Source organism: Microcaecilia unicolor, chromosome 5 (genome assembly GCF_901765095.1).
Source record: "Microcaecilia unicolor chromosome 5, aMicUni1.1, whole genome shotgun sequence".
Classification (NCBI taxonomy): domain Eukaryota; kingdom Metazoa; phylum Chordata; class Amphibia; order Gymnophiona; family Siphonopidae; genus Microcaecilia; species Microcaecilia unicolor.
The window spans coordinates 182,239,517-182,347,314 of NC_044035.1; the positions used below are offsets into that span (position 1 = coordinate 182,239,517).

The window sequence follows — 107,798 nt, forward strand, 5'->3', positions numbered from 1 at the left end:
GTCGGCATTGCCGCGCAACTTTGCGAAAGGGGAGGGGGCAGTGGCTACAGGGGCCTAAACCTGCCAAATTTTCTCTGGGCCCTGGTTTTGCTGGTTGGGGTCCCCAACCCCCACCAGCTGAAGCCTTTTCCAGTGCCAGTCTCCAGCACCGCTGTGTTGCCTGCCCTGCTCTTTCTTCCCCTCATGTCCTGCATGCTGCTTTTAGTGAAATTGGGGACCCCCGCCAGCCAAGGTATTTGCTGAGGTAGTGGTTGGGGAGCGGCAGGGTGGCGAAGTGGCAAGGGGGGTAGTGGTGGGGAGGCAGACCAAAATGTGCCCCGCTCCTCAAGCTCTGGCCCCCTCCCACTGCGGGGTCTGGCTACGCCTCTGGAGGGGGGTAAGAGCTTTTTACATGTAGGTAATTGTACTTACATATGTTAGTGGCAGATTTCCCTACCTACATTTGTAAGTGTTGCCACTTATGCTTTGGTGGCAGATATTCTAAAATTGCAAATACAAAACAGCCAGTTAAGGAGCCACATTCCAAAACTCACAATTTTTGTATTTTTTTTTAAATGTTATAAGAATTTAAAATTACAAATTCCATGAAATAAACTCTTGTTACAGAAAATGCAAAGTAAATATAACCAAACATACATAAGGAAATCTAAGAATATAAAGGAAAAATGTATGATTGTTCTATCATACCAAGTTAGAGGAAACAAGGTACAAATCAAGGAAAATCTTTAAACTCTTAAGAAAAAAGAAAGGAAGCTCTAACCAAGCGCATTTACTGCAAATTACAGAGTAGATTTAGAAGGTATTAGCAATAGAGATATTGGAGATCCCACAGACTAAGAATTAGAAAATGTATTTAAATGCTCAGGCTCAATAAAGATATACTTAAAAGAATTCAATTTTATAACACATTTACTCCAGGCACAATAGTTTAACCCAATCCTTCTTAACAAATGTAAGTAAATAGTAGATCTACGATACCAGGGAGTATGATTGTTCTGGGACCTTATGAATCTTTGACAAATAACATTTAAAGGTATACAAAAATGCTACAGAGAGAAGAGTTTTCCACCACAATATATTGTCCAAATCTTCAGTCTTATTATGAAGCAACATATTATCCTTAACCAACATAGATTGTTTTTCAAAAATTGTCTTAATGTCCCCTTCTATTGATTCTAAACATTTATCTAAAGAGGAAGACTTCTAGTTTAATAAATGTACTCATTCTGATGATTCATGAATTTGAGTAGGCAAAGTTTTAAATTTCTGGGTAAAAATCCCCCTCCAAACCCACTATTGCGTCCTGAAAATTATCCAATGTAATCCTAGCTGGTTTTGAAGGAAATGTAGACTTAATTCTGTTTGAAACTGAGAAGAAATTGTCTGTAGAGATAACGTACCATCAGCAGCCATCCTGACTGATCACTGCCATCAATCTGTACTACACTCAGTTGAGTATCGGAGTCCGGCAACTCCTTGAGACACTGGGGCTCTCAGTAACCTCGTCAGGTAGAGAGAGATCCTCTTGCAATTGGTCCCTTGATGCCACCATTGACGGCAAGCTCTTTTATTCTGAGCTCAAAATGACACTAACGTGCCCATAGAAATGTATGGGCGTGTTAACGTTTAACACGCCTTAAATTTACAGGTGCATTAAAAACGCTAACACACCTTAGTAAACATACCCCTAAATGTTATATGTTGGAATTTCTTAAAGTACCAGTACAATCTTTGCCACTAGTTTCTAGGGTCTTTTATTTGCCTTCCTAAAAAGAGAAATCTGGAGATAAGGGAATGGATAATCTTTCTCCACTTTCACAAGACAGTTTGGACTTGACTCTTGCTTTTGGAATCCTCCAAAGAAGAGTCTGCTATTCCTTCCAGTCTCTTAGTAACTATGACTTTGGATAATGATAGAGACTGGTTTTTAAGGTTTTATTTTAGACATGGAAATTTTGCTTTTTGTACTTTGAAGGTTAATGTTTACCTGATGTAGCAAAGGTTACACAAAAGTGTCATAAGCAATTCTTGTTAATGCATTCTAGGGACTTAGCTTTGGGTGCTTTATTTTTTTTTCCTTGTAAATGTGTGTTTAAATATCAAAATCAGTTTTTTGAACCTTCACAATTAACAATTTTTCTGAGTAACAAGATAATAACTGCCAGTCAGAGTAGCCCTGTCCAGGTTGAAGAGGCCCCGCCTAGTTAAATGCACTGTCTCACCTCGTATTAAGAATTAATATTAGCCTACACTAAGAATTATTTCCTTTGAAGTTACTCCTTTTCACTTTAATATTGTTTGTTTTCTTGTCCCTCTCATTATTATAGACTTGAGTAAATTGTTATATAGAAGATTCTTTCTTTGTCTTTATATTATTCCTGTAATATACTGTTTATGACAATTTGATTTCTAATTTCAAGGATTGTCTTGGAAATGAAATGAAAATTTGTTTAATAAATAAAAAGTTTTTTTAAGTCTTTTGATAATCCAGTGGGATAATAACAGCAGAGGCAGTACATTTTGGCAGAGCATCTCCCTTGTATCCTTCTTATCTATGTGAGAATATGTGTAGCAGATAGTATAGATTAGTATCACAGATGATAGTCACCAGCAATCATTGTTTTTGAGATGCCGATAGAGACACAAAGATTCTGAGGTTCCTGGGCAGTGCTTTAGGTTGCTCGATCCTGGTTTGAAGTGTGATGGTCCCCAGGAGGTGCTATGATTCAGCCTCTAGGGCTGTTCCAGGAACTAATATATATGACAGGTGGGCTTGGTCATCCTGCTGAATTGAGGCAAAGTTTCTCCTTTACTCATTTGATCCTAGAGTGGGTGCAGCAGGTTCCCTATTCCCACTGTCCCAGTCACGGCACAGAGCTTAAGCTGTTACTGTCACTTTAAATGCTACTAGACCTCTCTTTATAGATTGTTGTGCCTAGGCTAGACAGGTATCTTTATCTCCTGTACTTGCTTGGGCTTAGATGGCTAGGGTCTTGGGACTGGATGGATCTCCCCTTACATGCAGGCCATTCAGTAGGGGAGGCAAGGAGCCAAAGACAGAAATCTGAATTGAGTACAGTGTTTTATACCCCTGGGAAGTTCCCTCAAAAAGAAGTCTCCTCCCTTCATTATAATACTGAATATTGTGGACGATCCTACTCTCTAGCGATGTTATAGCTAAGCCTCTTCTGCCTGGTTAAATTGCTTTGAATATAAATCCTATAGTACAGTATTCTTCAATGCAAGGCACAGGGGCCAATGGCAGTCCCTGAAGACCTCTGGAGCGGCCCCCATTGAACAAATAAAAAGGATAAACAATACACTCGGGGGCTCATTTTCAAAGCACTAGACTTACAAAGTTCCATAGATTACTATGTAACTTTGTAAGTCTAAATGCTTTAAAAATACACCTCCACATCTACAGTTTGCACAAGTTGTTCATCATTTTCTCATACATATACATTCTGTTTCCAACTCCCCCCTCCCCCCCATAGTTCAAATCTATTTTATGAACAAATTAGCAGTAAAGGAAAAAAAACTTGAAAGATAAAACATGGAAAAGCATACAAAACAAGCCACAGAACCAGCTGACTATGATAATCTCCCATAATTAAATCTTGCACCCCCTCTCCAACCTGACACTTCTGGCATGTAAAGGAGGACACAACACCCACATGATAGGCTTACACTGGCAACAAATTCTCTCAGTACTTGATAGTGACACTCTCGCAAAGCGGCACTACAGGTTATGAGAGGAACCCTTCTTAACAATGATAAAAACTTCTGAACAGAGGGCTGGATCATTAATTCCTCTGCCCATTTCCGTGCTACTGCAGAATAATTGACTACCAGAAGGAACTCCTGAAGAGCCCTAGAAAGCTCAGCTAGTGTCATCTGATCAGAGTAATGAACCCTCAAAACATTCCTTCATCTTAGCCGTCCCAACCCCCTTGAATCCCATTCTGCATAAAGAGGAAACATGGAGGGGCATAATCGAACGCGGATGCCCATCTCCATGGGCGACTATCTCCGAGGACGGATACGCGAAGGGGCGGGACAGACCGTATTTTCTAAAAAGATGGGCGTCCATCTTTTGTTTTGATAATACGGTTGGTGCCAGGGAAATGCATCGGATTTGGGCAGATTTGAGCTGGGTGCTATCGGTTTTCAGCGATAATGGAAACTGAAGCCACCCAGCTCAAAAATGAACAACTCCAAAGCATTTGGTCGTGGGAGGGACCAGGATTCATAGTGCACTGGTCCCCCTCACATGCCAGGATACCAACCAGGCACCCTAGGGGGCACTTGTAAAAAAAAAAAAAAAAAAAAATTAAAATACCTCCCAAGTCCATAGCTCCCTTACCTTGTGTGCTGAGCCCCCCAAATCCCCCCCAAAACCCACTGCCCACAACTCTACACCATTACCATAGCTATAAGGGATGAAGGGGGGCACCTAGATGTGGGTACAGTGGGTTTTGGGGGCGGTTTGGAGGGCTCCCATTTACCAGCACAAGTGTAACAGGTAGGGGGGGATGGGCCTGTGTCCACCTGCCTGAAGTCCACTGCACCCACTAACAACTGCTCCAGGGACCTGCATAGTCTGTCAGGAAGCTGGGTATGACATTTGAGGCTGGCATTCAGGCTGGAAAGAAAAGCTTTTAAAGTTCTTTTTTTTGGTGGGAGGGGGTTAGTGACCACTGAGAGAGTCAGGGGAGGTCATCCCCGATTCCCTCCGGTGGTCATCTGGGCAGTTGCGGCACTTTTTGGGGACTTGTTTGTGAAAAAAGGGTCCAAAAAAAGTGGCCCAACTTCTCGCTACTGCCGCCCTTCTTTTTTCCATTATCGGCCGAGGGCGCCTAGCTCACCTCGGCCGATAAACACACCTCAGTCCCGCGCCTTCACCACGCCTCCGACATGCCCCCATCAACCTTGTTTGTTCCCGCAACAGACTGCAGTTGGAGGTGCCCAATATCGGCTTTCGATTATACCGATTTGGGCGCCCATGAGAGAAAGGCGCCCATCTCCCAATTTGGATCGAAATATGGGCATCTTTCCCTTTCGAAAATAAGACTGTAAGGTCCCTAGCATCCAACACCCCCTCCCCCCCCCAATAATTCTCCATAGATTTCAACATCCTATCCTCTTGCAATACCTGATTAAAGAGTCTGTTGCCCTGTGTTGACCAAGAAAAACCCCTCCCTCCATACCAGGAGAAAAAGCCAGATTTCCCGTAATAGGTAATAAATCTGTAGTGTTTAGTACTCCCCTTAAGGGCTTATCTGCAGAACCCTCATACAACACAAAATTAAGATGTAGTGGGGCCACCAAAGATTGTTCAACAGAGACAGGTATAAATATCTCAAGGTACAAAAGCCAAACCCTTATATGGCAAAGGAGGCAGGCCTGGTTATAGATAAAAATATTCTGGAGGCCCAGACCCCCTCTCCTCTAGGGCCTATATAAAGAGCGCAATCCAATCTTAGGTTTCCTATTCACCCATAGAAATTTAGAAAGAGCCCTATCCAACAACCACCTGCCTCTATACCTAAGCAATAATGGTAGAGTTTGTAGCACATGTGGAGAGGCATTTTCGAAAGGGACGTCCAAGTTGTGATTTGGACGTCTTTGCAAAATGGCGAAATCCAGGGGGCTGGGAAACCCTTATTTTCGAAACAAGATGGACGTCCCTAGACATGGACATTTCTGACTTTCGGTGATTTTCGAAACCAAAGATGTCCATGTCAAAAACGTCCTAATGCAAGCCATTTGGGCATGGGAGGAGCCAGGATTTGTAGTGACCTCCCAGGACACCAACCGGTCACCCTAGGGGGCACTGCAGTGGACTTCATAAAATGCTCCCAGGAACATAGCTCCCTTACCTTGTGTGTGGAACCCCCCAAAACCCACTATCCCCAACTGTACACCACTACCATAACCCCTACGGGTGAAGGGAGCACCTATATGTGGGTACAGTGGGTTTGTGGTGGGTTTTTGAGGGCTCACTGTTTCTTCCACAAATGTAACAGGTAGGGGGGGTATGGGCCTGGGTCTGCCTGTTTGAAGTGCACTGCAGTACCCGCTAAAACTGCTCCAGGGACCTGCATGCACTGTCATGGACCTGAGTATAACATTGATAATAAGCTGAACTAAACTAAGTTAATCATAAACACGCTAACTTAATTAATATAGAGTGTGGTATCCATTCTTTTTTCAATTTAAAGTGGAGAAAAATAGACCTCAGTAGTCACTGCATGGCGATACTGTGCTCAGTGCACTCAAACGCCAGCATTACTTGGACTCCATTTTTATCACTGGTCACAAAAACTCCACTTGTATGCAATGAAGATATATATGGGGTAAACTATATCCTTAAACCCACTTCTGAATCGTGATACTCAATCATTATAAACAAAAAATCAAAAGATCAAAAATACTGATGTTACTTAGATTGAAAGCTAAGTAACATCAGTATTTTTGATCTTTTGATTTTTTGTTTATAATGATTGAGTATCACGATTCAGAAGTGGGTTTAAGGATATAGTTTACCCCATATATATCTTCATTGCATACAAGTGGAGTTTTTGTGACCAGTGATAAAAATGGAGTCCAAGTAATGCTGGCGTTTGAGTGCACTGAGCACAGTATCGCCATGCAGTGACTACTGAGGTCTATTTTTCTCCACTTTAAATTGAAAAAAGAATGGATACCACACTCTATATTAATTGAGTTAGCGTGTTTATGATTAAGTTAGTTTATTTCAGCTTATTACTAAAGTTATAGTTCAGTCTTTTTTGCTGAAATTTCGTCCAGCACTATCTATATGGACCTGAGTATGACATCTGAGGCTGGCACGAAATATTTTTAAAGATGTTTTTTGAGGGTGGAAGGGGGTTAGTGACCACTGGGGGAGTAATGGGAGGTCATCCCTGATTCTCTCCGGTGGTCATCTGGTCATTTCGGGCACCTTTTTGTGCCTTAGTCATAATAAAAACACGTCTGGGTGAAAACGTCCAAGTGTTTGTCAGGGTCGTCCTTGTTTTTTTCGATTATGGGTCAAGGACGTCCAAGTGTTAGACACGCCCAGTGGTGTGCTGGAGCTGGCTCGCACCGGCTCACAAGAGACGGTTGTTAAATTTTTAAAGATCTTGCGAGATGGTTATTCTGCATGGCGAGCCGGCTCCGGTAAACAAGGTAAGCAAGGCAGGAGGGCGCCACAAACCATGCTTACCCCGCTTACCTCATCTTCCACAGCCCTTGTTTGCCTGCGTCCGCCCCACACCACCCTGGGGGGTTTAAATCTTTTTTTTATTACTTCCGTCGAAGTGGCCGCGTCATTGAAAGCCCTGCCCGTCTCTAGCCTTCCCTTCATGAGTTCGTTCCCTTAGAGTCCCGCCCTCGTGGAAAGAGGGAATGACATCAGAGGTAATAAGATTTAAACGACACAGGGTGGCACTGTGGCAGGAAGAAAAAGGGGGATGTTGGGGGGGAGAAGAGGGCGGGCAGGTGGATATGAATGGGAGGAGAGGACGGGGGTGAAGGAGATTCGCTGGTCATGGATGGGAGCGGGAGGGGAAGGGAGGGCAGGGGAGAGAGGAAAATCACTGGGTATGGATAGATGGAGGGGGCAGGGGGAAAGGAGAATCGCTGGATATGGATAGAGGGTGGGCAGGGGAGAGAAGAGAATTGTTGGATATGGATGGATGGAGGGGGCAGGGGAGAGAAGAGAATTGCTGGGTATGGATGAATAGAGGGAGGCAGGGAAGAAGAGAATTGCTGGGTATGGATGGATAGAGGGGGGCAGGGGAGAGAAGAAATTGCTGGATATGGATGGATGGAGGGAGGGCAGGGGAGAGGAGAGTTGCTGGACATGGGTGGATGGAAGGGAGGGCAGGGGAGAGAGGAGGGTTGCTGGAGGGGAGAGAGAATAAATGCTGGACATGGATGGAGGGGAGGGAAGAGAGAGGGAGGAGATGAGATGAAGGAAAAGGAAGAGGGGAGAAAAACTGCACATGAATAGAGAAAATAGGCAGAAGCTGGATCCACTGGACAGTCAAGTCTGCGGAGGACCCAGCTTTTACTTACGGATGTAGGGCAAGACATGAAGAAGAAAGGCGGAAAGTAAAAAAATAAATGGAAAGGAAGCCCTGGAAACGGAGTTAAGAGGACAGATAGTAGCAGAATCAGATACTGGGCCAGAATGATCAGAAAAACAAAGTCACCAGACAACAAAGGTAGAAAAAATCATTTTATTTTCATTTTAGTGTTTGGAATATGCCCACTTTGAGAATCAGGTGCTCAACGTTAAAAGTTTATATTTATTTACTTATTTATGGCATTTTATCCCACGTTAAACAGGAATTAGATTGGAACCTGGGATCATTTAAATTTTTTTTCCTGGAGAGAGTAATGCATTGCCCCCCCCCCCCCCAAGGCTCTTTCCCCAGCTATAGCCAGCTTTCCAATTTGGGGGGGGGCGCAGAGGTGGACAGGGGGTGCATAGGTGGATGAAGGGGGGCGCAGAAGTGGACCGGGGAGAGAGCCTGTTGTTAAACATTTACCAGCACACCACTGGGCACGCCCAAGTCCCACCTTCACTACGCCTCCCACATGCCCTCTTGAACTTTGGCCATCCTTGCGATGGAGTGCAGTTGGAGACGTCCTAAATTGGGTTTCGATTATACCGATTTGGACGTCCCTGGGGGAAGGACATCCATCTTCTGATTTACGTCGAAAGATGGACGTCCTTCTCTTTCGAAAATGAGCTCCATAGCCATTTAGGAAATAGTGTAATTTTAAACAGGTTAATGTGGCCCACCACTGAAAGCAGTAATGAGTGCCATGCTTCTAAGCATTGTGTAATGTATTGTCGGAAAGGATAGTCCAGACTAATAAATAAGAACAACCAGATAGGAGATGCAACGCAGACTCAGAGTGCCACACAATTAACAGTTTCTAGAGACAAGATGAGAGCAAATCTCTCAGACAACATATTCAATCTACATGGCAGTTGATGATAGAGGCAATGGGATGAAACACCCTGTGTAGTACTAGTGATTGAGTTGTAAGCTCTTCTGGGTAGGAACTCTGAGATATATATATATATCACCGGTCTGGGATAGAAATATACATTCTCATATAGGAGATCTTAGCTTGCTTCATATTACTAAGGAAACAGAGGATGTTCAGAACAATAGAAACTGGATGCTGCAAGTTGAGCACAAGAAAAGTCAGGAAATGGGATAGCTGAAGATACATTGGTCTATGTGACAGAAAGGAGCATAGGGAGAGGAGGTGGGCAAGAAAGAGATCAACATACTTATAAAAGAGGGCCCCCGGACCTAGGCTGGCGGGGGTGAACGAGTGTTTAGGAAGCTAAGCCTTCTCTTAGCTCCCAATTTTAATTTTCTCTTTTCTTTGTTGTAATACCTGAACTCTGCTTGCTTCTGCTTTTAGATTGCTGAATGCTGACAATTAAGTGAGAGAAAAATAAAGAACCTTGATATTTGAAGCTGACAACCAGCTGTGTGAGAGATTTTCTAGTGTGGTAAACCCTCAGCCTGGGAGAGGTGGAAGAAAGGAGTTATCCCCTCAGTGAGTGTCCAGAAAGAACAGGCCTTCTGAGACAACCTGGCAAGCCAAGTAGCCAGGAGAGCTATCCTGCCTCCTAGTGCTGAACCTCACAATCTAGAATCTTCTGATTCAGCTGAAACTGCGGTTGACCGGATCAAGAATCTTCTACATCGTGCACTATGGGAAGTAAGTGACCCTGTCAGAGGTGTAGACACTCTGGCCCAGATGCATAAAACCTAACAAGCCAGCAACGTGGTTGTTACACTGGTTCTAGCCGGTTCAGTGAGCAAGGAGTATAGCAAGGTCTGGAGCTGTCGGTCCTGACCTATGTACTGGGGGGGGGGGGGGGGGGAGGGGGGAAGGGAAAGAAAAAAGCTTTCAAATGCGATCTAGATTTTTAGGCTCACTGTCCATTGAGTCAATCAATTATAATCAATGTAGTGATATTAAGCATAAAAGCTTATTCCCTGCAAAGGAAAAATATTCCAAAAGAGACCACAAGATAACTCTGCAGACCTTAATAGCTTGGAATCCCCGGTTTGACTAGGCATGTGCACAAGAGCTGTGCTTAGTGCAGAAGTCTTGCAAGGTCACTGGTTAAACTCTTAGCAGCCATTTTGAAGTGGCGCCGGAAGCAAGACAGGTCTGCAGCCACACTGGGCAGGAAAGAGGGGGTTCTTTTCTGCCCCAAAGAGGCCACTAGACTACCAGGGCATTACAATAAGGGAGGGGAGGGGATGTGAATGGAGTCATGTGGGTGGAGGGAGGCTGGAAAAAAGATTAGGGAGGGGATATACACGGAGGGAGAGAGAGGGAAACTGGCTTTCTTGGGAGGTCAAGGTGACAGGGGGCGGGGCAGGGGTGTGACAGGGCAGGACGGGGTGATATTTTGTGTCCTCTTTTTTCTCAAGGCAAATATGGTAACCCTACATAACTGTAGGGCTGGTAGATCGAGGGGGGAGGAGACAGGAAGATATGTCCAGACTCACAGGGGAAAGGGGAAGGAGAGAAAAATATGCCAGGCCCTCTGGGCAAGGAGGCAAATGGAGAGATGCCGGAGGACTTGCAGGGAGAGGGAAAGGAACAGATGCCTCGACGTAGGGGAAAGAGATAGAAAGCGCAAGGCTGGACTTTGGGGGGGGCAGGAGGGAGGAGATACCTGATCTAACCTTGAATTGTGAGGGGGGGGGTTCTGGGACTTGCTGGGGAAGAACGAATAGGGAGAGATGCTGAACCTGTGGGAAGGGGAAGTAGAAGGCAAGGAACAGGAGGGAGGAAAAAGAGACATCTGCTGGAACTTCACAGAGGGGGGCATGAGGGAAGGGATATGCTGTCCCTGGGAGGATGGAAGGACAAGAAGGAAGGAAGAGAGATGCTGGCACTGGAGGAGGGAGGACAAGAAGGAAGGAGGGAACATGCTAGCCTTGTGGGAAGGAGAACAAGAGGGATGGAGGAATAAGGGGAAAAGCTGAATATGAGAAGGGATAGGGACACAGAGATGTGATGCTGGACAGAGGGGGAACAGGGATAGGGCCACAGAGGGAAGATATGAAACTGGCAGGATGACAGGGGCAAGGAAACAAAGGGGAGCTGAATGAGAGACAGAGAAGAAATGCCAAATAGACAAGGAGACTTTGGTGATAGAATTAAGACAGAGGAAAGTGAAAACCAGAGACTGAGACCAACATGATTAGAAAAATAAAATGACCAGACAACAACGGTAGAAAAAGGAATTTTATTTTCTATTTATTGATTAGACTGTGTCAGGTTTTGTAATGTACATATGCCAGAACTGGTGTTAGACATCCTGTGAGAAAAACCTCTCATTGGCCTTCAATCTCCAGCTTTGAGAAGGGCCAACCTTGGCGTCTCTGTGGTAAATTTTCAAATGATCTAGCTACAGAACCTTGAGTTAGGCGATATGAGGTTGGATGTCAAAGTTCCACTCAAAAGAGTGTCTCAATAATGGTTTATTTACAGCTAAAGGAGAAAACATCAGGAACTGACTTATACACTGCAGGGATGTTGGGGTGGGGGTGGGGGTGGGGGGCTTTGGCTGTAGCTTACAGAAGGAATCCACCAGAAACCTACCTAAAAAGACACAATATTTTTTCACAATATGAATACACCTATAAATGTCTGTTTTTCTGACCTTGAGAAAGCATCCAATTGCCTCAAAAATAAATAGCTAAAATTCCAAATAAACACTTATGATCAGAAGCCTTAAAAATGACTCAGGTTTCTATTACAAACACTCATAGGATGTGGTTAGGCTTTATTTAATCCACAATTCTAACCCAGGCGCTAAGTACACAGTAATCTTTGTATTTCTTCAGACATGGCATACAGTTAGACAGTACTTCAGTACACAATGTAAGGCAGACTTCAATGTTTCCACATTGTTTAACATCCATACAAGATTTAAGAGCTCACAATTCTTCATCAGATCTGCTCCGCTGTGACCTCAGAGCTGTTGAATAAGTGGGAATACTGGGTAGCTCCCAGAATTCATTATTAAAGCCTTGAGGACCATTCAGGCTCCTTTAGGTCCACAATGTTAGAGTAACGCCACACTTGTAGAAGCTGCCTTTTCCTTTCTGGACCCTGGAGAGCTACTTCTTGTCTGCTTTCCCCTTTTTTCCTAAATCACTGATTCCTCTAGTGACTCATTAAGTCTTTTATATAATTTGGGGTTAATGTGTCCTCCCCTTAAGGATGGGCTATGGACATTATTCACAACCTTATACTCTCCCCTGGAGACTCCCACATGCTGGAAATCATCACACTTCAGTATGTAATAAGGTAAATACATAAAGCACAGTTGAAGACATACATATATTTAGCACTATGTTCAAAAGAAAGTGCTATTTTATAAATGTAAATGCATAGAAATAGAGTGCTTAGAGCTCTGATCACTGTGGCACTGTTTGGTTAGTGCCAGGGGCAGAGTCAGGACAGAGCCCAGTGATTTTCAGTCTGCTAACCTCGTATATGAGGAAAGGCTAGAGAGGTTAGGGCTCTTCAGCTTGGAAAAGAAACAGATGAGGGGAGATATGATCAGTGGCGTAGCAAGGGCGGGGCGGTGGGGGCGGTCCGCCCCGGGTATCAGCAGGTGGGGGGGGGGGGGGGGCTGGCATTGCAGTCTCCTCTCCCATCGACAGCCCTCCTCCTGCCACCACCCTGCCTTTAAAAAACAATCAGTGAAGCGGCACCATAGGCAGCACCTCACATCTGCCCTGCTTGTAAAAGAAGCAAATCTCCTCCTCGTCGTCGGCCTTCCCTCACTGTGTTCCGCCCTCCTCTGAGGTAACTTCCTATTTCTGCGAGGGCGGGACACAGTGAGGGAAGGCCGATGACGAAGAGGAGATTTGCTTCTTTTACAAGCAGGGCAGACGCGAGGCGCTGCCTGCGGTGCCGCTTCAATGATTGTTTTTTAAAGACAGGGTGGTGGCAGGAGAAGAGGGCTGTCGTCTGTCGACGGAGCTGGTAGGCGGGTTGGGTCGGGTTGGGGGGGGCTCAGATGGGAGAAGGGGGCTGGAACCGGAGTCTGAGAAGGGGCCATGAGGGAAAATGGGGGCCATGCCTGGGGCTGGTGGGAGAATGGGTCTGGGGCTGAAAAGGGGGGCCTTAATGCAAGTCATGTGGATGAAGGGGGCTGGAACTGGGGCTGAAAAGCAGGGTAGGTGGGATAAGGGGGCTAGTACTGGGACTGGGGGCTGAAAAGGGGCAGGGGCTGAAACTGTGGGGCCTGAGGGCTGAAAAGGAGACAGGGAGAAGTGGCTGGGGCTGAAGCTTGGGACTGGTGAGAGAAAAGGGCTGGGGTTGAAACTGGGGGCTGAAAAGGGGATAGGTAGAAGTGGCTGGGGGCTGAAGCTCGGGACTGGTGGGAGAAAAGGGCTGGGGTTGAAACTGGGGGCTGAAAAGGGGACAGGTAGAAGTGGCTGGGGCTGAAGCTCGGGACTGGTGGGAGAAAAGGGCTGGGGCTGAAACTGGGGACTGGTGGGATAGTGGGGCTGAAACTGGGGGCTGAAAAGGGGGGGAAGGTGGGAGATTTGGGCTGGGGCTAGAACTAGGGGCAGGTGGGATAAGGGAGCTGGAACTGGGGGCTGAAAAAAGGGGCAGAGAGAGGGGACAGATCCTGGATAGAAGGGGGAGCGAGAGGGAGGGCAAATGGTGGATTGAAAGGGCAGACAGTGAATGGAAGGGGGAGGGAGAGAGGGCAAATAGGGGCAGATGGTGGATAGCAGGGGTAGAGATAGAGGGCAGATGTGGATGGAAGGAGCAGGGAGAGAGGGCAGATCCTGAATGGATGGGAGAGGGAGGGCAAATGGTGGATTGAAAGGGCAGACAGTGAATGGAAGGGGGAGGGAGAGAGGGCAAATAGGGGCAGATGGTGGATAGAAGGGGTAGAGATAGAGGGCAGATGTGGATGGAAGGAGCAGGGAGAGAGGGCAGACATTGGATGGACGGGATAGCAGAGGGAAGACACTGGAAGGCAGAAAGAGAAAGAAGATAGATGCTGGATGGAAGGAAGACAGTGAAAAGAAGATGAGGAAAGCAGAAACCAGAGACAACAAACTGTAAATAAAATATATTTTTTTATTTTTTTGCTTTAGGATAAAGTAGTATTGTAGCTATGTTAATAAATGTTTATAATAGAACATATAAATAAGGTAATCTTTTTATTGGACTAATTTTAATACATTCTGACTAACTTTCGGAGAACAAAACCCCCTTCCTCAGGTCAGGATAGGATACTGTAACAGCACTATACTGTACTGACCTGAGGAAGGAGGTTTTGGCCTCTGAAAGCTAAATGTATTAGTCCAATAAAATGGTATTATTTTATTTTCTATATTTGTTTTATTTCTATTTGTTAATTTGTAAAGTGGTGATTGGTATTTGTTAGTTTTTTCAAATTTACATCTGCTGTCTTTATATTTTGCACAGTACTAGGGGACATTTTCTGTTTCTGTGGTGTTGCATTGTATGCAGAGTCTGGCATCTTGGGGGTTTAGTTTAATTTTTGTCTAAATAGAAAGTTTATGATTACTTATTCTATAGTGGATTAGGGTGTATCTGTGTTTGTGAAAAAGACATGGCTTTCAGTTGGCATTGACTGTGCAGGATCGACGATCTGTACTATTCTGTCTGGTTTCATTTTACAATAGGTGAATTGATGTTCTAGTGCTTACTGTAGTGCTTAAGATGCTTTCCTTTTCCTTGTGTGACTCGTAGAAATGACTGCTTATGGTGTGGTAGAGTTGCTTTATAGGTCCTGAGTGTTTTGTATTCTCGGCATGCCTAGTACTGGATTTTGGAGGGGGGTGTTAAAAAATGACCAGCCCCGGGTGTCAACTACCCTAGCTACGCCACTGGATATGATTGAGGTCTACAAAATCCTGAGTGGTGTAGAACGAGTAGAAGGGAATCAATTTTTTTACTTGTTCCAAAAGTACAAAAACTAGGGGGACACTCAATGAAGTTACTGTACATGGAAATACTTTTAAAACAAATAGGAGGAAATATTTTTTTCACTCAATGAATAGTTAAGCTCTGGAACCTTTGCCGGATGATGTAGTAATAGCTTTTAGCGTATCTGGGTTTAAAAAAAGGTTTGGATAAGTTCCTAGAGAAAAAGTCCATAGTCTGCTATTGAGACAGACATGGGGAAGCCCCTGCTTGCCCTGGGATTGGTAGCATGGAATGTTGCCACTATTTGGGTTTTTGTCAGGTACTTGTGACCTGGATTGGCCAGTGTTGGAAACAGGATACTGGGCTAGATGGACATTGGTCTGACCCAGTATGGTTATTCTTAAGTTCATAAGCATCCAACAATTATTTATGACCAGAATATTAATGCTAGTGCCAAGAAAAAGCCCAGCATTAAATATCCAGGTCAGATTCAGCTGTGGAGGTCAGCACCTTTAAATTCACTGATGGCCTTGGACTCTTTATCAAGGGGAAAGATATCAAGACAGCAGGAGCTGTTGATTGCTTTTGACTGACCTAAGGGGACTAATATCTGTGTCTTCGCAAAAGGAAGAGGCAGATCTAGCCATGATAGAAGCCATCCAAAGGACGATATAAAAAAAGGTGCTCATTTTCAAAAGAGAAAAACATTTCAAAAGTGGCACAGAGTGGCAGATGGATGTTTTTCTCACAAAAAAACATCTAAGTAATGATTTTCAAAACTCAGAATTAGGACATTTTACTCTGCAGTTTGTCAGAATTGAAAGGGGGAATATTGGAGGCATGTTTTGGGCAGTCTTAAAATCTGGACCTTTTTCAACAATAATAGAACAGAAAAAAAAGGTCCAGGGCAAAAAAGAAGTGCGTCTTTATCTAGATGTATTGTGTTCGATTCTGGCTGTCAGAAAGATGTGTCCTAAATGACCAACTGACCACTAGAGGGATTGAGGCATGACCCCCTCTTAATCCCTCAGTGGTTACTGACCACTTCCACCCCCCCCCCCCCCCCCCAAAGATGTGACAGCATTTTATTTATTTGTTACATTTGCACCCCACATTTTCCCACCTTTTTGCAGGCTCAATGTGGCTTACGTATATCCGTTAACGGCGTTAGCCGATTCCGGTCTGAACAAATACAAGGTATAATGAATTCAAGGTGATGTTTTGGTAGAATGAGGTACATGTATAGTGGATATAATTGGGAGGAACTTAGAAAGGGAGAGAAAGAGTCAGGTAATGTCCATTACGGTCTATGGTTACGTTGATATCAAGCTCTATGACAGCTCCCAAAATTATGGCCATTCCTAGGAAAGCAGCAAGCAAATGGATGGAGTAGCCTAGTGGTCAGTGAACAATGGGACCAAAGTTCAATTCCCACTTTAACGCTTTAATTTCAGTACAACCACGTGAGCCCTTCTGGAATGTAGAAATACAAATGTACCTAAATATATAAATGACCTGCAAGCCTGAGGGATATTGTAGTGATGGATCATTAGGTACAGTCCCCCAGATATTCAGTGCCACCCATTTCCAATGACTGGTATTGAATATCTGGGTTTTATTTATTTTATTCTTTTTGGCCAGCTCTAAGTTAGGGCCTCTTTTATCAAACCACAATAACGGTCCTTGGTACAGTAATGCTGACAAAGCCTGTTCACTTTGAATGGGCTTCGTTGGCATTACCACGCTGGAACCGCTAGTGTTGCTTGATTAAAAGAGGCCCTTAATCGGCAATGTGAATATTCAACACTGGCCAGTTAAGTTAACAGCAGGCAAAGATAGGACTGCTATTTATGTGGTCCGATTTGCTCACTAAACTTAGCCAGCTATATTGCGCGATATAGCCGGCTAGCCGCTATGCGCTAAGTGTTAATATTCAGCAGAGATTACCATCTTTCTCATACTGAATATGAGTGCTTAACTGGCTAAGTGATATTTAACCAGACAGAAGCCATTCCTGGCTGGTTAAATAGCGCTGATTATCAGGCCCAGTAGGTTTTCTCTGTTCCTAGAGGGCTCACTTGAAGGGGTTTAGGTGGGATTTGTACCTGGGTCCCTTTATGTAAAATCCTCTGCACTGACCACTAGGCTACCCCTCTGCACTACTGGGATGTCCATGTGGCCAGTTTACTAGGAATGCTGCTAGACAGACATCTCTATTGCTTGTTTTTCTTCATTTTTCCGTGGGATTTTTTTTTTCTCGAACAGATGGACATGTTGAGCATGAAAATGTCTAGCTCAAAGCCATAATTGAACCAGAAATTTAGAGGTTTTCTTGTTCGATTATGGCTGTGAGCTAGACGATGTTTTGAGACATTTTCGGCAAAACATCTCAATTTGGACAGATGTTATATCAAAAATGCCCCTCCATGACGATATGCTTTGGTGGACCTAAATCTACCAGATGTAAATTGGAATATGCCAGATGTTAGATTGAGGTAGAAGTAGACAAATATTTGAATCCTTGCAAGAAATCTCTCTAAGGAACCCGCTCATAGTGAGATGACATTAGACCCGGTACTAACAGAGGATGACAGTATCACTGGAGTTGAAGTAGGGGAAAGTCTGGGCTCAAGAGATTGTCATACCACAATATACACACTGGATCAGAACCAAACTATATAACAAGGGTCCTAGATTCAAGATTTTAAAAAGGCTGTGTATGACATTTGAGGCTGGCATAGAGGCTGGCAAAAAAATGTTTTTTATTTTTTTTTTTTGGTGGGAGGGGGTTGGTGACCACTGGGGGAGTAAGGGGAGGTGATCCCCAATTCCCTCCGGTGGTCATCTGGTCAGTTCAGGCACCTTTTCAAGGCTTTGTCGTGAACAAAAAGGGACCAAGTAAAGTCGGCCAAATGCTCGTCAGGGCCGGCCTTCTTTTTTCCATTATCGTCCGAGGCCGGCCATCTCTTAACCACGCCCCCTTCCCGCCTTCAGTACACTGCCGACACGCCCCCTTGAACTTTGGTTGGCCCTGCGACGGAAAGCAGTTGAAGCCGGCCAAAATCAGCTTTCGATTATACCAATTTGGCCGGCCATCTCTCGATTTGTGTCGGAAGATGGCCGCCCTTCTCCTTCGAAAATAAGCAGGATAGTCCCCTTAAGAAGCTAATCAAATAGTGAAACAAAGAGCCCTGTTGGGCACAAGAATAATCTAAGTGCTTAATTTCATATGAACAACAAAAGCAATATTTTATGAAGATTTGAATCACATTTAAATTTAAGTGCACGTACGGCGTCAGAAACAGCTGCATTGAATGAAGGCGCTACTCCGGCACCGAAGAACTAGATTCTCTTTGGCGGGGCCAGCAAACAAGGTATTTGAAGCGGCGGGGCGGGCGGCAATGGCGGGGGAGGGTTGGTGGTGGGAGGGGGGTTCAAGGGGATCGTCGAGGGGGGTTCAATGTGGCGTCGGCATCGGCTGGGGGGGGGCGGCAGCTGGAGGGGGGGCTAAACAGTGCCCCCCCCCACCTAGGGCTGTGGCCCCCGCTCCCAGCGAGGTCTGGCTACGCCCCTGGTTTGGAGGTTTTTTAGACCGATGATAAGAATGGAGTCCTATATGTGCTGGCATTAAAGAAAATTTGCTTGCTGCCATGCAGGGACATTTGAGGTCTTTTTCCTCCATTTATGAACATAGATATAAACAAATCTAAGGAAAAAACATCCATCCCCTACCCTCCTCTCTCACTGCTCCTGCATCCTTGGATGGGAGCCTCCTCCTCTACTCCTGTGTCTGGAGGTGCTTAAAAGGAACAGCATTTCCTGATGCACTTCTTTGCTGGTTTCAGTGAGAAAACACTTCCCTGCTTATTCCCTTCTCCTTATCTCTGTGCTATTTTAATTCTTATCCTTTTCTGAGAACTCTTTGGCTTATCTGACTTGGGTTTCCTATTTCCATTTCTGTGAAGACTATGACTGGTGCTTCCTTCATACTTGGAGCAGGAAAAGTGCCTCAGTTAGATTAGTATTGTACAATTCCCTTGTGTGTATTCTAAAGAGAATGGATCCTTCACTTGCCACAGTGAAATATGAACAGCGTAATGATACCAGGACTGATTCCCTCTGGGTTGAACGGACACTTGCCCCTTGCCTCTTTTTTGGAGCTTGTTTCCTTGTTGGCATCCCAGGGAACTGTTTGGTCATCTGGACAATACTCACCAAGATCCCACATCATTCATTTACTGTGATGCTTCTCCTCAACTTGGCCATAGCAGACATCATCACTCTGGGCACGTTACCTTTCAGTATTCATAATCTCGTTGGTGGCTGGATCTATGGTCTCCACTTCTGTAAATTCCTAACCTACCTCATCTGCTCCACAATGTACGCCAGCGTGTATTTCATCACCCTGCTGAGTGTCCATCGTTTCATTGCAGTCCTCTTCCCATTCCAGTTACAAAGACTGCAAAGGAAGAACATGGTTCCTAGATTGGTTGTGGCTGTCTGGATCCTTGCTTTGGGCTTAGCTTTGCCCGCCTTTCTGTTTCGTTCCACTGTGAACAGGAATGGAACTGTCCAGTGCACCGAATGGGAGTACACCTCTGATCAACAGCAAGTCACAGTTCTACTGGTGGAAACTCTGGTGGGCTTTGCAATGCCTTTCACTATCCTCATCATATGCTACATCTGCGTCATAAAAGGGATTAAACGCCTGAAATCGCCAAGGAAAAATAAATCTGGGAAACTTATTGTGAGCGTGGTCTTTGCTTTCTTTGTGTGCTGGTCTCCTCACTACACCTTCAAACTGCTGATTGTATCCTCTGTGTCACTAAAATCTGCCTATCCAGAGACCTCCAGAGCTCTGGCAAGAACCATTGAAAGAGGAAGGATCATCCTCATTGCCTTGCTTTTCCTTAGCAGCTGCCTGAACCCCCTACTATATGCCTTTGCAGCACGTATCTTCCACAGAGGGTTGAGCACAATGCACTTTGTTAAACTCTTTGGTCAGCTGCATGAAGATATAGAACAGAGGAGGTCCCTCAAACCCCCTTCTGTTTTAGGTGGTTGTATATCTCCACAGAATGTCTAGTACCCCTCTTGACTTTGATATGACTGTGTTTTGTAGGATGACTTGTCTTAGTACATAACCAATTTATTTTAACCAGTTCTACAGCTTCTAGAATGCTTTCTCTGAACAGTGAAGTATATATCTTACTGTAATGCTATTCTTGGCAGCCATGTATGACTTAAGATATAGAAAGCTTGGGTGGGGGAGCAGTTTTCATGTAGCTATGGATCTTTTGACTTAAGCATCCTGTGGTTAATTTCAAAGGTAAACAACATGAGTAGTAGTTACTCTTTTAAAATTACCTAAAAGGTCCATAGATCAAAAATACACCATTCATAGACTGTATATAGATTATATATATTTTTTAATCTTGATTGTTTTCCAGTCGCCCAAAATATACTCTACAGGAATGCCTTCCTTCCACTCACTAAAAACACTCATATTGTGAAGGTGGCATATACGTTTAGCCAGGAAGAAGGCAATTTTCGAACATGGAAGATAAATGTCTTTGAAAATTGCCTTCCACAGTCAGCACTATAGCAAGGACTGTGCAAGCGGTGAGACCATATAGCATGCAGATATGGAGGGGTGCAAAATTGCTCCCAGCCCACCATCTACTCTCACTGGCAATGCAAAGTATGGGGGGGGAGGGATGAGGGAGTCACACAGCTCAGTATGGTCTTGTCCACAATGGTAGCCAACTTGACCATAGGCGTTACTAGCATGCACAGAACACAGTGGCCATGTTGGCAGAATAGGGAGTCAGTGGACTGCTGGCCATAGTGGGACTATGTTTGCCTGTGTTGTGTATGTTTGTGCCTTCTTAATCATTTTCAAGCCACATTTACCAAGCTCAATGATTAGAAAGTACACTTAGATCATGGTTTGTGATGCTTCTCCCTTGATATCATAAGTAGGGAAAATATGGCCAGAACACTGCAAGTTATATTTACTGTGCAGTAACTGTGGGGTCAATGATCAAAGTGATTTAACTGGCCAGAAATGGCTCCTGGCCACTGAAAATAACCAGCTAGTGCCAAACTGAAAACTGGCTATTTTGGGGGCATTCTGGGGCTGGAGTCGCCATTTGGTCGGTTAAGTGCCAGTATTCAGCACTTAACTAGCCAGGGTAACCACATAAATGTCAGTCCTATCTTTATGCGATAACTCATACCTGGTTAAGTGCTGAATATGAATATCACACTTAACTAGCTATGTGTTAGCCGGCTCCAGAAACTCAGACATTCCATGCCAGTGCCCAGCTGTGGCCCAGCACTGAATTTCCAGGTGTAACGCCAGCAGCGGTCAGCAAAACGCTGATCGCTTCTGTCTGATTATCAGGCCCTATGTGTATAAAAATTAATTTTGACTTGTAAACCAAGCAAATATTACTAGGAAACCTCAGGTCTTTATTTTTGCAAACTAATTTTCACCAGTAAAATAGATTTTATTTTTTCTTTACGATAATTATTGAACTTAAGATATACTATAATCAGGTACAGTCTATGGTTAGTTATTACCTAATTGGTCAATATTTAATTAATGGTGATCAGCGGTTTTTTAAACGCTGACTGCCGCAGGTAGAATTCTGGGCAATGCCCTGGCATTGGCACCAAATATTAGCAACTGACTGAAGAGTGTCCGGCTACTGGACCTTATGTGGGTTCTGGCTGAATATCAGCCAAGACTTGCATAAGTCATGTGCCCATGTTCTGAGCCCCTCTCCGACATAGCAAGACCCCCCTCCCAACCCATAATAAAAAAGACCCCCCCCCCTCCTACCCCCACAAGAGAACTCCACCTCCAACATGACAAGAACCTCCTCTCACCCACCCCCAGCAAGATAAGACCCCCTTCCCACCTCCCCCACAGTCAGAATGAAAACTGAACTCTCTGGTAATCCAGCTGGGCGATGGGGATAGGAGCAAACTGCACTCACTCCTGTCCCCAGTGGCTCCATGCCAAAATGGCTACCAGGATCTTTAGCTCCATTTTGAAGGTGCAACTGTGACGGGCAGGAGTGAGTAGGCATTGCTTCTGCCCATTCCTCCACTAGACCACCAGGAATCAAGCAGGTAGGCCCGGGGGTCTCGGGGTGAGGGGGATTAGTGATGTTCTGGGAGGGAGAGGGTCTCGGAAGGGGAGCGGGGTTGGTGATGTTCTAGGAGGGAAGAAGAAAGGCCTGCAGATGTTTCAGGGGGTGAGAGGAAGGGAGAGGTTATTGGAAACCTTCAGGCTGGTACCTGGACTGAAGAGTGGGTACAGGATGATATTCAGTGCTGGCACCCTCATAGCTAGGCAGGTACAGTATATTCAGGACTGCTTTTTATGTGATCCTATATGCCCACTTAGCTATGCAGACACTGACACTGAATGCTGTTGAGATCTGCATAACTGCCAGCTTCTCCTCAACTCTGCCCCCTGTAACACCCCCGACCTGCCCATTTCAAACATGGCCAGTCAGAGCCGATATTTAGGGGACTGCCCAGTTAAGAGCCACTGAATATAGTGCCAGCATCAGTGACTGAAGCACATCACTGATTTCCTCGCTGCTCAGGCGTCATATACAGGGGTTCAGGCAGCAAACCTTTTCAGCTGGTGGGGCTTGGGCATCCCTCCCAGCAAAGGTATGATGGTGAGGGGGGAAAGAAGAGCTAATAGGAAATCCACCTCAGTTCACCCCTGAGCCCCCCAAAATGGACTTCTGGCTATGCCTCTGCTACATGAGGAAAAAGGATTGGAACCCAGAAGCCTGTGTCATAGTAAATCTGGGTATCTCCTACTTGTCTAGTCCTATATAATAAAACGCACCTCCAACATTCTGAAGCTGACTGCATGGCTGAGGCATTCCTGCTCTCTGTATCCATCTCCTGAATTGACATCACGTACTTTCGGGTTCGTCACAAGCAGAAGTGACCAACCACACGAGGTTTCTCGGCTTCAGAATGTTGGATGTGCATTCTATTAAATAGGATTGGTCAGTTCCTTGAAGCACAGCCAGAGCTCAGCGTCCTGCACATTAACACTCAGACACCAGAGAGAGAGAGGGAGGGCCTGACACCAGAGAGGGGGGGGGGGAGGTATCTCTGTCACACACACACTCTCTCTCACAGTCAATGTCTTTCTCTCACACACTCTATGTCTCACACTGTATCACATTCACTCTCTATGTGTCACACAGTCACTCACACACTCTCTTGGTCTCGTACACTCAGTCTCACACACACTCTCTCACACACCAGTGGCGTAGCTTCTTGGGGCCTGTGGGGGCCGGGGCCCCCGCAGATTCACCCCAGGACCCCCCTCCCGGCGAACCCGCCCCCGCCGCCGCCTACCTTTACTTTTGCTGGCGGGGGATCCCACTCCCCGCCAGCCGACGTCTTCTCAGTCCTTCCTGCTCTTCAATTTGTTTGCTGACGTCCTGCACGTACAACGTGCAGGACGTCAGCAAACAAATTGAAGAGCAGGAAGCGACTGAGAAGAAGACGTCGGCTGGCGGGGAGTGGGATCCCCCGCCAGCAAAAGTAAAGGTAGGCTGCAGCGGCGGCGGGTTCGCGGCGGGAGGGGGGGCGGCGCCGGGGGAGGGCTAAAATGTGCCCCCTCCCCCTGGGCTCTGGACCCCTCCCCCACGGAAGGCTGGCTACGCCCCTGTCACACACACTGTACCTGTGTGAAACACACTCTCTCTCACACTGTGTCTCACATACACACTTGCACACACTCTCTCTCTCTCACAAACACACTCGCACCCAGACTCACTCACTCTCTCTCTCACACACTCGCACATTCACTCTCTCTCTCACACACAGTCACTCTCACATACACTCTCTCAAACATACACACTCCGAGGAAAACCTTGCTAGCGCCCATTTCATTTGTGTCAGAAACGGGCCTTTTTTACTAGTCTAGATACAATAAGCATGAGAAGCATGTGATAAGTAAGGAGAACTGAGTTGTAAAAAGTAAATAACATAATTTTCTGTAAGAACTGGGAGCAGAATCTGAAGAGAAGAGGGTATTCCCTATACCCTCACATGTGTATTGCATTGCTATTATTTGGGAAAGAAGAGATTGGGGCTACTAGAGAACCCTAAAGTGAAAAGACGCTTACCAAGTTACAGAGAGGGTTCAAACCTCATCCACTAGTGAAAGGAATGCCGGAGAGCAGAGGAGACAGCACACCATTGAGGAGATCAAAGACTGTAAATACTGTGAGCACTTTGATATTTTTTGCCTCATTTTACTATGTTTTTATGGACTATGAGAGTAATTAAGAACATAAGTAAAGCCATACTGAGTCAGACCTATGGTCCATCTAGCCCAATATCCTGCTTCAGGCCACAAGTACCTGGCAGAAACCCAATTAGTAGCACCATTCAATACTACTAATCACGCAGCAAGCAGTGGCTTCCCCAATGTCCACCTGAATAACAGAATATGGACTTTTGCAGAAATTGCTGAAGTTGTTCCTGTGCAGCAGTACTAGAACCTTCAGCACTCTACCAGAAAGAGAAATAATTTTGACCTTTCTATAACCCTACAATTTCCAGAATAGGGGCTGTATCTTTCTTCCTGACTGACAGGATATGAGGATCCATCCCGTGGAGGAAAAACAGGGCTCCTATTAAATATCCATCCCAGGGGAGGGTCTTTAGCTTTGACTTTGGCTTACAGCCCTGAGCCACTGCACCAGAACCATGCTAAGGGCTAACCATCATTATTAACCTCAAAGCTGCAGCAGCTTCTTAAATGGGGAAAAACCAGTCTAGGACTAACACAGTCACTGACCTGGAGATGTCAGGAGTAGGGAGCAGGCCTTAGAGCCCAAGAAGTTGCACTGCTTCTACAGACCACAGGTACAGGGACTCTGTCCTCCAGCTGGAGAAGAACTGAGCCAAAAAGGTCAAGACATCTATAGTCTTCAGACTTTCCTCTGGCACGACCCATCAATACTTTGAGACTATAAATGTACAAGTAAGAAGATCACTCAGAAATTGTTAAGTGTAACCTCTCACTGAACTTCAACTGGAATATGCAAAGAATTATAAATAGGTATTGCAGATATCACCACACCATGGGTGACTATACAAGTTGCAGTAAACCCTCCACAGTTTGAAGTAAACCCTTATGGTGTGGAAGACAGAAAGTGGAGTGAGTGTGGTTGCTAAGGGGGCTTTTTTCTTTGTTTCCCCTGTTAGTGCTTGGTCACATATCAGGGGAAACAATATATTTTCATTGAGCCCTTGCAACTTGAGAAATTTCTACAGGATAATTCTTGAAAGAGGCTGATGTTTGGTTTAGGAATAATTATTTAGTTAAACCCCTTCCCGTGCACTCCGCTCCATGGATAAATCCTTCTTATCTGTTCCCTTCTCCACTACTGCCAACTCCAGACTTCGCGCCTTCTGTCTCGCTGCACCCTACGCCTGGAATAAACTTCCTGAGCCCCTACGTCTTGCCCCATCCTTGGCCACCTTTAAATCTAGACTGAAAGCCCACCTCTTTAACATTGCTTTTGACTCGTAACCACTTGTAACCACTCGCCTCCACCTACCCTCCTCTCTTCCCTCCCGTTCACATTAATTGATTTGATTTGCTTACTTTATTTTTTTTTTTTTTTGTCTATTAGATTGTAAGCTCTTTGAGCAGGGACTGTCTTTCGTCTTTGTTTGTGCAGCGCTGTGTATGCCTTGTAGCGCTATAGAAATGCTAAATAGTAGTAGTAGTAGTTATAAGGTTTATCCGTGTCTGTTTTCTTCTGTTCTTTATTTCTTCTATTTTATGTCACTCTCTTCCTAGATGTGGGCTATATATAGGTATATAGACATTTTGTCTTTTTCTTGCTTTGTTAGCTAATTGAGATATTTCTAAATTTTTCTTCAAATATTCATGGGAAATTGGAATTTTTCAGAAAAGCATAATAATAATAAAGTGGAGTGAAAGTCAGTTACTCCAATCTACCCTAACAGGGTTAAACTATAAAGGGACGCATATCTTTAGGCACCAAGAACGCACCTATTTGGAGCCTATTCTGTAAGGAAAAGTAGATTCATGCTTTTCTTTATAGAATACTAATGAAATAAGTCAAAAAGGTGCCTATATTTTAGGCAGGATCACTTAACACCAGCCATAGAGTTGGAGTAATTGCTCGCATCTAGATTGTTAAAGAATGTGGATGATTTCCTAAAGGAAAAGTTCATAGACCATTATTAAAATGGACTTGGGAAAAATCCAGGATAAGCAGTATAAAATGTTTTGTACTTTTTTGGGATCTTACCAGGTACTTGTAACCTGGATTGGCCACTGTTGGAAACAGGATGCTGGACTTGATAGACCTTCGGTCTGTCCCACTATGGCAATACTTATGTACTTATTATAGTAGTTTTTATAATGTATGCATAGAAATGAGCACCCTGCCCACGCTCCATCCAAACCTTGCCCACGTGAATGCCCACCAGTAAAGTATGTGCTATGAAACATTGTTGTATACTTGTAGACTAGGACATTGCTGGAAAATGGTCATTTTAGCACATATGTGTCAACATAGCTATGTACATAGTTTACATGCCAGTATTTACATGTGTTCTTGCCATCTAAATCTAGGCAGCTCCTTATAGAATTATCCCTATATGCCTTATTGCTCTTCTAACTTTGCTTTGTACATTTTTGTGCACTTGGGGAAGGCCTAATAACAGGGCATTTTTATTCTAATCCTCAACAGTTTCCTTCTCTTATTTTTTCAATGTGGATTTTTTCTACCTGTTCACAGACTACATACCGATTATACAGCCAGCCACCAGGGATCCTTTATACCTGTTCTATGGACTTAGGGAGAGGATTTTGGATGAGATTTTAATTGACCATTGTTGGTTATTTTATGTTTTTTTATCATATATTTTCTATTTGATTAATTTTTAATTTTTTAAAATAATTTCTTTTCATATGTTATTGTCTCTTCCAAATTTTGTACTGATCTTTTATTTTATAAACTGCATTGCACCCCTTTGGGATAAGATAGTTAATAAGCTCTGTATTATTTTGTATTGTTCTATTGTAACATTTATGAGGCCCCTTTCAATTAAGTAGGATGTAAATTTTAAGATTTAATAGATACATCTTTGGAGCCACAATGGGCAAGATTCAGTAAATGGTGCTAAAAAAAATAGGTGCTGGGAAAAATCAGCAAATCCAGTGTTATTCTATAAAGGGCACACCTGACCGACCCATGCCCCATTTTGAATCTGGGCACAGATCTTTAAGAATTGTATGCAGCCAGGTCCATGTGCAAATTCAAATTAGTGCCAATTAACATCAGTAATTGCTTGTTAACAGCCAATTATGGATTGTTAACAGCTTATTAACTAATTTATTTGCACGCAGATCTCAGGATTGCACTTTTCAAATGGAACATGATTGTATGTTTTCTTTTTGAAAATTGCTGCAGAGAAAAGTACATCTGGCCATCTGCACCTGTTTTTGTTATGGCAGATTTTTGCGGGAAAAGTCCGCGTGCTGATTAAAAAATGTTAGCTCTATGTGATCTTTTCTTCCTTTGTCCTACACAGTCTCTCAGAAACATCTCTCTTAGGGGGTCTTTTACTAAGGTGCGCTAGCATTTATATCTCACGCTAAAAATCAGCTGGCACTAAACGCTGAGAAACCCGTTATATTCCTATGGGTGTCTCAGTGTTTAGCGTCAGCTTTTCACGTGAGCTAAAAATGCTGGCACACCTTAGTAAAAGACCTCCTTAATGCATCACAAAGATTCTTAAGGGTGGGTACAGGGAAAGTTTCAGACAGCTGATGAACAAGGGTAAAATACATGTACCTGAAATATTACTTTAACCTTTGCCGTCAGAATTGGACAGAAGGAAACAGAATGGATAGATATATTTACCGCAAGACTTTGTTTTTCATGGATTTAACTTTCTTTATCAGCTCAAGGACTGTAAGCAGGTGGCATAGAGTAGATACGTCTATCAAATGGACATATTTAGAAAGACCTCAAGGTCATCAAGCTTATTAGGCTGCAGGTGAGCACTATAAAACATGAACAATTGTTGACAGAAACTGTGTATAGTGCCTCATAGGGTACAGACATGGCTCTCCTCTGGACTTTCTGCTTCTTGGCCTTTATTGGCAGCGCTTATGGTAAGTGAAGACCCATCTCCTATCATCCAGAAACTCTCCTTTACTTCACAGGCTGCCTCTTTCCTTAATATTCCATCTCTTTAACTAATAGAGCTGGCTTCTGTAGGTAACTGGTGGCTTTCTTAAACTAATAAAGCACCTACTTTAAATTGGCAGACTATTCCTGTTCACTTATAGATCATTTTAATCTAGATATTTATTTATTTGTAATTATTTAAATGTATCAAATCCAGACATTTCTAAATGGTTTAGGCATAATAAAACAACAACAACAAACAAATAAAACATGTAACGTGGTAACATAGTAGATGACGGCAGATTAAGAATTGTAAAGTCCATCCAGTCAGCCCAACAAGATAAACTCATTACATATAGTATGTGATACTTCATATGTATATACCTGGTCTTGATTTGTCCTTGCCATTTTCAGGGCATAAGTACATACGTATTGCCACACTGGGGCAGACCAAAGGTCTCTAGAAGTCTGCCCAGCACTGCCCTCGTTCTAAAATTTCTGAATTTAATGTTGAAGCCCCTGAAAAGCTCCACTCCTGCCCATCCAAATCTATTCAGCCATGATAAGGGCACAGACCATAGAAGTCTGCCCAGCACTGGTCTTTTTCTCCAACTTCTGAAGCTGAATCTGTCCAGTCATGATCAGAGAACAGACTGTAAAAGTTTGCCCGGTACTGGCTTTGCTTCCCAATTGCCAGTGCTGCTTTCAAATCTCTGCTAAGCTTCTTTGGATCTATTCCTTCTATACAGGATTTCTTTATGTTTATCCTACGCATGTCATATTCAAATAACATAATAAACCAAACATAAGCCATATTCAACAAACAAAACAATAAGAAGAAAATAAACATTTTAAATCTAACCTTAACAACAAAGTGTGCCGGGGGGGGGGGGGGGGGGGCGGGAAACCTGCATATAGTTACAGGTGCAACTCTGGTGATCTTTCTGAGCAGACTGGATGAACCATGCTGGTCCTTATCTGCCTTCATTTACTATCTGGTCAATATTCAAAATAACCTGTTAAATCGCTTACTCGGGACTATCCACTAATTTTCAGTGGCACTTAACCGGTTATCACCACTGAAAATTAGCAGTTAGTGCCTACATGAAAAACGGCTATTTTGGGGGTGTTCTGGGGTGGAGTCAGCACTTGGCTGGTTAAGTGCCAATATTCAGCACTTAACTGGCCAGGGTAACCACATAAATGGGACTGCAAAAAACATAGTCCTATCTTTAGGGGTATTTTACTAAGTCATGATATTGCTTTTAACTCGCTGTAGGAAATCAGCTGGCAGTAAATTCCGAGATGCCCATAGGAATATAATGAACATCTCAGCATTTGCCACCAGCTGATTTCTACCGCGAGCTAAAAATGCTACCCCAGCTTAGTCAAAGACCCCCTTTATGCAGTAACCCATGGCCAATTGAGTGCTGAATATTGACTTAACCTGGCTATGTATTAGCCAGTTCCATAAAAGACAGATATTCAATGGCAAAGCATGGATGTGGTCCGGCATTGAATATCTGGGATTAACACTCACCGCCACTGGGTGAATATTGAACCCTATATTAATATATAACTAAAACACATGATGGAAAGCCACCCATAATTATCCCCCCCCCCCCCCCACACCAACAAACTAATTACCTTAATATTCTTGATCACAAACATGAGCCTTGACTCTCTTCATAAATCATCTTCCAGGCACAATTTTTGCAGGGTGAGTTGTCCACATAATAGGAGGATAATCAGTGAAAACCTTAAATAAATCATTCTCAAAAATTGCTTCCTCTGATCCTGTGTACACTGTTATAGGTCTGATTTGTTTATAGGTTTTAAAATATAGATATTCCCTGATCCCTGTCAGAGTACACAGAATCACAGGAAGCAATTCTTGAGTATGAGGCAAGAGGTTTTGATCCTTGGGGTCAATTCCAAATGCAGTCTCCTTGTGAATGTAATATTTTCCGCTACCAGATATCTGGTTTTGGATCCTGATCAACTGAAACATTTTTGGATACCAAAATGTTTGAGCTACCATTCAATTCTCAGGAAAATGATTGATTGTTTGGGTTTCTGGGTCATGATTATTAGTTTTGCTTCTCCTTTAATTGACTGTTCCTTATGATTTATTTCCTTTTGTGATACTCAGCTTCAGGATTTTCCTTGGTTCCCCCTCCTCCTCTCCTTTCTTGTAAGCTATTCTTTTGTATCTTTTAACATTTTTTTACCTTATTGTATATTCTACAGTGTTTTCCTTGATCAAGCTATTTTAGTGTATCAGCATTCTATAGGTAGAAAAAGGAGAACACACAAGAAATGAATTTCTGCTTTTTCACATCTTCACTGAAGGAAACTGCAGCGACATGTGACTCATTAAGCATAAAGACTGAGGGGCCCTTTTACTAAGCTGCGTAGGCACCTATGTGCACATCAATTTTGAGTTACCACCCGGCTACCGAGTGGCCCTTGTGGTAATTTCATTTTTGATGCGCGTCTGCTACATGCGCCGGAAAATATTTATATTTTCTGGTGCGTGGTGGTAATCAGGCAGTAATCGTCATTCTACACGCGTAGACCATTACCATCCAGTTACCACATGAGACCTTACCGCTAAGTCAATGGCTGGCGGTAAGGTCTCAGACCCAAAATGGACGTGTGGCAATTTTCATTTTGCCGCACATCTATTTTCAGCAAAAATTTTAAAAAGGCATTTTTTTACAGGTGCGCTGAAAAATGATTCTGCGCACACCTAAAACATGCATCTACACTACCGCAGGCCATGTTTCAGCGCACCTTTGTAAAAGGGCCCCTGAGTAGGACAATAGAAATGTAAAGCCGCTTGAAAGTGTTCGTGTGATGGACCATCTAACTCATTATACACCCACCATTCAATAGGTAACCAATGAAGTTTCATAAGATATAGAGTAATCATGTTCAAACTTCTGTACTACAAACATCAACTGGGCTACTGCGTTTTGTACAATCTGTTAAATTCTCATACAATGCTTAGAAAGGCCAAGATAAGTAGAGTTCTTTATGTTGAATTTTAAAGTGTTACACATTTAAAATCCTTAATATTCTTTCCAATGCAATGGAAGTTGAAACGAATTATGCAAAAGGTGTCAAGAGTGTCTATCTGCAAGGGGACAAAATAACTCTCCAAAGATTAAATGGAATGGAATGAAACTTGGCACTTTGGAAAAACCAACAAAAAGACACTTTGAGTTCAGAAATGTGCAAAATGGCACCGAGGTTCCAGAGACCCCCACCACCCCACAAAATGGCCTAATGCATTTCAATGGGATCAGGAGTTCCAGCTGCTATAGCTTAGAAAATTTAACCAAATGGGATGAGAAAAACCAGTGAAAACACATATCAAGATCTAAAATAGGCCAAATTGTACTGGAAGTTCCTGAGAAATAAGTCCCCTCCCTCGAAAAATAAAGGCCCAATGCACTTCTATGAGAACAAGAGTTCCTGTAGTATAGAACATTTAACTGAATGGTATGAAACTTGGCATATGATTAAAACTGGTAAAAAGACATTTTGGGACTAATATTCAGACCGCGAGGGGGAGCCCAGCTAACTCCCGTGGCCGGCAGTCAGCCCGGATATTCAATGCCTGGGCCATTTCTGGTGACCGGCTTTCAATATCTGGTTTATTTTTGGCCAGTTTAAACATACTGGCTAAGTTGATATTCAGAGATAACCAGTTAAGTTTAAACCAGCCAACAGTATTTAAGCGGCCTGATGTGGCCAATTACAGTAGCCAGCTATGCGGTGAATATTCGTGGATAGCTGGTTATATCGTGCGATGTAGCCAGTTATCTCCTAGCCACTAACTGGGAATATTCAGCGGGGGATAGCCAGCTATCCCCCGCTGAATATCGCTAGATAGCCAGTTAAGTGCCATTTAACTGGCCAGGTACCATTCCTGTCGGTTAAATGGGTTTGAATATTGGGGGGCTGGGGAATTGAGTTTTTGGAATGGGCCAAATTAGGCCAGGGGTTCCAGAGAAATGAGCACCCCTCAAAAAAAAGGTTAATTTCTATGAGAAAAAGGAGTTCCAGCTGCAGCAGCATTCAAATTTACATGCAGCAAAACATAGCAGTTAAAGAATTCCTCCTTTCCACTCCCTCTCCCTGTTCTCTACTAACCACATCCCCAAAACTATCCCATCACCTCAAAAAAGTACCAGTCAATAAAACTACTCTCTGCAGCTATCCACCATGCCACAAACTGCCCCATCCCCAGAACTTTCTCCCTGCAAATTGCCCATCCCACAAAATTATTCCCTACAAACTGCCCCATCACCAAAACTACTCCCCCCTGCAATTGCTTCCCACCCTACAAACTGCCCTCACACCCAAAACCTAATTTCCTCACCCCCTCAAAATTACCCCTACATGTACACCAGCCAAGAAACTCCCCTCACAACTGCCCAACCCACTCATAAACAAACCACAGTGGCTGCTTGCTCCTGCATGAATAAAATTGAGCAATGGGCTGCTGAGAATTTGATGAAATTGAATCAATCTAAAACAAAGATCCTGTGGTTTGCAAACTTGCATGAGAATATCCCTTCAACAATTATGTTGAGGGATAGGAACACCTTAAAGTTGGAAAAAGAATCCAGAGTTCTGAATGTTATTTTGGACTCTTCTTTAACCTTTGAATCCCAAATTAATCATATGTGGAAAAGAACTTTTCATTGCATGCGACAATTGAGATTGATTAGATCCTATTTTCACAATTCTCACTTTGCCCTTTTGGTCCAGATGTTAGTGCTGTCCCATCTGGATTACTACAATTCTTTATATGTTGGTTTGAATGATAAATTACTACATAAGTTACAATTAATGCAGAATACGACAGTTCAATTGATTTTCCATTTAAGGAATTATGAAAGTGTTTCTGAATATATTAAAAAGTTTTATTGGCTTCACATGCAAGCAGACATTATTTTTAAGGTTACTTGTCTAGTTTTTCAGGTGTTATACAGTAACATAGTAACATAGTGGATGATGGCAGAAAAAGACCTGCATGGTCCACTCAGTCTGCCCATCAAGATAAACTCATATGTGCCATTTTTTGTGTATACCTTACCTTGATTTGTACCTGTCTTTTTCAGGGCACAGACCGTATAAGTCTGCCCAGCACTTTCCCAGCCTCCCAACCACCAGCCCCACCTCCCACCACCGGCTCTGGCACAGACCGTATATGTCTGCCCAGCACTATCCCCACCTCCCAACCACCAACCCTGCCTCCCACCACCGGCTAAGCTTCTGGGGATCCCTTCCTTCTGAGCAGGATTCCTTTATGTTTATTCCACGCATGTTTGAATTCTGTTACCATTTCCTCTCCACCACCTCCCGCGAGAGGGCATTCCAAGCATCCACCACTCTCTCCGTGAAAAAATACTTCCTGACATTTTTCTTGAGTCTGCCCCCCTTCAATCTCATTTCACGTCCTCTAGTTCTACCGCCTTTCCCTCTCCGGAAAAGGTTCATTTGCAGATTAATACGTTTCAAATATTTGAACGTCTGTATCATATCACCCCTGTTTCTCCTTTCCTCCAGGGTATACATGTTCAGGTTAACAAGTCTCTCCTCATATGTCTTGTAACACCTCAGAATTTTTTATTCAAATTTTTCTTTTTCTTTTTATATTTCTGCTCAAGTTTGAGATAAGTGTTTACTAAAATTTCTAATTCTTATGTTTTAAGTGTCAGCTTAACGCTTTGTTTTCCTTCCAAAAGGTTGCTATCTGGAATAAACTTCCTGATCAAATTTGTTTTGGAATCAGATTATATGGAACTGCATAGGAAGTTGAAAACATTATTTGATGAGTTTTAAATTTTGAATTGTTTTAAAGAGATTCAGTCATGTTTGATATTATTTTTTATTCAACTGTTCTGTTTCATTGAGTGATTTTTATTCCTCATGCTATTCATGAGTTCTTCTGTTGTTAACCGCTGTTTACAAGTAATGGATTGGATTGAATCACCCCCCCCCCCAAAAGAAATACCCCATACAACATCCTGATCACCCCACAAACTGCTCTCACAATGACACCCTAACAGCACCAGCACCAGCACTCATACATTGCCTCATCCCCTAAAAATACACATGTACACACATACCCACACACCTAACAATCCACAGACAATGCAGACACACGACACCCACATAATATAGTGGGGATGAAAAGAATTACATGAGTCATGCTCTGCCTGTGGGGTTGGCCCAACCATTAGGCAAGACTAGGTGGTTGCCTAGGGCATCAAGTTTAATTTTTATTAAAAGTATGCTGTCAAATTCTATAGGATTGTTGTGAAATGAAAATGATTGTTGAGTTTAATTATCAAACTCTTAGGGAAGGGAAAATTGGGCTAGAGACCAGAAATTTAATTTAAGATGGCACAAGGCTGGAGGTTCGTCTAGGGTGTTTAATACAATTGCGCAATGGTCAGACTGGCCCTGTGTCTGAAAATTTATCAGAATGGGATGAAATTTGGCATGCTAGAAAAATGAGAAAAAAGACATATTGAGTTTTAAAATGGGCCAAATTGGAATAGGGGTTCAAGAGAAGTAAAACTACCCCCCAAAAATGGCCCAAATGTATTTCTACGGGAAGAGTTCCAGCTTCTGTAGCATAGAAACTTTCATGTAGTGAAACACAGCAGTTAGGGAATTCTTCCTTTCAAACTGCTTCTCCCCAGTTCTCTCTTCTCCCAACACTTAAGCTGCCCCCCCTACAACTGCCCCCCCTACCAAAATGCCAGAATTTCAAAAACTACCTATCACAACTGCTCCATCTCATGAACTGTCCCACCTCCAAATCTTACCCATTTACAACTTTAAAACTACCCAAACTCCAAAAAAACCACTCTCACACAACTGTTCTACCATTATACAAACTGCCTTATACCCAAAACCTACCCTTCCCACAAACTGCCCCTTCCACCATTACAACTGCTCCACCATCCCACAAACTGCCCCTTCCATAAACTACTCCATGTCATTGCATCACTGTCCTGCAAACAGCTGCATCCCCCCCAAAATACCTCTCAACAGCTTCACCACATTGCAAACTACCCCACCCCTAAAACCACTCCCCGCAACTGCCCTATGACCCTGTAAACTTCATCATGCCCAAGAACTATCCTCACAACCACACCATCCCCAAAAACTACCACTTAAAACTGCCCTACCACCCTACAAATTGCCTCAATCCCATATACTACTGCCACAACTGTCCCACAACCCAGCTAACTGCCCCAGCTCCAAAAACTATCCCTATCAACTTCCCTACCATCCTGCAAACTGCCTCACCATCAAAAACTATCCCCTGCTGCAACTGTCCCACCAACTCAATAGTTGCCCCATCCTCAAAAACTCTCCCTTGCTACTTTCCCAACACTCTACAAACTGCTTCTACCCCTAAAAACAATTCCCTGCAAATTCCATCCCACCCACTACCCTCACCTCCAAAAACTACCTTACCGCCTCTCTAATTGCCTGACTACAACAAACTAAACCCTGTAACTGCCTTAACATACACATAAAGGTGTATATGCAGAGGGTTGGTTAGAATACCATGAGTCATGTTCTGCATGTTTTCTCTGTTATATTTAATTCAACATAACAACATAAGAGTAGCCTTTCTGGGTCAGACCAATGGTCCATCTAGCCTAGTATCCTGTTTCCAATGTGGCCAATCCAGATCAAAAGTACCTGGCAGAAACCCAATTAGTAGAAAACATTCCATGCTATCAATCCTGGGGCAAGCAGTGGCTTCCCCCATGTCCATCTCAGTAACAGACTATGGACTTTTCCTCCAAGAATTTGTCCAAACCTTTTTAAAACCCAGATACACTAACTGCTGTTACCAGATCCTCCAGCAGCAAATTCCAGAACTTAATTCTTTGCGTGAAAAAATATTTCCTCCTATTTGTTTAAAAAGTATTTCCATGTAACTTCATCACATGTTTCTCTGGCCTTTGTACTTTTTGAAAGAGTAAAAAATTGATTTACTTTTATACTACTTGGGGTTTTATAGAGTGCAATCATATCCCTGCCCCATCTTTTTTCCAAGCTGAAAGAGCAATGGTACTTGATATACTGCCTTTCTGTGGTTTGCATGGTATATACAGATACTTGTTTGTACCTGGGGCAATGAAAAGTTAAGTGACTTGCCCAGGGTCACAAAGAGCTAGAGTGGGAATTGAACCTAGCTTCCCAGGATCAAGGTCTACTTAACTAACCACTAGGCTACTCCTCCACTCCACAAAGCCCTAACCTCTTTAAACTTTCATCATACGGGAGGAGTTCCATCCCCTTTATCATTTTGGTCACTCTTCTTTGAACCTTTTCTAATTCTGCTATATTTTTTTGAGATACACCGACCAGAATTAAACACAATTCTCAAGGTGAGGTTGCTTCATGGAGAGATACAGAGGCATTATAATACTCTTGGTCTTATTTTGCATCTCTTTCCTAATAATTCCTAGCATCCTGTTTGCTTTCTTGGCCACCACCACACACTGGGCAGAAGATTTCAATGTATTTTCTATAGACACCTAGATCTTTTTCTTGGGTGCTGGCTCCTAAGGTGGATCCTAGCATCAGGTAACTATGATTCGGATTATTATTCCCAATGTGCATCACTTTGCATTTGTCCACATTAAATTTCAACTGCTATTTGGATGCCCAGTCTTCCAGTTTCCTAAGGTCTTCCTGCAATTTTTCACAATCCGCATATGTTTTGACAACTTTGAATAGTTTTTTGTCATCTGCAAATTTAATCACCTCACTCATCGTTCCTATTTCCCGATCATTTATAAATATGTAAAATTGCACTGGTCCCAGTACAGATCTCTGCGGCACTCCACTATTCACCCCTCCATTGAGAAAAATGGCCATTTAAGCCTACCCTCTGCTTTTCTGTCCAATAACCAGTTCTTAATCCACAGAAGGACATTGCCTCCTATCCCATGACTCCTTAATTTTGTCAAAAGCTTTCTGAAAATCTAGATACACTATCAGGGGCATTTTCAAAAGAGAAGGGCACCCATCTTCCGACACAAATCGTGAGATGGGCGTCCTTCTCTCAGGGTCGCCCAAATCGGCATAATCGAAAGCCAATTTTGGGCGTCCTCAACTGCTTTCCGTCGCGGGGACAACCAAAGTTCCCAGGGGCATGTCGGCAGCATACCGAAGGTGGGACTGGGGCATGCTTAAGAGATGGGCGTCCTCGGCCGATAATGGAAAAAAGAAGGGCGTCCCTGATGAGAATTTGGCCAACTTTACTTGGTCCCTCTTTTTTTCACGACCAAGCCTCAAAAAGGTGCGCGAACTGACCAGATGACCTCCCCTGACTCCCCAGTGGTAACTAACCCCCTCCTACCCTGGAAAAAGCAACTTTAAAAATTTTTTATGCCAGCCTGAAATGTCATACTCAGGTCCATCGCAGCAGTATGCAGGTCCCTGGGAGGGGAGGTATGTGTGTGTCAGCGGAGGCATAGTGAAGGCGTGGACATCCTTCTTTCAAACATTTTGTACGTCCTGAACTGCCTCCCCCCCCCCCCCCCCCCACAGGGACAGCCAAATTTCAAAGGCGTGGAGTGGAGGAGTGGCCTAGTGGTTAGAGCCCTGGTTTTGCAATCCAGTGGTGGCCAGTTCAAATCCCACTGTTGCTACTTGTGATCCAAATAAATAAAGGGGGTGTCTGAGGCATAGCAGGCATGGACATCCTTCTCACAGAAACATCACATTTTGAACATATAGCGAGGACATCCCTGACAAGCACTTGGACGTTTTCACCTGGACTTGTATTTTTCTAAGGTTGTAGATGGCAATTTGTTTAAGGTTGTAGACAGCTAGTATATACGCAGCTTGTCTTCATGAATGAAGCCATCTTTGGCATGTGCAGAGCAGCCACACATAATGCTTGGCTACTCTGCACTGGCTTCCCCTCCTTAGGAAGGAAATCATGTGCAAATGAGCTACAGTGAGCAGCTCATTTGCATGCGATTTCCTTCATGCATGCCCGTTCCTTTCTGAATCACTAAGGGATCGGTAAGGGAAGGGCTTTTTCCATTCAGTTAGTGCATCAGTTAGTCCACTGCAGTGCCCCCTAGGGTGCCCAGGTTGGTGTCCTGGCATGTCAGGGGAATCAGTGCACTATGAATGCTGGCTCCTCCCACTACCAAAGGGCTTTCATTTGGTTGTTTCTGAGATGGGCGTCCTTAGTTTCCATTATCGCCGAAAATCAGAAACGTCCAAGTCTAAGGACGACCATCTCTAGGGACGACTTAAATTTCAAGATTTGGGCATCCCCGACTGTATTATCGAAACAAAAGATGGCTGCCCATCGTGTTTCGATAATACGGGATTCCCCGCCCCTTCGCCGGGACGTCCTTAGAGATGGGCGCCCTTAGAGATGGTCGTTCCCGTTCGATTATGCCCCTCCACATCAACCAGCTCACCTTTTTCGACATCATCCCTGAAACCTTTTTTAAAAATCAGCGTCACATTGGCCACCCTCCAGTCTTTAGGTACTACACATGATTTTAATGACAGGTTACAGATCACTAACAGCAGATCAGCAATTTCATTGTTGAGTTGTTTCAGTACCAAGGGGTGTATACCATCTGGTCCAGGTGATTTATCAGTCTGTAGCTTGCCGATTTGGCTCAATATGTCTTCCAGGTTCACCGAGATTTCTTTCAGTTTCTCTGCATTGTCACCCTTAAAAACCATTTCCGGTAGAGGTAGATCTCATACATCTTCTTCCATAAAAACCAAAGCAAAGAATTAATTCAGTCTTTCCACTATGACCTTGTCCTCCTTGACTGCCCTTTTTGCTCTTTCATGATCTAATGGTCCCATGGATTCCATCACAAGCTTTCTGCTTCTAATGTACCTGAAAAAGGTGCTACTATGTGATTTTGTCTCCATGACAAGTTTTTATTTATATTCTCTTGTAGCCTTCTTTATCAATGCTTTGCATCTAGTTTGACAGTGCTTATATTGCTTCATATTTTCTTCATTCAGATCCTTTTTCCATTCTTTGAAGGATGCTAACTTGGCTCTAATAGCCACTTTCACTTCATCTTTCATGCTAGCTCTCATTTGCTGTTCTTTCCACCTTTGTTAATACGTGGAATACATCTGGTCTTGGCTTTCACAATGGTATTTTTAAACAACGTCCATGGCTGCTTTAAAATCCTAACCTTTGCTGCTGACTCTTTTAGCTTCTTTTTAACCATTTTCATCATTTTTTTGTTGTAAATTGTTGTAAATTTCCTTACTGACTTCACTCCAGATATCAGCTCAAATTTGATCATGTTATGATCACTGTTTCCTAGTGGATCCAACACCATTACCTCTTGCACCATGCCCTGCATTCCACTAAGAACTAGATCTAAAATAGCTCCCCCTCATGTTGGTTCTTGGACCAGTTGCTCCAAGAAGCAGTCATTTATTACATCTAAGAATTTTACCTCCTTAACACTTCCTGATCTAACATTTATCCAGTCAATTGTGGTTGATCCTCTGTCAATTTAAGGCTGAGGGTCATCCCAGAGGCACTACCAACAAAAGGGATTTATATCTGTCTAGTCTATGGCCAAGAATACAATCCTGCACAACTTTCTCTCCAGTACACAGACTGTAAACTCAAGGATCTTGATGGGATGGGGTAGAGAACACTGTCAGGGCCTAGGATAGAACCCAAGCATTGAGCACATAAAACAACCCAAAGTACACTGAAGTCCTTGGACTTTGTTTTTTAGAAACAGTCTGCTCAATATTCAGCATTATTTATTAACTAGCCAGGAACGGCTCTGTGTTGTTGTGCTTCACATATGCACATATGCAGTGGTGTGCTGGAGCCAACTCGCACCGGCTCGCAAGAGCCGGTTGTTATCTTTTCCAAAATTTTGCGAGCCAGTTGTTAAAACGGGGACCCCAGTGGCGTAGCTAGGTGGGGCTCAGAGGGAGCGGTCACTCCCCTAAATCTCGCTGGCCTCCCGCTTAGCCATCTATCCCCCCTTCAATCTGTCCAAAATTCCGCCGCACGTCTTATCTATCGCGTGAATCGATACTCTCATATCACCCCTCTCCTCGTCGCTTCACTGGCTCCCGATCCGCTACCGTATACAGTTCAAGCTTCTCCTATTGACCTTCAAGTGCACTCAATCTGCAGCCCCCCTTTACCTCTCTACCCTCCTCTCCCCGTATGTTCCCACCTGTAACCTCCGCTCTCAGGACAAATCACTACTATCTTCTCTACCACCGCTAACTCCAGACTCCGCCCCTTCTGCCTCGCATCACCTTATGCCTGGAACAGACTTCCCGAGCCCATTCGCCATGCGCCCTCCCTGCCCATCTTCAAGTCCTTACTCAAAGCCCATCTCTTCTCCCTTGCTTTTGGCGCCTAACCACCTTCCCTACATAGTTTATAACCTTTAGATTGTAAGCTCTCTTGAGCAGGGACTGTCCTTCCCCATGCTAAACTTGTACAGCGCTGCGTAACCCTGGCAGCGCTATAGAAATGCTAAGTAGTAGTAGTAAATCAATTTTTCAAAAAGACGGCGCCTATGTGGCGCACAAACAAGGCAGCGTCTCACCTTCCCGCCTATGCGCATGTGCCACCAACTTCCTGCTTGCACGCAGAACAGGATCATCGGTCGTCCGGTCATCGTCGCCTGCTGCTGTGAGCCGTCCAGTGTCCACACACTTCCCATCTCCCGTCCCCACACTGTGCTGCCTGCAAAAGTGCTTGAAGCCAGGAGAAGGAGAAAGTCTTGCTCAGCCGAAGCTGCAGCGCCGTTGTGAGTTGGCTCAACAATATTCTTCTCCTCCTGCTCCTGGCTTCAAGCAGTGCAGGCAGGCAGCAATGTGAGGGCACGCGGGGCCCAGGCCAGGGCCCTCTTCAGCGCACCGTCCTCATCGGTGGCGCTTGGCCTTGGCTGTGTGAGGCTGATGGATGTGAGCTCTGAGCTGTTCTTCTTTCTTTAATGGCTGGCTTGGCTGTAGGGGGTAAGGTAAGAAGGGTCCAGGGACCGTTCCGCAATGCATGCTGTGCGTGTGCTAAAGCAGTAGCAAAAGATTATTAAAATAAATGTGTGGTCCTACTGTAAAAAGTTTAAAGCTATGCCAGTTTGATAAGCATTAGGCAGTGCCTTCAAAGGTGGAGGACAAAAGATTTTCTATTTTACTTATTTGACAGCTTTTTAATTTATTTGAAAGCTTCCCATATCTAGATTTAAATACCTTGAAATAAAAATTGATCATCACTAAAACAGCTTTTAGTGATGTTCAATTTTTATTTCATGATATTTAAATCTAGATATGGGAAACTGGTAGAAACAAGCAGTTATCTCTGTATTTTGTACTCATTTTTCTGCACTGTTCTATACAATACAGATGTAGAAATTTCAGTGAGAATATTCTGTTCCTTAACTGTTCATCGGTTTCTGTAATCTGCCTTTGGGAAGTCTAGTGTTATAAAGATGGAGTATATTGAAATTAAATGGAAATAGAATTAAACTCTCTTTCCATTGGGGCACATGGAATCACATCTGCATCTGATGTCTGTTTTGGTCACTTGGTGGCCCTTTACTAACATCTCTGCATGAATACAGGGGGCGTCTCTATAGCCAGCCCCTCCAAATGACACTGATTTAAAATGTAGAACAAATTAGTACTCTAATCGATGAAACAAATACTTCCTCTGTGTACATCCATATGCTCAGTGGTGTGCTGGAGAGAGTAATGCATTGCCCCCCACCCCCAGGCTCTCTTCCCAGCTATAGCCAGCTCTGCAATTTGGGGGGGGGGGGGGGCGCAGAGGTGGACCGGGGAGAGAGCCTGTTGTTAAACATTTACCAGCACACCACTGCACATATGTAACTAGAGTATCAGCATTTAAATGCATTTTTCCCCGCCTAAAAATAGGTAGCTCCCTATAGAATTACCCCCATGGTGAAATTTCATGTTGACTGATGGTAAACGTTTAACTCTGTTTGATAATTGGCATCTGTATTTGGAATGGCATCTCTAGTCTAGCAGCTGACTTACCCTCCTCCCAGCCTCCCCTGCCAGCCTAGCTGCCTCCAGCAAAAAAAAAAAAAATTTTTAACAGCACAAGGGTGCAGAGCTGCTTTCTAGGCTACACCGCTAATGGCTCTACCAGTCCATCCCCTTCTCACATGGAAGAAAGATGGAGAAAACACTGGATGGAAAGTATGGAAAGAGGGAACGTACTGGATGTAAATGCTGGCTGGAAGGAGGCAGAAACAGAGAGAAACATTGGTGTCCCAAGGTTGTTCTTGGATCATGGTGCGCCGATCCTGCACTAAAAAATATCAAATAGTTTTAGTGAAGGGGGGCGTGTATGGAAGCAGAGTGACCTGCGCTAATCAATTAGCATGGGAGCCCTTAGCACCTATAAAATAGGTGGCAGTAAGGGCTCACACAGTAATTACCACACGCTAATTGGGAAATTAGCGCATGGCCATTAATGGCACAAGCGAAACTGTGGCCATTTTATAGCCATGCTAAAAGTGTCCACAGAGCGTGGGAATCCTTGAGCTAACAACAGCGCAGGGCACTTTTAGGGCGGCTTAGTAAAAGGGCCCCTCAGTATGTAAGATATGGGCATATTTACAGATAGCATTTAGGCAAAAGTTTGGCATTTATCTGAATATATACAATTATTCTAGCCATCTATGCACATGATCAATGCATAAATGTTAGCGCCCACTTTATAGAATTATCTCCACAGTGGCGGCATGTTAACCACACTGTACAAAGTCTGGTGTAAATGCTGGCACCCAACCAATTAGGTGTGCAAATGCCAGTATTCTATGACAGTGTTCCTGATTTCTGGGAGCGCCCCTGATCCTCCCATGCCCCTCCCATGACCACACCCAATTTGCAGTGCTATGAAATTTAGGTGTGCATGTTATAGAATAGGGCATGTGGCAGATTTGCACATAACTCCTAATTACTGCCAATTAAGCGCTTGTTAACTCCAACATATTCAGTGCCACTAGCTATACAGATAGCAGTACCAAATGTGCTTACTAAGTTAAGTGCTGGTACCAGAGCTTAGCTTAGTACAGTCATCGCACCGGCTGGATATTGGGACGGTTATTATTACTGGAAAAGAGTAGCCTTGAACTGCATTGTTGGATTGGTTTATGGCAGAGGAGTAGATTTTTCAACCAGCGGTGTACCTACCTTATATGGCTCCCAGGGCAGGGCCCACCCCCTCCCTAGGCATCGCACACACCCAGGGGTGTGCTGGTAAATTTTTAACAACAGGCTCTTTCTCCGGACGTAGCCAGCTCTGCAGTTGGAAGGGCCAGGGGTGGTCGGGGGGGGGGGGAGCAACACTTGCCTCTCTCTCCTCCCTTCCTTCATGCGGGCTTGCTAGGCATACCTTTGTTGGCAGCCAATAAATGGACTGCCACCACTCCCAACGTCTTGCGCTGAGCAGCATGCTGGAACTTCTCTCACATGCTCGAGAAGTCCCAGCCTGCTGCCCAGAGCTGGAAACAAGGAGCGGGGAGCAGCAGTAGTCTATTTACTTGGCTGGCAGGGCTCAGCATCCCCACCAGCAAAGTAAAAGATAATTCAGCAGGGGGCCCAAGCCCACATTTTGGGAGCCAGTTGTTAAAGTAGCCATGGAGGGCCCTACTTTAACAACCGGCTCCCAAAATTCTTAAAAACTTAACAACTGGCTCTTGCGAGCCTGTGAGAGCCTACTCCAGCACACCACTGCACACACCCCTCCTCCAAGCAAGGGGGTGCACGGAGCAGGCATGCATCTTCCGGTTCTGCTGGTCCCCTGCACCCTCTGACGTCAACTTCCTGTTGCAGGGCAGGGGACTGGCAGAACTGACAGCCATGTGCCTGTTCCGCGCACCCCCTTGCTCCCGGCACCCAGGGCAGACTACCCCCATCACCCCACCATAGGTACGCTAGAGTTTCCAACAACTGAGCAGAAGTACAGGGGACAGAGCTATTACTCTGCTCATTGTGAAAGTGCAATTTTTGTCATTGCAACTAAAGTGCTTTTTTGGTTTTTTTTTTGCTGTGCAGGCTGTGGGATTCCAGCTATCAAGCCCACTATCAGCAACTACAACAGGATAGTAAATGGTGAGAATGCAGTCCCTGGCTCCTGGCCCTGGCAAGTATCCCTCCAGGTATTGTGTCGTTACCCCAAAACAGGGCAAGCTATTTGTACAGATGCTGGAAAACAGCATTAGGGTTTACTTGTAATGGTTTATCTTATATTATACATGACTGTTTAGTTTGCAATTTAACATCTGTTTTGTGCACACTCAGTTATTAAAAGCTCCTAAATTGATTTCATGATACAATTAGGTGAGATTATCGGACAATAACTATCCTATTGCCTGATAACATGAATTACAGAAAGAAAACATTCTGCGCTTTGTGTTTTTATTTCCCTGCGCAGTAAGGAGGTAATTCTCTGCAGGTCGCCTATTCAATATCATTTATGGTTTAAAATTCTGTCTAGCCCATAAGGCCTATGCAAGGGAGTATTCAGAATACTGCCCCTCACCCTTAAGGATAGTCCCTCAGATAACCTGAGCCACTTTAAACCCATTAGTCCCACCCAGGGAGGAAGTGAGGTGGGAGAGGTGGAGTCGAAGGTAAAGGAAAGAGGAAGTATAAAAGATAGGGCCAGACTGGGATTAGAGAGGCCTAGGGAAGGAAGAGTTGAAGCTCCACCATATGCCTTTACAACTTATGTCTAAGTGACCGTGACTTGGCTGAGGTAAACCACATTTGATTTGAAACTTCTGAGGTGACCGTGACTTGGCTGAGGTAAACCACATTTGATTTGAAACTTCTGAGTGTTGCCCTGCGGTGGACCTCAGAGAGAGAAAAAGAGAACAGTTTGTAGGCTGTGTGTTTGGGGTGTGGCAGCCAACAGCCTCAGACTGTGTTTGGGCCCTGTCAGCCACAGGCAGACTTGCCAAGTCTCCCGCATTCGGTGGATCATCTCTCTCACTCCCACTGGAGAGATTCAAGAAACCTGGCTGTGCCAGATCAATGCGCACACTGCATAGGCAGTCAAGAGCATTAATGAGCAAAGACTAGAGCAGCTGCCTGCAATAGTAGCAGGCAACTGTGGGGAATGGAGGCAGAGCAGCAGAGAGAAGTAAACCACCCTAAGAATAGCAGAGTGGAGACCCCTCCCCTGATGCTCGACTCCCGACCCGAGCAGCAGCAAACAAAGCAAGGCGTTAGGAGATGCTTCACTGTTTTCTACACAATTACTAACATGATTGGAGTACTGTGTCTGTGCAGGGTATCTGGTACTTGATTGGTGATCAATAAGACTGGGTGGGCTGAGCCAAATATGGGTGGCCTGGGCCCACCCAGGCCACTTGTAGCTATGGCCCTGCTCCAGCCAGACCTCAAAACAAGACTCACAAGTCTTCAAATAAAAGATTGGCTTACCTCAGCCAGGTCATATCAGCTAGAAGTATTCAGTGAAGGCATATGCTAGGGCTTCAGTCCTTCCTTCCATGGGCCTCCTTAACCCCACTCTGGTCCTGCCTTTTATAGTTCCATCCCTTCTGTCTCACTTGCTTCCTGGGTGGGGCTAAGGCTTTTAAGGTGGCTCACAGTACCTGAGGGATCCATCTTAAGGGTGAGGGGCAGTGTTCTGTATACCTGCTCATAGAAGGTTAGATGGTAAGTAGCTGAAGCTACTGTTGAAAAGTCCTGAGCTAAATCAAAAATAAATAAATAAGGCAATAGCATGTTATTGAACAGCATGTGCACTTTTACCAGTGAACAGGTTGGGCAGTCTCCAGTCAACCCAGAAGCAAGATATATAGGCCTGCAAATCATGGAGTCACAAAATGTGCTCTATAAATTTGCCTTGCGCTAGACTTGTATATTCTCATCTGGTTCATTGTTTTCTGCTGTTTATATTGTACTATTATGTATTACTTATTGTGTTAGTTTTAAATTGTAGTTATAATTTTTGTATTGATGGAACTCCAGTTTTGACAAAAAAAAAAGAGCAGATTTTTAAAAAGCATAAAATAGTAAATATTTACACCCACATACGAGATTTGCCTTGTTCCTTTTTGAATTAAACCCACAATGTGGCAATGTGCCACATGCTGCTCTTACATATTAAGTACAATTCAAAACACTTCAAAGGTTAAATGAACTTCAACAGTGAGAGGTAAAAATAAACAACAATAAAGAATCTAGAACCAATCCCGCAACATATCAACAGGGCCCTGATCTTAGAGACGTGTCTAAGAGGGAAAAGATTTTTAGGATTAGAAGAGATTTCAATATAGGCTGCACCTGCAGCAGAGCATTTAGTCTAAACAAAACAAGCCGTCAATCGGCTCACCTGACCGCTCTATACATCATAAGTCTCCTGCATTAACTCCGATATTTTTAGACATATTTTTAAAAAAATATATTTTTGTATTTATAAATCCCTCTATCCATATACCAATATGTGAGCCAATTGGTGGATTGTTTCATTGAGACTAAATGCTCTACTGCAAGTGTAGCCTATACTGAAATCTCCTATACTCCTAAAAAAACTTTTCCCTCTTAGACACTTCTCTAAGTGTAATATGTTGAGGGATTGGTTCTAGATTCTTTATTGTTCTTACATTTTAGGTGCACCATCTGAGAACTGATTATGTTGCAGCCTTTGTGGTCCTATGGCTTCACAAACAGAGCTGATAGTCTTTTTCCTCTCTGCTCTTTTTCAATATTATTTAGGATGGAAGCGGCTTTCATTTTTGTGGTGGATCTCTTATCAACCAGTTCTGGGTGGTGACAGCTGCCCACTGCAGCGTGAGGTAATATAGTTAATTCTGCATAAGTATAACATTTGGGGGTCACTTACTAACAGCTAACATACGCTAATGACATTAACATAGTTAAAAGGACCAAACCAGCCAGGCACTTCTTTAATTAAATACTGGATTTATATAACAAACACCTCGGTATGTTTAATATACTTCATAGACATCCGCAAACTCCAGAAGATCAACGCAAGTAAAGGGTTGGTCGATGAACCTCAGCAGTAATGCACTATGTTAAATCTGCTCATGCACAATGTCTTACATACTCAAGTCTTCACTGGTTCCTTGACCACCTCCTTCCTATGTTGTTTATGTTTTTCAAAATCTTTTTATGCATAAATAAACTTCTTATATTCTTCAAATTATATTGTCATGAAATTATTATACTCATCTTTAAAATATACACTCTGATCTAGTGGGCTTAGGGACACTCTTCTCCGACACAGCAACACAGCACATGTTTCGCTAAATCGCTTTTTCAAGGAAGTCCCCAAATATTAGCCTCTGCTCATCCTGCTGATCTTGTCCATGTTTGGCGAATGTCGTCAGGATGAGTGGAGGCTAATATTAGGGGGTAGTCCATACTGTTGTTTGGTATTATGGATTCTATTCTGCCAAAACAAACTATGGTCTATTTTCCCCCTCATGGGATAGCTAATTCTATTTGTATGATCGGCTTTTCTTGATTTAAATTGTTTCCAGTAAATGGTAAATTGAGCTATGTAATGACCTGACCATAATGTTGGAGAGCAGTTTAAATCTGCAACCATGACCTCATGAGGGTTATTGTTAGTATAAGTGATAAGATCTAGTTGATGTCCTTTTTCGTGTGTCAAGTGGGCTAAGGTCAATCCAAAATACAAATTATCTAAAAAAAAAAAAGCATAAAGATAGAGGCAGTGGTCTAACATCAGTTCTAAATGTAGATTTATATCCCCTAATATCAAATTGAATTCAAATTATTCTTAGATATAAAATATTCAGCCACTGTCTGGATAACTTATATGTTTAGTTTAGGCCTGCAAATAACAGAGCTGAACTAAGGGGTTGATATTCAAAGCACTTTAACTGGGCAAGAGTTGCTCCTGCCTAGTTAAAATCCTTTGTATGGGATTATCCGCTGATTTTCAGTAGCCCTTAACTAGTTAGTGCCGCTGAATATGAGCACTAACCGCTAAAGCCATAGTCAGTGACTTTATGGGCAGTCCAGAACTAGAGTTGGCACTTTCGCAATTAGGTGCTTATTTCAGCACGTTACCAACTAAGTTAACAGGACAAATTGGACCACATAAAAAACAGTCCGATCTTTGTCTTGTTTCACTTAGGATCTCATTTTCAAAAGAGAAAAATGTCCAAAAATTGGCACAAATATGCATTTAGACATTTTTCTCACAAAAACGTCCAAATTGGTATTTTCAAAACCAATTTTTAGACGTTTTTGTATAAAGTCCATTAGAAGTGCATTCAAATCTCAAGGGGGCATGTCAGGGGCGTCTTAAGGGCAGGATCTGGGCGTTCCTATCACTTGGACATTTTTCAGCCATAATGGGACAAAACGAAAGTGTCCAGGACTAAAACTAAGATGGTTTGAGCTAGACCTGTTTTTCTAACGAATAAGTCACAAAAAGGTGCCCTAAATGAGCAGATGACTACTGGAGAGAATGAGGGATGACCTCTCTTTTCTCCCCCAATGGTCAATAACCCCCTCCCACCCCCAAAAAAATGTGATTTAAAACATTACTTAGATTGGACACTGCAAAAGCGGGGGACTGTGTGTCACTACATAGGAAGAAACCAGCAGAAGAAGTACTGAAGGTAGCAGGGCTCTTCCACAAAAATGACAGAAGGATGAGAAATGTAATAAAATCTTTATTCTTCAAGACCCAACACCAGGGGCGTAGCCACGGGTGGGCCTGAATGGGCCCAGGCCCACCCACTTTCCCTCCAGGCCCGCCCAGGCGCCCATTCACATCCTTCTTCGCTCCCTGCATCGCTCTGCATTCTTCTTCTCGCCTGTCGCGCGGTGCTGCCATTCATGCAGGCAGCTGTGCTCTCCCCTGCCGCGTCTATCCGGTCCTAACAGGAAGTGCATCAGAGGACCGGATGGACACGGCGGGGGGAGGCGCGGCTGCCTGTGTGAATGGCAGCGCTGCGTGCATCATGGCGGGAGAGAGGAAGAGTGCAGGGAGCGATGATCATGCGACGAAGTGGAGCCTGGGGAGAGGTGCGCATAGCTACATTTGGTGCTCACTCAGCCAAGGTACTGGGTAGGCAGTGGAGCAGAGGGAGAAATCTTGTATAGTGGGAGGAGAGGGAGAAATGCTGCCTGGAGGGAGAGGGGGATAGGGACAAGAGATATGGGGTGGATGGAGAAGGAGAAATGTTGCATGGAGGGGGAGGGAGAACACAGGGAGAAATGTTGGACACAGGTGAAGAGGAGGGAGAGATGGTGCATGAGGGTGGAGGAAAGGAAGAGAGAGAGAGAGAGAGACAAAGGGGTAGAGGGGGGCAAGAAAGGGAGAAATCTTGTATATAGGGGTGGAGAGGAGGGAGAGATGGTGCACGGAGAAGAGAGGGAGAAATGTTGGGCATAACAGAGGATGGGAAGAAGGGAGAGATGCTGTATGGGAGGAGGAGAAAGATTGGACTTGGGGCACAAGGGAGGGGGAGACAGAGATGGTGGACAGTGGGAAAGAGACAGAAATGTTGGACATGGTGGATGAAGGACGAGAATGCTGCATGGGAAGGAGGGGGAAGACAGCTATTGGATCTGGGGTACAAGGGAGGAGGAAAGAAGGATGTGGACAATGGGAGAGAGGGGGAGATGTAGGACATGGGGTTGGATGAGAGGCAGGGGAGATTCATAGGAGAGGGGAGAGAGGGAGATATTGGATCCAGGAGCAAATGAGAATGATGGAAAGATGCCAGACAATGGGAGTGAGGGAAGAGAGAGGGAGAAATGCTGGACCATGGGGAGGAGAGAAGGGACGGGTGGAGAGAAGAGAAGGGACAGGGAGCTAGAAGGGTGGATGGAGGAAGATGCTGGGAATGGTGGAACCATGTGGGAGATGCTGGAGGGGGAGGAGGAAGAGGGTGGCAAGGAAATGGATGAGAGGATAGTGATTACAGAAGATAGAAATATAGTAATGGGGAGTAGATTAAAGATGAAAGGGAATTGCTGGAGAAGGAGTGAGTTGGGTAATGGGAGAGGTAATGGGTGAGAGAAGATGACGATCTGATAGGCAGCTGTAAAGTAAAAAGAAGAAGAAAGGCGAGAAAGAGAGTAAAATTTGAGTTGACAGAGAGGCAGAAAATAAAAAAAAAAGAGGAAGCAGCTAAAAAGGAATGATCAGTATTGTCAGAGGTAGATGTAGTGAGGGAATAGACAGTAGAGAGGAGAAAAGACAAATGCACAGCAGTCACTTGAAGGAGAATTAGTAGACGCCAGGAAATTAGAAGCAACATAATGGAAAAATAAAATGTCCAGACATCAAAAGTAGAAAAAAGCATTTTATTTTGAATGTTTAAATGGAATATGTTAGCTTTGTGAAAAGTGCATAGCAAATGTCTTTGCATTGGTTCAGTACAAAGGAAATGCATTTTTGTTTTTATTTCTTCAGGGTTGTAGTACATGTTAAGTTTAACTTCTTGGGGTTCTCAATTCAATTTTTGTGTAAATATTTTTATTTCTAACTTGTGATCCCTTGTTCTGTTTTTGGTGAGGGTCTGTCAGTGTGATAGTAATGGCAGGTACAGAAATCGGAAGGGCGGCAGGGAAGAGAGGGGATTGGAGAGAGTGCCCTCCTTTATTTTCTGACCTGGGCCAGAGCATGTCTAACACTGGCCCTTACCCTTGCTTTATAGCTGGTGGGGCTCCCCAAGCATCCATCCTCCAAAGGCAGTCAGAGCTCCCTTCTACCAAGCTCTGCAGTTGCCGACAGCATCTTTGAGTTACTGACAACTAAGGATGCAAGGGGTGCCAGCTTTGGTCGCTTAGGGATGTTGCTGCTGCCTGCCAAGCTTGGTAAAGGGAAGTTCTGGCCACTTTCAGAGGAAGTCTTCAACTGACAGAGTTTGAGGATCCTCATTAGCTAAAGCAGTGGCGTAGCCAAGGGTGGGCTTGGGTGGGCCCAGGCCCACCCACTTTGGCTTCAGGCCCACCCAGTAGCAGCATACCTATGATGTGGCTGGCAGGGATCCCCAAGCCCCACCAGCTGAAAACTCCCAACGTGTCTCTCCTGCATACCTTGTAATTAGCAGATCTTCACCTGCAGTGAGCAGTGACATACATAGAGCTTGCACCAGCCCCACAGCCTTCCCTCTGATGTATTTCTGCCTAGGCGGAAACAGGAAGTTGCATCAGAGGGAAGGGTATGGGGCCAACTTGAGCAGTGTGTATTAGTTGCTGCTCGCTGCTGTTGAAAATCTGCTATTTAAAAGGTATACAGGAGAGGGGGGATGTTTGAGAGTCCATATAGCATGCAGGTGAGAGAAGGCGAGACCAAATCACCTGTGGGATGGGGTGAGGTTCTTCTGCCCACCCATCTTGAGCCCAGGCCCACCCAAAATTGGGTGTCTGGCTATGCCCCTGAGCTAAAGTATTTATATTTTGAGGTGAAGGTAGGGCGAGGCAGAGAAACTTTTGTGCCACCCACTTTGGGCTCAGGCCCACCCAAAATTGGTTTTCTGGCTACGCCACTGCCCAACACAGTACTGTGTTTCAGGGTGAAGCCTACATCAGGGGTCTAAAAATAATAGGACATGTATAAAAACACAAATATGAATACAAACATAAAAGGACTGCATCACATAAAATGCGTAAAAACTAAAGTATAGTAATCAAATAATATAATAAAATGTAATAAATCAGATGGACTAAAATAAGCACATAATGTTGCAATCCATAAGGGAGTAGTGCATAAGAATTAAACATAACAGGCATAATCACAAAAGGAGATTGTTAATAAATTATAATAAAATACATATGATCAAATATTAAGATGGCCAATAATCAAAATAAGAAACCATTTCTAAAACATGTGTATGTAAGACAGAACACTCTTAAACATAGAGCAAATGAAATCGGCTATGTGATCTCCTATAGCACAAAGCTATTCTAGATCTGCAGCACTTCATACATGTTAATACATGTCTTTTCCTTAGTGCTGTCCCTTGTGTTGTCACTTAAGTACTGGGGTTGCTGATTTTTATTTCACTGAAAATTCTCAAAAACATTAAAAATTAGAAATTAAATATGAGTAGAAATAAAAGGTTTGATCCAGTATAGGAGGCAAGTAATTAACATGTCTGAAGTGCTGCAGATCCGGGATAGCTTTGTGCAATAGGAGATCACATAGCCAATTTGATTTGCTCTATGATGCCTCCTATCTGGTTTTTCCTTATTAAAATTTGTTGGGATTTTTTGCTTATATAGTTTAATGTTTCTCACCACTGTTGTTCAGTTTTGCTACTTCCTTTGTTTTTTCAAATTTCTTATTGAGGAGTAACAGTTTTCCCCTATTATTTTTGTAGAAACACAATTAGTAGCAACATTTCATACTACCAATCCCAGGGCAAGCAGTGGCTTCCCCCATATCCATCACAATAACAGACTATGAACTTTTCTTCCAGAAACTTGTCCAAACCTTTTTTAAACCTAGATACTCTGACTGCTGTTACCACATCCTGCAGCAGCGAGTTCCAGGGCCTGGGTTCTATGTGTGTGAAAGAGATGTGATTTTCTGTTCGCATTGACTGCACGATCAATCTGTTCTAATCTGGTTTATTTAGTTTTCCAGTAGATTTATTAATGTTCTAGTGCTCACTACATTGTTTGTGATACTGCCTTTTTCTAGGTAGGTGCTTGCTGTGTGATTTGTGGAAGTAACTGCTATTATGGTATGTTGGAATTGCTCTGTAGGGAAGATAGGATATCCTGATAGTGAGGTTGCAAAAGAGACTGTAGTAGATCAGGTGTCCTTAAATAAAAATCAGACAAAAGATTGCAAATTAATACTGTCAAGTACTAAGCATGATGTAAATAGGAACAACAAACATACTTTGAAATGTCTATATGCCAGGAGCCTAAGAAATAAGATGAGAGAGTTAGAATATATTGCACTAAATGAAAAATTAGATATAATAGGCATCTCTGAGACCTGCTGGAAGGAGGATAACCAGTGGAACATTGTCATACCGGTGTACAAATTATATCGTAGTGACAGGGTGGATCGAATTGGTGGAGGGGTAGCATTGTATATTAACGAGAGCCTTGAATCAAATAGATTGCAAATTGTGCAGGAAACAAAACACTTCTTGGAATCACTGTGGATTGAAAGTCCATGTATAAAGGGGAAAAGGATAGTGATAGGAGTGTACTACCGTCCGCCTGCCTAGGATGAACAGACGGATGCAGAAATGTTAAAGGAAATTAGGGACGCAAACAAATAATGGGTGATTTCAATTACCCTGATATTGACTGGGTCAACGTAACATCGGGGCATGCTAGGGAGGTAAAATTCCTTGATGAAATCAAGGACAGCTTTATGGAGCAGCTGGTACAGGAGCCGACGAGAGAAGGAAAAATTCTAGACCTAGTCCTTAGTGGAGCGCATGATCTGGTGCAGGAGGTAATGGTGCTGGGGCCGCTTGATAACAGTGATCATAATATGATCGGATTTGATATTAGCTATGAAGTAAGTATACATAGGAAATCAAATACGTTAGCGTTTAACTTTAAAAAAGGAGACTATGATAAAATGAGAAGAACGGTGAAAAAGAAAACTTACATCAGGCATGGATGCTGTTCAAAAGCACCATCCTGGAAGCCCAGGCCAAATATATTCCGCATATTAAAAAAGGAGGACGGAAGACCAAACGACAGCCGGCGTGGTTAAAAAGTGAGGTGAAGGAAGCTATTAGAGCTAAAAGAAAATCCTTCAGAAAATGGAAGAAGGAACTGACTGAAAATAATAAGAAGCAGCATAAGGAATGTCTAGTCAAATGCAAAACGCTGATAAGGAAGACTAAGAGGGACTTCGAAAAAAAAATTGCGTTGGAGGCAAAACACATAGTAAAAATGTTTTAGGTATATTAAAAGCAGGAAGCCGAAAAAAGAATTGGTTGGACCACTAGATGACCGAGGAGTAAAAGGAGCGATCAGGGAAGACAAAGCCGTAGCGGAAAGATTAAATGAATTCTTTGCTTCGTTCTTCACCAAGGAAGAGTTGGGTGGGATACCGGTGCCGGAAATGGTATTCGAAGCTGACGAGTCGGAGAAACTTAATGAATTCTCTGTAAACCTGGAGGATGTAATGGGGCAGTTCTACAAACTGAAGAGTAGCAAATCTCCTGGACCGTATGGTATCCATCCCAGAATTCTGATAGAACTGAAAAATGAGCTTGCGGAGCTATTGTTAGTAATTTGTAATTTATCCTTAAAATCGAGCGTGGTACTGGAAGATTGGAGGGTGGCCAATGTAACGCCGATTTTTTAAAAAGGTTCCAGAGGAGATCTGGGAAATTATAGACCGGTGAGTCTGAGTTTTATTTTAGTTACATTTGTACCCCGCGCTTTCCCACTCATGGCAAGCTCAATGCGGCAGGCAATGGAGGGTTAAGTGACTTGCCCAGAGTCACAAGGAGCTGCCTGTGCCGGGAATTGAACTCAGTTCATCAGTTCCCCAGAACCAAAGTCCACCACCCTAACCACTAGGCTACTCCTCCACGGGAATCAAACTCAGTTCATCAGTTCCCCAGGACCAAAGTCCACCACCCTAACCACTAGGCTACTCCTCCACGGTGCCAGGCAAAATGGTAGAGACTATTATTAAGAATAAAATTACAGAGCATATTCAAAAGCATGGATTAATGAGACAAAGTCAACATGGATTTAGTGAAGGGAAATCTTGTCTCACCAATCTACTACATCTCTTTGAAGGGGTGAACAAACATGTGGATAAAGGTGAGCCGGTTGATATTGTATATCTGGATTTTCAGAAGGTGTTTGACAAAGTACCTCATGATAGACTCCAGAGGAAATTGGAGAGTCATGGGATAGGAGGTAGTGTTCTATTGTGAATTAAAAACTGGTTAAAAGAGAAAACAGAGAGTAGGGTCAGTATTCTCAATGGAGAAGGGTAGTTAGTGGGGTTCCCCAGGGGTCAGTGCTGGGACCTCTGCTTTTTAACATATTTATAAATGACCTAGAGATGGGAGTAACTAGTGAGGTAATTAAATTTGCTGATGACACAAAGTTATTCAAAGTCGTTAAATCGAGGGAGGATTGTGAAAAATTAAAAGAGGACCTTACGAGACTGGGAGACTGGGCGTCTAAATGGCAGATGACGTTTAATGTGAGCAAGTGCAAAGTGATGCATGTGGGAAAGAGGAACCCGAATTATAGCTACGTCATGCAAGGTTCCACATTAGGAGTCACAGACCAAGAAAGGGATCTAGGTGTCGTCGTTGATGATACATTGAAGCCTTCTGCTCAGTGTGCTGCTGCGGCTAAGAAAGCAAACAGAATGTTAGGTATTATTAGGAAAGGAATGGAAAACAAAAATAAAGATGTTATAATGCCTTTGTATCGCTCCATGGTGCGACCGCATCTCGAATATTGTGTTCAATTCTGCTCGCCACATCTCAAAAAAGATATAGTGGAATTAGAAAAGGTGCAGAGAATGCGATGAAAATGATAAAGCGGATGGGACGACTTCCCTATGAGGAAAGGCTAAAGTGGCTAGGACTCTTCAGCTTGGAGAAAAAGCTGCTGAGGGGAGATATGATAGAGGTCTATAAAATAATGAGTGGAGTTGAACGGGTAGATATGAAGCGTCTGTTTACGCTTTCCAAAAATACTAGGACTAGGGGGCATGCAATGAAGCTACAATGTAGCAAAGTTAAAACGAATCGGAGAGAATCTTTCTTCACTCAACGTGTAATTAAACTGTGGAATTCGTTGCCAGAGAATGTGGTAAAGGCGGTTAGCTTAGAGGAGTTTAAAAAAAGGTTTGGACGGCTTCCTAAAGGAAAAGTCCATAGACCATTATTAAATGGACTTGGGGAAAATCCACTATTTCTGGGATAAGCAATATAAAATGTTTTGTACTTTTTTGGGATCTTGCCAGGTATTTGTGACCTGGATTGGCCACTGTTGGAAACAGGATGCTGGGCTTGATGATAGACCTTTGGTCTTTCCCAGTATGGCAATACTTGTGTACTTGTGAGTGCCATTTGTAGTGTTGTGTTTAGCTTCACACTATGCCTGGTAATGGATTTGGATTTGGATCACACCTTTCTCAGTAATAGCACAAGGCAAGTTACATTCAGGTACAATAGGTATTTTCATGTCCCTGGAAGGCTTACAATTTAAGTTTTGTATCTGAGGCAATAGATTGTTAAGTGACTTGACCAAGATCTCCAGGAACATAAGTGGGATTTGAACCCTGGCTTGGTTCCCAGCCTGCTGCTCTAACCATGTTTGATAACTCATCAGCATACTAAGGGCTCCTTTACAAAGCTGCAGTAGTGATTCCCACATGGCAAATGCGGCATATCCCAAAGGAATTGATTGGGCTTCGTTGCATTTGCCATCCGGGAATCAATACCACTGCTTTGTCAAAGTGTTTATGTATGCAGGTATGTATGTGTATGTATCTGTAAGAAGTGCTGACAAAGTAATGTAATGGAAAATTTTTGCTCATATCAACTCAGTCCTTTGCTCGCAAAGAAACATTTCTGCTCACACCAACTCAGTCCTTAGAGGGAACATTGCTATACCCTATGTTTTGATCAGGACACAGTAAAACTGATAATGCACCTGTTCCAACTGCTTTCTACTCTTCTTGCAGTCCCAGTTACCATCGAGTTATCCTTGGGGAATATGACCGGTCTTCAAGCAGTGAGCAACTTCAAGTCAAGACCATATCCAGGGTAAGTTCAAAGGTGAACAGTTGTGTTACTGGCAAGTTATTCTGTGTCTTCAATTTTAATATCATACCATTCTCTGTTTGGGCAATATTTCTTCAATAGCTTGTTGTATGGTGTCACCTTCTAACACAATGGAAGGTGAGAAGTGGAAGAAGGCTCAGCAAATAAATGGGATCAACAAAAACATTGATTTAACACATAAAAACAGTTCTTTTGTAGCTGTAGTGTGAATGACTCGACGCGTTTCGGCACATGCATGCCCACTTCAGGAGTCTATTGATATATATCCTGCGAGTGGAACTGGACAGCCACAACAAATGATAGATGTAGGTCTTGAAAAAGACCGTGATTAAAGTATGGATGCACTTGTACAAAACAGTGTAACAGCCACCACTGGATAATCCTTCGGCAGTAAAAAGTCTGGTGGTGACCCGCACCTTCTAACACAACAGTACATGGGCATTCCATGAATTTTTGTACAGAATCTATTCATAACATAACACCTGATTATAGTAAATCCAGTCAATATTCAGATGGCAGCGGTCAGCATTTTTTAAGCTAAATTAGCCCTAGATATTCAATGCTGGGCTACATTGGGGCACCCCCATTGAATATCTGGCTCTCACTGGACATGTGCTGGCTGTGAGAAGTAATGCAAGTCCTGGCTGATATTTAGCAGGGACCAACATACCACTTATGCAGATCTATGCCTGAATGAATATCCCACCTCCTCCCCCCCACCAACTAGCTCTGATCCATCCTTTCATCCACTCCTCCCAAGTCAAAGGAGCCCCCCCCCCCCCAGGCCTGGTGTTCTAGCGGTCGACGGATGTATGAGCAAACCCCATTCTCTCCTGCCCCTAGTGATTCCTGAATCAAAATGGCTGCCACAACCTCTAGCAGTAGTCTTGCTAGAGGTCGCAGCAGCCAGTTTTACATTAACTAACTTTTCTATCCCACAAATCATACCTAGTTCGATTTTAATTCTTAATCACAAATGTCCTGTTACAAAACCACACTTTTAAGCACCTTTAAATTTCACATAGCATTGCATATGCCTTAATTCCAAAGAGAGACTACAGCTTAGGCCCCACAACTCCAGATGACTACTTACATGTAGGCTATAATTTCAGTCCACTAGGAACAACCAGACAACCCTGTTGGGAGGAACATAATAATCTAAGCAGTTCATTTATTTTTATAAGTCCTTGAAAATACTGTACCTGGGCTCAAACAATCACAGAGCACAAAATACTAGGCGCAACAATTTAAAACCAAATACCACCGACAACGAAAAATTCATTGAATGTCTGGACCCAATCCCCGATGAACACCCTGCAGACAGAATTTGGACAAACTTCGCTATACTTACTGATGAAACTGTCACACAAGCGATTAATAAGTTCGCCAAATCCCACTGCAAACTTGACATATGCCCCAACAACCTAATAAAATCCGCTCCTCAACACTTCATAACAGATCTCACGAAGCACCTAAACTACATGCTACAACACGGACTCTTCCCTAAGGATAAAGGAAACATACTACTTACACCAATACCTAAAGACACAAAAAAAAAGCAAACGACATAACCAACTACCGCCCAGTAGCATCCATTCCTCTGGCAGTCAAACTAATGGAAAGCATGGTAACCAAGCAACTTACTGATTACTTAAACAATTTCTCAATATTACATTCAACCTGCACTACCCCAGCTGCAATGGACTTAAATACAAGATGATGCACGCCACTACCTTCTCTTACAAGAGCACGCAGATATGGAATGCATTACCTACAGACCTGAAAGCAATCAAAGAAACATCTATCTTTCGGAAATCTCTGAAAACATTCTTCTTCAACAAGGCCTACAATGAAAACTTATAACTTCACCAAGTCCACTCAACTATGAGCGCACACCTCCTATAATTACCCTAACAACTCTCTTCCCTCTTCCCTTACCCCTTCCTAAGCGCTACACATTACTAATTGTATCCGATATCCTGTTATGACAATGTTATCAAATCTATGTAAGCCACATTGAGCCTGCAATTAGGTGGGGGAATGTGTGATACAAATGCAATAAATAATAATAATACATGAATCACAATCAGGATTCCAATCCAATCACAGCCCCGAAACAGTACTAATCACTCTCCTTACCAAATTTAAGCAAGCAATTGCAACTGGCAATAGTGTACTTCTCCTACAATTCGACATGTCCAGGGCGTTCGACAGGGTAAACCACAAAACACTATTAAATATCCTAGAATACTTCGGGATTGGAAGAAATGTACTTGTTGGATCAAAGGCTTCCTAACTGCAAGAACATACCAAGTGATATCAAACTCGAATACATCTTCACCATGGAAACCAGAATGCGGAGTACCCCAAGGTTCACCTCTTTCATCTACCCTTTTCAACCTAATGATACCTCTAGCCAAAATGTTATCCAAACAAGGCCTCAATCCTTTCATCTACGCAGATGATGTCACGATCTACATCCCATTTAAACACGATCTAACAGAAATAACAAATGAAATTAAACACAGCTTTCAAATCATGAACTCATGGGCGGATGCATTCCAACTAAAGCTTAATGCAGAAAAAACACAATGCCTCATCCTCTCATCACAACACAACACAACACGAACAAACCCACCACTATAAACACCCCAATATTTGCCCTTCCTGTTTCAGATAGCCTGAAAATTCTAGGAGTTACAATTGACTGAAATCTTACACTAGAAAGCCATGCGAAAAACACAACCAAGAAAATGTTTCACTCAATGTGGAAACTCAAAAGAATAAGGCCTTTCTTCCCAAGGGAAACATTCCGTGGACTGGTACAATCAATGGTACTAAGTCAACTAGATTACTGCAATGCAATCTATGCCGATGCAAAGAACAAATCATTAAGAAACTCCAAACTGCACAAAACACAACAGCCAGACTCATATTTGGAAAAACGAAATATGAAAGCGCCAAACCCCTAAGAGAAAAACTACACTGGTTCCCACTTAAAGAACGAATTACGTTCAAAATCTGCACTCTGGTTCATAAAATCATACACGGTGAAGCTCCGGTATACATGTCAGACCTCATAGACTTACCAACAAGGAATTCTAAAAGATCATCACATACATTCCTGAATCTCCACTACCCAAGCTGCAAAGGACTAAAATATAAACAAACATATGCATCCTGCTTCTCCTACATAAGCACGCAACTATGGAATGCACTACCAAAAGCCACAAAAACAATACACGACATAACTAAATTCCGAAAATTACTAAAATCCAACCTGTTCAATAAGGCATACCACAAGGATCCATCCTAAATACCAGAACTGTACAAAATCGAACTCTCTATTCTTGACTGCTCAAGTTAACCTATCACAATTGAACTTTAACAAAACACCTTGTTTATTTCTCATTACAACAATGAATCCTCTTTATTTAATTGCCTACCCACTCTGTCACTGGCATTATAACTATGTATTTCTCATTCCGGAATTGGCGATCGCCATTACGGAACAATGTAAGCCACATTGAGCCTGCAAATAGGTGGAAAAATGTGGGATACAAATGCTACAAATAAATAAATTAATAAATAAAACAAACTTATTGTTCAAACAGCAGCCAATGTAATTCTACTAAAATAGGAGTAATATGATCATGCACTTTCTTATTTAGTAACAGGTGAGCTGCCATGTTTTCAAACCAACTGTAGCCTTTTTAACAGATATTTATTAGCCAGCACAGGCTTTGAGGTCAGCTGGAAAATTTTTTACTAGAAGTTCTGTTTTATCAGGTGATCAAATTGGATGAGTTTCTGAATGTTATATTTCATATTGCAGGACCCCAATAGTGGAATAAATTACCCCTGAGTTTGAGAGCAATACAGGATTTGGAAAAGTTTAAAAAGGATTGGAAAACACATTTATTTATACAGGCTTATGAGGGGATCAGTTATTTATTTATTTGTTGCATTTGTATCCCACATTTTCCCACCTTTTTGAAGGCTCAATGTGGCTTACAGTATGTCGTAGTGGCGATCGCCATTTCTGGAATGAGAAATACAAAGTGGTATTGCATTAAGTTCATAGATGGTAGAGTAAATTATAGAGTAAATTAGATAATCAGTTCATTTCCGGCATGAGAAATAAGGTGGGAGTGCGTTAACGTTCGTTAGTGACAAAGTGATTGAAGCAATCAGGTATAGAGAGTTCGGTTTTGTCTAGTTCTGGAAGAGTTTCGTTGTCTGGTATTTAGGATGGATCATTGTGGTATGCCTTTTTAAGAGAAAAACTACACTGGCTCCCACTAAAAGAATGAATTGCGTTCAAAATCTGTACCCTGGTCCATAAAATCATTCACGATGCGGCCCCAGTATATATGTTAAACCTCATAGACTTACCAACCAGGAACACAAAAAGGTCAGCACGCACATTCCTGAATCTCCACTACCCCAGTTGCAAAAGACTTAAATATAAATCAACATATGCATCCAGCTTCTCCTACATAAGCACACAACTATGGAATACACTACCAAATGCCATACAAACAAGGCACGACCTAACAATCTTCCGAAAATTACTAAAAACCAACCTAGTTATAATTGTAGACTAATGAAATGGCAAAAGCACAAAAGATGTCATTACTCCTATATTTGAAGGCATATAGAGGTCTATTATAAGTTGTTGGTATTTGTGTTGTGATATTATCACGTATGTCTAATTTTGATATTGTAGATGTGTTGTTTATAATCTGCCTAGAACCTGTTGATAGTGAGGAATAAAATAAAAAGTAAAATATTTTGGAAGTCCACAATATAAAACAAGAATGGAGAAAAAGCACTTCAGTGCCACTATCATATACAATTGTATATGTACCATCACTTTAGTACATCAATAGTCATAAAAATCTCCATAAACCTTCAGCAAATAAACTTTTAAGTGAATATTGACTCATCTTATGCTGTCTTCAATAACTTCTTGCTGGTAACAAACCCTTCATTAGCACCAGCCTCAATGTAGTGTGCACCTAAAAAATTTTAAAGTGAGTATTTACTTATACTATCTTTAACACCTTCATTCTGTTGACAGACTTTATTCAGGAAAATAACAAAAGGAGACAGGTTCCCCTCTGAACAAGCAAACAACAACAAAAGGGAGTAGGAGTGGATCAATTGACTTATGATAGAAAAACCTAATATGGAAAAAAAACAAAAAGGAATTGAAAATAGCCAAAGTGTATTAATCATAAAAAAACATAGATCTGCAAGGGCCTATTTTAGGTCTCCAAATAGAAAATATTCAAAAGAAGGACTTGACATAGTGCCATGTTTCGGCGTCAGGAGTCATAAATATCATTTGGAATACATCTATTAATTGCATAAAGTGAATTCAGAATGAAGTCAATTTTGACTGTAGTTCTTGTGTTCTAGAACAGTAGATTTGTGTGGCTATCCGTTATGGAATACTGGCAGATTAGGCACACAATTTTACTGCTTTAGAATACTAGCTTAGTGCCTAAATTTTAGTCACCTAACTTTAACACCTTTTATAGAATCTCCCCCAAAATATCTGACTCTCGACCATGGCCACTGTTTCACCAAAAAGTGGCTTCTTCATGGTGTTAACATTAGTAAAATAAATTGTGAAAACTCTTGGTGTACCAGATAATATCATCATTAACCAGATGTCTCATGACTGGTTTTTTTTTTTTTAGGCTATTACCCATCCCTACTGGAATGCCAACACCTTGAACTATGACATCACCCTACTGAAACTATCATCGCCTGCCCAGTTGCACGCCCGTGTTTCTCCCGTCTGTCTGGCTGCTACCAGCGATGTACTGCCATTGGGCATTATCTGTGTCACCACTGGCTGGGGCCGCATAAGTGGCAGTTGTATGTACGCTAGATATAATGTGGTTAATATGCAGGTTAAGGCCTGAAGTGATAAGTAGTAGTAGTAGTATGCAAGCACTAAAAATAGTATGCTACACAATAAACCTTAAGTTGCATATTAAGATAGTTCTCCAACACATTAATATATGAGAGGCAACTGGCATTTATCCACATTTAAATGATGGAATGTCATATACAAATGAGGCTTTTATAGGCCCAGGCTATGTGGCGTGGTGTGCTGTCCTCCACATGCTGTTCACTGGCAAAAACACAACAAATGTATTTGGTCAAATATTAACCCACCAATATTTAAACACTAGTAAAAAAGGCCCGTTTCTGGCTGAAATGAAGCGGGCGCTAGCAAGGTTTTGCGCGGAGTGTGTATGTTTGAGAGAGTGTCTGTGAGAGTGACTGTGTGAGAGTGAGAATGTGCAAGTGTGTGTGTGTGACAGAGAGTGGGTGTGAGTGTGTCTGTGAGAGAGCGTGTGTGTATGTGAGAATGAGTGTGTGCGAGTGCGTATGTGAGACAGTGAGTGTCCTTCCCTGTCCCCCCTGTCAGGTGTCAGGACTGGGGGGACTGTGGACAGTCATGAAGGCAGCCCCTACCAAAATAATGAAAGCAAGACCATTTGTATAATAATCACTGCATTCCAGAGAACAAAATGGAGCAAGTTCCCATATGCTATCTTTTGCTTTCTGTATTCAGTAGCTGATAGGCTTGCTAGACTTACCTAAGTGGCTGCAGCTGCAATACACTGAAAAGAAAGCAAGGAAACCTATGAGACGCTGCAAGGAGGAAGGCAAGTCGACATCATGACGGGGTGGAGCGGCGACTCTGGAGGGGAGAGGGAGAGAGTAGCGGGTGCAGGGGCGAATGGGAGGGAGTGGAGAGAGCAGTCCATTGGGCATTTCGTGGAGGAGGTTGGGTGAGGGGGAGGGGGCGAGCGGTGACTCGGGAGGGGGGAGGGAGAGAAGAGGAGTGGGTCCAGTGGCGAGCAGGAGGGAGTGGGGACAGAGGGAAAACAAAGCAAGGAAACCTATGAGCGCCCTCGACGTCATCACGGGGGTGGAGCAGCGACTCTGGAGGGGGGAGGGAGAGAATAGCGGGTGCAGGGGCGAGTGGGAGGGAGTGGAGAGAGCGGTCCATTGGCTATTTCGTGGAGGAGGGTGGGTGAGGGGGAGGGGGTGAGCGGTGAGTCGGGAGGGGGGAGGGAAAGAAGAGCAGCGGGTCCAGTGGCGACCAGGAGTGAGCGGGGACAGAGGGTGGTGTCGCAAGGGCAAGGTAGGCTGCTGCAGTGTGTGCGGGCCTGGGACGAAATTGGCAGGCCCACCCATAGATACGGCCGTCCCCTTGGCCTCTGACTTCCCTCTGATAGGTCCGTCATTCGGTGTGACGCTCCTCCCTTTTCCTGTTTCAGTTCCCTTTGATAAGTCAGAGCGGTGCAGCTGTGACACTCCTCCCTTCTCTGATAGGTCAGGGCGGGGCAGAGATGTAGTGTGCTTAAAAATGGTTACAGAGCTTCGAACATATGAACTGTTGAAGCCTCAGAGTGTGCTTTTTATGTGCAGATGGGGCGTGACCTACAGCCCAGATGGGCGTGGCTGAGACTGAGGGTGAGTAGTCCGAATAGCCTAGCCTACCAGGACAGGAGTTCAGGACAGATGGAGTGAGCTTCAGAACGTCTGAGGGGGGATTTTATTTATATAGATACTGTCAGCACTGGATTCAAAGAGTGGGCACAGCATTTAAATCTACACCCAAATATTCCAGCACAGGCCGATACTTTGTTATCAGGTATAAAGTGACTGGCAGAAGTAATCCGGGTGCCTCTGATATTCAGCTCCAGTACCTGGATAACCATCCAGTTAGGACAGCTATTTTGCTGCCCTAACTTACATACTTAAGTAATTATCAGTGCTGTATATCAGTGGTACCTAGCAAACTTCCAGATCCACCTTGCTTCTACCCTAGACTGCCCCAGCACTACCAGAGAAGATTTTCAGAAGCATTATCCAGGTATGGCCTAGGAGAACAGCATGTATTCTACCAGGAGAAGTGCCGTGAATATCAGGCCATAAATTTTAACATACATACTGCCTCCTTCAATCTTCCACATTAACCAGTTCTTTCATTAACAGAGAGGATTTCTTCTCCCCTTAAATCATAATGAAGAAAAAGTGCCCCTCCTCATCCCATAAACAACATGGAGGAGTAGCCTAATGGTTAGAGCAGTGGGCTTTGATCCTGGCAACCTGGGTTCAATTCCCACTGCAGCTCCTTCTGACCTTGGCCAAGTCACCTAACCCTCCATTGCCCCAGGTACAAAACAAAAAAAAAATGGATTGTGAGCCCCCTAGAGACAGGGAAAGTACCTGTATATAATGTGTACAGCGCTGCTTATGTCTAGTAGCGCTATAGAAATGATTAGTAGTAGTAGTATCATCACCCTTCCCCCTGGTAGTCAGTAAACTCTCGCATGCTCCTTAATGCCCAGATAGGTATTACCTTCCCCTTTCCAACCACCAAGACAGGACCCCCCACCCCCCCCCCAAAAAAGCAAACACATATTCCTACAATAGAAAAAGAGTCCTTCCATCCTTTGCAAGTCGAGCCTTAATGTTATAGAGGGGATGGACCTTCACAAATGTCACATCCTGGAGGCACTTCATCGCTATCACTCATCCAGAACCATTTTTGAAAAAGTGGGAAGCAAGGCAGAATGGAAGCGTCCTTCTTTCTGCCCCCATTGCCTTTTGACCATTTCTGAAGTGCTAAGGGGGCCTTTTGGGTGAAAGAGATGGTGTTGAGCTAGCAGACTTGTATGAATGACTCTGGTGGAATGGCAGGAGGGAGGGAGTGAATGGGAATGGTATGCAGTTATTTTAAGAGGTGGCAAGAAGGAGGAAGCAGAGCCAGCAGTCCACAGTAGCTGACTCTGTAAGGTGGCAAGAAACAAGGGTAATTTCATGGCAGCTAATTTAACCATTAGATTTTTGGGGTTAACTTCACTATTATTATCACGGCTAAGTGCTATCACATGGCACAGTGATTAAGGTTTGGTATGCATGCTGGACATTTTACTAAGTCACATTTTTTAGCATGAGGTTTTTTTTTTTTTTTTAATTTGATTTGGTTTGGTTTTTTGCATAGTCCATATGTGAAAAGAAATTATGACTGATTCTGTAACTCAAGCCACAGGAGACTCATTTGAGTAGAGAAATATCATGAATTCTCTTTTTCTTTTTCTTTCTCTTTTTTTTATTGGGGTCTATTTGGTCAATAGCATCCTGAAACACTGAATCTCATTTTTAAAGACTGGTTATGTGAGGGCATTAATGACAATATTTCCCAGATTCTATATAATGCAACTGGAGATGCATGTACAAATCAGGTCATAATCTGATTTGCAAGTGCAACTTAATTATCTTAACAAGCCAATCAGCACCGATAATTGCCACTTCATAGGCAACTATTGATACTAATTGGCATTAATTAGAATTTACACACAGAACTTGCTAAGCCTATTCTGTAAAGTTCTGAGCATAAATTCTAAGATGCAGAATGGGCAGGTCATAGGTGTTTCCAAAATGAATGTGTGCTGATATACTTGGTTTATATAACTGCGACTACTTTTAGTCATGCAGATATTCACTAGGCATATTCTATAAGCCATGCCTAACTTTAGGCGTAGTTTATAGAATACGCCTAGTTGTATTTTTTACAGAGCCATATATAGAATCTGGTCCTATATAGGCAGACTGAAGTCTGTGACTATTCAGTTCTGCTAAATTAAGTCCCTGTTTGTATTTACAACACTTCAATTATTCTAGAATTCTGCTTATCTGAAAATACTTAGGTGCTCTATGGTTTAATAAGAAAAAATGTAGAGAATTCTTTATCTCTTTGTCATCTAGCTAACACAACTCCTGCCAAGCTGCAGCAAGTAGCTCTTCCCTTGGTTACTGTAGCTGATTGCAGGCAGTACTGGGGTTCCCGGATCACTGACCTCATGATCTGTGCTGGCGCAGCTGGAGCCTCCTCCTGCCAGGTAAATTAATTTAATACAAGTTTTTATAGACCTTTCTGAGATCTGGATAGTGTACAGTAAATTAACAAAAACAAAAAACAAACATAAATCAATAAAACAGGATACACTCATAACACCTCATATAAAGCAAAAACAGTAAAAATTAAAAAAAAACTATAGAAATATAAAAACAATACAATATAGTTGCTGAATTTCCTATATTTGGCAAATACTCTCTCAAATTTAACAGTTAACAAGCATGTCCTACAGACTTCTAAAATGCCAAATAGGGAACATTCAGAAGTGTAGCACCTGAATCTCAGTGTAAACATCTTGATCTATCTGTGCAGTATGATGAGAACCTTCAACTTCACAATTTATTAAACTGTCTATTATTTAAACCTGCAAATCACAAGTATGACGCCAAGAGAATATAGGGACCCTTTTACTAAAGTTTAACATGCGCTATATGCTACACAGCCTATTTTATACCTATGGGTCACATGGCACTTAGTGCACATTAATCTCTGTTAGCACACAGTAAGCTTTAGTAAAAGAGCCCTGTAACTATCAAAGGGGGCTACCATTAAGATGTGTTATTTTACTGTTAACCCCAGTAATTAGTAAAACGTCTCATTACAAAAAATGGGATCTGTGCTAAAATAGCATGATCTCTTACACTTTTACGGCTGACATCATTATTGTTGCAGTTTTTGGTTCTTGCCATATCTGAGTAAGTGGAACTGACATTTCAGCTATCCACTTATTCAGATGCGGCAATACCTGGACAATTGCAACAATCAAAATAGCACGTTAGTGGTAAAATATCAATGTAGGCTACCATAAGATGTGTTAACTATTCCCCTTAGTTTTGGATTCTTCTGTAATTGTGTCTATTTCTTGCTGGAAGTACCACATAAAAGAAAAAGAGAGGGTCTAAACAATAACAGGGTGCAAACTGGTCAATTTTAGTTTCGAGGAGAGGGGCTAGCAGTTTACCTTTTGTTCAAGTTTTTTTGTCTATAGCATGCATTATCTACAAATAATACACACTGAAACAAAACAAAACAATGAGAATAATTCAAATTTTCATGCATTTCTTTCAGTTCATTTTGAAATGACATGAAACAAAACAAGCCTGTCATGTTGCATGTTTCATTTTGTTTCAAAATGAATGTGTATCTCTAATAAACAGTCCCCCTTGCACTAAGACAAGAAGAAGAAAATAAGATCAGTGGGTCAGATCAGTGATCCATGGAGCCCAGCAGCCTGTCTTTAAGAATGCCCGATTCAAGTTACTCGAAAGAAAGCAGATATTAATGGTCCACATTGCTCAATATCAGGAGTAAGAGATGTCAAATCACAGGTCTACATAAATAATTATTGTTAATGAATCTGCCCACCAGAAAAGTGTCCACATTTTGATTGAGCTCAGCTATACTATTATTTTTCACCAGACTGCAATGTTTGGTCTCCTCTACCCATCCTGCCCCTGAGGCTGGGAGTTCTCTGCTGCATGGTGCTGTGCATCAAAAGACACTTCAAGCAGAAGAGCTCCAACAACTTTATTAGGCACAAGTAAATCACAACAAGCAATAACACTGTTAATTAGAAATTAATTTAAAGAGTACAGTGTCAGTTATGAGATTCCAATTTTTTGCATACCACAGGCAAAGTCCCATTGAGCATAGGCGGTCGGTGGCCCAACTGTTTGGGGAGGCTAAAGGGGGCGGGGTTAGGGGTGGGGCCAGGGGTGGAGCTTAAATCCATAATTGTCTGATAACACACAGAAAAAATAAATAAATAAAAATAAAAGTCACAATTAATACCTTTTATTAAATTTAGATATTAGATATGTATCATATGTCAAAGAATAAAGTGGCTGCTCAAAGCATATTCTAACCACAATCGCTCAACTGCAAAACACTATGCACAACTTTGTCCAAAAACACACTCAGAACCTCACTGTACCATAAATATTACACTGGGCAGACCTAATACACCAATATACCACCCAAACGGAAAATGCAGACTGTCAACAATATGAAACAAGGGATCATATCATCACAATTCTCATGTAGAGCCACAAAACACCCTAATTCATGTTTAATGTGGGATAAAATGCCATAAATAAGTAAATAAATATAAACTTTTAATGTTGAGCACCTGATTCTCAAAGTGGACATATTCCAAACACTATAATGAAAATAAAATGATCTTTTCTACCTTTGTTGTCTGGTGACTTTTTCTGATCATGCTGGCCCAGTATCCGTTCTGCTGCTATCTGTCCTCAGTGCAGGTCAGGAAGTCATCCTCGTTAAATATCTCCCTGGCAACCCAGGACACCTCCAGCCAACCCCCCCTGCTTTCCCACCAGTAAGGTAAACAAACCATAAACCAATTTCTACAACTGCTAGAGGGCTTTCACTGCAGCTCCCCTCAGAGCAGCTGGACTTCACAGCTGATCCATTCTGCTGCAGCAGGGGGGAGGCTTAGCCTCTCCAAGCCTCTTATACCGGGCGCCTATGCCATTGAGTCTCTGAAGACACAGAGAAAAGAATGTGGGGTGGGGGTGGGGGGGGGGGGCGCTCCTGTGCACGAGACAAGATGGCAGCATAGAGCATTAGCTCTGTCCACCTCTGTACATTTCTGTATATCAATGCCGGAACTTCATCAAGCAGACTATTTTTCTAGTGAAAATGGGTTCCCCTAAACATCTTGCTTCTCAAAATCAAGGGGTGAAAAGAACTATGCTAGAACCAATCTCTCCTTGCAAAGCTAACTCGGACCTGAAAGAAGAAATCTCATCTACCATGCTATTTCAAGAGATAATGCTGGTGAAGAATCTGATAAATAAAAATGGTGATTCTCTATCTGAAATGAAAGAGCATATATTATTCATCAAACAACAATTATCCTCCAAAGCATTATGCATTGAACCACACCATACAAGCTTATACACCGTTAATACTTCACAGTTCAAAATGGGTAACTAGGTAAGGAAAAACCAGAGATAACCTCTGGGAATTATAATTACATAAAAATTATTTTAAAACAAATTTTTGGAACAAAAAAGTCTTAACTTTTTTCTGAAACAGCATGTATGAATTGGAACAAAAATATATCTGGACAAATTCTTTCCAATGTTTAGCAGTTTGAAATGGTAAGGTAAATTCTAGCATTTTCAGCCTCTTTTTTCTTTTGGGTGAAGGAAAGGAGAACAAATAATTGCAAATAGTCCTTCTAGATCTAACAAAGACTGCAAATTGAAAATGTGAATACAGATAATCCGTGGTTAAGCCATGCAATAGTTTGTAAAGAAAACCGGCCAACTGAAACAAAACTCTAGCCTCGAATGGTGACCAGTGAAGTTCTACATAGCAAGGATGATACAAAATTATTCAAGGTTGTTAAAATACGTGCGGACTGTGAAATATTGCAGAAAGACCTTAGGAAGTTGGAAGACTGGGCGTCTAAATGGCAGATGAAATTTAATGTGGACAAATGCAAGGTGATGCACATTGGAAAGACTAATCCGAATCACAGTTACCTGATGCTAGGGTCCACCTTGGGGGTCAGCGTTCAAGAAAAAGATCTGGATGTCGTTGTAGATAATACACTGAAATCTTCTGCTCAGTGTGCGGCGGCGGGCAAAAAGGCAAACAGGATGCTAGGAATCATTAGGAAAGGGATGGTGAATAAGACCGAAAATACTATAATGCCTTTGTATTGCTCCATGATGCGTCCACACCTTGAGTATTGTGTTCAGTTCTGGTCGCCGTATCTCAAAAAAGATATAGCGGAATTAGAAAAGGTTCAAAGAAGAGCGACTAAAATGATAAAGGGGATGGAACTCCTCTCGTATGAAAAAGGCTGAAGAGGTTAGGGTTCTCTAGCTTGGAAAAGAGACAGATGAAGGGAGATACGATTGAGGTCTACAAAATCCTGAGTGGTGTAGAACAAGGAGAAGTAAACTGATTTTTTACTCATTCCTAAAGTACAAAGATTAGGGGACACTCAAGGAAGTTACATAGAAATACTTTTAAAACAAATGGGAGGAAATATTTTTTCACTCAACAAATAGTTAAGCTCTGGAACTGTTTACCAGAGGTGGTAACAGCGGTTAGCGTATCTGGGTTTTAAAAAGGTTTGGACAAATTCCTGGAGGAAATGTACATAGTCTGTTATTGAGACAGACATGGGAAGCAACTGCTTGCCCTGGGATTTGTAGTATGGAGTGTTGCCACGATTTGGGTTTATGCCAGGTACCTGTGACCTGGCTTGGCCACTGTTTGGAAAACAGGATACTGGGCTAGATGGACCATTGGTCTGACCCAGTATGGCTACTCTTATGTTCTTATGGTCATATTTGGTTAAACCAAATATCAGACCGCAATATTCTGAACAGTTTGAATTCTTTACAATTGAGATTTTGAACATCCTAAATATACTAAGTTACAATAATCCAGTTGAGAACAAAGCAAAGCTGGTATCAGTAAATGAAATGAACCTGCCTCAAAGTAACTATGAACACTGCGGTTTTCTCATGAGAAAAAAAGATTTTTTCACTAAAGAATCAACTGACGCTTCCATTGAGGCAGCGCTGTCCACTAATACACCTGATATTTTATTACAATAGGCAACTGATATTCAGTTTGGCCAATATGAATAGAATCAAGAATAGAATCTAATTTACTATAATACATAAAAAACTTGTTTTATCAGCATTAAGTTTATGTTAAAACATCCAATTACCTAATAAGGCCATACAATATTGTACCCTAGTAATATCAATTTCAAAAATAGAATTAAATGGGATAACAGAGATATCCTCTGCATAACTGTATACTGTAAAACCATTATTCGCCAGCATAAACCCCAGAGAACGTAAGATCAACTACATTAACTGGCCTAATTTTGACTAATTCCTAAAAGAAAAATCCATAAGCCATTATTAAGATGGACTTGGGGAAAATCCACTGTTTATTTCTAGGATAAGCGGCATAAAATACATTGTACTGTTTTGGGATCGTGCCAGGTACTTGTAACCTAGATTGGCCACTATTGGAAACAGGATGCTGGGCTTGATGGACCTTCAGTCTGTCCTAGTATGGCAACACTTATGCTCTTTTCTTTAGTTTTAATGCATTCTAATTTAACTCTTGCGTTACCAAATACACATTTGCAACACTAAGAGGAGGTGCTTGCTACTCAGCATCTTAGTCTTCCATGACATGCAAAGCAGTTGGTTCCTCTCTGATGCACCCTCACTCACAGCCCTGCGGTGCTGGCTCAGTCCTGCTGGCAGTAGTTTATAGGTACCGGCGGGTATAGGCAGATAGGTATGGATGCTTTTTCTGCTCCTGATACTAGCTGGTCTTCCCAACCCCTTCACCAGAGTATCCCCACATCCAGCACCAGTTTATTTAGCTTAAGGGACCTCTTCCCTGTCCTGTGTTCATTAGTGAGTCAACCCCCATCCCAGCACAACCGCTAATACTAGCTGTGTATGAAGCTAAAGGAGCCATCATGTCTCTTCAACAGTGCCTACATGTCAGGCTGAGGCAGCTCTTGGATTCTCTCTTCATCCTCCACCAGACTGCAACGTTTGGTCTCCTCTACCCATCCTGCCCCTGAGGCTGTGAGTTCTCTGGTGCTGTGCATCAAAAGACACTTCAAGCAGAAGAGGTCCAACAACTTTATTAGGCACAAGTAAATCACAACAAGCAATAACACTGTTAATTAGAATTAATTAATCAACTTAGCTGTCTTCTGATGTCTTCTATTCTCCTTGACTTATCCCAGCTCTGCCATATTTCAGTGGTGAGGTCAGTCATAAGCCCTGGGCTCAAACACTAAAGAAGCCATTTTAGAAGGCTTATTTGACATTTGCACCTGTAAATAGCAGACTTACATATGTAAATGGCCAGTGCATCTAAGTATGAATTTTAGAAAAGCTACTACTTACATGTGCATGTCCACAACACCCACAGATTTTCTAGGGGCATGTTCTGGGCATAGTTTTGGCAGACCTGATTGTGGAACAGAAATACATTAACTAGGGGCCTCCAGTTAGGTATTTCAAGGGTGTGCACTAGAAGCCTATTCTATAAAGGAACCTAGGCACCTAGTTTCTATTATAGAATAGTAGCATAACCCTGTATATACATACCTGACATTTAGGTACTCAGACTTACTCAAGCCATAGAGCTGGTGCAAGGGCAAGCACCTAAATATGGCGGGGAACACACATAGGGCTAAATTCTAAATATGGCACCTTAATAATCGGTGCTGAAAAAAGCGCTGTTCTATAAGACACGCTTAAAGTTAGGCACATTGTATAGAATAGCACTTATGCCCAGGAATCGTGTCTAATTTAGGCATGGCCATTTGCACCAACTGAAATGTGGTACAAATGTTATGTGCGTAAATGCTAGGAATGCCCCTGTTCCACCCATGATCCTCCCATTTCTGTACCCTTTCTTTTCTTGCATATAAAATTTAAGTTAATAAGATCCAATTAAATCTAATTAGTGCCAACGATTGCATATTAAAATGCCAATTATTGGCACTAATTAGCTCATCTAATTAAAATGCACATGCAATTTTTGGCAACTTTTATAGAATTAGGGGATAACATACAGTATTTTGCAAGTTACATGCGTAAGCTGGAGCCTCGTCTCTATCTAGCCCATGCTCCACCCCTGTGTAATGATATTATTCATACCCTGCATAATGAGCACATAAATCTTAGCACCTCGTTTATAGAATTGCCCTCTAACTGCATAAAATCTAGATGTTGCCATTTATACCTGCTCTAAGGCATAGGTGTCAAGCTAAGTACTCGTTTAGACCTGGGGTTTGGAGGCGTGATGGGAGGTGGGGACAGCAATAGTGCTTGCCTCTGATACTGAAATCCACTTCTAAATTGCAAAACTGAGAGTTTTCTCTTTAATTGGCTTCCCTTGGATGTCCACTTTTCTAAAAATTGGCATTTATGCTTGTATGTTCCAACATGTGCCACTTACATTATCAAGTACTGGAACTTACACGTTCAAAGTCCTGCTATTATTTTCAGACTTGTTCCTTTGTAAAGTATGTTATCGCTGGTCATGCTGCAAACTACATGGGTCTTCTCCACGTTCATTAACGGATTTTACTACATTCTAACAACAACTTGATAATGTGGTCAAGTCTTCATGTTTTGCATTATATCGCATGTGCTCGATCCGGTCATGTCTCTCTTCTCAGTCTATTCAGTCCCTCATTTTAGCTCTTGTCATCACTTGGATAGACTATTGCAACTCTCTTTATGCTGGTCTCCCATTATACACTTTGAAAAGACTCCAACTGATTCAATCTACAGCAGTAAAACTCATTCACTGGGCTCACTGTTTTGACCATGTCCTCCCCACGCTTCAGCCTACCTGCATAAAGTTCTGGTTTCTTATTCACTCTCTCAGGCTCTCCGATCATCCTCAAACAACCTGCTCTGTATACCGGCTCCTGCAGCTCTCCATCTGACACTCTCTTGAGAAACTGCATTTAGCTATCTGGGTCCCAAAATGTGGAATGCTCTGCCTTCATCTTTTAGAGTCTCTAAAGATCTTTCTGATTTCCTCTGCTTTCCCCTCTGCTAGTTAGTGACTTCTTTTCTCCTTTTTTTTTTTCAGGTAGTTTGCCTGTCCTACTATCTCTTCCCTTCTGCCCCCCCCCCCCCCCCACCCCTCTCGGTGCAGTATTTTATTAATAGATTGTTGTAAACCGCTTAGTTTGCCTGTATAGGATTCATTTGCAGTATATCAAACACCTGGAAATATGATAAATAAAAATACTAAAGGTTCCACATTTAATGAGCCTTCTGTAAAATGTAAAATACTCTGCAGATTCTGAACATTTCTTTTTCTACTTAGATGATCTATCCAAATTCGGCTTTCAGTGCTCAGGTTACCACAGGCTCCACAGTCTCCATTTTGCACCCTCCTCCTCCCCTCCCCCCCTGTCGAGCTCTGGAAAATCTTTAGTTAACCTCCAAAATGGAATAAAGATTCTGTGTTAGAAGTAAAAGCTAATATTTTAGGCTTTTTTTCTTATATTAGGAACAATTCTCTGTTTTGACGATTTGCATGCAGCGATGCCAAAAGTGGCCTATCCCAAAGATTGAGATTTATCTTCCCAGTGAGTAAGATCGATGGCCAAAGTGTGAAATGTTTCAGGGGATGCAACTGGAGTATATACCTGAGCCAAGAGGAAAGGCAGGGGACGGGGGATTCAAGATGGCAGCTAGTAGTTAGGCTTCACACCTCTCTGACTTGCTGGAGTAAATATTGTTGATATTGTGCAGGTCACCTGTGGTGGGCTGAGAAAAATCTTGCAAAAGGGAAGGGGCGCATTCCCTTCCCTTCCCACCAATTCACCACAGTGGAATCGAGGAGGGGAGGAGGTAGGGGAAGACTAGAAGCAGAAAGCTTGTGGACCGTAAGTGCAGTGGGCAAGAAACTCCATTCCAGTTACACACTTTAGCAGCACAGATACCAAATCACATGAAGTAGGTTCTATACATCCTATGTCTGCGTCCGTGCTGCTTCCCAAATGAATGAGAGGAGGGGCCTTGGCATGTGAGCATGGGGGGGGGGTGTCAGTCAAATATATGTATCACATGTCTAATGCATGCGACTTGGTATCTCTGTGCATGCATTTACATGCTGACCACATTATTCATTAGAACAGTGGTTTTAGTGTGGATTATCCTACTACTATTTAGCATTTCTATAGCGCTACAAAGCGTACGCAGCGCTGCACAAACATAGAAGAAAGACAGTCCCTGCTCAAAGAGCTTACAATCTAATAGACAAAAATAAAGCAAGCAAATCAATTGTGTACAGGAAAGAGGAGAGGAGGGTAGGTGGGGGCGAGTGGTTACAAGTCACAAGCAATGTTAAAGAGGTGGGCTTTCAATCTAGATTTAAAGATGGTCAAGGATGGGGCAAGATGTAGGGGCTCAACACATAAAATGAGCAAACCAGTCTAGAAATGTGCATTCATTAGTACACATTCAGTTCTTTAATGTGTCTTTAAAAATGCAGTGCATACGAAATCAATTAGCATTCATTAACCCATAGGTTGTGGAACAGGGGAACCACAGGGTGCCATGGCACCCCCCCCCCCCCCAATTTTCCTTCTCTCCACCTCCTCCCCACCCCCTATGATTTTTTTTTCTTTACCTCCCTCCCCTGCCTGGGGTGGCAACACTCCAACCAGCATAACTCCAAAGGAATCAGTTGTGGGAACTTGAGGATCTTGCACAGATACAAGCCCTGACTTCCTTACACTGTTAATTTTTTCTGTAAACTGCTTTGGTTGTATCACGAAAGGCAATATATCAAGAATTTTAAAAACATAATCATAAACATAATTAATAGGAATTAAGTTGATTTAATGGGTGTTAAAAGATTTAAATGTGTGTTGGAAAACTTATTAAAATCAATGTGTGGACACTTTTTAGAACATTTAGGAGGAGATTCTATATATGGTGCCTAAAAAAAATCGGCACTAACGTATTCTATAATCTGTGCCTAGATTTAGGTGCTGATTATAGAATATGCTTAATTCATGCTTCAGTGCCTAATCTATGTGCATCCATTTACACCGACGGAAACTTGGTGAAATCACTGCGTGTAGATTTAGGTGCACTAGGCCATATTCTGTAACTAAACGCACAAATTTTGGAACACCCACAAACTACCCATTTCCCCACTCATAACCATGCCCCTTTTTGCTGCATGTGTTAGAAGTTCGATGCACTTCGTTACAGAATACGCTTAGCGAGTTGTGCGTGCAAACTCGGTGCCAATTAGTGCTCATTATTGCTTAAGTGCTGTTATCTGCGCATTAGCTTGTTAAATTACGTGCATTGTTATATAATCTGCACCAATTTCAGCGCCGATCTTTAGGTGCTCTATATAGAATACAGGTGTTAGCCCCTGGGTATGCAAGCACTTATACAGGTAAAATCAGGGGAGGAAGTGGCAGGGTTAAAAACAGTGATGGAATTCAAAAAAGTGAAGATAAAAGAAAAGTTTAGAGCATTTTACCCACAGTAAAAATAACTTTAACTTTCACACTTTAAAGAAAATAAAAAGAGAGGCATAAAATATTGGCTGACAGTTACAACCAAAAAAAAAAAGGGGGGGGGGGTAATGCTGGTCTTTATGTGCCATCATTTACTATGTTATTATGTTAATAAAAGAGCCCACACTGTGACACAGTGCAAGTACCTTGACCCAAGCTATAAAGGGTTGGGGCTGCAGACAGGAGAAGCAGGCAAACATACAGGAATATGATTTTGGAATCTCCATGCATGACCTATAGTGTGGACTTTGCACCTGCCTGTATTCCTGTGCTTATAAGCTCTATGGCCTCACTCAAAATCACTCTATTAAAGCATACTATAGTCATAAATGGTAGCAACATCTCTGTAAAAAATCAAATCTGCCTCTCCTTTTCATTGCGCTCATCAAGTGATAATCTGATTATATTCTTATCCATTGGTTTAGCCAGTTGGAATTTAAATAATTTGAATAATATTTCTAATAATTATCATTTTAATATTATCCCTTATTCTTTTTCTGCTAGTACTATGTATGCATAGCTGTTTCTCACTGATCCTGTCCTGGTTTGGTATCATTAAGCACTGGTTACTGCTGACATAGTACGTGAATAAACGTCTGCCAAGGACACCATGCTGTTGTGCTATACCAATACGATGGAGCAGGACTTGAATAGCAAACCAAAATGCACAGTTCGATTTCAAATACCCGTGCTAAAACATAGCACTAATTAAATAAAAGTTATATTTTTCCCTATTTTGCAGGGTGACTCAGGTGGCCCTTTGGTGTGCCAGAAAGGGGACGCTTGGACTTTGATTGGTATAGTTTCCTGGGGGACCTCCAACTGTAATGTCCAGGCTCCTGGCATGTATGCCCGTGTCACCAAGCTGCGCAGCTGGATTGATCAAATTGTTGCCACAAATTAAACCTAATTGATATCATCAAGACAGGTGAAACTGTTCACATGGAAAAACAAGATGAACAAGACATTTGTGTCTAATGCTTCAGTCTAAAGAAAATGTAATACTAGTGAATGTTGCAATCAGCTGGAACTCTATTAGAACGATTCTATGCATGTCAGAGCTGTTTCTTGGAACTCATTAAAAATGTTAGTTTTAGATACAGAAATAAAACCAATTCAAAAGCTGTAAGTTGCTCGCAGTTTTTCTTTTTGTTGTTAATTTTATGGCACCAAGGTGTTCTCTTTAGAGCAGTGGTTCTCAACATTTTTTCAGTTGGGACACACCTGATGGATGATGCTTCCATACGTGACACACTGCATTCATGACCCTCATGTACCTTTGGTCTGATAGAGTATGACAGTTCTTATGAATTAAATGTAAACATGCTCTGCATCCACAAAAACCCTATCTCCCCCCAATAACAAGTGCAAATCAGAATTAACACTAATTATAGCACTAATTCCCATGATTCAAACAACGTGAACCCTACCTAAGAACAGGCAGCACTACAAATATTACACAGGGCCCTAAAACACCAGTACACCCTGTGACAGAACAGTGTGTTTCAAGCCTGTAAAACTGCCTTAATTAATTCTTGAGATATGTTTCTCTAATTTGGCCAGAAGGTGGTGCATGTTATGTTTTAAGCTGTTACAAAGAACTGGCCGTTCCTTCTTCAATTTAGCACACAGATGATAGGAGGTGCCTGAGGTTGTAATCAGCTATTTTCAAATGATATTGTTCTGGGCTCTGATTCGCCTGGAGTTTGAAATTACCCAGGAGTACTGGCTTTTGTTCCAATCTTAGCCAGGAAGAAAAGAGAGTTGGATCTCTTTGCTGAGGCTCTGTGAACAATTATATACCTTGATCTACCCAGGTACTTTTTAGAAAGTAAACAAATATTTGGATAGTTTTATAATTGATCCATATTTCAGTTACCTGTTATTGTTTGCTGATTGCACTTTTTATGTTTTACTGTTCAATATTTTTTAAGACAATAAACACTATTCAGTTTGTTGTCTCTGCTGTCTGGATTGATAAAAAATCCTGGTGGTTTGTGTGTTTGGCCTGTCAGTGCTTTCTGGGAACTGTAGGACAACTGGGAGCATGGCCCCAGTAATCTAGAAATCACTTGGGATAATTTGAGAGCGGGAGACTCGGCAAGAGGTGGTTGGGACCCAATTGGTGGAAGGAGGGAGGAAAGAACAAGTGGCAGGTGCAGGCGGACCTGAACTGTGTTAGGGATAGACCCTCTAAGTGGCAGCGAAGTAACCCCAGGCAGGTGGCTAGGTGTTTCGTGACAGACCCACTATGCATAAAACAGAACAAATGGGACTGCTGCAGGGGTTGTAAACAGAAATTACATGCAAATAGAATATCACACCTCAGTCACACTCAAAACACAGACAAACCTTCACCAAGTACTGAACAAAGGATGACAAATTAGAAATAGAAACAAACAAAAATAAATTGAGCTGGGAACCCCAAGAAGTCAAACTAGGAAAGTAATACAACATGGGAGAAATAAAAAACACAAATGCATTTCCTCCTATACTGAACAAAATACAAAGACATCCGTGATGCACAATCCCCAAAGCTAACATATTTCACCTAATAAATTCAAAATAAAACAATTTTTTTCTGCCTCTGTTGTCCGGACACTTTATTTTTCCGAGCATTTTGGTTCCAGTTTCTCTTTTCTGCTTTCCTGTATGTCTTCTTCTCTCTTTCCAGTGGGTGATGTCCATTTCTCCTTATTCCTCCTGTTTTCTTATATTCCCTCACTACATCTGTCTCTGACATATTTCCTCTTTCACTCTTTTCTGTCTTCCCACTCAGATTTCACCTTCTCACTCTTCAGTCCTCCACTTATATTTCACTTTTCTATCATCTTTACATCTCCTCTTTTCACCTCCTAGCTCTTCTATCCCCCTCTCACCTCCTAGCTCTTCTATCCCTCTCCCACCCTGGCCTCCTATTCCCTTCTCTTTCATCCACGTCCCATTATTATAATTCTACCCTCCTGTATTCACCATTCTCTTCTCACTCACCATGCTCAGTATCTCCCCTCCCTCTCACTTTTTACACCCTTGTAGGCCAGCATCTCCTCTTTCTTTCTCATCTCTCTCCAGTATAGCTATGGTCTAGCAGCTCCCTGTCCCTCCCTCCCTCTTTCTTTCCTCTACACATATGGTCCAACATTTCTCTATCCTCGTTCATTTTCCTTCCACCCCTATAGTGCTGCAACTCCCTGTCCCCTCTACCCCTATAGAGCAGCAATTCCCTCTCACCTCTCCTTTCATCTCTATCCTTGTGGTGGGGCAGATCTCTGTCCCCCTCTCTCCCCTTCCCCCTTATGGTCCAGCAACTCCCTGTCCCCTCTTTCTCCCCTTCCCCCTTATACTCTATCAACTCCCTGTCCCCTTTCTCTCTCCTCCCACCCCCAACAAAAATGTGCAGCTTCAATGTTCAATGAAGGAAGCTATTAGGGCTAAAAGAAACGCCTTCAGAAAATGGAAGAAGGAACCGTCTGAAAATAACAAGAAGCAACATAAGGAGTGTCAAAGCAAATGCAAGGCACAGATAAAGAAGGCCAAGAGAAATTATGAGAAAAAGATAGCATTAGAGGCAAAAAAAACATAGTAAACAATTTTTTCTGTATATTAAAAGCAGGAAGCCGGCAAGAGAATCGGTTGGGCCGCTGGACGACCAAGGTAAAAGGGGCGATCAAGGATGACAAAGACGTAGCAGAGAGATTGAATGAATCTTTGCTTTGGTCTTCACTGAGGACGATTTGGGTGGGATACCGGTGTTGGAAATGATATTTCAAGCGGACGAGTCAGAGAAACTTACTGAAGTCACGGTAAACCTGGAGGACGTAATGGGGCAGTTCAGCAAACTGAAGAGTAGCAAATCTCCTGGACCAGATGGTATACATCCTAGAGTACTGATAGAACTGAAAAATGAGCTTGTGGAGCTACTGTTAGTGATATGCAATTTATCCTTAAAATCGGGCGTGGTACCAGAAGATTGGAGGGTGGCCAATGCAAAGTCGATTTTTAAAAAAGGTTCCAGGGGAGATCCAGGAAATTATAGACCGGTGAGTCTGACATCGGTGCCGGGGAAAATGGTAGAGGCTATTATTAAAAACAAAATTACAGAGCACATCCAAGGACATGGATTACTGAGACCAAGTCAGCATGGCTTTAGTGTGGGGAAATTTTGCCTGACCAATTTACTTCAATTCTTTGAAGGAGTAAACAAACATGTGGACAAAGGGGATCCGGTTGATATTGTGTATCTGGATTTTCAGAAGGCATTTGATAAGGTACCTCATGAAAGCCTACAGAGGAAATTGGAGGGTCATGGGATAGGAGGAAATGTTCTATTGTGGATTAAAAACTAGTTGAAGGATAGAAAACAAAGAGTGGGGTTAAATGGGCAGTATTCACAATGGAGAAGGGTAGTTAGTGGGGTTCCTCAGGGGTCAGTGCTAGGACCACTGCTTTTTAATATATTTATAAATGATTTAGAGATGGGCGTAACCAGCGAGGTAATTAAATTTGCTGATGACACAAAGTTATTCAAAGTCGTTAACTCGCGAGAGGATTGTGAAAAATTACAGAAGGACCTTACGAGACTGGGGGACTGGGAGGCTAAATGGCAGATAATGTTTAATGTGAACAAGTGCAAGGTGATGCATGTGGGGAAAAAAGAAACTGAATTATAGCTACGTCATGCAAGGTTCCACGTTAGGAGTTACGGACCAAGAAAGGGATCTGGGTGTCGTCATTGATAATACATTGAAACCTTCTGCTCAGTGTGCTGCTGCGGCTAGTAAAGCGAATAGAATGTTGGGTATAATTAGGAAAGGTACGGAGAACAGGTGTGAGGATGTTATAATGCCGTTGTATCGCTCCATGGTGTGACCACAACTTGAGTATTGTGTTCAATTCTGGTCGCCGCATCTCAAGAAAGATATAGTGGAATTGGAAAAGATGCAGCGAAGGGCAACTAAAATGATAGTGGGGATGGGACGACTTCCCTATGAAGAAAGACTAAGGAGGCTAGGGCTTTTCAGCTTGGAAAAGAGACGGCTGAGGGAGACATGATAGAGGTATATAAAATAATGAGTGGAGTGGAACAGGTGGATGTGAAGCGTCTGTTCACGCTTTCCAAAAATACTAGGACTAGGGTCATGCGATGAAACTACAGTGTAGTAAATTTAAAACAAATAGGAGAAAATGTTTCTTCACCCAACGCATAATTAAACTCTGGAATTCGTTGCCGGAGAACATAGTGAAGGCGGTTGGCTTGGCAGAGTTTAAAAAGGGGTTGGACAGTTTCCTAAAAGACAAGTCCATAGACCACTACTAAATGGACTTGGGAAAAATCCACAATTTTGGGATTAACATGTATGTTTGTACATTTGGGTAGCTTGCCAGGTGCCCTTGACCTGGATTGGCCGCTGTCGGGGACAGGATGCTGGGCTCGATGGACTTTGGTCTTTTCCCAGTATGGCATGCACTTATTTATAACAAGGTAGCAGCTCAGAGAGGAAAACAGCTGCAGGAAACCCTGCCTGTTGACAGGAGAGATGGCTACACAAACCTTGATCCCGTGCTCCTTCCCAGGTTGTGTAGGCAGGAAACTTCACACTGGAAGTGAAAACCTGTTAAGCGTGATTTACTGCCTACACAACCTGAGAAGGAGCGCCGCAATGGGGTTGCTTAGCCACATCTCCCATGGATCCAGCATCTCTCTCTCTCTACCCATGGTCTGGCAATTACCCCTCTCTACAGCCTCCTGCATAGCCCGGCATCTCCCCCTCTCTTCTTGGTTCCCTCACCTGTAGTCTGTCATCTTTTCTGTCCCCCTTCCCCTGCAAATTCAGCACCTACTATTACTTATCATTTCTATAGCACTACTAGATGTACGCAGCACTGTACACTAAACATGTAAGAGACAGTCCCTGTTACAGAGCTTACAATCCTCAATGGCTAATAGAAAGAGCCAGGTTTTCAGCTCAACTTTAAAGACCTTGAAAGAAGAATTACTACAGAGGGGGAGATTGTTCCAGATATGAGGTACAAGCAGGAGCGTAGCCATGGGTGGGCCTGGGTCCACCCAGCAGCGGTGTTCATCTGACAGCCGGCACGGGGAAAGCAAGCTGGGCTTTCATGGTCCGGCATCTCCCTTTCCCTTAATGAGCTTCTCTCCCCAAAAGAGCAGTGACAGCAATTCCTACATGCTGCCTGCGGCTGACCTGGAAGCCTTCTCCCTGCTGCATCCTGCCCCCTTCTGATGCAACTTCCTATTTCCGCTGCACAGAACACATCAGAAGGAAGGCTTTGGGTAAGCTGCAGGCAGAGAGGAAGAAAGGGAGGATAGGGAGAACTGTCCACTGGAAGGGAGAGAGGGAGAGATCATGAAAAGGGGGGAGAGAAGTGAGAGATGCTGTATGGGGGGAAGGGGCAAGAAAGGGAAAGATGCTACATGGGGAGAGAGGGAAAGATGCTGCATGGGAAGAGGGGGAAGATAGGGAGAAATGTTGGACATGGTAGTGGAGGGGACAGAGGGAGAGATGCTGCATTGGGGGGGAAAGATGTTGGATCAAGGGTGTGAGAGAGAGAGAGAGAGTGGACAATGAGAGAGATGTTTAGGAGGGGGAGGGGAGAAAGAGGAAAATGCTGGACCATGGGAGAAGGGGGGCAGGAGGGAAGAGAAAGGGGTCAGGAATATGCTGGGGGGGAGTAGATGCTAAGCTAGAAAGGTGGAGGGAGGATGATGCTGGGAATGGTGGAACCATGTGGGAGAAACGGGGGAATAAATGATAGGAGGATAGAAATTATAGGGGGGGTAGAAATATGTTAATGGGGAGTAGATTAAAGATGAAAGGGAATGGAAGGTTGGGGAATGGGAGAGCTAATGGGTGAGAGTAGCAGATAGAATTTGATGGGTAGCTGAAAAGTATAAAGAAGGAGAAGGGTGAGAGGGTGAAATTTGAGTGAACAGAGAGGCAGCAAAGAAAAAAAAAAGAGAGGAAAGAGATAAGAAGAAAGGCCAATATGTCAGAGGCAAGTGTAGTTAAGGAATTGAACAAGACAGGAGAGAGGAGAAAAGACAAATGGAAATTAGCAGAAGACAGACAGGAAAGCAGAAAAGAGAAGCTGAAACCAACATGATGGGAAAATAAAATGTCCAGACAACAAAGGTAGACAAAAACATTTTATTTTTAATTTATTAACTGAAATATGTTAGCTTTTTATTTCTCCAGTGTTACAGTACATGCTGTTTAACTTCTTGGGGTTCCCATTCAATTTTTGTCTATATTTATTTATTTTATTTCCATTTTGCTCACACCTTTTTCAGTAGTAGCTCTAGGTGAGTTGCATTCAAGTACACTGGATATTTCTCTGTCCCAGGAGGGCTCACAATCTAAGTTTGTACCTGAGGCAATGGAGGGTTAAGTGACTTGCCCAAGATCACAAGGAGCAGCAGTGGGATTTGAACCGGCCACCTTTGGATTGCAAGACTGGTGCTCTAGCCACTAGGCCACTCCTGCACTCCATTATATATTTTTATTTCTAATTTGTGGTCTCTTGTACTGTATTTGTTGATGGTTTGTCGATGGGATAGTAACTGGCAGGTGGAAAGATCAGAGAGGAGACCTCTCTCCTCTCTGCCTCCTCTCTGATCTTTCCACCTGCCAGTACTATCCCATCGTCAAACCATCAACAAATACAGTGGCCCCCTCCTTTATTTTCTGACCTGGGCCCTAGCATGTCAAACACTAGTCCTGACCCTTGCTGTAGCTGGTGAGGATCCTCAAGCATCGCGAGCTGAGGACTTCCTCCAAAGATGGCCAGAACTCCTTTCTACCAAGCTCTGCAATTGGCAGAAGCATCCTTGAGCCACTATCAACTAAGAATGCATGAGGTGCTGGCATCGGTGCTCATGGATGTTTCTGCTGTCTGCCAAACTTGGTAAAAGGAATTGTGGCCGCCTACACTTGCTCGATTCAAATTTTATACATTTTTACTTTATCCATTACCTTGTTCAAGACTTTATTCAAAATACTAAAACTGATGAAACATAATGAAAAATAAAAAGATAGCGGCTACTTATTTTAAGACCACAAACAGTGGTAACAGCGCTGTAAAAATATTCAGAAGCTCCCTTCAATGTATAAAAATTGAGCACCATTTACTTGGAGGCACATGATTGAAGAATAGAAAAGGAGCTTGGATCTGAAATAGCTGGGGCTATAAGAGGTCCCATAGCCCATTATAACTTTATCTGATGCTTCTTCATATCTTGGTACTTTTTGGAAATTATATCAATTGTAACATTTGTGTGTGTACTGCCACTTGCCATTGTTTCCCCTTTTTTCCATTTATATATATTTCTTTAGGAAGTAGTTTTTTCCCCCTATTCCTTCATATATGTGTGAAATTTGTGGCAGAAAGGAAAGAGAGGAGTCAAGAATAATGCCTAAGTAACAAAAAACAGATACTGGTATAACAGAGGTGCCAAACAGTATAATGGGAGACAAAAGGGTAAAAGATATACTAGAATACCAACAGGTGACAGTTTTATTGGGATTAAGCACTAATTGATGATCTTTTAGCCAACTAGCAACTGATTTGAGGCAGATCTGAAAAGGAGAGACGGAAGAAGAGGAGGGGATAGTGGAGTAGAGCAAAAGAATGTCATTTCAGCATAAAGATAGGCAGAGATTCCGAAGCACTGGATGAGAGCAGCAAGAGGACTCAGAACGAGATTGAAAAAGAGGGGAGAGGATTGAACCCTGAGGCACTCCCCAATGCAGTTCTCTCTGCTCAGATGTCGTGTTGGAAAGAATAACCTGAAAAGTATGATTAGATATAAAAGAGAAACCAAGAAAGAACTGTACCCATGATGCCCAAAGAAGACAGGTGTGAGAGTAAAAGGGAATAGTCAACCAGACTGAAAGTGCACGGAAAGGTCTAAGGAAACCGCCAATACAGTTCTATGTTGTCAAAGTGGGAGTGAAGTTCACTGATGAGAGCTGTCATGGTGGTTTCCATGCTATAGTGAACTCTGAAGTCAGATTGACGAGGGTGTAAAGCATGAGTTATCTCAGAAAAGGATGTGAGTTGAGCAAACATTATTTGTTCCTGTACTTCAGACATATAATAAAGGTTTGAGATGGGACAATAATGACTAGGAATGGTAGGATCTAGGGACGGGGGGGGGGGGGGGGGGGTTTCAACATGGGTGAACTATGGCCTGCTTCCAGAGATCAGGAAATTGGCTTGATGAAAGGCTAAACTTAATCAGGGAAATAAAGTGGGAAGTGGACCTAGTTCTGGTGCCTTAAGCTAGGAAGAAGGAAAAGGATCACAAGGGCAATAGGTGGTGTTCATAGAGGTCATGGTTTTCTTCAAGGAAAAAGTGTTTGAACTTCAAAAGAAGTCCAGGTAGAGGAGCCAGTGTATGAATCTGTATGAGGGCGTATATACAGGAACCATCAAGATTCACATTAGATTTGATGTGAACCCAGTTTCCCTGTATGTGCACGTGTTTTTTAAAATAATTCTTCATTCATTGTGTCCAGCATGGTTATGGCTCCTAAGATGTTTGTGACTGTACATCTCAGTGAAGTTTGGCTACCCAGACAACAGCGAGCAAAAGAATTTTCCCAGTCACATTTATGTTGGACACTTTTCTTGTGACAGGGGTTGGCAACAGCACAAAGGTTGACAGCTCCACACTGGAGGGGTGGGGGATGGGGAGTAAGGGGGAATGGCTAGCAGTCATCTCTGTCATCTTCCCTCCCTGGGAGAGATGGCCCCGGTTAAAATGGATCTTCAAATGTCTCTTTGCCTCCTACATACGTTAATTGGGCTTCCTGCACCATGGAGCCCTCTCTGCTGTGTACTTTGTATGCAGTAACAGGCCCCTGCATAGGGCAGTCCACATGTCCAGGATACGCACAACATCCACGTACAGCGAAACAACATACCAGTAATCACTGACTAGATTCATGCTACAATCAGGGGTGGGGGAGAAGTATTTCACATCGCACATTTCATTGGTGCAGGCCCCACCAGCGCCTTAAAGCAAGTCACAAGCGTGCCTGGTGCATTCTGCACATTCAGCTTGGCGGTCTGCTTTCAGGGTGGATGGTGGATGGTGGAAGAGGAACAGTCTTTCTTATGTCGAACACCTGCCTGATGAACTATACCCAGGACAGGTAAAGGCTGTGCACCTGCATGCAGAAGCTGTTAGGAAAAAAAATGTGTGTGCATTGCTGGAGGAACCAGAAAAACATTTTTGTGTGTGCTCGAGCAGGGGAGGGAACACGCATGAGATAGGCGGGGAACAGAGTGAGGCTACAGTGGCTGTAAAAAAGTGTGCAGCAGGGGAGGGGGAACTGGAGAGTAGTTTCTAGAAGGGAAGAGGGGAAAAAGCTTGGTGTATGTGTGCAGGGGAGGGGGCTGGAGAGTGGCAATTAAAAGGGATGGAGACAAAAGCGAAATGGGAAAAAAGCTTGGTGTGTGTGTGCACAGGGTAGGGGGGCTGGAGAGTGGCTATTAGAAAGGATGGGGGGGAAAGTTTGGTGTGTGGGGGGGGGTCCCACTGGGGACGGACGGACTGGAGAGTGGCTTCTAGAAGGGATGGGAAAAAAGATTGAGGTGTGTGTGCAGAGGAGGAGGGGCTGGGGAGAACCTTCTAGGGGGGGCTGAAAAAAATGCAGTTTGTGTGTGTGTGCAGGGGAGGTGGGGGCTGAAGATTAGCTTCTATAAGGGAGGGATGGGGGGAAAAAGATTAGTATATGTACTAGGGAGGTGGGGCTGGAGAGTGGCTTCTAGAAGGGATGGGGAAAAAAGTTTGGTGTGTGCAGAGAGGAGATGGAGATTGGCTTTAGGGAGAGGGGCTAGAAACTTAAATGCATGGTGTATGTGGAAGGGGGGGCTTGAAAAAAGGTTCACGGTGTATGTGTAGGAAGGGGGGTCTGAAGTTCATATTCTAGGGCAGAGGCAGGAAAGAAAATCCAGCAACTAGACAATTGTTCTCTTCCAGATGGAGGACCTGAATAAGTGAGGCACCCAATGAAGCACAAGGCACGATGGCAGAAGGGAGTGAAAAGGGACCTTGAGATATCAATAGATGAGTGTCATATTTTGCAGTGTAATAGGAGCACCTCTTTTTCTATTTGTTGGGCAACCTTGGCATCATCCATCTGCTGCGAGATTGTCACAGTGATGCTGTACCCTTTTTTCAGAGCCACCAACCCCATCACCAGAGCATGAGAAACCCTCTGTGCAGAGTTGAAGTGGTATAGGAGAGGTCTTCATCTCATCTCCCAAAGGAAAATATTTCTCCCCCTCCCTTCCTGAGATTTGTGGACATTTGTGGTTTCATTTGTATGTTTGAATGGGCCATCCCTGACCCTACTACTACTACTATTTAGCATTTCTATAGCGCTACAAGGCGTACGCAGCACTGCACAAACAGAGAAGAAAGACGGTCCCCGCTCAAAGAGCTTACAATCTAATAGACAAAAAATAAAGTAAGCAAATCAAATCAATTAATGTGTACAGGAAGGAGGAGAAGAGGGTAGGTGGAGGCAAGTGGTTACAAGTGGTTACGAGTCTAAAGCAATGTTAAAGAGATGGGCTTTCAGTCTAGATTAGTCCTAGATGTTGTGTCTACTAGTATTTACAGCTTGATATAGGTAGGAAAGGTTTTCCAAGGGTACAGGGGGGTGGAGGGGGGGTATATATGTTGATATGAATATTGGGTTGGGGAGGGAGGTCTGAAGCAAACGTTGCAAGCACAGTTAGCATTGTACATCATGGCAAGATGCTCTTCCTGGGTGGGTGGTGAGGAGGAGGAGGAGGTAGTAAATATGGGTGGTTATATAATGAAGGGCGCTTATATTTTTGATTCCCCGCGATGTTAATAGGTGTGATTTCAATTACCCTGATATTGACTTGCTAAATGTAACATTGGTGCATGCTAGAGAGGTACTATTCCTTGATATAATCAACGACTGCTTTATGGAGCAGCTGGTTCAGGAACCAAGAAGAGGGGGAAAAAATTCTAGACCTAGTTCTTAATGGAGCGCATGATCTGGTGCAGGGGTAATGTTGCTGGGGCCGCTTGATAACAGTGATCATAATATGATCAGATTTGATATTGGCTCTGGAGTAAGTACACATGGGAAATCCAATACATTAGGAATTTAACTTTCAGAAAGGAGACTATGATAAAATGAGAAGAATGATGAAAAAAGGCCAAAAAAAAAAACTTACAGGAGCAGCTGTGAAGGCCAAAAATTTACATCAGGTGTGGATGCTGTTCAAATATACCATCCTGGAAGCCCAGGCCAAATACATTCCGTGTATTAAAAAAGGAGGAAGGAAGACCAAACGAAAGCCCGCATGGTTAAAAAATGAGGTGAAGGAAGGTATTAAAGTTAAAAGAAATTCCTTCAGAAAATGGAAGGATCCATCTAAAAGCAATAGGAAACAGCATAAGGAATGACAAGTCAAATGCAAAGCGCTGATAAGGAAGGCAAAGAGAGACTTTGAAAAGAAGACTACGTTGGCCGCAAAAAAAAAAAAAAACACTTTTTAAGATATATTAGAAGCGAGTCACGTGATGTCGTACTGAAAGAGCAGACATGAGTGGGAAGAGCTCCCGGCTCGGATCGTCAAAACTCACCCTTCTAGACTACTGTGGAAAAAGCGGGGCTTGTAAGACACAACCCCTTCTGCAATTTACACAGGAGTAGTGAAGTTGTTTGCCCGCATTTATGACTACAAAAACGGCTCACAGGGAGAAGGAGAAGATAGCGAGGTGCGACTCCAAGATGGCGGCAGGAGGCGAGGGAGGTCCCTCATCAGGTGGGTGTCCGAAACTGTTACAGAGGTAACACAAGCCATCAATGCCTCTTTAGACAAAATAATGCAAGTAGTGTCAGACAAATTGGACAATGTCGATGGGAACCTGGAAGCCTTGAAAGGGGAGTTCTTGGCTTATTGCCAGCATGTTTCTGATCTGGAAGATCAGGTGCAGCAGTTAACCCTGACGGCCACAAGACAAACTGAAATCTCTTGAGGATAAGACCAATGAAATGGAAAATCGCTCCAGGAGAGGAAATCTGCGGCTAGTTGGCCTTCCTGAGTCTATACCAGAGGCGGAGCTGAGGAAATTCTTGGAGTCATGGCTAATATCTGCTTTGCGGCTGCAGCCGACAACAGGACCCTTGCGCATAGAATAGGCACACAGGTTGGGGCCTAAAAGATCAGCAGAGGAAAGTCCATGTGTTGTAATCTGCAAGATTTTGAACTATGTGCATAAGATGGATATTTTGAGAACGATAAGAGTGAAAGGTCCATTACAGTTTGAGAATAACACAATTTTGTGCTTTCAAGATTTCTCAGCCCGGGTCTCTAGCTTAAGAAAGGCATATGCACCAGTCAGTATGGATCTTCATCACCATCATATACAATTTGCCTTGTTTTATCCAGCGCGCCTCAAGGTTTTTACGGAGGGCAAAGCTCACTTTTTCAAATCTCCTGAATCGGCTAAAGCATTTATCCAGGGAATGCCTACTTCAACCAACCCTGAAGGATACAGAGTGATGAGAGTATATGGACTGTGTTATCTATATTGCTGATGAATGTTGCAAGACATAACGATGAGGACATTTAATGGGATCAGGTTTTGTCATGGACTGTTTAAGAACTGAGTCTCTGGTCCATGAGGAAGACGTTTGCCCCGGATATGTGGGCCCACGCCGGGGCCATAGTTACAGTGCCTGGGCTGGTTAGAGTGCTCCTGGGCCATCATGAAGGGTTATTAGCACATTTTGTATTACACTTGTTTAGGCTGAGTCATTTTGCTGTGGAGAAGGCATGTGGGTTATGAGGCCACTAGATTACGGAATGGGGCTGGGCCATGTGTGGGCATATTTTACTGACACGGGCCTGCGACTGATTGATCTAGAAGCGGAGTCTGGTGGGGCCTCTATATGGGGTCCGTCCAGCTGAATTATCATAGTTTATTTCCTCCTTTTTTTAAAAAATATTTTTGTATAGCCTTAGCCTAGACGTTAATCGGAAGAGGTTGGGTGTGGATTTCTGGGGTCCTTATAAGCTCTTTGCTCCGAAGAGGGGTTAGATATTCTTTCGTTCATATTTGTACAAGACAAAAGAATGGGAACAAGTGTGGTGTGGGGTAGTAGTTTTATTTTGGTTGAGTGTAAGAGAGTGACTGGAGGGCTGCACGTGAGATGGGGGTGGGGAGGTTGAGCATGGGAGGGGGCTTTCTGTTATGTAAGCTGAGATGCTAGGGTGATTTGCTGTGTGTATGGGGGGTGCTGTTTGACTGTGAGGGATTTGGTATGATTGATGAGGGAGAGAATGATTTGAGTGGAACGATAGGATGAGGTCATGGACTTGAACATTGATAGGGGCTGGTTAATATACACAAGCTAGTGGTTTGTACGTGTTAAGTATTAACCTAATGAAACTAAAGAAGGAACATGGTTGTTATTTGGGGGAATGTAAGGGTTTGGTTTTTTTTCATAATGCTGTTCCTTTTCTGGGTTGTCGAGTTGAACCCTAGGAATAAGTTTGTTTCTGGTTTATCTTGGGTTATGATTCAGCAGGGTAGGGGAGGTGCTCTGGGGGAGGGGGAGAATCCCACACGGACCTTTGTCCATCGGGTGTGTTGGACAGTTTAGGGCGGGGGGGGGGTTGTGAACGGGTACATGCATAAGAGGGTGGGAGTATGGCTCTGTTTGAAGGGGGGGTTGGGGGGTGGGAGATTGGGAGGGAGATTTTGGAGGGGGGCTTATTTTGTTTGAGTGGAGGGGTCCTTCTGGGAGGCGGGATTTGTGCGACTGGGTTTCAAGTCTCTATTTGCGGGGTTGTGGTTGGGAGGCCACTTGCTGGACGGTCTCCTGACGGCTATGGATCAGTGGATTCTAAATTGATATCCTGGAATGTTAATGGGGTATCCTCACCTATTAAAAGACAAAAAATTCTAACAATGAGCAACAACTGTGCAACATGAATCATGAACTGGTGGGCCAAGCCAACAATAAAGAGAGGAGAAGAGAGGGAGGGAGGAGGAAAAAAAAAAACTAACTTACATGCAAATGCCATACACAGTCAAAGAGAAACAACAGCTAGTGATATTAAGCACACCATGTTGCCTGTTGACTTTTAAAATAAGATACTAATGAAGACCATTTTTCCTCGTGCATGGCAAACTTAAATGATTTTTTTGCTAGGTAGGTTTCATATTTATAAGTTTGGTACAACAGATTCCACCATTCTTGATACGTGACCTGACCCAAGGACTTCCATTGCGAAAGAATTACCTTCAAGGCCAATGAAAGCAGAGTATTAAGGAGTACACATTCATTAGGTGGCAAGCGGTTCTGAAAACATTGGCCTTTAAGTATCACGTATTTATAAGATATTGAACCCGGAAGATGGAAAACATCTACTAGCAACGACCAAATATTTTTCCAGTAAGTTTGAACACATACACAGTCAAACATAAGGTGCTTAAGAGTGCCTTGCTGAGACTGGCAAGACCAGCAAAGGGTGGAATTGGAGGAATTAATCATATGCAATCTAAGAGGTGTCCACAATGCCCTATGCATGAAAAAGTACATAGATTGCAACACAGACGAGGATTTGGAGCATTTAAACAAGGACCCCCAGGCCTGTTCCCATAAACTGTTGGAGACAGACTCCTGACTATCTTCCGCCCAACACTTGCGCAGGCCGGCGCATCTAGGGGGGGGAGCTTGCCAACATGATTCATGTTGCACAGTTGTTGCTCATTGTTTGTACTGTATTGAAAACTAATAAAAATATGAAACCAAAAAAGACAAAAAATTCTGCAAACCCTAAATCGCCATAAAGCAGACATTGTGTTCCTGCAGGAAACTCACCTTTCGGCTGTTGAGCATTCGAAGTTCAAACGCTGGTGGGTGGGTCAGATTGCAGAGTCACCTGCTGTGAATCGTAAATCTGGACTCCTGGTGCTTGTTCGGGGGAGATTGGATTTAGTTATGCATCAGTCCTGGAGGGATCCTCAGGGCAGATTTTTGATACTCAAAGCATCCCTTAATAAAAAGCCTTTATTATTATGTACTGTATATGGGCCCAATGTATATGACCATAAATGGGTGCAGGGATTGATGCGCAAGGTAGCAGACATGATGGACTTGCCAGTTGTTATGGGGGGTGACTTTAATATGGTACATGAGCCCTCTTTGGATAGATCTCGGGAGGGAGTGAGGGGTGGGGGTTTATCAGATAGGGGTATCCCATTGTTATGTTCGGGTTTGGATCTTCTGGATATTTGGCGAGCTTTGCATCCTTCGGATCGAGACTACACTCATCTTTCGAGGGCCCATGGCTCGCAGTCCAGAATTATTGGCTTCTTTCCACTGGGTTGTTTTCACAAGTGTTGGAGGCTGGGATTGGCCCCTACAGCATATCAGACCATGCCTTTGTGTGGTGTTCCTTAGAGTTTAGGGACTTTGGAGACCAACAATTTGTTTGGCGTTTTCCCCAGAAGTTATATTGGGATCCCCTGTTCAGGGAACAGTTATTGAAGAAGTGGGCGGAGTACCAGTTCCATAACGAGGAGTTTAGGCATCGGCCGATTTTGTACTAGGAGGCAGCTAAAGCTGTATTGCGCGGGTAGGTTTTGGCGTACTCTTCCTTTAAGTGGAAATCTAGAGATAGGGAGATTTTACGATTAGAGAAACAGCTAGCTAAGGTTAGAATTCAGTATGGATGGAGTCCAACAGTCCAAGTCCACAACTCCTTGATTGCGCTTCAGACAATTCTGAACGAACTTCTGCATGAAAGGGCAATGAAATCAGTAAAGTATTATAAATATCAACTCTTCCTCCATGGGAACAAATCCGGAAAGCTCATGTCTAATTTGATTAAACAGTCAGGGGGATCATGTATTATTGCTCAGATAGAAAAGAAAGATGGTTTGTTAGTACATATTGATCGGGAAATAGCAACAGTCTTTCGTCAATATTATCAACAGTTGTATGGACGCCCACAGGAGTTGCCTATGGATGGAGATTTATACTTAGAGAACTTGGACTTACCAGGGTTGAATGAGAGGGAAGTAAACAAACTTAACATGCCCATAACGGAAGAAGAGGTGGCTCTGGTAATTCAGCAGAGTGCTTTATTTAAATCCCCAGGTCCAGATGGCTTTAGAGCTGAATTTTATAAGCTTTTATCTCCTTCAATTCTTTCAATTTGCAATCTTACTTTGTGCAGTTTGTGGTGGAGGGAACCCTTCCGCAATAACTCCAATTTGCTCAGATAGTGTTGTTGCTAAAACCTGGGAGGGATCTGGTAAAGCCTTCTTCGTATAGGCCCATCTCCCTTTTGAACACAGAAACCAAATTATTTGTGAAAATCCTGGCCAATCGGTTGTCTAAGGTGCTCCCAAAGTTGATCTCGGAACAGCAAGTAGGGTTTGTTACAGGGCACACAGTAACACATAATATGCGTAAACTTCTCATTTCTATGGAGCGAGTGGAAAAGGTAGCTGCTCCATCCTTGTTGGTTAGCTTTGACGCAGAGAAGGCATTTGATCGGGTCTACTGGGAGTTTCTCTTTACGGTCCTGTGAAGGTATGGGTTTTCGCATTTCTTTTTGGAGGCGCTTCAAGCTCTTTATAGCTCCCCTCGTCCAAGGATCCAGGTAAATGCCATTCTATCTTCGGAGTTCGAGATACACCGAGGAACTAGGCAGGGCTGCCCCTTGTCGCCCATGCTTTTTGTATTATCGTTGGACCCCTTGCTCAGAGATATTATGGGAAACGCTAACATTAAGGGTGTAAGAATAGGTCCTCATGTATTCAAGATCTCAGCAATTGCGGATGACTTATTGGTGCATGTTGTGGAGCCTCAGACCTCATTAGAGACCTTAATGGAGTGTTTTGTAGTATATGGCGACTTTTCGGGTTTCAGTTTGAACTTAGATAAATCTATAGCGATGCCTACTAGGTCATCTGTTCGAGAGAATTGGGTGGGCCCCTTTCCGTTACAATGGGAATCTACTTCGTTTTGGTATCTAGGTATTCAGTTGCCTGGGGATGCTTTATAAAGCAAATATAACAGTTTTGTTGGATCACTGTAAGACTGTTCTGTCTAATTGGCAACACTTTCCTCTTTCGATACATGGTAGAATTCAATTATTTGCCATGGTACTATTTCTGAAAGGGAAAATTAGGTTTTTACCTTGGTAATTTTCTTTCCTTTAGTCATAGCAGATGAAGCCATTATGTATGGGTTGTGTCCATCAACCAGCAGGGAGAGATACTCAACTTTTCACTGTGCCTCATGGCCAGCCAGCTCCACTGCCTCTTCAGTATTTGAAACTTCCAAAGCAGTATGGCAAACCGCAATGGGAATAACATGAACTTTCCTCACAACGAACGATGGCCCCTTAACAAGGGCATGAACTCAAAAGGAGGGAATGAACACATCCTCCTGGAAGAAATAAACTCGTCCTCCTTATTGTATAACTGGAGGGGATACACGCAACCTGCTGGAGAGAATAAACTCATCCTCCAAAACATAAACTGGAGGGAATGGACTCATCCTCCTATAAGTGAACATGAATCCTGAAGACTGTTTTCCAACTTTCTCCCAAGGAAGGAACTTCAGGAAACAAGAACAGAACCTGAAACAGATTCACAGCATACAGACAATCATACAGAGAGGGCTCATGGCTTCATCTGCTATGACTAAAGGAAAGAAAATTACCAAGGTAAGAACCTAATTTTCCCTTCCTTGTCATCAAGAAGATGAAGCCATTATGTATGGGATGTAACAAAGCAATCCCTATATAGGGTGGGAACAGGTCACACCACGAGCTAGCACTTGTGCTCCAAAACGCGCATCCCTCCTAGCAGCCACATCCAGCCTGTAATGTCGGGCAAAAGAGAGCTTAGAAGCCCATGTTGCTGCACTGCATATCTCTTGACAAGAGAGTGCTCCAGTTTCAGCCCAAGAGGAAGAAATCGCTCTGGTAGAATGCGCCTTAAAGGCTACAGGCGGAGACCAGCCGGCAAGCAGATAAGCTGAAAAGATAGTTTCTTTGAGCCAGCGGGCAATAGTGGCTTTAGACGCTGGAGACCCTCTGCGAGGACCTGATAGCAAAACAAACAGATGATCATAGATCCTGAAAGAGATAGTAACTCGCAGATACTGCAGCAGAGTCCTGCGCACATCCAACAGGTGCAACTGCCCAAAAGATTCTGGAAACTCCTCCTTATCAAAGGAGGGCAAGAAAATAGGCTGGTTTAGGTGAAACGCTGAAACCACCTTAGGCATGAAGAAAGGCACGGTCCAAACCGTGACCCTGGACTCTGTGTATTGCAGAAATGGGTCTCTACAGGACAGCGCCTGGAGCTCTGACACCCGTCTCGCCGAAGTAATGGCCACAAGAAAAAACGGCCTTTAGTGTCAAATCTTTCTCCGATGCTCGCCGAAGCGGCTCAAAAGGAGAAGCCTGCAGGGCCTTCAAAACTAGCCCCAGGTTCCAAGCTGGACAGGGTGTTCACACGGAAGGCCGGAGCCAAAGCACCCCACTAAGAAACCGTGCCACATCTGGATGAGCAGCTAAAGACATGCCTTCAACCTTACCACGAAGGGAGGCCAACGCTGCCACTTGCACCCGCAGGGAATTATAGGCCAAGCCTTTTTGTACACCATCCTGCAAAAAGTCCAGAATCGGCGAGACAGGAGCCCGCATGGGTGTGATCGCTTTTGAAGCACACCAAGACTCAAACTGGTGCCAAATCCTGGCATAAGCCATGGAAGTGGAACGCTTGCGGGCCTGCAGGAGAGTGGAAATGACTGTGTTTGAATAGCCTTTGTGCCTCAATTGCGCTCTCTCAATCGCCATTCCATAAGATCAAAGCAGCAGGCGTCCTCCATGGCTACCGGGCCCTGTGACAACAGGTTCGGTACCAGAGGTAAAGGAAGGGGAGCCTCCACTAGCATCTGTCGGAGGTCCGCATACCAAGGCCTCCTGGGCCAATGCGGGGCGATGAGGGCCACTTCTCCTGGGTGCAGCCGAATCCACAGGAGCACGCGCCCTATCAAGGGCCACGGAGGGAACACATATAGTAGGCCCGAAGGCCAGGGCTGAGTCAAGGCATCCAACCCTGCCGAGTGAGGATCTCTCCATCTGCTGAAGAAGCATGGGACTTTGGCATTTGAACTTGTCGCCATAAGATCCATCACGGGCTTGCCCCATTTGGCACATATCTGCAGGAATACTTCGTCTGCTAGTTCCCAATTCTGCTGGATCGATCTGATGCCTGCTTAGATAATTGGCTTGCACGTTGCTCTGACCTGCAATGTGAGCTACCAACAGAAACTGAAGATGCAGCTCGGCCCAGTGGCAAATCTGTTCGGCCTGCGCGGCCAGTGCTCTGCACTGAGTGCCGCCTTGTCGATTTATGTAGGCCACTGCTGTCGTGTTGACCGACATCACTCTGACAGCCAATCCTTCCAGGGTCACTTGAAAGGCCAGAAGCGCCTGAAACACCGCTTTCAACTCCAGGCGGTTGATGGACCACTCCGACTCCTCGGGTGTCCATAGACCCTGGGCATGCTTCCCCTTGCAATGTGCGCCCCAGCCCTTCAGGCTGGCATCTGTCACTACTAGACACCAATCAGGGAGCGCCAGCGGCATTCCTCGCCACAGCATGCTGTCTGAGAGCCACCACTCCATGTTGAGTCGGGCCGCAGGGAGCCAAGAAAGTCTGCATTGATAATCCTGAGAAACTGGAGACCATCTTTGAAGTAGGGAATACTGTAGAGGTCAGGTGAGCTCTCGCCCAGGGCATCACTTCCAATGTGGCTGTCATCGATCCCAGCAGCTGGACAATGTCCCAAGCTCGCGGGCGGGGCATCCTCAGGAGCAGACGGACCTGATTCTGAAGCTTGCACCGCCTTAGCTCAGGTAGGTATACATAGCCCGAGTCTGTGTCGAAACTGGCCCCCAAATCTTCTAGAGATTGCGAGGGGGTCAGGTGACGTTTGGCCATATTGACGACCCAGCCTAGAGATTGAAGCACTGAGACCACTCTGGCTGTAGTTTGATAGCTCTCTGTTACAGAGTCTGCTCTGATGAGCCAGTCGTCTAGGTACGGGTGAACCCTGATACCTTCTCGCCTGAGCAAAGCAGCTACCACCACCATTACCTTCGAAAAGGTTCGGGGAGCTGTGGTGAGGCCAAAAGGCAAGGCCCAGAACTGGAAATGTTTTCCCAACACCGCAAACCTCAGAAACTTCTGGTGCGGGGGCCAAATTGGTATGTGCAAGAAAGCTTCTTTCAGGTCTAGAGACGTGAGAAACTCTCCTGTCTGTACCGCAGCAATGACGGAGCGCAGGGGTTCCATGTGGAAATGCCGCACTCTCAGGGACTTGTTTAATTCTTTTAAGTCCAGAATAGGGCGAAAAGACCCACCTTTTCGCGGCACCACAAAGTAGATGGAGTATCGGCCGTAGCCGTGTTCGGCGGGAGGTACCGGGGACACGGCCCCTAACTGAATCAGACCTTGCAAAGTCTCCTCTACTGCCGCCCGTTTGACGGTAGAACCGCATCGGGACTCCACAAACACGTCTCTTATTGGGGCGTTGAATTCTATTCTGTAGCCATCTCTGATCAGGTCCAGAACCCACTGATCTGAGGAAATATTGGCCCACTCCTCGGCAAAGAGGGAAAGACCTCCTCTGATGACAGGAAGCGAGGAGGGGGCCGGTGCACCATCATTGAGAGGGTCGCCCCTGAACTCCAGGCCTAGAGCCGGTGGCTGCGGAATGCTTGTCCGAGCGAAAGGAGTTCCTCTGCTGAAAAACGGGCACGAGAAGTGAACCCAGCAGAACACCCCGGGCGGTACCTTCTAGCTTCACGGAAGCGAGGTCTATAAGAGGAGTGGACCGCCTGGCCCTTAGAGGAAGGCCTTGGCCTATCTTCGGGCAAGCGCTGGGGTTTAGGATCTCCCAGACCTTTAACAAATTTTTTTTCAACTCCTCACCAAATAGGAGAAGGCCTTGAAAGGGCAACTTCACCAACCTTTGCTTAGAGGCCATGTCTGCTGCCCAATGTCGTAGCCAAATAAGACGGCAAGCCGCCACTGCTACTGCCATTTGTTTAGCAGAAGCTCTGACAATATCATAAAGGGCATCAGCCAAAAAGGACAAGGCCGACTCCAGCCGCGGAGCCACATCCGAGAAGGGCTCCGCTCCATCTCTGGGCTGTTCCACTGCCTGTTGCAACCACGCCAGGCAGGCTCTAGCAGCATAACAACTGCATGCAGACGCCCGAACAGTAAGACCTGCAATTTCAAAGGACCGTTTAAGTGCTGCTTCCAGCCTACGGTCTTGCATATCCTTCAGGGCAACTCCTCCTTCCACAGGGAGGGTAGTTCTCTTTGTCACCGCAGTGACTAGGGCATCTACTTTAGGCATTGCAAAGCGAGCCAAATGCTCCTCACGCAAAGGGTATAATTGCCCCATAGCCCTGGAAACTTTCAAAGGTCCCTCGGGGTCAGCCCACTGAGCGGAAATAAGCTTTTGGATGGAGTCATGCAAAGGAAAGGCTCGAGCAGGCTTTTTGGTACTAGCCATCCTAGGATTCACAGAGGAGGCCGTGCCACTGTCAGGCTCTTCAATAGAAAGGACCTGTAGGGCATCTGAAATAAGCGCTGGCAGCTCATCACGGTAGAAAATCCTCACCGCGGAGGGATCATCCAGATCCTGTGGTAATTCTGCACCTGACTCTGGCTTCTCAGACCACGAAGGCCTGCCAGAACTCTCCGAATCCTCACAGCCCGACCACGGGGAGGAAAAAGGAGGTGCACCACAATCCGAAGGGGAATTAGCCCTTCTACGCTTTTCATTATGCCAATTATCAGGGAAAATAGCCTCAGCAGGCAGTCCCAGGCCAGAATCCACCGGGGGGGACAATAGAAGGGGCCTCAGACGCAGTGGCATAGCAAGGGCGGGGCGGTGGGGGCGGTCCGCCCCGGGTGTCAGCAGTGAGGGGGTTGCTCCACTGCTCCCGCTGCTCGCTCCTCTGGCACCCCCCCCCCCCCCCCCGCACCAGCCCTTTAAAAAGAAATATCCGACGCAGTAGCAAAGCGCAGCACCTCGTGTCTGCAACTGCAGCAAAAGAAGCGGATCATCTCATTGGGCCTTCCCTCACCTGTCCCGCCCTTCTCTGACGCAACTTCCTATTTCCGCAAGGGCGGGACAGAGAGGGAAGGCCCGATGAGAGACGATCCACTTCTTTTACATGCAGACACAAGGTGCTGCGCTTCTCTATCGCGTCGGAGATTTCTTTTTAAAGACCGGGTGGCAGGGAGAAGACGAGGCAGGGTGAGGGTGGGAGGGACTCGGATGGCAGACGGGTGGGGGACAGATGGGGTGGGGGTGAGGGTGGGGGGACTCTGACGGCAGAAGGGACTGAGTGGGGGACAGATGGGGTGAGAGGGACTCGGATGGCAGAAGGGACCGGGTGGGGGACAGATGGGGTGAGAGGGACTCGGATGGCAGAAGGGACCGGGTGGGGGACAGATAGGGTGGGGGGACTCGGATGGCAGAAGGGACTGGGTGGGGGACAGATGGGGTGAGAGGGACTCGGATGGCAGAAGGGACTGGGTGGGGGACGGGGTGAGAGGGACTCGGATGGCAGAAGGGACTGGGTGGGGGACAGATGGGGTGAGAGGGACTCAGATAGCAGAAGGGACTGGGTGGGGGACAGATAGGGTAGGGGGACTCGGATGGCAGAAAGGACTGGGTGGGGGACAGATGGGGTGAGAGGGACTCGGATGGCAGAAGGGACTGGGTGGAGGACAGATAGGATGGGGGGACTCGGATGGCAGAAGGGACTGGGTGGGGGACAGATGGGGTGAGAGGGACTCGGATGGCAGAAGGGACTGGGTGGGGGACAGATGGGGTGAGAGGGACTCGAATGGCAGAAGGGACTGGGTGGGGGACAGATGGGGTGAGAGGGACTCAGATAGCAGAAGGGACTGGGTGGGGGACAGATAGGGTAGGGGGACTCGGATGGCAGAAAGGACTGGGTGGGGGACAGATGGGGTGAGAGGGACTCGGATGGCAGAAGGGACTGGGTGGAGGACAGATAGGATGGGGGGACTCGGATGGCAGAAGGGACTGGGTGGGGGACAGATAGGATGAGAGGGACTCAGATGGCAGAAGGGACTGGGTGGGGGACAGATGGGAGAAGGGGCATGGAGCTGGAACTGGGGTCTGAAAAGTGGGCAGGAGGGAGAATGGGGTGGGAGAATCAATGGATCTGGAACTAGGGGCAGCCGCAGGTGGAATAATGGGGCTGAAACTGGGAGCCGAAAAGAGGGGGCAGTGAGAGAGGGGGAATAGATCCTGGATGGAAGGGGGAGTGAGAGGGAGGGCAGACCCTGAATGGATGGGAGAGGGAGGGCAAATGGTGGATCGAAGGAGCAGAGAGAAAGGGCAGACAGTGGATAGAAGAGAGTGAAAGAGCAGACAGTGGATGGAAGGGGGCAGAGATAGAGGGCAGATGCTAGATGGAAAGGAGAGAGAGGGCAGATGCTAGATGGAAAGGAGAGAGAGGGCAGATGCTAGAAGGAAAGGAGAGAGAGAGAGCGGGCAGACAGTGGATGGAAGGGGCAGGGAGAGAGGGCAGACATTGTATAGAGGGGACAGGAGAGAGAGAGAGCAGACACAGGATGGCAGGGAGAGAGAGAAGGCAGATGCTGGATGGAAGGAAGACAGTGAAAAGAAGATGAGGAAAGCAGAAACCAGAGACAACAAACTGTAAATAAAATATATATTTTTATTTTTTTTGCTTTAGGATAAAGTAGTATTGTAGCTGTGTTACTAAATGCTTATAAATAGAACATGGAAATAAGGTATGCTTTATTGGACTAATTTTAATACATTTTGAATAACTTTCGGAGAACAAAACCCCCTTCCTCAGGTCAGGATAGGATACTGTAACAGCACGATACTGTATTGATCTGAGGAAGGAGGTTTGGGCCTCTGAAAGCTAAATGTATTAGTCCAATTAAATGATATTATTTTATTTTCTATTTTTGTTTTATTTCTATTTGTTAATTTGTAAAGTGATTGGTATTTGTTAGTTTTTTCAAATTTACAGCTGCTGTCTTTATATTTCGCACAGTACTTGGGGACATTTTCTGTTTTTGTGGTGTTGCATTGTATGCTCAGTCTGGCCTCTTGGGGGTTCAGTTTAATGTTTGTCTAAATAGAAAGTTTATGATTACTTATTCTATAGTGGTTTAGGGTGTATCTGTGTGTGAAAAAGACATGGCTCTCAGTTGGCATTCACTGTGCAGGATCAACGATCTGTACTATTCTGTCTGGTTTCATTTTACAATAGGTGAATTGATGTTGTAGTGCTCACTGTAGTGTTTAAAATGCTTTCCTTTTCCTTATGTGACTCGTAGAAATTACTGCTTATGGTATGGTAGAATTGCTCTAGAGATCCTGGTGTTTTGTATTCTTGGTATGCCTAGTACTGGATTTTGAAGGGGGGTGTTAAAAAATGACCGGCCCCGGGTGTGAACTACCCTAGCTATGCCACTGCTCAGATGACCCTTGAGGGAGAGCTCTTTTCAGCATGTATGCTTTATGCAATAACACCACAAAATCAGGGGAGAAAAACTCGCCCTGGGCACCCAGATCCCGTCCGGGGCTAGCCACTCCCTGAATAGCCTCAATTCGAGGTCCCCCCCCCCCCCCCGGGCTCAGGGCTCTCCATCTCTATGGAGGCCGCGCCATGCGAAGAATTCAAAATGGCGTCCGCTGCCAGCTCTGAGCGGGAAGAATCATCGCTCGCCATGCTCGGGCCGGCTCTTACACCTGTACAGCATGATTTACAGAGCCCCGCTGCTGATTTGTGCTTGCCACACCAGGAACAGCGCTTTACATTCTCTGCAGCCATTGCCGAAAACGGCGGGAAAATTCAAAATGGCGGTTTCGCGCCAAAAAGGCCCCGATCGCGGGCCCACCCCGGAGGAGTTAGAAAACACTCTTACCTCACCGGACCGAGTATCACAGCTCCGGTCCCATAGAAGAATCAAAGGAAAACCTCTGTTCCAACTTTTTTTTTTTTTTTTTAACGCTGTGAGGAAAGCAGAGGTAATAAGAACTCCGGAGGCTCAGATGAGTGGGAAAGGCAGGGAAAGGCAAACCAATGTGCCTGCATCCACTGAGTGGGAAAGGACAGGGAAAAGCAAGCTAATATGTCTACATCCACGGGGGCATGGGTAAGGCAGAGAAAGGGCTGACCTATGTGCCTTCAAAGTGAAGCTGCTATAGCCTCTAACACCCCGGCTAACAACTGGCAAGCCAGGAGTCACCCCCAGGCAGATTTTTGATGGAGCTTGAAGAAGCTGCAGCCACCCTGCTTGGGGAGATAGAGAATACTGAAGAGGCAGTGGAGCTGGCTGGCCATGAGGCACAGTGAAAAGTTGAGTGCTCTCTATCTCCCCCTGCTGGTTGATGGACACAACCCATATGTAATGGCTTCATCTGCTTGATGACAAGGAATGGTTGTATGTCCTCCAAATAATACCAATTAAGTTGTTAAAACGGGACCTTAAGGCCTTACAGAGGATGCTATCTTATTTTTGCTGGGGGGGGGCGGAAACCGAGGATACTCTTCAAGCAGTTAACTGGTTCTTGGAAATATGGAGGTCTGGGTCTCGCCAACTTATCATTGTATAATTATGAATGCTTACTTGTTCATTTCGGGGATTGGGTTTTGGAAGAACAAGGCTACACTCCAAGAGAATATGAGGTGGCATTTTACTCTCCATGGCATGTTAACTCTCTTTTGCATTGCCCCTCTAGTTCCCTCCCGCCGTGGTTGAGACATAGTGTGTTACTTCGATCACTGTGTCTGACTTTGTGGTTCATGACTTTGCGGCTAGGAGGGCGGCCTGATATTTCAGACCAGCTTCCGATTGGAGGAAATATGCAGTTTTCTCTGGGGAGAGAGAACGCTAGCTTCACTCGTTGGGCGACCAGGAGAGTGGCCACTGTTGGAAACAGGAAACTGGGCTTGATGAACCTTCAGTCTGTCCCAGTATGGAAATTACCTAGTGTAGCTTTTGTAAAATACTCATGAAATTGGGAACCCCTTTTTCCTACTTAGAAAACCTATGCAAAATTGAGCTTAAAATTACAATGATATAAAAGCAGGGGTTCTTAATCCAGTCCTTGGGACATACTCAGCCACCCTGCTTTTCAGGATCCACACAATGATTAGGAATGAGATAGATTTGCATATGATGGAGGCAGTACATGCAGATCTGTTTCATACATATCTACTGTGAATATCCTGAAAACCTGTCTGAGTGCGTCTGAAAGACTGAGAACCACTAATATAAAGTTATAAAATTTTCAAATAGATACTCATGATTCCACTTTATGAACATTTTGTTTTCACTGTATGATACAAGAGTATCTCCCAGCAGATACAGTTGGTGGCCTGATTGCTGTGAGGCGAGGTCACAGAAACATTGCCAAAGAGTGTCATTCCTTAGAGCAGGGTCAGTGCAATTTCTTGGCACTTTCCCCAATACAATATAATTTGTTTTCTTTATTTGTTTCACCACATTGGTTCATTTCTTCATCTATGGGAAGGTCAGCAGCTGGCTTGCCTCCTAACTTGCTTACTATAAGCTGCTTGACATGTGTGCACAGTGCCATCATCCTGCCTCCCTTCTACTTCACAGTGGCTGTGGCACTGTGCTTCACTGCATGTGGACAACTGGGGAGAGACAGTCTGGGCACTCCTTTTATGAAAAGCAAAAAAAAGAGATGTCAAAACATTATGGGCACAAGGTCAAAAGACTCATAGAAAACTCGATACAGCTGTATTTCAGCAGGTGTTCTTTCATAGAAACAATACAATGTGCAGGGCTGCCGAGAGGGGGGATGGGTTGAGGGGGGAGGGCAAAATTCCCCGGGCAAGGCCTCTAAGGAGAGACCCAGGCCCGGCAAGCTTCTTCTTGCTGCCTGCTTCTGGGTCTGTCCTCCCCTGCTCCTGGCGTGCCACCCAGGACCCGGATGATTGTATTAGCATGATATTGTGTTAATGCAATCATCCAGGTCCTGACTCCTGGCACGGACAGGAGCAGGAGAGGAGTGGGGAGGCTTAGCCTGTTCAAGCCTCTTATACCGGGCGCCTATGGGGGTAAAGTAGTTCTGTGCACTAAAGAGAAGCGAGACTTTGGGGTGATTGTATGCGATGACCTTAAACTGGCCAAAAAGGTAAAAAATGTGACAGCCAGAAGAAAGCTTGGATGGGTAGGGAGAGGAATGGCCAGCAGGAAAAAAAGAAGGTGATAACAGCTCTGTATAAAAGTCTCTGGTGAGACCTCATTTAGGGTGCTGTGTACAATTTTGGAGACCACACCTTTAAAAAGATATAAACAGGATGGAGTCAGTCCAGAGGGCAGCTACTAAAATACTCAGTGGAATTTGTCATACAGCATATAGGGACAAACAAAGATCTCAATATGTATACTTTGGATGAAAGGTGCAAGAGAGGAGATATGACGGACACATTTAAATACCTCTGTGGCAAAAATGCACAGGATATGAGTCTCTTTCAGTTGTTAGGAAGCTCTGGAATGAGGGGGCATAGGATGAAGGTAAAAGGGGACAGACTCATGAGTAACCCGAGGAAATACAGTGGGGGAAATAAGTATTTGATCCCTTGCTGATTTTGTAAGTTTGCCCACTGACAAAGACATGAGCAGCCCATAATTGAAGGGTAGGTTATTGGTAACAGTGAGAGATAGCACATCACAAATTAAATCCGGAAAATCACATTGTGGAAAGTATATGAATTTATTTGCATTCTGCAGAGGGAAATAAGTATTTGATCCCCCACCAACCAGTAAGAGATCTGGCCCCTACAGACCAGGTAGATGCTCCAAATCAACTCGTTACCTGCATGACAGACAGCTGTCGGCAATGGTCACCTGTATGAAAGACACCTGTCCACAGACTCAGTGAATCAGTCAGACTCTAACCTCTACAAAATGGCCAAGAGCAAGGAGCTGTCTAAGGATGTCAGGGACAAGATCATACACCTGCACAAGGCTGGAATGGGCTACAAAACCATCAGTAAGACGCTGGGCGAGAAGGAGACAACTGTTGGTGCCATAGTAAGAAAATGGAAGAAGTACAAAATGACTGTCAATCGACAAAGATCTGGGGCTCCACGCAAAATCTCACCTCGTGGGGTATCCTTGATCATGAGGAAGGTTAGAAATCAGCCTACAACTACAAGGGGGGAACTTGTCAATGATCTCAAGGCAGCTGGGACCACTGTCACCATGAAAACCATTGGTAACACATTACGACATAACGGATTGCAATCCTGCAGTGCCCGCAAGGTCCCCCTGCTCCGGAAAGCACATGTGACGGCCCATCTGAAGTTTGCCAGTGAACACCTGGATGATGCCGAGAGTGATTGGGAGAAGGTGCTGTGGTCAGATGAGACAAAAATTGAGCTCTTTGGCATGAACTCAACTCGCCGTGTTTGGAGGAAGAGAAATGCTGCCTATGACCCAAAGACCACCGTCCCCACTGTCAAGCATGGAGGTGGAAATGTTATGTTTTGGGGGTGTTTCTCTGCTAAGGGCACAGGACTACTTCACCGCATCAATGGGAGAATGGATGGGGCCATGTACCGTACAATTCTGAGTGACAACCTCCTTCCCTCCGCCAGGGCCTTAAAAATGGGTCGTGGCTGGGTCTTCCAGCACGACAATGACCCAAAACATACAGCCAAGGCAACAAAGGAGTGGCTCAGGAAGAAGCACATTAGGGTCATGGAGTGGCCTAGCCAGTCACCAGACCTTAATCCCATTGAAAACTTATGGAGGGAGCTGAAGCTGCGAGTTGCCAAGCGACAGCCCAGAACTCTTAATGATTTAGAGATGATCTGCAAAGAGGAGAGGACCAAATTCCTCCTGACATGTGTGCAAACCTCATCATCAACTACAGAAGACGTCTGACCGCTGTGCTTGCCAACAAGGGTTTTGCCACCAAGTATTAGGTCTTGTTTGCCAGAGGGATTAAATACTTATTTCCCTCTGCAGAATGCAAATAAATTCATATACTTTCCACAATGTGATTTTCCGGATTTAATTTGTGATGTGCTATCTCTCACTGTTACCAATAACCTACCCTTCAATTATGGGCTGCTCATGTCTTTGTCAGTGGGCAAACTTACAAAATCAGCAAGGGATCAAATACTTATTTCCCCCACTGTACTTCTTCACAGAAAGGGTGGTGAATTCATGGAACAGCCTCCCAGTGAATGTAGTGGAGAAGAAGTCTGTATTGGAATTCGAAAAATCTTGGGACAAGTACATAAGATCTCTAAGAGATGGTATAGATGGGCAGACTCCCCGCCCCACACGGCATTTAAATCATATCTTTGCTGGCAGAGATGTCCAAACCTCACTAGCCAGGTCTGCTGCCCAGCTCCGTGCCCATGCTGCCTGAGTAGTGCAGAAGTTGGCAGTGTATTTAGGCTGCTGACACTGGCACTCCCACTCATGCTCAGTTCAGCTACTGAAGCACACTGCCAAGACTTTCGACTTGTTCTCCTTGGCCCTCGTTCTG

The 107,798-nt window shown here is 43.9% G+C and overlaps 2 protein-coding genes across 2 annotated transcripts; both read left to right on the forward strand.

Moving 5' to 3' along the window:
• Positions 1 to 19,042: 19,042 nt before the first annotated feature.
• LOC115471306 (leukotriene B4 receptor 1-like) lies at positions 19,043 to 20,071 on the forward strand. Its single transcript, XM_030205008.1, has one exon. It carries the CDS (start codon positions 19,043 to 19,045, stop codon positions 20,069 to 20,071), a length of 1,029 nt encoding a protein of 342 aa, XP_030060868.1.
• Positions 20,072 to 28,149: 8,078 nt separating this feature from the next.
• On the forward strand, positions 28,150 to 78,047 carry LOC115471307 (chymotrypsin-like protease CTRL-1). The gene is made up of 7 exons (XM_030205009.1): positions 28,150 to 28,201; positions 44,337 to 44,440; positions 47,028 to 47,107; positions 56,965 to 57,046; positions 62,773 to 62,953; positions 66,869 to 67,002; positions 77,855 to 78,047. Exons 1-7 carry the CDS (start codon positions 28,150 to 28,152, stop codon positions 78,014 to 78,016), a joined length of 795 nt encoding a protein of 264 aa, XP_030060869.1. The 3' UTR covers positions 78,017 to 78,047.
• The last annotated feature ends 29,751 nt before the right edge of the window (positions 78,048 to 107,798 follow it).

Bases quoted from the DNA above. Each gene is read 5' to 3' on its own strand.
- LOC115471306 (XM_030205008.1), top strand. From the start codon at position 19,043: ATGGATCCTTCACTTGCCACAGTGAAATATGAACAGCGTAATGATACC.
- LOC115471307 (XM_030205009.1), top strand. From the start codon at position 28,150: ATGGCTCTCCTCTGGACTTTCTGCTTCTTGGCCTTTATTGGCAGCGCT. The intron at 47,108-56,964 runs GTAATATAGTTA...CTCTTCTTGCAG, and splicing joins GCTGCCCACTGCAGCGTGAG to TCCCAGTTACCATCGAGTTA. The intron at 57,047-62,772 runs GTAAGTTCAAAG...TTTTTTTTTTAG, and splicing joins AAGTCAAGACCATATCCAGG to GCTATTACCCATCCCTACTG.